The following is a 136,802-nucleotide window of genomic DNA, read 5'->3' as shown; positions in this document are numbered from 1 at the left end:
TTATTTGTTAAAAAACCAAGTACTTCTTTCCAAAATTGGCAGCTCAGCTAAATATGATTAAAATAAAGTAAAATAATATAAAAAATTCGTTTAATTTCTGAATGTCCTCCTTTTTTACAGAAAATCCTCATTTTTAGACCCATCTGCCCTCCTTTATCAAATTATCATCTGGCAACCCTAATTTCAATGAGTACGCATTACATGGGTTTGGTGCAAACGATCGACAAGCGCCAGACAGACTGAACCACAGATTTACTGGATGGCTGCTTTAAACGCAATTCTCGACTTCACGAATGATATATTGCACATCATCAGAAGACGAGTAGCCTTTCGATGTGCACAGATGCAATTATTAAAATGGTAATTATTAAAATTGAGTTGGATCTTTCTGGCGAGTTTAATATGGCAAAATTCGGAACTTAAGTATCAGAAGCACATAACGTATACAGGGTAGGTATGTCGGGACTTCGGGTAGATTTCGCTTAGTGTAAGTGCGAGCAGTGCGCACGCATAAGGTACACGTGTCATTAATCTGTGATTCAGTCTGTCTGGCGCTTGTCGATCGTTTGCACCGCATCGGCATTACCTACATACATATATGGGGGGAAAAGTTAGTCTTTAGCCACATTAAGGTTGTCGGCCATTTGGAATTGGATATATTTTACAATCAAACATAAAATATACTCCACACTGTCACACAATTCTAATTTTTATTTAGATAAAATAGCTATTTAAAAAAAAAGTGGCCAACAACCCAGTAAGCACGACCAACAACTATAATGTTTCCCCTACAATGAAACTGTTATATACATACATATAAGGTACATTAAAAGGACACTCTTCATGTACCAGTGCAAATTGCAGGATAAAATGCACTGTCTTCAGATAAAACTACTATAGAGTGCAAGCTGTTTATTGCACCCTTCCAAAGTTGAAAAAAATCGTACCAACTGTAGGACGAATTGCATTGCAAAGTTTCTCTCAACGGCACCCGGAAAATCGACAATCTTCTTCACATTGTCTGCATGTCGTGTTTAAATGTCGACAATACAATGGATTTTCATCGGATGCCGCCACCATCGATCGTTATGGGATTATATATGGGTATTTATTATTGCCTATTGTGATGCTGTGATTATCGATACACGCATTACACGCCTGTTAATTACCGCACATACATTTGCATATAGACATAATAGCCCCACGTTTTCAGGGCCCTCATCGATGGGTCGAGGGACGAGGAAGACCTTCTTAACATCGGACATCCATGTTAAGTTTAACACGATGTACTCGACCGGCCTTCTGGCCAGAGGTCACTTCTGAGACCAGCGAATGGTCAACGTTTTTTTTAAATTTAATATGATTGTAGGCAGTGGCGGACTGGCCATACAAGCGAACATGCCCGATGGCATGTGGGCCCCACTATCTGTTAGAAAATATGGGCCCTCAGTAAAATTAAATAACTTTTTAACTATTTCACGTGTGTAAAAATGTATAGGATATTGCAACTTTGGGACCTAAAGTTTGGGTATTTCAACAAAACAAATTTCTTACGATATACACAAATAACTAATACCTGCTTTAACAGCCCAAGGATCGGTTAACTTTTTTTATTAGATTTGAAATGTAAGTTTCAACATTTGCGTGGGCCCTTTTGCCGGGCCTATTCCAACGTCAAGATTATGTATATACCAATACCTATGTAACAACTAACTACTGAAATAAAAATGGGAATAAACAAATTTTCGTGAATAATATAAACTGAATTGCTTAAAACAATTTTGATAGGACGATTCATCATCAACCAGCGATTTAAATTAACTTCATACTTTCAAAATAACATTTGATTATACTTCGATGATATAGTAAGATTTAAATACACAATTTTAAACAGTTTCCGAATATAAAATCTATTCCTTATCTAGACACACCCATGTAAATAGAAATATAGGATAGGGGCCCCCTCCCCAAAATCCCGATTTTCGATTAACATTAATTGAAAATATTATGCATTTTTTTCAGGGACGTAATTTGGGGGGGGGCATAGGGGGGCACTCGCCTAAATTAAGGAATAGTGTGAATTTAGAAAATATTATGAATTTAATGATTAATGAGATACTATGGATCTATGAATGCTACGTGTATTTCTTATGTGTTACTTTTGGGTAACTAATAAAATAATCGCTGCTATGTGCTTTGAAAAAAACAAAACAAAACTTTATCTAATGTTATTACGTACATAGATAAAGTGACAAGACAGTCGGTAGAAATTAAGTTAATTGATAGTTTTTTGGAGAATCAGTTTGATGGTCGATTAATGTTGACTATGTAAAGATTTGTGGAAAAAAATTTTCGCCTGCGGCGCTTTTTTCCCTTTTTCCATAATATTTTTTTATAATTATTTTTTCAAAAATAAGCTTATTTTTTTCATATTTTATAACTCAATAAGGTAAAGAATATTTTCCATTTTTATTCCGATATAAAAAAGATTTTTTGAAAAAAAATTCAATTTGACCAATCTTTGCCTGCCCTGCCCCCCAAAGAAAAAGCTGAAATGACGTCCCTGATTGTTTTCCACCGAAAGTAAAAGCCGCTTTTATGCCGCATTCTTTTATGATGCATTATATTTACCTAGGACAAGGGTTAAAACGAAATATACAATATAATTTATGGATCTATTTTTCTTTTGCCATTTTTCTTGTACCTAAATTTGTTTATTCCCAATTTTGAAAAAAAAAAAATTTCCCTTGATTTTTAGCGTTATGGAAAGAAGAAAATTTTGTTATATGGGGGGGGGGGACAAATTATTTTAACCCTGGGTGGGGCCCCCTTTGACTCCTGGCATGCACTGATTTCAGTCCCAGTCCGCCACTGATTGTAGGTATAAGATACCTAGTTAGAAATAAGATATTGTTTATTGACTGATAATGAAGACCTATAACAGTGGCGTCGCTAAGGGTGGTGTCACCTGGTGCGGTTAAACAATTGTGTCTCCCTCCCCCTATCAACTTCCCCATGTAATTTCTCCGACTATGTACTTTCGTTTTAGACCATGCAGGTTTTTCATATTTTTTTTTAGTAAATTACATAAATATTTTTTATTAATTATTAATATTTGTTGATTGTTATGACTTACGAGAGAGAAGCGCCAAAAGAGAAGCTAACAGTAGCGGCTCGTGAAAATTCATAGTGGTGGGGCTGCAGAGATAAATCAGGCTGTAGTAGCTCGTTAACCAAACCGATGATCGAATGAAAACAAAAATAGCATGCACATGTACTATACTGGGAGGTCTGCAGTCCGCAGCCTATGTAAACGACAAAAATAGCATGTATTTGTACTGTACTGGGGGGACTGCAGCCCCGCAGCCCATATGGACGAGCCACCACTGGAAGCTAAGCTCACAAGTTGTTTCCGTATTGCGTCTCCGTCTGACTGAATCAGTTAAACTTCTTAGGTACATGATTGATTTCTCAGGAATTCGAACAAAAGCCAATTATGACTCATATTTGATGCTATGTGTATATAGCTGCACCAGACGGATTTCGCGGTTGCCGTATAAATACAGAAAGCTGTATATATACAGAAAATGCAATAAGACGTGAAGCCGCTCATGGACCGTCATACAACGAATATGTCGAATTAGCGTTTTTCAATTTGAACAATTTGGAGTCACCCAAATGGTGTCACCTGGTGCAGACCGCACTCCCCGCACAGGCCTATAATAATATTAATAATAATTTTTATTCCAGACGATAGGGAGAATAGTGCAATTCCCATCGTCCATATAAATAATATAATAATAATAATAATAATATATGTACATATAATAATATTAAATAATTAATAATAATAATAATAAAATAATAAATAATAATTAAAATAATAAGAAAGTCAATTTATGGCGGTCGGTGGATTAGTTTCATCCACCGAAATGAAAAGATGTGACAGCAAGCAAACAATTTTAACGATACAAATACCCGACGACGTAGGGAGGCCGATCTCATCCTTAGAATGGCCTCAAAGTGAAGCACGTACACTTCTACAAACATCTGCAACCCCTTGGTAGTCCAAAGAGAGCCCGGTAATAGTTTTTGTATTGTATCTTTATCCCCTTGATTGTCTTCTGTTTATATTTCGTCCATAGTTCATCAGTATAAAGGCTAATTATACTTATATTGTATTTTTTTTATAAAAATAATATTGAAATAACATCAAAATAAGCAAACTCTAGATCCCGATTCCTATTTGTCGAAGAGTTGTTTTCCATGATCCAGTTGATACAGTAAAGTAGTGGAAACATTAGTTTTTACAAGGTTTTTATATATTTCACTTCGATAATGATTCAGTCTAAATCCCAGCATTCTTCCGATCAGTTTGAAACTTTGCAATTTTGCGGGGTTTGGTCACCGATAGAAATTTAAATCGATAGTTCGATGGTGTAATCATAATAAAAATAATCGTGATAAAGACATGTAAGGATGCAAAAATTTTGAAATCTTAGTAGCGAGTAGCCTTATATGTTTGACTTTCCGCCACCCACTCGTTTTGTCAGATTTTAATTGTTTATTTTAATAGAAAATAATGAAAGCTCACTAATTTGAACTTTTAAAATATCTTCATCGTGTCAAATACCAAATTCAAAAAAAAAATGGGTTAAACTGGCCACTTCAATCGAAAATTAATGTACAAATTACATACGTCTATTTCGTTTGTTCATACAATGCCCCATACATAGACGTAATCGTCCAATTTTCATCCATTTCTTTGTTTCATCCCGACGATGACGTCTCACTGGGTCACGGGAAGGAAGTAGTTTGTTCCGTGGAACAATTTGGAACAGTGCAGGGGTTGGCAAACTTTTCGCTCGTTACATTCATGCCGAATAAACGCCACGTCCTTCGCAATAGAAAATAGTAATATTTGCACGCGATGCGAAAACGGACAATTTTCACAACACGTCATATCAATGCACGTAAATTTTCACAAAAATGACACTGGAGTGTTTGCATTTTGCAGTTTTGAAATTGCGAAAGTGTTATACGGGATCGTTGCCCAATGTATATGTGTATGCGATCGTTTATTCGGTGCCTAATTGTGTTTTGGCCATGTTTCGAAATTGAATTTGATTTTTGATTTTGGTTTTTTTTCGTATATTTTATTATTATTTATGAAAACTAATTGATGGGATGACCATGGTAACGGAGAACGGACACGTTGGGAAACTTTGAAATGTTTCACGCGAAAGTTTTGATTTGCCGTTTAATTGACGCGTTTCCCTTTACTAAGCACCTAAATATTGATTTTCCGATTAAGAAATTAAATCGCCAAAAAATCCTATTTCTATACACTACATACATACATAATATATGAATACGTTTTTTTCTGTTTTAAAATTATTAATAAAATTTGCCGCTGTCTAATTTTCCACAACGTATTTTCCAACCATGGGAAATTGCTTAACGGATTGACGCCTTCCGTTTGTATCTATCGTTCTTAATTAAACAGATTTTAGATAATCGAGCGATATGGCATTTTGTTTTCGTATCAAAATTAGATAAAATTAAAAAAATAATAATATCTGCTCTTTGATATTGTAAGTATACATTTTTTAAACACGCACAAAACGTTGATTGAAATATCAAATCAAAATCTATGATTCTTTTTGTTAATAATACGTGTATATATTTATGTTATTATAATATTTAAACACTTTTCAATTTTAATTTAGATCTTAGCTCACTTTAATATGCGATTAATTTATTAGGTACTCAGCATCAAGGGAAGAATTTGGATACATTCTAAGAAGCTTCCTTTGAATTTCCAGGAATTTTTTGAAGCTTCCTTTAAAATAATTATAATTTTATTTCCTCAATCCATATGTGACATGACACGGATACTTTAACAGTTTTAAGTGACTAAACGTTATTGAAATAATTACAGTTGATGACGTTCTAATGCTAGTGTACCTATACATCCTGTATCGGTCTCCGTGACGAGCCAGAATGTTAAATTACAGAAAACACAAATATCGGAAGGCAAAGATCGAAAATCGAAAGATCTTAAGTCGAAAGATCAAAAAAAAAGAGTGCATGGTAAACGGTACATACTCACTTAATTTGCGCGAACAGGGTACAACAGGAACAAGAGGAACAGTCTTTTCCTCCCGTATTAATGTGCGCGCGCAGAATACGGGAGGAAAAACCTGTTCCTCTTGTTCCTGTTGTACCCTGCTCGCGCAAATTAAGTGAGTATGTACCGTTTACCATGCACCCTTTTTTTTGATCTTTCGACTTAAGATCTTTCGATTTTCGATCTTTGCCTTCCGATATTTGTGTTTTCTGTAATTTAACATTCTGGCTCGTCACGTAGACCCATTCTGTATATAGGTAGATATTAAGGGTATTATGCTATGGTTGAACTCACTTACTCATGGATTTTCGATTGTTTTAGGATGCCCGCTGTCAATTGATGATGTGTAGATATTTGTCCTGGGCTATTAATGTTAGATTATCCACGCGATTCTCATCTGGTATGCTAAGCGGTATGTCACGGATGCGGAGATAAATGTTACAGTTGTCGGACGCGTTGCGACATTGCGCCCCTGACAAACACGACAAACACTTTTACCACACTTGTAACAGCTCGCAAACTCGACAAATGCCGACTGAAAGTCGTGTTCAATGTATATTTTTCAATTAATTACTTGCCAGTTGAAGCGGTGAACACTTAAGCATAATTTGAGTAAATGACGAATAATGAATGCTGACATTAGATGAATGATTCTGTTGAGACATTAGTCTCATATTTATGTATGTACATGCGCACTCTTGCCGACTTGGATATTGTCCTTCTCTTCACACCCAATCGACCCCCTGCGGTTCTCCACAGCTGGATTCCCGCATGCTGTCCAGTCCAGCTGTATCTGTGTGTGCCAAATGGGTGACCATGAAAAAGTCGAAAATATTCGTTTATTATGCATACATATGAAAAACGGTTAGTATATATATATATATCAATGGCATGCGGTAAAACTCTCTCCCTCCCCGTCGTGCATCCTCAATTAATTTGCGCGAGCAGGATACAACAGGAACAAGAGGAACAGGCTTTTCCTCCCGTATGCTGCGCGCGCACATTAAAGAAGGTTGTATGACAAAAAGAGAGATAATTTCACCGCATGCCACTGATATATATATTATATATACATAGTACCGTTTACCATGCACCCTTTTTTTTTTGATCTTTCGATTTTCGATCTTTGCCTTCCGATATTTGCTATTTCGACCTTTTAACTTTCAGTCCCGCAAAGTAGACCCGTGCTAAATGCACCTGAAATGTGAAATCCTTTTCAAAGTCGGAATCTTTCACTACTATTTTATAACCAGCAGCATGGACTAGTTGTTAGCATGTCTTGCTATGATCAGTGTGCTTGTGAGTTCAAGTCACACTGGTTGCTGCTGGCCAGACCTTGGCTTGTAACCAGGTCAGTCGTTTATTATCAGAGTTTGCCAATTTTTCTGATTTTCATTGAAACAATTCCTGCAAAATTGGCTTTCCCTCCCCATTTCTCTCGCGATATCTTGAGTTATTGTGTTTTATATCAGGTTTCACTAGGTTTCTCTCCATAGATATCTCCGTGGATGCTTATCTAATATATAATTTGGAAAGAGACTTTGTATATATGTATCCTTCGTCGTCGTCCGTAGATCGGTGACGTCATCGAACACGTGATTCAATTTTTTTTTTCGATCCATAGGCGCCGATTTGTTTTTTTCGATTCAATGGATTCACCCCCGCGGGGGCGCAAGGCGAGTAGTTTCATGGGGCCCCGCCAGGGGCGCCACAAGGGGCGCAGCCCCGTGGGGCCCCAAAGGGGCCGCAGCCTTATGGGGCGCAGCCCCATGGGGCCCCAAAGGGGGCGCAGCCTCATGGGGCACAGCCCCATGGGGCCCCAAGGGGGCGCAGCTTTATGGGGCGCAGTCTTATGGGGCGCAGCCTAATGGGGCGCTGCCTTATGGGGCGCAGTCTTATGGGGCGCAGCCTTATGGGGCGCAGCCTTATGGAGCTCTGTGTCCCCATGATTAAATCCCCATGATTAGATGGCATATAATCATGGGGGCGCGGAGGGGCGAAGCCCTAAAAGGCATCAGCTAAGGAGGGCGAAGCCCTAAACGGCAATTGCTCATGGGGGCGTGGAGGGGCGAAGCCCTAGAAGGCAAAAAAAAAAAGATTTTTTTTTGATTTTGTTTTTTGATTTTTTTTTTAAATTAAAATTTTTTTTTAATTTAAAATTTTTTTTAATTTTTTTTTTAAATACTGATTGAAGCCGGGTAATTCAGCTAGTTGTATATTAATTCGAATTGTTACTTGAAAATGTTATTGATCGTATTGTATACGATGTTTGCAATGTCTGACCATACATATATGTATGTCATGCATGGTTTCGATTTATGTAATAATTATTTATTAAATATATATGTATGTATAACTAGCTGAACCCGGCATGCGTTGCAGCGATACAATAACGCATCCAATTCCCGTTCCCGTTCCCTATCCTGCTACCATTCCCGTTCTCGTTCCCGTTCCCGTTCCCATTTGTCGGAAAACATAGGCAGCAAACACGTTGGTCGCGACGCGAAAACATTTGAAATTATAGCGTTGCAATGACACCCATTTCCGTTTTTCCCGTTTCCGTTCTAGTTTTTTCCCATTTTTTTTCACAGTAATCTTCCCGGACATGCATACAACAAATCCTGAAAGTTCCATCGTTATCGGTTAAGTAGTTTAGGAGCCTATTCGAGACACACACACATACATTCATTTTTATATATATAGATTTCTTGAGTTTTAATCTGTTTAGCGCACTCGTCGCTTTGGAGCAATCTGTTTCTGCATGTGCATGATTAATTGGTGAGGTAAAAAATATATACAAAATAAAAATAAATCCACTGACAATATGATGTACATATACAAAGCATTTTCTGCTGCCACCAACGACGCAATTAATATTCTAACATACGAGTAAACCAACACTACTTGCATGGGTTGTGCGAATTTCGGAACAAGCCTGTACATACGATACGAGCAGTTAGTTATCCATATTTATTCAAATCGTTAGCTCACCTTCACCCACTTAACAAGTCGGTTCGCCCAAAAAACGCCGGAAAATATTTTCACGATGTTCTGCATAGCGGTCGTTATTGTTATAGCCATTTTACTGAACTGCGTAACCGTATCACCAACACATTATCTATTCATATCATGATATTCATTGTATACATATCCCAATTAGCAAACGCTACCACCTGACCACCATCGACGAGATTATCCAACCGCGAAATTAATTCGTAATTTATATATTGTTTGATTTCCAAAGGTCTTGTTTGGTGTTATATAATGGTATTTTGCGGTGTGTTCGATATAAGATGCACAACCGTTAGGAAAAGTTTCGACTCAACAATGTATGTACTTTATGGCGAGGAAATGGTTTAGTCGTCGTAAAGTTGTATCTCAAGCAGTCACTGCTCACAAATTCAGATGATTTCCCCGTTATATACATACGGTGATGGGTCTTTTTATTATTGTGCAAATAACTTTTAAGATTGTCCTTAGTTTTATATGGGATAGTTAGTCCTATGTAGGGATACCAAATATTCGAATATTGAATATCGAATGGTAGCTTTAAATTATTTAAGTGAAGATGTCATTAAGAGGGCTGGATACCCGAAACCTCTTCAGTTTATTTTTAACCTTATTCTGGGTTCTGGTAATTATCCTGAAAAATGGAAATTATCTAGAGTCATTCCCATTCATAAAAGTGGCTCTAAAAATGAGGTTGAAAATTACAGACCTATTGCTATCATCTCGGCTATTCCCAAAATTTTCGATAATATCCTTCACCGTTTGATTTTTTTGCAGTTCAAAAGATTGTTGTGTGATGAGCAGCATGGTTTTTCACCATGTCGTTCCACTACCACTAATCTTGCCTGCTTTTCATATTATACCATGTCTAAAGTTGACCGTGGACAACAAGTTGATGTAGCCTACTTTGACTTTCGAAAAGCATTTGATCTTGTCAACAATGACGCTCTTATGATCAGATTAGCTGAAGTGGGCTTTTCTCCACGTCTTCTTAAACTCTTTGCTTCTTATCTTAGTGATAGGAAGCAATTTGTTAGATATGGTATTTATGAATCTCCTTCATTTTTTACGCGATCTGGTGTAACTCAGGGGTCCACCTTAGGCCCTTTACTATTTACAATAGTCATTAATAACCTCCCAAAAGTACTACGCAATGCTTCATGTCTCTTGTTTGCTGACGACGTTAAACTATTCTTTGCTGTTAAGGATGAGAGGCAAGCCTCTCTCCTTCAAGCTGATATTAACGCTGTTTTAGAGTTCAGTTCCAGTTTAGGGCTTGAACTGAATACTAGTAAATGTGCTATTATGAGCTATGGACGTGCGAATTCGCTCTATTGTCACGGATATTCCATTGGATCCGTATTGTTGAAGCGCGTGGAATCAATGGTTGACTTGGGTATCACTTTTGATCCTCAATTCACCTTTCACAACCACATCAAGACAATCGCTGACGTTTCCTTTCGTCGACTCGGATTTGTCTTGAGATATGCTAGATTATTCTCCAACCCCTTGTCTTCCCGCTTGCTTTTCAACTCGCTTGTTAGAAGTAAGCTAGAGTATAATGCAATTGTGTGGAATCCGCATGAAGCAAACTACTCTCTTATTATAGAAAAAGTGCAAAAAGCATTTCTTCGTTTTCTTTATAAGAAAGAGTATGGGTACTACCCATATCTCTATCCTACTCCTTTCCTTTTGGGCATGCTTGGGTATAATTCCCTTGAACTTCGGAGAAACTTCTCGTTAATTCGTTTCGTTCTCCAGCTATTGCGTGGTAATACGTCATGCCCGTTGTTGCTGGAACAGTTGGGACTTTATGTCCCTAATAATTATGTGCGTGGTAGACATCATCATTTAATGGTTGTACCTGCTGCTCGCACAGTTCTTTTTCGAATGGCTCCTATTCCAAGAGCTATTCGACTTCTCAATGAAATCGTTGCTGCTGTCCCTGAATGTGATATTTTCCACCTTGGGGAGCGTAGATTATCGGATATTATCTTAACATATTTATCTGGTAACCTGCGCTCATCATTACTTTCTTAATTTGAATGTGATGAATGTGTGGAATCTTAATCTACTCTCTTCCATTTGGGCCTCGCTGTGATTTTATTTTTTATTCATATTTTGTTTTATTTTATTTTATTTTTTCTTTCTCCTTTGTACATTTTTTTTATACTATTTTAATTTTGCTCAGTGTAAACAAAGAATGGGATTTATGGATTTTATTTTTAATTTTTACACTTTTGTTATTTTTTTTTTCTCTCTGAATGATGTATTATTTTCCTTTTGTTACTTTTTTTATTATTTTATTTTACCATGTTTTCTGCTTTTGCTTTTTTCCTTTATTTACAGTTTACTTGTTTTTATATCATGTTTTTATATATTTTTCAAATGTAGGCCATTGTGGCGCATTAGGTTCTTCCTGTAATGCCACAATGGTCCAAAACTATTAAATAAATAAATAAATAAATAAATAAATAAATATATATATATATATATATATATATATATATATATATATATATATATATATATATATTGAGTGAATGCGACGGTTGCGCCTCGACCAAATAATATCTATTTTAAATCGACAAAATCGAGGTTTCGTATTCTCCATTTTTCTACTCCGAAACTGGACCAATTTAAAAAAAAATTATCATCGGTATGAGAAATATATTTTCTATGTTTGTGTCTTCGTATTTTTTTAAAAATCAACCGTTAAATAAGCACGCTAGACTCTTTTCGTGGGTGTAAAAACGAGGCGATTTTATAGATGTTTGGTGGCTCCTACCTCCTATAAAAAATAATTAATCAAAATAATAAAAAGATAAAAATATGGTTATGGTAGATATCCATAGCATATTAAAAAATAATTTCTCTAGTGCCATAATTGAGGGAGGGAGAAGTGTTTGTATGGATAATCCGCTGGTGTCCAGCCCTCTTTAATTTTAAAAGAACCCTGATCTGGAACATCGGATATAATCAAATGTGTTGTAGATCTAAATATATGTATATATATATATATATATATATATATATATATATATATACATATATATATATATATATATATATATATATATATATATATATATATATATATATATATATATATATATATATATATATATATATATATATATATATATATATATATATAAATCAATGTTTTTCTGTCTGTCTGTCACGTATGCGTTCCTATACCATTCAACCAATTGCTATGAAACTCACATGAGTTATTGTGTGCATGCCCGCGATGGTTTCTGTAAAAAAAATCACCCAAAAAACGGGAACGGGAATTGCCTGCGTTATTATGGCATTGCAACGCATGCTGGGTTTAGCTAGTTTAGTTTAAAAATTTCGTATGAAAAGTATTCGAAATACACAGATTTGAGATTCCTCATCCTAATGTATTTAGACAGGAGCGAAAAACGCAAACATTGATATCAATAGAACTAGTGGAAAACCTGCGTCGTATCAAGGAAACGTTAAATAAAGACTTTCATCGATTTCAAATAATGTCCTGTGCCTCCATCCAATTTTATCTCGACGAAAATTTGGAAAATCTGGGTTTTTCATAAATATATATTTTTTTATTTCAGTTTCTTTTATTATTACAGAAAGTAGTGTTTTGTGGTCATCTATTGCAGTTTAATTGGGTAGTTTATGAAGAATTTTGACTGATATATGAGAATTCAAAGTCATCGTTTTTCCAGAAACTCCCATACAAAGCACGCCACTCTTTTATATGGCGTCAGCATTCTTTTCAGAAAATCGGCACTTTTTTCACATTTTCGTCATTATTTTGAATATAAAAGTCAATGAGAGTTATTTTTGATGTTGTGACTTTAATTTGAACACAAAAAATTACGAGTTTTCAGAAATATAAGCAGGCTAAAATGTCATCTTCAATGGGTTACTGCAAACTTGGTGTTGAATGTATAAACAAACTTTCACTTGTCAGCAATGTATTTTTGAATAGTTGGAATTCGAATATTTTTGACAAAATATAAATGGTTGCGTAATCTTGGTTCTCAATGAAGAATTCGTATCTTGAATGTTATTACTTCCTAAAAAACCTATGTTGCATTTCTATACAGCTGCAATCACCAAACAACGACAAATTTATGATAAATTATGCCCGATGAGAATTTTATTGAGGATCATCAGTAAAAACTTCACACACCAGGGATATTTAGATATTATTAACTAAGCAAGTATTTAAAATTTGTATAAAATAAAGATTTTAATCTATAATTGTTTTGTCCGTACGACTAATATTATTGGAATATATTCGAATAATGATTTAATAACTAAAATAAAATCCTGTTGCAGATATTGTATATAATTAGTGAATGTAAACTTTAATGTACTATTAGTATTGAGTACTCGATTAGAACATGGTACGATATTATAAGGATTTTCAGGTGAATGGTAAGATAAAAAGATAATTAAGAACATCATTTATTTTAAGATTTTAATCATTTTTATTAATATGTTCGAAGTATGACGGTCAGTATATGTTATGAATGTATTTGAAATCATCTAGAAAACCTGTCGTAAAGGTTTTGAAGCAGATTGCAGTAGAATAAGATATGCTGACAAGTGAAGTATAATATAAACTTAATTGTTTTAGGGGGTTTTAGGGGGTGGGGTTGGGTCGGGCGGCGCCCGGGGGCGCCAAATAAGTTAGGGCGCCGCACGATGCGCCAAAGGCGCTCTAAAGTTTTAAATGAAAGCGCCAAAAGCCATACAAAATTTTAGATTAGAGCGCTAAAGGCGAAGTTTTTTTCTAAAAATTGCCCGAAGGCGTCATTGGGTGTAAGGCCGGCACTGATTTGTACCCTTTAATACTTTAATTGTTTATTTGGACCCTTTATACGGGATGCGGTGCATCCGCTCTAAAATCGCCAGTCAAATTGAACGAAAGATTAACGGACGGCTGCTTTAAATGCAACTCTCGTCTTCTCGAATGATAGATTGCAAGATTCGATAAGTTCCGAATCTTGCCTTATTAATCTCGCCAGAAAGATCCAACTCAATTTTAATAATTACCATTTTAATAATTGCATCTGTGCACATCGAAAGGTTACTCGTCATCTGATGTGCAATCTATCATTCGAGAAAACGAGAATTACGTTTAAAGCTGCCGTTCTGTTAGGGCCGGGCCGCACCGTGCAACTTTGTCGGCCGACTAGTTGCACGACATGAAAAAATGTATGGAAGTGCGATCAACAAGTTGACGGGTGTGGCATGTCTCATCTACCTGCATGTATTGGTCTGGTCGCTCTCTACCAAGTCGCTCGCAAGTCGCACGGTGCGGCCCGGTCTGTCGTTCGTTTGTCTGGTGATTTTAGAGCGGATGCACCAAACCCCTTTATACGTAATATAACAAGCTTTCACACTTTCTCATATACGTTTTTAATTCAATAATAGATTATTTATCAACTAAAAACAACATGAACTTGAAGTTCTCACAATAAATACATATATGCAAATTATATTTGACGCTAGTTTTATTTGACTTTTTTTCAAATGAACCGATCTGAGTGATTGTTTTTTGCTATTCGCAACCTTATCAATCTAACATGGGTTGGCTCCATCCGGTAAAACTACACATTTACAATAAAAAATACCTAATGTTCATTTAAAACTGTGCATTTTTTCTCATATCAGATTAAGGATCGCACATGGCAGATTTGACCGAGTTTATCAAACACGCTGTTTGTGTAATTCCATGTATTATACTTTACGACCATTACGTATTAGGAATCCGTGTTGTTTTTCATTTTCACGTGGTTTTTTCCGACCTCATCAAAGACACCAGTAATAATAATGCATTCCTCAAAACGAACCTTTTCACACTTATATATACATATATAGTGAGTTAGCTCGATTTAATTCGATCGTTCGTAATTCGAAGTCTCACCTCGTTTTTGCGCACTTCGTTAATTGTGCGATGGATGAAAAAATCGATTAAACGCATTCGAATTACGAAATTACGGCGACAGAACGAGAAAAAAAAGAGTCGCATCCTCGATTCGGCGTAATTGTGCTATTTTTTGCGAACGCAATTAGAGATCGAACGCGAGATCGAGGATGAGCGATTTTGCATTTACTTTATTCTTGTGTATACATTTATATACACAATATATATTTTTTTGGAATTTTACGCTACTTTCACGCTTCATCAAATACCGAAAATATATTGTGTTTGATTTTTTTTTTGGTACGTTTTGGAAAGATTAGGCGAGCACTCGGTCATTGTTGATGAAATTAAATGATAGTGTTGGATTTGAAACGGTCGCATGCTTTTGCGACTTTTTTTGCAGCATTAAAGTTTGGTCGACGGAAGACCTTCTCGATGCATTCCGTTCTCGTTATGTATTTACAAGATTATGTATTATCTGAATGCTTTCTTGGATTGGACGAGCTATCAAAGTTGCAACTTTATTATTGAGGTAATTTAATAAAAGTATCTTCCGTGAACAGCAAAACTTAATTGAAATGGGTTATTAAAGTTTTAGTGTGGAGGTGGTTATATAATTTCCTTTAATATCCACTGGTTTCCTGTTTAAGCTCAAATGTTACAATTGAAGTGTACATATATTCCAGTTGACTTATTAGGATATATTCCAACTAACCTGGTACCAACTACCGTTATAGTTGAAGTGTATTTTCAGTTGTTATATATTCCGTCTAACCCACGTAAGTTGATTCGTATGGCGAATTACATTCCAACTGGTCAAAATATATTACAACTGCAAATACAGTTGAACTATAAGTTGGTACCAGGTTAGATTGAGACGTTAGCTTTTCGTGAAAACGTCACTCGATTAGTAAATTGAGTTGGAAAGTCATATTTTTCTTTTGAACACATTATTAGAGCTATCGTAATACGGTACTCATTACCTTTATCCAGATTAGATTTTTACTCTATTGTAAGAACTGCTCTTGTTTTTTCAATAAAATAATAAAATAGCTCTTGTGAGTATAATAAAAAGTACAACAAACCAAAAAGAATACGAAAAAAAATAAATGAAAAAAAGTACATGGGAAAACTCATTTGACTAAAAAATTCATTTGGGAAAAATGAACTGTTCTTATAATCTAATTAAAATGAGTTTTTTTGTTCAATTAATGACTCTGAGACTAATGAATAAGTAGATATAAATATGTAGATGTAAATATGTAGATATTTCCTTAATATTATTTAAGATAAATTGTTCAAACGTGTTACATCAAATATTTACATATAAATATTGGATGATTGCCAATTTTTAAATATATTTCAGTGGTAAACGGGCACGAACTTATGCAATATTTTAATAAAGCCATCGGCAACCTTTTTTGGCTGCAGGTCAAAAATCAAACAAAGTGTTACTATTAAGAAGACGTTTCAGGTCAGTGGGTATTTTAATTTCAAAACAGTCTTTAATAAGATGAATTTTATGGAGACAAAAACTATTTTGTTATTTCCTTGTAGTCATTCGTTGAAATCATGATTATAGTTCATAATTTCGATAAGAACCATAGGCTTAAAACTATTGTTTATCATTGAGTTAGAGACCGTTTTTATCGGTTTCATCGAGAAATATTTGTATGTCATCAAAGCAATCTACATATTTGAAAATCTATTAAGAACAATTAAAGCCTCGATTAAACCATTGTATTTTAGCATGTAGCCTCAAATCTCCATATTTAGATTAAATTTATTCCAAAAAAGCTTTAAATTTAACTGTATGTTAATGCACGATCTTGCTACTTGTTTACGATCTTAATAACCTTTTTTATTATTGTTGCGGGTTGTTGCGTACATGCCTTAGCAAATAAATTTTCTTGATGCAAAACTAATTACATCACTAGATAACAAACCATTTTTGATCTGAGACATATTCTTAGTTCAAATATTAAAAAAAATATATTTTTTGGTACTTATTATACGAAAAAAACTGAAGCATTAAGTGGTTAACTCAAATGGGTTACTTGAAATTGTCAAATGAGTCAAATGATGATCCGCGGGTCATAAGTAGTCACCGGACCCAGAAGGTGCCGCGTATTGTTCAAAGGTTGTAAATGCATTGTTAAAGGTTTGCCGAACCTTTTTTACAAAGGATTTACAACAATGGAACAATGGAAAGCACTGTGACTATCCTACCTCTAGTCATAAGTTGCTGATGTCTTACCTAATACAGACATAAGATCCATATGAATATATTATATTTTTTTTAATCTAAAAATATATATTCTTTTAAACATTGTTAATTGTTTTGTATTAATTGATGAAAAAGCTTTTCATTCATACGAAATATATTGGAAAATGAATGTTGTTTGGGTCCGATACGATGGACCATGCTCGGGCTTGCACCAAGATTGTATTCGGGATCCAGAATGATGAAATTAAATGCTTGCTCCTCTCTTTCTCTTACATTTATTTGTAATTTAAAAGTACAATTTCCTTTGTTGCTCCATAAGGTGCCGACGACTGTTGTGTGTATGAGTGGGTCTTGAATGACTACTTTCACGTGTCACTGCTTTCGAACGGCTCAGTGATGTGAGTAGTTCGTCTACAATGGAGTGTCTCGGTTGACCACCTCCACGTGTCTGTCTGAATGTGCGTGAGCATTGCACCTTATACAGCATTACACTAAATGGACGCGGGAAATAGGTCGTAACAGCCATGAATGCAAGTCTGTCCAAATGTATTTATGGATATTATGATGAATTCAATTTAATTTGTCAATACTTACTTTTATATTAGCAAAATGATCAAGCATATGTAACTATGTACATTTCAAACGCCAAATGAATATTATGAATGGAAATTTTCATACATGTTAAATAACTGTGAGCTTTTCTTTATACGCATATAAAAATCTCGTTTGATTTATTATTTTATATGAACTCAGTTATTGTTGTTTATACTGCATAGATCGCTAGTGCAGATTTGCCTACATTTTAAGTAAATAAATCGAAAGATAACAAAAGCGGCGATCTTCCAAAATGATAACAATTAAAACGTGTCGTTTCAGACGGTTAGTGTTTCAATCAAGCTCCGTTAAAATGATATTTCACACGACCCTGAAATTGAACTCTGCACACAGAGAGAGTAAGTTATTACAGATGAGACGTCTCTTCGAAACAATGTCAAGTATTTTTTTTTATTTTCATTTTATTCTCTTTACAGTGTCGATGTTATTTTTCGTACTTTTCGGCTGAAATCTAGAGACCTGTCATTATGCGACATAACGTGGGTACTTTTAATTGACGGGAAGGTGGAAAAAAATGTGTGTAAAAGAAAAATATACCGTTGAATTAGCTTGGCCAGAGCCAAAGCTCTCGACATTTTTGTCTGCGAGGTCGGAAAATCCGTTAGACGGATTGTCGCTGCTTGGGAGGCGGTCAACTTGCCTCTAATATGAGACATTATACCATTCAGATGTTACACATTCTATTGTTGATTATTTCATACTGGTCTTATGAGCATAATAGATACGGAATGGTGATGGTGCTGATGCGTATCATTTGTACAGGTTGATTCGCAGCTCGAAGTATTTCATACACACACGTCGGTACTTATGTAAGTTAATTATTCTGGGTAATAAGATTCGCACCTTTTTCTCAATTAACACGTAAACAAAAAATATTGCGCTATGGAAACAATCCCTGTGAATGGTTCAAGATGAGAAAAAGATTAAATAGACGAATGATCGCGGTGTATAAAAAATATGAAGTAAAAAAGTATACTCTTTTCTTTGCCACTGAATTCATTTATATTATACTAGATAAAATTAAACTATTAAGAGGGCTGTACACCCGAAACCTTAATTTTGTTACCGTTCCTTTCTTCGATATATATATTGAGTGTATGTATATATTGAGTGAATGCGACAATATATATCAATATATATATTGAGTGAATGCGACAGTTGCGCTTCGACCAGAAAAAACGTATTTTAAATTGACAAAATCGAGGTTTCGTATTCTCCTATTTTCTCCTCCAAAACTGGACCAATTTTTAAAAAAACTTCATCATCGGTATGAGAAACATACTTTCTATGCATCTATTGGCGTATTTTTTTTTAAATCGATCGTTAAATAAGCACGCTGGACTCGTTTCGTGGGTGTAAAAAAAAGGTGATTTTATAGATGTTTGGCGGCTCCTAGATCCTATAAAAAATAATTAATCAAAAAAATGATAGATGCACCCCAATGGTGGATATCCATAGCATATTAAAAAATAATTTCTCTAGTGCCATAATTGAGGAAGGGAGAAGTATAGTACGTTTGTGTGGACAAGGCGCTGGTGTCCAGCCCTCTTAATAATACAATCAATATAAAAAATATTTATCTTGTGATGTCAATACTCATTTTAAATGTAAAATTGTTATATTTTTGAATCTAATATATAATTTCGAAAGTGACTTTGCATATATGTAATCTTGGTTGGTTGTTTCGTAGACAACAAATTCGATTTTTTTTTTCGATTCATAGGCGCCGATTCGAAGCCACCGGGGGCGAAGGCGCCGGGGGCGCAGGCGCCAGATTCTGGTATACATATAATTTCGAAAGAAACTTAGTATATATCTTTGTTTGTTCGTCACAGTCAATTTAATAAAAAAAAACAAATGAGTATTCAAATAAATTTAATAAAATGTTTCCTATTAGATAAGTCATGTGTAAGCGGTTTACATTACAAATACCGAGCAAAGCCGGGTAAAACCACTAGTACTAAATATTGGGAAGTTTTGAATCAACGTGTTAAAGTTTAATTGCTTTTGGTATTTATGTATTGTTGTCCACGTAAAACTTTCTTGGTCTTGAATTAATAAGCTTTGCATAGACCGATCTCAATCACATAAGAGTGACAAGGATTCTCAGGGAAATTTCATCGGATATTCCAAAATAATTTGGGATAATTAAAGGTAGGATGTCATAAGTTGATTTTTAAAAGACCTAAAACTGACTCTCGTAGAGGAGTCGATTAACAACAATTTAAAGAAATTTTATTCATCAAAGAGGTTTCTACGATTAAAATAAATTAATCTTTCTACGTTAGAAACGAGAAGAATGAGATTTGAAGTCTATAAAATCATAAATAACCATTACAATTGTCTAATGATTACTCTCCTCAAAAAAAAAAAACACTCATCTGAGAGGTCATACTCTAAGACCCCTAAAAGATATTTACTACTATAAGAGAATCCTTTTTATAAAAGGGTGATTAAAATTTGAAATAGTCTACCTTCATAATTATTAAGTCACTTCTAATAATTTAACCTCTTTAAAAATATACTTGATGAATTTATTAAAATAAATGAGTTCTCCCTTTTTCAGTTTATTCTTCTGTATTTTCTATTCATTTTTTAATCGTTTATTTTCCTCCTTAATTTAGTTTTTTTTTAGTTCATCGGCTAGGTCCAGTGGCATAGTCACCTCATAGCAAAGTCTTACATAGCAAGCGAGCCCAGCTTGACAGGGGGTCATAATTTATATATTCATTGGAACACTCAATATAATTTAGCAATGTCAAAAAATCGAAATATCGAAAGTAAGAAAAATAACTCGAGTCATACATTTGTACGTATATATAATAGATAATATTATTTTGCTTTACCTTTATTTTACGATCCAGAAATGTGAAAAGATCCAAGCAACTATTTGGGCTTGTATCGTTGCTGACAATAAAAAGTCATTTTGATTCACGTGGGATAAATAATTATCGTAACGCTATTACTAAAAAAAGATTTAATTGGAAATATATCCATAAGACTCATGACAAAATTTTAAATCGAGAAAAATGAATTTTTAAAATCGGTGAACTAAGTTAAATTTATTTTTTGTAGAATTATTATACTGATATTCCTATATAAATATGATTAATACAATATATTTTTAATTATTTCATCCCATATTTTTAAAAATCAGGTCAAGGAGGGGGGGGGGTGCTATTCCTAGATACGCCAGTTGCTATGCCTTATTTCCCAAGTATTTTTTAATAAATACATATTATTAAAAGGTATTCAAATATTTGAATACCTTGCTTAAATGGTTAGTGAAGTGGCTTGTGGATTGGCGATTAATGGACTGGATACACAAATAGCCAGCAGCATAGCTCGGTTGTTAAGCTTCTGCTTAGCGTCGAGAGGTACCGGGCTCGATCCCATGAGCTGACCTCGATTGTATATATACTGTAGTGCTGCTGGTCAGACCTGGATATTTGTGACTCCAGATCGATCGTTTCCTATCAGAGTTTGCCAATTTTCTCCGATTTCATTGTAGAAACGGTTCCCGATTAAAAATTGGCTAAAAATCCTTCCTACCTACTATGTCACCACTATTTAAGTATGATTAAAGTAAAATAAAATTTATGTACAATTCATAGATGTCTCGTTAATTTGCGAGTTTTCAGTGTCTCGTAATTCAGTGACTTGTATATTAAAAAATACTGTATTGTTTGTAATTGTCCAGGAAGGCGCATTGGGGTTTATCTGTAAAGCCTTCCTGGTATAAAATGTAATAAAATACGTTCTTGAATAATAAATACGACATTAGAAGGGTATTAGAGATTATTTATATGGTGATGAAAGGTTGAAGATTTGATGGGATGATTCTAGAAGTAGTGCAAGACAGGCTTACAACTTTGAAAGAAATTGGTGAAAGCTTTGTGATTCCTTTCCGAATAGGATAAACGTACATTGATTATAAATTTATAACTGAACCAAAGTAATTTTGTTTTATTACATAAGGATTTAAAATAATAAATAGTCTGATTATTCCTTTTTTATGTATCATATATTAGAAAGACGTACATATTTTTCACAGTATATGACCAAACGTTTGGCCAAACCAAAATCAACGATATTATCAAAGTTAAATGACAAATATATTTAAATCTAAATAGATGTATTTGCCATAGTTGATAACGGTTACATTCGAATTCGGTATAATCGCACTGTACAATCCCACGAACTTTTTTCATTCAAATTCTACTCATTTTTTTCACTATTTATATGTGTATGCAGGTATTCGATCATTTGCTTAGAGACAGTTTTATGCTAAATTTGGCGTTGAAATTCCATCGAGAACATTTTCTATCATTGGACAGGCGTTGTTCGCGAGATTTCAAGGTAAATAAAATTATATTCGCTTTTAATGGAGCAATCGAACTTATTTCAATCAGGCATACCGTGAGACTGTCGTGCTACATTCACAACAGCGATCAAAAGCGTGTTGATACAATTCTAGCATAATAATATTGTCCTGTAACATTGCAATTGAAAGTTCAAACAAAACCAGAACAATTACATCTGTGATTGACTGCGTCTTTCTTCATTCACATTCTCAAGAAGTGGCAGTATTTAAGATTTTTATTCGGGGCTCATAATGGAAAAAGAACCGTTTTTTGTACAATTTTAATTATTATAAAGACACGCTTAATTATTCAATCATAAGGTGAGCTTTTCGCAAAGCACCGAAATCTTCTCACGTAAACTGACTTTTTCGCTGTAATGATAGTTGTAGGTATTGCATTGAATGTTACCTAACAATGTACCGGGCACAGTTATAATGCGCAGACTTTTCCAACTTCTCAAATATGTCTGTTTTTTTAGTCATTCCAGTAGACAAAAGTAAACGGAAGAAACTCGTAATTAAAAATGCCGATTAAGCCGATTAAAAACCGGAAGACGAGATCTCGAAGCGTCAACGTCTTAAAATGTACCGATAAGATTATCTATATGTGGCTTTGGAAATATTTCCCTTACATACGTAAATATTTAAGAAACAATGCGTAGGAAACAATATGTGATTCGTTTGCCGAATATCATACATACATACAATGTGATGCACTTTTCAATGTCGTTCGCAAGATTTACGGAAGTTGAGTTGTCTATCAAATAAACAATAATACACGTCAATGTTCGTTAATTTTTGACGTGTGTTCTTCGATGCAAAACATGTTTGATTCAAATGTCCAAAATAAATTAAAATTTTAACGGTTTTTCAATTAAATCAAGTCAAGTATATCAAGTATTTTTTATTTTTATTTTTTTATTTTATTAATTGAAAAATCAACAGACAGGATGTACAGAGATAGGTATAAAAAAAACAAAAAGTAAATAAATAATATATGTAACATCCGAGTCCAATAATAGATTTTTACAAAAATGAAAAAGATAAATATAAGGAAAACAAATTAAAAAGTAAAGAATAAAGGCATGACAAAATATGTAGTACATTGCATAATTAAACTATAGTATTAAAATATTTGGAAAAGGTTATAAGATAGAATATAAGAAGAAATTGAAATTTACAAATATAAAAAACAAATGAAAAAGGTAAATACAAAATAAACAAATGAAAAGGAAAAGAATGAAAGCTATAATATGATTAAATAGCACATTACATAACTAAACTAAAGTATAAAAATAATGGAAATATTGGAAAAATAGAATAGGAGAAAAAATGAATCAATCGGTCAAGATTCTCTTGATGTTAGACCTGAATTGATGTAGGGAAATACCAAACAGATCAACCTCATTCAGCTCTCCGTTAAACATACGATAAACGCGCTGCAGATAAAAATATTTTTGGGAATTAGTATTGAAAGGATCAAGTGAAAAGAGTGCAACGCGTCTAGAGTATCGAACTGGGATTCTGAAATTAACCTTATTCAGTAAATCAGAACAATCAAGAAAACCATTTATGAGCTTAAAGAAGAATATAGCATCAGAATGTCGTCGCCTGACAGAAAGATTGTTAAAAGAAAGGATTTTTAAAATGTCGGAAACAGTAGAATGGGTATAGGTAGGAAAAAGGTAGCGTAAGGATTTAATAAATTTAAGTTGAACTTTCTCAATACAATTAATATGGGATAAATAAAAAGGTGACCAGATAATTGAGGCAAATTCAAGGTGAGACCTTACAAAGGAAAAATAAAGTAATTTTAGTACATAAGGATCATTAAAGGGTTTTGTTGAGCGGAGTAGGATATAAGTATATCTAACTAATGTGTCAAATTCATTGAATTTTTATATGGAAGCTTGTTATTTTTTCAGTAAAAACAAGTCTTCATCGCTCGTTCACTCACCCACGCGACAATAATATGAATTGATTTCAAAATTGAATAAAGACTTTATCTGTTTAATAGGGAAGCTTGTTTCTATGTAATTTCTATGTTTCTAAGTAATGTATAGCAGACTGAGGCGAAATCTATTTAAAGTGCATATAATTAGCGTCGAAATTCAAACGGAAGATTTTTTTTATTTAGTTGGGTTAGATTTAAAAGGTCAAATTTGCGCTTGAAATAGATAATTTTCATAATGAAATAAATTGTATGGAACAATAGCTTTAATATGAAAAATTTTGATGGTGTTCTGATTATGCATGTATTATATTTATTAATCTTTCTATCATACACATGTATATATAATGTATTTTATGTAAAATGAAATATCTGATTTTATGATAGTCTGTTCCATTTATTCAAGGATAATTTGATCATTTAAAAGAATTACAGAGACGTATGAAATTAGGATGGAGTGGATTTGTATGAATGAATGTTGTTTTTAAATCAATAATGCCACTCTGCCTTATTTATTTATTTGTCCGTACATTTTTGTACTAATATGTATGTATGTTTATGGACAAATAAGTATGGGATGCTGATGCTCGGGATAACGAGGAAAGGCAGGAAGCGGAATACGTGGGTGAGAATTATGACAAGGGTATTAGACATTGTGGATAGAATAAAGAGATTGAAATGGCAATGGGCTGGCCACGTGGCTAGAATAATGGACGAAAAGTGGACAAAAGAAGTGCTAGAATGGTATCCGAGAGAATGCAAAAGGATAAAAGGACGACCCTAGGGAAAATGGGTAGACGAAATTAAGAAAATGTGTGGGGTGAGATGGATGAGAGTTGTGCATAAAAAAGACGAGTGGAGAGTTGTGAAGAGGCCTTCATCCAGCAGTGGATGGTGAGTAGCTGTAGATGATGATGATGATGATGCATATTATACTTTAGTTTTTATTAAACAGTTATGCCTATTTAAGGAAGAGGTCATTCCTATTTTTATTCGCCTTTTTGTGATTATGATGATTGTATATGAATCTAAGTAATAATATCCATTACAATTCATATAAGTAAATACCCAAATTTTGAAAAATGGTTTTTCTAAATTTAAAAACATTCACTCATTTGGTTCAGATTTCATTCCTTGTTTTATCTTAAAATATTGTGAAACCTTTCAAAGTTTATTTTTAAATTGAATTTCAGAAAGCTTCCAAAGTCTCTCCAATCCATAAAAAGGACGACAAATCCTATTACATCTGGAAAATATGAATAGATTTTTAAAACCGTGATTAAACTTGGATAAAAACATAAGGTCTGCATTAAAATCGTATCATTTTGAATAGCGCTATACTTATTATGAACAAATGATATGCATTTTTAATAATATTGTTGCGTAGGGGTGGGTGGAGGATCCAAGTAAAAGGCCAATAGTCGTTTCACAGCATTTATTGATGATTAAGGAGATACACGCACTGGAAGTGCTCAGTCCAGAATGACATGATATCGCCTACGTACCGCCTTATAAAGGGTAGATCTCTCACGACGTCTAATCTGTTTACCTGTTGTATAGTCACGTATTCGGATATGTATTTCCACGACATTGGGTCTCCCCGTACCGATTCTGAGAAAAGCCTAATAACGGTCATTGTTTAGCCTAAATGCACTTAGAGTCCAGATATAATCCTGGAAGTAAGTGCAAGCACTTAGTTAATCCGATAACAGATATCTGTTGGTCTAAGTGCAAGCACTTAGTTAATCCGATAACAGATAACCCTTGAACGGTCACATAGTCTCTGGGATTCTATTCGCTTAATCCGCGGTGTACGTAATAATATATTCAACTTCCTATACTATTTAAGTATTATATTTGAAATTCATTAATATTATTTATTACAAGCCAAGTTGCCCAGCGTTGCTTAAGAAATGTAGCCAACTTAAAATACTTAAACTTCAAGGTAATTAAAACTGTATATTTCAAATGTGGACAAATTTATATTCAAATTCATATACTTGGTAAATTTGATCAAAATTGTACTACAGTAAATTAAAAAATAAAAAGTTTCCTTTCACGCTAATTTTTACTCATGTGGGTTAGATTGTTCTAACAAAGCCACCTTCGAATTACTCGTAGCTATGTAACACAGTTATATTCATAGTTATGCAATACAGCTTTCAAGCTGAATGGATTATTTTTACATAGAAGAGACACGCATGTAGTAAAATTTACTTTTTTCAATACAACTAAAAGTCAGGTGTATATATGTACATATGTACGTATTTTATGTCAAATTTATCGATACAATAGGATAAGTTTCGCATCTATACGGATAAAGAAAACCCACCGACGTGTAATGAATGTCAATTCCATGCAGAAAAGTTGACCTTTTTTACGTAATTATTCAATGGTGACAAATTCGTGCATACATTGAGCTCGAGTCGAGCACGAACCGTTCACGGCGATTTTATTGGATTAACAATTGCCGTTCGGTTTGTTTGAGTATTTAGTGAGTGTTTGGCGACACGCTCGCAGTGACCATAATTTTCGGACACGTTCGTGTTTGCATTTTCACCAACTGGTGCATGGATAATTCTGTGGCCATTTCCAACGGAGATCTGACCGTTATGGAGGCGAGAAGGCTGCTGCGAGTTCACGAGAACGGCGAAAATTTCACACGACACTTTCGCGAAAGCTTATCCCGGGGCTCTATAAATTATGTTAAAGCGTCTCGTCAAACAATGGTTAGTTAAAAATTCAAATCAAAACAGCCGTTAGATCGGCGCTCGCGGATTGATTAATCCCTTCGCTAACGAGGGGGATATCTATGTACTGTTTTGTTTTGTCTTTTACTGTTGGATTCTTGCTGAAGAACTGTATCGTTAATGGTTCTGAATGATAATTGTGACTGTGATCTTATCTGAAGATCGGTTATATTTTATAAATATATTGCTGCATTGCAGCTTGGATAAAACGGGTATATATGTATATTGTGACTCACCTGTTTGGAATAACGCCTCGAATAATAACCTTTCCAAGCTCCAAGTAATACAAAATAAATCCCTAAAATGAATTTATAATACACGCATATATACTAACTTGAAAAAACTGCATGCCATATATAATATTCCGTTTGTTACAGACATTACTAACAAACTAACCAGTAGATTCTATGACAGAATCACTAATAACCATACTAACACACTTGTGAAGAGTCTCTGTGATTACAACAAAATGTCTATACCCTTCAGGTATAACACACAGATTACCTAAACACAATCTGCTTTAGGTCATCGACTTTAGTGAGTCTTTAATTAATATTATGTATTATATGTATTATGAGCATTTATAAGGATTGTAAATAGGTTTTTGAGCTCTTTTTCCTATTATGCTGTACATTAACATTAGAATAATATAATACTATGATTACTAACCAAATTAAATTAAATTGTAAAATAGAAAATGATCAGTAGATCAGTAGCTATTAAAATAGATATAAGATGTATTGTGAACATAATTTTGTAATAATAAAAAGCATTTAAAAATCAAAAAATATTGTGATTCAATTTAATTGAATTCATCCAGCATGGTTCTAAGGAGTATTATAATATACATATATATGTATACGATTATTTTGAGTATTTGATTTCAATTCAATTTTTCATTGTTCTCAAATAAATCACATAAATTCGTTCCAATGATCGTATCTAATTTATTACGCATGGGAAAATTCATTATAAATATATACATACATAAGTATCTATAATAATTACTTTTTCGTGTTTTTGAATATCTGTTTATATTTTTGATTTATAAGCAACTTCCTTCAAACCAAGAGTAAGAATTTTAAATATGTTTTTAAGCTTTTTTTCCTATTAGGGTGTATACGCTAAAATAATACTATAAATAGTAACACGAAAGCTTATATGTAAAATTGAAAGTGATTACTGGATCAAAAGTTATTAGAATATAAGATTTATTGTGAATATAACTTGCGAACAATAAAAAGCATTTAAAGATCAAAATCAAATCGACGACTTTTTTTGAGAATTTACAGATTTTTTTTACTTATCTGTAATATACGAAAGACTGATTTATTTTATTACTTTTATTCATTATTTTAACAATATAAAAATGTTCATATATAAGGTATACAAGAAAGGCTTTAGGTTACTTTAATGCGGATATATTTTTAACTAAAAATTAATTTTAATTGGAAAAACGTTTTGTAATTTCTCATATTGAATATAAGAATTTATACTTTTTTATAAAATTTATATATACTCTTCTTCTACTTCCTCGTTTTGCTAAATGCTGAGCGTCTAGATCATTTATTGTCATTTGGAATCCGGTGGACGATCAGCTTTTATTCCTCCCGGTCCTGTTCCAAGTTAAATGCAGTGTTCTTTGATTTGATCTGACCAACTTGTGGGAGACTATTATTTCGCTCGCTTTCTCCCTAGTGTTCTAATGACTAAACGCTTCTCAAGATTCTCCACATTCTTCCCGGAAACTAATTAAAGTTAATTAAATATTAAAATATAGAGCCTAAACATTTCATAATTTAATATTAAGTAAAAGAATTTATATTTTTTTATAATTGCTTAGATTAATATTTTCAAATTTTGTACAAATCTTAAGCTAATCTTATGGTCGGCATATATCTATATATTTAAAAAATGTACAGGTATTGAGTATGTACATACTCAAGGTACATGTATTGAGTAGTATTTAAACCAAAATTCTATATATATTTTTTGATTTTTAAATGCTTTTTATTACTAAATCATGTTCACAATACATCTTATAGATATATATTTTAATGGTTACTGATCTACTTATTTATTTTACAGTTTTATTTTTTTCTTAGTAATTATAGTATTGTCTTATTTTAATGTTAATGTACGACATAATAGGAAAAAAAAGCTCAAAAACTTGTTGTGTGTACTTACGGGTCTACGTGACGAGACAGAATGTTAAATTACAGAAAACACAAATATCGGAAGGCAAAGATCGAAAATCGAAAGATCCAAAAAAAATGGTGCTTGGTAAACGGTACATACTCACTTAATTTGCGCGAGCAGAATACAACAGGAACAAGAGGAACATTCTTTTCCTCCCGTATTCTGCGCACGCACATTAAACCGGGAGGAAAAGCTTGTTCCTCTTGTTCCTGTTGTATCCTGCTCGCGCAAATTAAGTGAGTATGTACCGTTTACCAAGCACCATTTTTTTTTTGATCTTTCGACTTAAGATATTTCGATTTTCGATCTTTGCCTTCCGATATTTGCGTTTTCTGTAATTTAACATTCTGTCTCGTCACGGAGACCGGTATTTACATATGTATATTAAAGTTTTACTTAGCAGTCGTTTTTTGGTACCGCAAGATTTGATTTGTAGGCATTTCAGGAATCACAGCGCTTTGATGATTTGGATATCATAATATTTGAGGGTTATTTGCATCACTTCGTCACTTTCATCCCCTTCTAAACACGTCATGGATGCGGCGAGTGTTTGGACGAGTGCTGACATTGAAGTTTGCTCTTATTTAACACGCATTATTTGAATAGCGAATTTGCTGTTATGCGATAGTTGTCGACGTTTTATAACGACGCGTGAAAACGGTCCGGCGAACATTTAACGTTTGACCGTGGAGCTGTGAACAGCTCTCGCGAGTCGCTCTTCGGAAAAATCAAACGCGCGGGAAACTTCAATGGCGTAAACGTCGACGAGCGGGGAAGCGCGAAACCCAAATTCAGTTGCATCTAACAGTCATCAACACGTAGTTGTGTTCTTCGGACTCGAGTGATGTTACATTTATGTCAGTTGATAAATGCTGAAGTAAAGTGATCGTTAGTTTTGACATCTATCGAAATATACATTGTGGTGAATAAGTTATAGTACACTGTTACGAACATGTTCGAAGTGTGTAGTAGTACAATGAGGTGTCACGGAGAGACGACTTGCACTTCAGCACATCACAGAGGGACGAGGTATTATTTAACTGTTATATTAATTGTTACATTTTATATGTGTGATTGTTAGTTATATTATCGCGTCAAATCAGCATTAGAAGATTTTCACATAAACGAGCAAAATTGGATCAAAATTTTAACATGAATTAATGTAACATTATAAGCGCTCGTTTTGATCTATGAACCATTCATAAAATAGGTATTATATAATAAATAGCAATAAAAATGATTGAATGTACATTGTTTTGTGGTCATTAGCTTTAAAAATAATTAGACCACATTCATTTAAAATATAACAATGATGTAATTGAGTCACGTGTAATTTATATGCTAAAATGCTTCTTTTTTTAACGAGAGCTATTATAATAACTTTATGCCAAGCGATTACTGCAGTTGGTCCATGAAAAAGTTTCAAAATTTCATATGGTTTTGAAGCTAATTTAGCATGTGTCGTTGACTGCAAAGTCAATGACCAATTTTTAAAGAGTCCATATATGTATATAATATAAAGCATCACAATTGAATGTGAATGTGTATATTGACGATTAAAAAAGTTCGACATTGACTTTTTAAATGGTTAAAAGTTATTGCTTCAATTTTCTATTGAAGCTTACAAAAGCTCAAATTGGAACAGTATTTAAAAAACTTTTTATTTGAACTGATTATATTCTGTGTGATTTATATTACATGATAACATAATAATAGAGTTTCATATAAATGAAGTCACAACAAAAAAAAACATTGGATTGTTGCACTGAAATGAACTCTAGGCAGTGGAAAAAAAATAAACACAGTATTGTTTGTAAAGAATGCGGTCTTATGATAGGAATTAACGTTTCAATTAACCATTATGATGGCTCATTTTCGTTTTTTTCAATGTAAAAATGAGGCACGCGCACAAACGGCAGTTAAGCGATCGCGGCTAAACGAAAGACAAAAAACGACCGGCAAGTTTTGCGCAAAATGATACATTCTCGAATGGTGTATACACCATTATAATGGAGTGGTCGGGTCCGGTGGCATTGTGCCTCCATTGTATGCTCGTATTATTCATGTAAAACCAACCAGCGGTGGAGGGGTGTGTTGTAATCCCGAAGCAGTTTTCCAAGTGAACGGCTATGGTTGGGAACAATATATGGGCGGATGATGGCGTTGTGCAAGCAAACCGCAAACCAGATTAATTGGAGTGGAATGGAAATTCAAACCGAAGAATTCAATTTTGAAGAAAAATCCCTCCCCCCTCCCCCTCACGCTCTTGTGGTCTCGTGATGATGAATGACTCTTCTGCCAGTATCATTTTCGGCAACCGTTTCCAATGCGTGAAATAATAATTGCCGAGATGAAAGTGTGGAAATTGGATGATACGAAATTTTATTTGCATTTGAAATTCTATTTCTTTTCTAATATAGAGAATGTGATGAAATTCAAAAATGAAGTTAATTATTATTATGATATTTTTGATAGCAAAATTGAAAAAAATGTACTTATTTTATCGATTCACAGACTCATGATGTTATTTTTTTCCAAATCAAAGAACTTATTTGAATACAAAATTTGATAGGAAAAAAGTCATAATTTGATAGGAAATGTACATTCAGAGGTTCGTGTATTCTAAAGAAAATGTACACACGTACATACAATATAGGAAAATATTAGAAGTTCACTTAAAAGTCAAGTGAAAATATGAGTTATGTATAGCTATTGTGTTAGATCAGATTTAGAAATGTTTACATCTCATAGTTTTATCCATTATTTTTAATACTTGTAACTTATTATAACTTATAAATTATTATTGTTTATATGTTGTTAAAAAGTATTTATATACAATACAATGTTCAATACACACAGTTGAAGTATTCCAAATTAATTAAGTGATTAAAATAAAATAGATTTTCGACGATTTTCATTGTTTCGCAATACAATAGTGTCCGGTGAGCATTGAACGTGTTCTTGAAGTAATTTAATGGCGTGCATCGCTAAAAGTATTATCGTTTTTTAAATATAACATATGATATTTAATCCCCGGAAAATTGCAACATTTATAAAGCGGCGTTTGAATAAAGTGTTCTTGAATTAAAACATCGAGAAAGTTTTTATTGGATTCGTTAAATATAATTGAAATTATTTCAAAATAAAGAACGGCAATTACAATGCATTGAATTTAAACTAGAAATTTTAAATTCGTCGTTAGAAAACTAAACTTTAATTTTGAACGCACTATAACACAAATAATTTAATTTTGAACGCACTGTATGTCAAATAAGCTACTATTTTTTTAAAATATAATAATAATATTAAACTTTCCTAATTATTATTAATGGTAAAAATACTTTTAGGGGAGGAAAATGGAATGAAAGGATATCTCAATCTCAACAGTGTGTAAATTTGTATACATTATTGTATTTTATATATTAAAATACATATGTATATACCAGGGAGGCCTAACAGGTAAACCCTAATACGCTTTCCTGGCCAATTATAAACAAATTATAGAGCAATTTTTACACAGCATCATAGATAAATCTATGTAACTCCATTTGATAAAATCAATAAATAGAAATTAGCAAATTCGAAATGCTGAAAGCTTGAATTTTGCTAGAAATAAGACAAGTTTGCCAATTTATTTGAACCATTTTTGTGAAATCAGATAAAATGGCAAACTCTGATAGGAAACGATTGGCCGGGAGTCACATACATATTTAAGATCTGGTCAGCAGCACCAGGCCAGGGATTTTACCCGCAACCACTCAGTTGCAAGTATTTGAAGAATTTTTATGCTATTTTTAAATGTCCATAGATACGAGTGGTTTCCTTTTTATTGAAAGCTAAATATTATTGCGATCTAATAAATAAAAACCATTTTCTGAAAGTTTCAAATATTTTGATTTTTAAATGCTTTTTATTATTAGTAAATTATGTTCATAATACATCTTATATCTATATATTTTAATAGCTACTGATCTACTGATAATTTTCGATTTTACAATTTTAATTTATATATTTAATTTATATAATTATATTATTCTAATGTTAATGTACAGCATAATAGGAAAAAGAGCTCAAAAACCTATTTACAATCCTTATAAATGCTCATAATACATCTAATACATAATATTAATTAAAGACTCACTAAAGTCGATGACCTAAAGCAGGTTGTGTTTAGGTAATCTGTGTTTATACCTGAAGGGTATAGACATTTTGTTGTAATCACCGAGACTCTTCACAAGTGTGTTAGTATGGTTATTAGTGATTCTGTCATAGAATAAAGTTTCAAATATAAAATATAACTTTGATATTTACTATAAGGCTTGTTTTAACTTGTCAGTAACTTTGCTTCTTATAAGTACATAGTCACCGGACCCAGAAGGTGCCGCGTATTATTCAAAGGTTGTAAATGCATTGTTAAAGGTTTGCCGAACCTTTTTTTACAAAGGATTTACAACAATGAAACAATGGATAGCACTGTGACTATCCTACCTCTAGTCAGTAGTCCGGTGACTACTATAATGGTGATCCGGTGATCTACCAGTAGTCCGGTGACTACTTATAAGTAGTCACCGGAGCCTGAGGGGGCCGTGTATTGTTCAAAGGTTGTAAATGCATTGTTAAAGGTTTGCCGAACAATGGATAGCACTGTGACTATCCTACATCTACTTATAAGCAATGAAATTATCAGTTCATTTAAATATTGAATATTTGCATAATATGTTGTTCGAATTTTAAAGACGTTTTTTAGTGACGCGAATTTTTAAAGAATTTTTAGTGACGCGAACTCATGTAATCATCTAATATTATAGTTTTATATTATGTATATTTTAATATTACACATATTGAAATAACGTTTTGAATATACGAAACATTTTAATGGCATTTGTGATGAGTGAAATTCATATATATAATAATAATAATTATTATTTTTAGTTGTTTGTGTATATATATGTTTTGTTTTTGTTATGTCTAATTTATTATTTTGTTTCTTGTCTTTTCTGTTATATTTTTGACCATTGTGGCGCATTAGGAATTCCTGTAATGCTACAACGGTCCAAACTTTAAATAAATAAATAAATAATAAATAAATAAATATATGAGAAATATTTCACTAAATATAAATTATAATTTTTTGCATTTAAAACAACATTTAAAAATACTGGTGGCCTTTAATCCATTTATTCTGCTTTTCCAAGATTCTGGACATATCGAATTTAAAGAATTGATAACAATTTGTGAATTAAGTTTTTGGAACTGAAAATTGGACTTCTCTGAATTGATCATTTAATTAAAAACTAGAGACCAATTATTTTTAAAAATTGATCAAATATACATATAGTTGATCAGTTGAGTTTATATTTATTAATCAGAAATATTTCCATGGGTGTTTCACTACAAGGTTTATATACATACATATATTGAAATGTCAAATTAATCACTTTGTTCTTAAAAATGAGGTAGCATACATCTTATCGATGGCTTTTCTGCAAATCTTTCATTGAAAATTTTCCGACCGCAATGAATCAATGCTCATAAATTGCCACGCACGCATAATTCCATTGTGATTTTGAATATAAATAAAAGAAAAACATATGCGATTGTAATTAAAGCGTTATTAATCGGCGTTAGCTCATTCGCGATTAACAATTCATAAAGATTTAATTTTTCTTGACCCAGTTAAAATACGTATTCCGTTCGCCCAATTCAACGCAATGAAGGTTTTCACCGCCGTAATAATACGAACGAACGAAAACAAAAGTGGCTTTTCGTTCGTTTTTAATTTATTCATATGTGAGGTAACACGCGGTGGTCAATCTCCGGAACACCACAATACGGCCTCATCTGTGGCCATAAACTTGCGATTTTAATGGCGATAAATTATTGCCAAACGGTACGTACTTTGCGAATTAGCTTCACGGATAATTAGACCGTCGTCGACTGTTCAATTATCGCCGAATCGATTATCACCCGGAGCGTTTGATGATTTAATAGTCGAGTCTGTTGACAAAAAGTGCAGGTGGCTGGTTGGCCTGGTGCAAGTTCAGTTTGCTGTGACTACACAGACTGGGTATAACGGATTTGTGTTCCGAACTAATGCACCCTAAACACTTCTAAGACAGGGGTCACACACCTTTTGGTCGCGTGTCAAAGTACTGTGAGTCATCGTTCATCGTAATGGATAATTGCGGCGGAGATTTGTTCAAATAATGTGATTTTTTTATTATTATTATATTATATATCGTTGGGAAATGTTCATTAGATTTACAATTGCGTATAGAAATACATGCTAATGCTTTTTACTGTATAATTTTGATTGTATGTATTTAATTCATTCGTATAGATTCGATCTTTGCGATCGAAGAACATCTCGCGTATTTTTGGCGCACGTTTTTAATTATTGTAATTGGTATTGTGAGGAATTGAGTATTATAATACATACTTATATTATGGTAACGATAACTTGTAATACTCGTAGATTCAAAATTACATTTTCTTCAGGGAAGAACGATAGCTTTACAATGTATTACTTTTTTCTTTATTTTTATCTCATTTTTACAGTTTGTTTTTATGTTTTTAAAAGTTTTATACAAAGTTGGATTTATAAAATGGATTTTGGATTTATAAAGTGGATCCAAGTTTGATTAATTAAATATACATATACAGTAACGTGCAGAGGAATCGCATCACTTTCAATTGTTCGATGCTTTCGATTTTTTTTTAATTACATGAAGCTATACACAAGTTTTTTGGTTTTATTATTTGATTTCAACTATTTAACATGTTTTACGATTAAAAAAGATTATTTATATTTTTAAATTAAGGCAAGATAAGAATTAAAAAAAAACATGCATAATAGGGCATTTTTCTTATATGTATTTCAAATGTCTCTAGCTAAAATAATATTACAGTATATATTTTTCTATGAATTAAAATACATAGACAATGGACATATGACAACAATAAATAGTAATATAATAATTACTAGACAATCGTCTTGCTTCTATGACGGGATGGATACCTGCCGGCAGGGACAATACGACTTTTTTTAGTATGTCGTTCGAAATTTCTTCAAACCATACATTTTCAACAGTTTTTTTAACTCATAATTTGCCCCACGGTGTTGTTTTTATTCCCTTTGCTTTATATGTATAAGCCTGTAAATATTCGATAATATTCGACTATTGTCTGGTCATGTATTTGTGTAAATCTGGCTACATCGAAAACAACGAATTTTGGAATTTGGAAATATCTTAAGTTGGAAAACACGTTAAATATCAAGAAGAATTTGTAAAAAATAAAAAAAAATCATTTTTGCACTACCGGACAGCCTATTAAAGTTTACGAAAATAGTAAATTTTACCGATTTTCCAAGTTTTTTGTATTTGAGCACCGTTTTAAAAGTTTATTTATTTTTATTCACTTCATCACATAAATGAAACAATTGTACATTAAAAAAACCTTACATGGGATGTTTATTCGCATTGCTAAGGTATGAAAAAAAAATCTGAAACTTTGTCAGACGTACCTCAAACCCTAGTATCAGCGCATTTCCGGTCCATTATTAACGTGTCTCTAACATCGATTTTTATGTCTGCTATTCATTAAATATATCATTATTTTCAAATAATTGTTTTCTATATTATATTGGAATTAAAATTACATTAAAAAAGTGTTAAAGCTAATTGAAGTTGATTTTGATGTGTGCAATACTGAAAAAAATGATTGTATAATAAGTTTTCCAAAAAGAAATATTTGATTGTTTACTTGTATTATTATAGATCTTTAGGCTATTTTCTGAATATTTATTACTATACGACTATAAGATTTTCTAGAACTAGCAGGTGTTTCAAACAGTAGAGTATTTTAATTAAAACGTCTTGCTTTAACTATGCATAAAAAGCTAGTCGGTAACATATAAACATTTTCAATGCATTGTCTTGAAAATTATTAACTGAAAATTAAGTCAAATACACGCCGAAATAAATCGTAGCGTTTAAAATGCATTCATTTACGACATTGACCGTGAAATTTTAATTTCCGGAATTTCCATGAAAATTCCGACGCTCCATAATGCACGCGCTACAATTTATCAAAACGTCAAAACATTACACAACGATCGATTTCACGGTTTTGTGATGAAAGTGAAAAAGTCAGCATCATCTCATCTTCGTGTTAAGTCGACGTGTGTCGCCACACTTAGTTACTGTTAATTCGCTTTAACCGTTATCGCACAAGGCAGGGTTCGAAACACTCGAAAAATCCGGAAAATTCATCGACAACTCTTTTTCAGCATTTAACGTACTTGAACCAAAAAAAAAATTGAAAGAACGACGTAACCCATAGCTTAGGAATTATGTCTAAATTAAAACTTAAAAGACTGTGATTAATTTATTTCAACGCCTTCAATGAAATCTGATACATTTGCTTTGTGAAAATCATTAGAATCATCAATAAGCTCGTTTATAACAGATTTACCGGACTTCATACATTTTCACATTTTCTTCTCCTATTTAATTTTAAATGCGTTTTATTGTTCATCATATATATAACGACGGTAATCTGTGTGTGTGTGGGTGTGTGTGTGGGTGTGTGTGGGTGTGTGGGTGTGTGTGTGTGTGTCCTAACTCTCGCCGAACATAATGAACGAATCGATAAAAATCGATTAATTCATTTTTCGACGAGACGACTTTGTCGCGACTCGAACCGATCACCCCAAATAGCCTGAATATGGGTCTAATGAGGTAATGGTCTCGGACATCGTGCCAAATCCAATTTTTCATTTCGCCTTTTTTTTTTAAACATTAATTGAAATATTCCTTCTCGCCATATAAAAATACGTAATTTTAATAATTTCATTTAGCGAGGTTTTGAACCATTTTTTTTTCTTTTCATATAAAACAATTAAATATATATTTTTAATTGAAATTATTGAAATTAATTTATATTTTAGCGATATTTGAAAAATAAAATTAATTCCAAAACGCGGGATCGAGCTGGGGTCCCCGCGTTCAGAACATTCACGCTAACCACTACACTGCCGTCTCGATAGAAAAAATGCTCTAAATTACGTACATAATATTCGATTACCCTTTACAAGTATGGGGAACCAATCATTCGCGTATCTTCGGCTTTCGTCGACAATCGACAATCGACTTCGGCTTTCGTCGACAATCGAAAAATTTTTTTTTTTTCATTTTTTTCATTTTTTTCATATTTTTCATTTTTTTCATATTTTTCATTATTTTCATATTTTTCCGAATAAAATTTGTCTTTCCGAAACCAGTCAATTCCATATCTTTAACTTTATTTTTATTCGAGTTTCAATTTCTTTTCGAAACCACCCGTTGAAATCAACGGGCCCTACACTAGTAAATTATATTCACAATACATATTACGTAGGTATATTGTAATACCTACTGATACAGTGATCAACATATATTTTACACATTATATTTCTTGTTAGTATTATAGTATTTTATTGGAATGTAATTGTATACAGCATTATAGCAACCAGAAGCATAGATCAATGGTTAGCATATAATGCTTTCAATTGTGTGGTCATGGTAATGCTGCTGGCCAGACCTTGGACATGTGATTCCAAGTTCAATTGTTTCCTATCAGAGTTTGCCAATTTATCTGATTTTCATTGAAACGGTTCCAAAAAATTGGCAATCCTGTTCTATCCCTTTCGAAAAAATTCGAGCTACTCGGCATCTCGATTATCGCTGAATATAAAAATGCTGCAAAAATTTGTCCATAGATGTCTCTGTCACTGTTAATCGTTTGACCATGTTTAATAAATTGGCGTACACCTGTTTAAATAATTAATAAAAAAAAACTTAATTTGTATAGCACATTCCTCACGTTGGAGCAATCTGTTAGACGAGTGTATGTACATGATTGATTGATTAAATATATAAAATCAACTTAAAATCCTATTTAAAATTCATTTTATACATAAATATTTATGTATATATCAATAAATATAAAGGAGAGAGTAAAGAGATTGAAATGCTATAGGCGGGTCACGTAGCTTACATATATAGAAGAATAGACTATAAATGGATGATAAATGTACTAGAAAGGTATTCGAGAGAATTTAAGCAGAGTCATGGAAAGCCACAAGGTGATTGGTTGGTTAAATTAGAAAAATGTGTGGGATGAGATGGATGAGAATTGGCCAAAACAGAGACGAATGGAAGCGTGTTAGAGAGGCCTTCATCCAGCAGTGGATGGCGAATGGTTTTAACTAAATACTCTTTTTAGTCAAAGATCCAAAGCAAATTGTATTCAGGTAATCTGTGTTGATACTTGAAGGATATATCATATATATGAACATCATTGCTATGCGAGAGACGATCTCAGATTTACAGCGATTACTTCACATATCCCGAATAGGTGTACATAGTTTTGCGTCAAAATCTGACGTTTGCTTATTAATTACGATATTATTGTGACGTGTTATTAATTAAATAGAATTGTTAAGTGCAACACGTTGGCGATGAAGTAATTGGGTCAAAGAACTTGGAAAAAAAGATGATTTAAAAAGGATGTTTGCAACGTTCACTTGTATAATGTGCCGCACACGCCATGCATAAGATTACTTAATTGTTTTATTATGGCAGAATTATTTTCGGTGTGCTAATAATTTAATAATGAAGTACGACATATACACTCTTATCTTGTGTGTGCGATTTAATTGTATGCACAGCATTATTTATTAGATAAACATGTGTGCAATAGCTAATTACGATGATGTTATATTGTAATGGATAATTTGTATCTGTGTTATACATATGTAACTCTTTCATAATATAATGTATTAAGATTTTCAATTGAAAATATTGACAGATTTGTATGCTTATAGCGGATATTGATTAGTTGATAATGCAATATAAATATACTCAATATCTTAGATTATCTAGATATGTATGTTTATTGTCATGCTAAGTAGGAGAATTACAGTTGTTTTATAGACATTTTTGCTGCGCTTTTTCAACCATATTTTTACGGTTATAATTTTAAACACAATAATAAAGCTTGTAAAAAGTATTGGATTTGACTTAAAGTAGGTTTGTGAGGATTATATGTTGGGGTAGCAATATATGGTTTTTGAAACACAATTGTTTTCATATCAATAATATATAAGGTATTTTATAAAAATACAAAAAAAAAATGTAGTTTTCATAACTGTACGGTAAACATAAATTTATAATTTAGTAGATATTTAAGAATGGGAGGGAATAAACAATGATTTGGTATATATAAATGATATTTAAATAAGTCAATTTTAAAAGAATATATATGCGTGATCTTTAATTTCTTCTCAGAAACTATTAATCAACTAAGACTCTCTTGAGAAATCTTCTTTTATTCATATATGTATGTACATATGTATTATGAAATATGTCCTAGTTAAATAAATAAAGGCTCTATTTTCAATGAAGCGTACTTTTCTTTCTTTCATGAACATTCTAGTTGTTTATAGATGAACCAATCTGGTCAGTTACAGCGTACACAAAAAAACAAATTGACAAACGAACTACATGGTTTGTTTATGTACAAATTATTAGGCATAAGTTTGAGTATTCTTATGTATGTATGTATAGCTTACCCTGGGTTGCAATATTTTGAAAATTAGCGGAAACAGGAATTATAGCAACGTTATAATGTGGTTTCCACAGGAATTCTGATATCTCAAAGGTTTTGACAGCTCAAAAGTTTGGACAGCTAAAAGTTTCATGCAATACCTGTTGAGTATATTTGAAGATTTTGCTTTTGACTGTTGGCACTTAATAGTTGATGGATGAACAAACTAGAACGTTCATGAACGAACTGGATTGAACTGAACACTCAGGCTGTAACATAAATACATATAATTCATCAATAATTCTAAAGATTCTGATACACTAATAAACGTTCCAAGTCATAGAAAGTTTCTCACACTATTTTTGCCTGTTGTAAATCTTCAATCGATCTAAAAGTTTTAATGGAAGGTTTTGTTCGTAATGATATACTGTAACATATGAATATGAATATACATAGCTTGATATGAAAGGAATTTCTTATTTTTGTAAAAGTATCATAAAGGAAAATGAAATAAATCTCATTTTATTGTCGGATCATGTTAGTATGTGGGCCTGAATATATTTTTCCATTATCGATACCAATCGAGAATCCTCACGAATGCTTTTATGAGTTAATCGAAGAAAGACTATTTTGCACCAATATCTCCTTAGTTTTGTTTCTCACGTCCAGACTATAATTTAGCTTATTCTCAATCGACTACCCGACGGGTTAATACAAGAATATCGACACCATTGTATAAAATCACGATTCGACAAAAGGCATTTACCAATGAAGGGATATTCGATATACATTTTTATGTATGTACGGATGCATATGGTAAAGAATCGTGCAAGTTTATTATTATATAATAATAAATTTATTATTTTGTATGAAACAATATGTAGGTATATAATGATTTGAAATGATTGAAATTCATTGGATATAAAATGTTGGAATGTAAAGGAAATGCGTATTATATTAAAGAAAGTATGTACTTGGCACTTAATTTATTACAAACAAATTAAATGGATCGGATGTATGAAATTTGCAACAGTTGAAGACAACGGGATTTTTATATCGATTGTATTTTTATGATAAAATCAAAATCAGCGACGATTATTTGTTCAAGACAAGCACAATTGATTCTTAATTAAACGCTCCAATGACTAAATACCAAGAGGATTATTGTTTCTACAGAAAAAAAAATTATTCTAAAGAATTTCAATCAATTAAAAAGCAAGCTTTGACTTTTTTTCGAAATAAATTAGTCACACTTTTGAGAATCGAATAATTGATTTTTCTCTAAATTTCAGATGGCGGACATGGTGGTCGGCAACATTCGCTATTATTTTACTCATTAGGGTAATTATTTATATATAGTTACTGTTTATTTACTGATTATTCAGGTATTGAGCTTTTAATGTCATATTTTATTTTTATTTCAGCCTACAGTATGTAATCAATCGTTTAGTACAGAAACTTCAACTGATTTGACAATAGTCAGCGTAGCATCATCTACGAGCGTAGGAAAAGCAGTGATCAGACCTGCAACAGTGACTACTCCGTTTCCCGAAATCTTACCAGGAGCTGAAATATTCGGAGACGAAGGATCTGGGGATGATCAGATCATCAATACAAACTCTACAAAGGTATATTTGATGTCATATTAGTTTTTAGAATTAAAACAATCCACAAATCTATCATTAATGTGAATTCAAACTATGAAACTGGCGGCTTAAGAATGAATTTTATTTAAAAATTAAACAACTGAACTTAAATTTTCAAAAACAAATGAATATAGATCACGTAAATTAAGCCACTGTTTAAATTTTTATTATAATATGCAGAATTGATTAAAAGAAAATGATTTGATTTTAGAGATCTTTGTCGTGCGATCCTAACGGGTAAATTTCATACAGTGTCTTCTTTTAAGATCTTATTAGTAACATATACTTATAACTATTATATTGGCATATATGAAAAGAAAAATACAAACTCTTCAAGTGACTCATACGATTGCATATGTATATATATATAAATGTTAATTCATATTTTTTTGTGTAACAATTAAAACACTGTGAACTATTGTCACTCTTCACTTTAATTGACACGATAAATGCACAAGTAACGTTCTAATACGGCATGCACTACTTGCAGAATGAAACCAGAGAGGCCCTGACCCAAGAAAGCAGCGACCGAGAGTCGGTGAGTCAATTTGTATACTTTAATTTATACTAAAAGATAAAAGCTTCCGTCAAAAATGACGGTAAATCGTTTGATTGATCGCTCATTTGATAAGCGCAATCAAAATTCAAATATACATATTCACATTCACCGTATATTATATAATATACACACATAGCTATTTATGCAGATACAAATGCAATGCCATTTCTCAAGTGCATACCACTGATATTATTTAATAACTGATCGTAATTAAATATCGAGACTCGAATTGTTGAAAAAGTCTTTTTCATAAAAAAAAAGTCTTTGGCTTTTGTAGTCATTGCAATTCTATCCCAGCTTCGACTGTGAAAATTTTACTTATTTTCGTAATATACATATTTAAAAAATTGGATCTTTATATACATATGTACTGTTCTTTAAGTGTTAAGAAAAATTGTTGATGGCAAAATATTGATTCAAAATCTGACTAAAATTAGACCCAAAACTTCAACTCGACTAAAATTTCGATCAGACGGCTATTGGAGTACAAATAGTAATGTAAAATATATTTTTATTATTAAGATTGCCACTTAAGTATGCTTATTTTTTCTTGATTAGTTAAAATCTGCTGTTAATAGTAAAATACATATATTTTGTTTTACTAAAAAACTCAAGGGGCTGTTTATTTATTACATTTATAATGATGTTTTTTCACCAAATTTAGTTTACTACATATATCTTAGTGCTCTAACTATACAAAATCAGGCAATTCTGCTGGTATTTTTTATATTTTTATATTATTAAACCCAATACTGTTCACTATCACTCAGATCTTTCTTGAATTTGACGATAAGCATTTAAGTTTTTACCAAAATAAGGTAAATTCAATCGAATGGCATACAATGGCTACGTTTAATAAACGTAGACAATTCAAGATAATTCAATCAATTAGCTCTAAAATAATTCATACAATAATTGAAAAGCTTATACAAAGGGAAGCAGCGAAACTTATGTATGTATGTATGTATGTTCAAAAAAGAAAAGTATATAATTTTTACACTATCATCTTTATTTGAGTTATTTATCAAAAAATCCAGTAAAGATTTCGAAAATATGGGAAGATAAGAAGAGTTTGCTCTTATTAGGTAGGTTATTGAAAGTTTGCTTGCCACTTTTGAAGCATCCTGTGTATTTGAAAAAAAAAATTAAATAGCTCAGATCGTAGACTACAATGTATTGTAAAAAGTTTTAATCACATTTAAGCCCACCGAGAAAATCCTATCAATTTGGCTTGTTTGAAATAAAACAAACTGTTATTTTCAGGTGAATGACAGCATAAATAACATCCTGGTAGCACCGACTTTATCCTTCATTTTTCTTTGAATGAAAATCTATTCTTTAAACAATGATTTGCTGTGCATTCACGTGTAAGCTTGAGAAGTCAATAAAAATAGTTTATTAAAACATTACAAAGTTGTGGGTTGAATTTGGGGGTCAAAAGCGGAAGTCGATAATACAGAAATTATACAATGATATAATAATAATTATAAAAACAAAATATTCTCAGATTATCGCTGACCGTAAACGAAATAGAGTATTGTTGTATATATGTATGTATGTACTAGGAATTCCACAGTGTATGTATGTAGTCGGTCGTGTTCGCTTTTTCCAGTGGCGTAGCGTCGCGGCAGGTTCGCGTGAATCGAAACAATTGCGAAATTGCTTATTTACCCAGCGAATGACGGGTTTGTCGATTTTAATTCGAGCCGTTGCGGTAGCAGGTATTCAATTGTTCCGTTCTCGCCTAATGACGTGAGAAAAAAGTGTGATGAACCCATTGTTTTTTGCAAAACGCGCCGAACAAAAGGTCCGATGGGTACACTCGGGGGGGTATATTTAACCTTGCGATCAAAACGGTAGCGTTAAATCGCTCGGTTAAACATCACTCGACTGACCCATTTCTAATGGACTGTTACTTCAACATACATACATACATAATATAATATATGTATTTTTTATTGTTTATTTATATATACTTATTATGATTGTATTCAAAATTGGTAAACGTATCTACATATATATATTGATTTTGATTTTTAAATGCTTTTTATTATTACGAAATTATATTCACAATACATCTTATATCTATTTTAATACCTACTGATCTACCGATCATTCTCTATTTTACAATTTAATTTAATTTGGTTAGTAATCATAGTATTCTATTATTTTAATGTTAATCTACAGCATAATAGGAAAAAGAGCTCAAAAATCTATTTACAATCCTTATAAATGTTCATAATACATCTAATACATAATATTAATTAAAGACTCACTAAAGTCGATGACCTAAAGCAGATTGTGTTTAGGTAATCTGTATTTATACCTGAAGGGTATAGAAATTTTGTTGTAATCACCGAGACTCTTCACCAGTGTGTTAGTATGGTTATTAGTGATTCTGTCATAGAATCTACTGGTTATAATACCGGTAGTACCAGTATTTTTTCAATCAAAGTATCAGTCAAAAATTCATAAATACAGTATCAGTCAAAATTCAACCAAAATAGACTACCGGTAGTATCGGAATATAATAATTTAAATTTTGTGTTAGTTAAATTAGTTAGTTAGTTGTATCGGCTAGTTTGTATAGATTAGTCGAAGAATGAGTTGAAAATCAACATCCTTTTTGACCTGTTATTCAAAGGAGCCACTTAGTGTATCATAAATTTAAAATTAAAGAAAAATTAGGCTTACAATATCATATGCCCGAGACTATAACTAGGGTGACCATATATTTTAAAAGTTAAAATGGGACGCCCCGTAGAAAGATTGTTCCCCCCCCCTCCTTATATAAAAAATGTGTTGCATGTCCAAAAATCTAATTTTTCCCTCAAATAACCATTGTACAATTCTTGGGTACAAGGAAAATTAAAACATAAAAATATTTGAGCGTTCATTTTGCAGGCTGAATTTTCTTATAAAACGTTTAAAATTAGCAAATAAAATAATTACAAATTTGAAATAACTGAAATTTTCGATTTCTTTTTTATAATTTTTACCAGAACATATATTTTTTTAAAAGAAGAAAATGAAATAAGATATCAAATAATTTTAAGATTAAATATAATATAATCTTGTATTTTAAAGTTATATAAAAATCATTACACAAAGCGACTTTTATTCAGAAATATATGTATGTGAAAAATGAATCATATAACAAAGTATTTAAATCGTGCTTTTAAATGAATATATTGTATGTAAATGCATATTTATACAATAATATTTGATTTTGGAAAAACAAATTCATTTGAAAATAAGGAAAAATATTGAAATATCTGTATAATAAAATTCTTCTGTGCATTATTGGACTGATAAAACGGGACAAATTACACAATTTTTCGAAAACGACAAAATAACGGGACTGTCCGGTCAAAACGGGACGCATGGGACATTTTTTTTTACGCTGGTGAGGAATATCGGTATTTTTGGCATCCCTATTCAGTATGTATTTTACATATATGAAGTCTCAATGAAAAAGCTCTCGTGTTCAATCATAATGCATATGTACATACATTCATAAATGATTTTAATTTGTTTTAATTATCCATTATGTGTGAGAACTACTGATAAATTCTTAATGGAAATAATCCACGGAACCGATTCCCAATGGAAATAATACACACAGGTAAGTTTTTGAAAGCCGTACCTTTATGAATATTTTTTATACATTTTTAAAGTAAATGTAAATAACTAATGGTAAAAAAAACTATTCACTAGGGTTGGTTTTATTCAGAAAAGCTACATACCTATGTATATATGTTTGTATGTATATACATATTTCAATTTGAATTGAAGTCAAATCGAATAGGTTGAATTACAGTAATTTTCCAATGAATATAGTCCAATGAACATGAGGGAATATATTTCCAATGAACATGAGGGAATTTTAAGTCCTTTCCAATGGCGACCTACTGGTAAATTTTAAGCTTCCCGGTGATTAATTTTGCCCTTTTAAACATGGCGAAGTTCACTGAAATATATTTTGTACACTTTAAAATCTATACTATACTATACGAGTGCAATATAAATGACTTTCAAATTATTAGTCTACTAATTAACAAGTACATATATATTTAACGAATATTGTCTGTTAAATGTAATATAGCTCAACTTAATCCAATGGAAATATGTGAAGATAATAGATAGAATATACACATGTATGATAAGTTTAATTTAATTGAGCGTTGAATAGAAGTCTTATTTTCAATTTCAAATTATTTCAATGTCCTAAAAAGACTGCTTCTGCTGGAAATCTTTTTACACTGGAATATTAGTATTTGATTCCATATAGATGACCCTATGTCTTTCGTATCGGTACTTTAAAGAGAATCATTTTCTACGCCCTTTAATCGTTCATTGTTTAGGTATAGGTAGAAAAAAATAACGTACCCCACTTAACAAAATTGAGATAACTCAATATATATCATCTTGAAACCATCCTAGTATTCATCTCTGTTTTCTGGATGATCTTCCTATTTTACTTAATAGTTTCACGTTTACTATAACAGCCGGATTGAACCTTATTAGCACGCACCGATGTAAGTGTGTGGCAATTTGTGAACCTATTGGGAAATCATTTTGCATCGCATTTTCAATGAAAATGGCGAGATATTCGTACGCAAAAACAAAACAACGGAGATTTTTCAAGGACAGAATTAAAAAGAGTGCTGCCTTTCATCATTGTTCATCGTTTAAATCATGTTTCGGTCATTAACTACTACTATACTACTACCACTAGATACTTGAGTTGCCGTTAACGATAAAAACTCGCGTGAGCACAACGTACAACCTTCTCTTACTATGTATTCTTATTCTCACAACTTTATAATGTGTCATAGTTTGAAATTCCCATCCATAAATGACATTTAATCACGCTCATTCCGTCTTTAAATCTAACAATGAAATTTACGACTTTCAAAAGCATGCAAAAGATTCGGTAGATGCAGGGAAATATGGAGTTTAGTAATGTGCTTAGAATACCAGGATATACATATGTATAGGTATAAAAAGAGAAACCTTTGCGTAAGGATTGGATAAGGACTAGATAAAGTAATTGAAGTACTCAAAATAGAAATGACAGAAAGTACATAGACGAAGAAGAAACACAAGTGAATTTACACACGTAGAAGGAACATGATTAGTCGTGCTTTTACTATGTACTCTTATGCAGTAGCAATTAAGGCAATGAAGCAAAGTGCAAAGATTTGACTTATTTTAAATGTGATTTAGATTAAGATATGTATTTAGTGAATACTTCTGAACGGATACTCAAACCAAACCTTATTTTTGAAATTGATAATACAATTGTTTGGACATTTTATGAATAGAATCTTTAGTTAAGTGAAGTGGAGGAAATAAGATTGGATTCATTCCAAAATTGATTCATTCCAAAACTTTTTTACTACATATATACATGTTACAGGCTAAGTGTACACTTCGTTCGTTCATGAACATACTAGTTAGTAACCAATATGGACAGTAATATAAAAAAAAAAATTGCCAAAGAACTACATAGTTTGTTCATGCATTAACTTTAAGCATAAGTTTAAGTATTCTTAATCGTTTGTCCCATCTTTCTCATCTTTTCCCATCTCATCTTCTATGTATGTATATATAGTTGCTTACCCGGGTTGAATTATTTTTAATATTTGCAGAAACGGTAATTATAAAAACATTGTAATGCGGTTTATCCATTTCAAATACTGGACGTTTTCATATCTCAAAGGTTTTGACAGTTAAAAGTTTCATGCAACCCTGGTGAATCTATTTGAAGATAGCTTTTGACTGTTAACACTTAAACTATAAACCAATAGTTCGTGTATGAACAAACTAGTATGTTCATGAACGAATCGGAGTGATTACTTGGACTGTATCATACTAACAGATAATAGGAACGGTATGATTGGAGAACTTTAAAATTATGATTCTCAAACCTGAAGGAGACGGATTAGATAAAGGAAATGTAAACCAACGCTGATTTTATTTTAATTTTGGAAAGCTTTTTAATTAACTCTTTTAATCTCGAGCTATTTTGCAAGGTACATGCAAAGAATCCCAAAGATTTTTTTCGAAAGAAGGGATAATCTTTATTTTTTTATTTATCGCGGCTAATATTCAACTCTCGGTATTAATTTTTTTGTGATTTCATCTCCAAGATGTATGGAATAATAATAATATTTTTATATACATATGTAGGTTGTAAAACGAATAAATGAAAATAAAAATGAATGAATATAAAATTTTGCTGTCAAAACAATAATTTTTGAATGTTTGAATGTTGAACGACTTTTAGTAATACTGAATGTTTATTTGTGAATACTAAGTACAAAGAAGGTCAAAAATTCTAAAAATAAACTTTGTTTGTTTATATTGCAAGCCGCTGGGTGCCAGTCCCTTGCTTTATGACGCAGAGTAACAAATTGCTGCGAAATGCTTCTTCAGACATACAATAAAATACTTAAAAACCGATATCTGGTTATCTCGAGATGTCCAATATACAGTAAAGACATAGCTTTAAATTTATCAATTTTCACCGCTAGTAAATAAAAATGAATATAGCGTCAAAATGTGTTCGAAAACAGGGGTCGATAAATCAGCCCCTAGAATTCTTCGAATATACCAGTTGGGTCGATAAATCAACCCCGTCGGATTTAAAGGGTAAATGTTTATAAAGTACTAGTGGTTTTACCCGGCTTCGATCGGTATTTGTAATACAAGCAGCTTAAACATGGCAAAACAATCTAATAGTAAACATTCATTTGTTTTTTTATTAAATTTATTTGAATCGAAAAAATAATAATATTCAACGATGTCGATATCGTCGTCACAGAAACCTTGATTTGTTTTCGATGTTCCCAACAAACCTTATATACAAAGTCTCTTTCGAAATTATATATTAGATGTTAACAGTAATGGCTACTTGTATAGTGAGCGTTATTTATTTGATTTGATTTTATTATTCGTAATGTTTTAAAATTAGTATATAAAGCATAATACGAGAGAATGTGAGCTCGAAAAGCTACATATAAGCGTTGCTAATGATTAATCACACTGCTCGACAAATGACGACTTTTTTCTTGGTTCGAAATATGATTTTTCTAAGTGGAATTTTATTTAATTCTCATATAAAGACGATTTAATATATTATCCCTAATAATTCAATTCATATTCACGTAAATACGAGTAAATACTAGTACGAGCTTTTAGCTCGCAATTTTGCCGATTTAAAATTCAGCACACTTCCAATTAACCCTTTTAAACGAAAACAAAAAATAGTGTGGTCAGAATACTATCCCAATAAACATGTTTCAATAGAAAAAACTCAATATAAAATAGTATTAACAGTGGGAAAAAATCCCAAGTGAAAATACGTACTTTTGACTTTTGATTTGAACTGGACGACTACTTAGAGAGATTTGAAAGCTGAAAAGTACTACAAATTAAAGATAAAATACCCGACTATAGATTTCATTATTCATTTTGAACAGGAAATTGACAGATTTTGAGACATAGAAAAATCGCGCGATTTAAAAAACACATATCTCCGAATCTCGAGCCAATCAACATTTTTTATTACCAGATTCATGTTTACTTATCTGTAATTAAAGTCATATCTCGTCTCTGAACCATTTTTCGTGTCGAACAGAGTTATGTATGTGTTGAAAAGTGTATGCAGCATTGAAAGCTTTCATCCAGCAAGATGATCATCATTTCATCAGTCAAGGATGACCTCCTGGGATACTAAAACGGTTGGCCAACGACCGGAACATGGACGAGGTCGCGACCTCCCAGTTGGAGCATCACTGGAACACTTTCGACCGCATTTTAAAGTCTATAAATCAATACGAACTCAAACGGACGAGCGTCCGTCCGCCATCGGCCAATTTGTACGAATTTCAATATTTCGCGGCTGACAATGAGGAGTGTTGCGAATTGGATATTAATTTGTACCGCAGAGTGATGGTGCGATGTGTATGTACGTATAATAAAATAAAACAAGAGTGATTAATTAGCCGGACGTGTCGAAATGGTGGTATTAAAATCCGGTCGCGGCAATATGGGTCGAGTGCGCTTTCCTCGCTCATGACTAGGGTATTTTTAATTGTCATGAGCTCGTCACACGACGTTAACCAATTGACTGACTGACTCTTGGGCTTATCTATTTGGGTATCTGCCGCTAGTCTGCTTGCTTGTCCACCCGCTGTGTATCTACCTTCGAAGGTGCTTCGTTTGCATGATGTACTCTCTGGGTGTAATTAGTTTGCGCATCTGAAACTTTTCCGTTTGAAAATGTGACAATTTTCATTTCAACACAGTCTCGATCGAGGCTTTCCAACCGGTTGATCGCGAAGCAACATTTGATCAATCTAAATAGTGTGAATTTTGAAAATAGCAATGATTTCCATTTTTTTTTTTAAATAAAATGAAGTAAATTAAAAATGCGGCCTCCGTGACGAGCCAGAATGTTAAATTACAGAAAACGCAAATATCGGAAGGCAAAGATCGAAAATCGAAAGATCTTAAATCGAAAGATCAAAAAAAAAAAGGGTGCATGTTAAACGGTACATACTCACTTAATTTGCGCGAGTAGGATACAACAGGAACAAGAGGAACAGGCTTTTCCTCCCGTATTAATGTGTGCGCGCAGAATACGGGAGGAAAAGCCTGTTCCTCTTGTTCCTGTTGTACCCTTCTCGCGCAAATTAAGTGAGTATGTACCGTTTACCATGCACCCTTTTTTTTGATCTTTCGACTTAAGATCTTTCGATTTTCGATCATTGCCTTCCGATATTTGTGTTTTCTGTAATTTAACATTCTGGCTCGTCACGTAGACCCGAACAAATTATATGTTTTTTGTAAGGTTTTGAGAGCTATTGTCTGAAGTAAGAACATTTTTAATCGCGAGAAATGGTAATAGTGCGACCTACATATGTATCTTCGAAAAAAGGAATGGCTTTAAAAACAAGAAATCTTATTTTTTTATTTAACTTCAATCGAACATGAACACTCGTCTTTACAGATCGCTCCAAAGCGACGAGTGTACCAATACAGATATAATAAAATTAATACAAGCATTTTTATACAACGTGAATTCATACAAACATCATCCACAGTGACATCTATGGAGAAATTTTTGCAGCATTTTATTATACAAATTGGTGAACCTCAAGACGCTGAATAACTTGAGATTTGCAAGAGAAATTGGAAAGATTACAGGAACTGTTTCAATGAAAATCAAAAAAATTGGCAAAATCTGACAGGAATAGATTGACCTGGAGTCACAAACCTAGATCTGGCCAACAGCTACTAGTGGGAATCGAACCGTGACCACTTCGCTCGAAAGCATAATATGCTACCACTAGTCAACGCTGCTGGTATATTGGATCAATTTAACAAAAGATTTACTGACTTAAATGAGCTACATAAATTTGGCAGTTTCTTATCATCACCTTTAAATATGAATGAAAATAATATCCAAAGTCTAGTAAAAACCATCGCAATGATTTTTTTGATGGATGTGGGAAATTTAAAATCACAGTTGATTGTATTGAAAAATGGTGTTACATTGACTCAATTGAAATGTATTGAATCCAGAAAAGTATACATATTTAAATGAAAAACTATGAAAAAAACCAACAAAAGTTCTTATAAGATTATTATTAAAAGTCGATCACCATGAAAATTTAGATGAAAAGTAGCTCCTAACCTGAAAAAAGTTGGGTACCTTTGGTCTTAATAGTACAATGATATATTTTGGTATTATAATGGATGGATCAGATCCATATGTACACATATTTTTTGTACTTGCATAAATTGAGTGATAGAATTTTTATGGGTTTATTATTATGTAAGTATTTTTAGTGTGTATTATATAATTTATATTATGTGTGTGAAAATATTTTAATTTAATAGTGTTTTCGTTTGGTTTTTAACTAAAATACTGTTTTTCCCACATATCAAATATATACTACATTCTTCATCAGAAAAACTATGTTAAAAATAAATAACGGAATACGAATTTTAATGTATCTATACTTAAATCTACTTGATTACATATTTTTTATTATGAGATACCACATTTGACGGGAAAAGGTTGTATTTAAATCCCATATAAACATACGTACATTCGTATATATATATATACGTAATTAAATATAATACATAAGTAGGTATATACATAATTATCCTATTGCTGAAATATGTTATATTTATTAAAACTAGTCTTACTTTTGATAGTATTTTTTTTAACTATTTACACTATTTCTGTTTTACTTAATTCAAAAATTGTTAAATACTTATTTTAATTCGATATGTCCAGAATCTCGAAAAAGCAGAATAAACGTATTACAGGCCACCAGTACTTTTATATATACATACATAGTTAAACGCAAAACATGGCGTGTGGTGAAATTCTCTCTGTTTTTGTCACACAGCCTTACTTAAGTGTGCGCGAGCGGGATACAAGGGTGCTCGGTCACCTATTCTCCTTGTATCCTGCTCGCGCACACGTCAGTAGGACTGTGCGACAAAAACAAGGAGAATTTCACGGCACGTCACTGTACATACATTTGTATGTGTGTATAAAAATAGTATTTAACCTATGTATGTAGTTACTTGTTCCGTTATAATTATAATACCTTAAAAACCTTCCTTCGAATCAAAACACATGTTCATATTCAAAACTAATATATATTATACTAGTGTTTTTACCCAGCTTCACTCGGTATTTGTAATATAAACCTGGCCAATCTAATATTAAACATTTTATTAAATTTATTTGATTAGTTTTATTTAATTTAAATTTATTAGAATATTCATTGTTTTTTTTAATAAATTGAACGTCACGTATTTTACGAACCAAACAAACATACATTAAAGGGTACATACACTTTAGTATGCGGTCTACCTTCACACATCTACTTTGGTATGCGATCTACCTTCACATTTTTACTTTAATATGCGGTCTCACTGTCTCAGTTCCACATGTGACAGTGAAACTGAATAATACTGACCCTAACAACCTAATCTTAAATGAATAAGGCCAACCCTAACTTAACCAAACTAACCTGACCCTTAAATAAATAGGTGTTGGCTCCTAAAATATGTTTTTTTTTGTGAAAATATTGATGAAATAAAACTTAAAAAAACATATCTTAGCAGCCAACGCCTATTTATTTAAGGATCGGGTTAGGTTAGGTTAAGTTAGGGTTGGCCTTATTTATTTAAAATTAGGTTATTATGGTTGGTATTTTCTTCGATGCTGACGATATTTTGATAGAAATGCTTCGACAACACTATGGGACGGCAAGAAAAAACAAAAATTATAATAAACAGGTTGTTGCTACGATACAAATAAAAAAATAGTCGATTGTGATTCAAAGGTAGATCGCATGCTAAGGTAGACCGCATACTAAAGCAGCACCTATACAAAGTCTCTTTCGAAATTATATATTAGATAGGTATGTTTCGATGTTTGTATAATCAAAGACAAACTTCGTTGATTCACAGACGTGTAAAAAAATAAACAAGCCATCAAGTAGTAGACACGCGAACATTCAATTTGCATTCACATTGTATCGAAAATTGGTCATTGTCGACGAAAATCCTACACAGGCAACACAATCTCAATGAAAAATCTCATGTTTCAGGTGGTATTCTTATCGGACAGTTCCGAATACGTTCCTGTTCCAGCACTGAGGTCGAGGTCTCCAGCAGTGATCCCAGCAGGATCTGACACAGCCAGTAGCAACGACCTGGAATGGAGGATCCCGATAGAGTCTTGGGATCGAGAGTACAGACGCTTCAGAAGCAACAACACCAGAGTGCAACGTGAGTGAAATTCCCAACTGATTGTTGATTTAGACTCGAATTAACCTTTGCCAGGTACAACAATGGAGCAAACCGTTGAACGGTGAACCCTAGCTACTAAATTAACCGTCACACAATTAACTGGAAGAGTTCTCACTGGCACAGTTTTTATGTGCGTGCACTGTCTCCCTGGAGTTCCGAATTTTATTATGAAAGACAATGCATCGTGTATTGGGTCTACCGAGGAAGTAAGCAACAACAAAAGAAGTCTTTAGGTGTTTGTGGGTGTGCGTAGTGGCGTTTTATCAGAGTGGCGATTGTGCAGAGAGATAGCCGTGTAATTTGAATCTGTTAAACGTCCGTTATACGAAAAATCAACGATCACACTGACTGGAGCAGATTGAGCAAGTCTCTCTCTCTGGTGAACCGTTAGCAGCGGTTGGTTGTAAACTGTTCCCACGGGTTTATAGCATTTCAGCAATCGAAAAATAACCACTCGTGATTGAGTGGTTATATTAGCTCGGATATCCGTGCTGATGGCACTTTAATTGTGCTCGAGAGGCGTTATCGACAAGTTCAAGGACTTGTGCTATTCATGTGTACGTAGTTATGAACCGTATTTATTGTCTGGGAAGAATCGGATTCTATAATTTATATTACTTACATAGTTTGGGGATTGTGTTAAATTTTGACTATCCTCTTTCAATTATCTCTGAATTCGGTGGTATTTTATTTTTTTTATTTTATTAATTGAAAAATCAACAGACAGGATGTACAGAGATAGGTATAAAAAAAACAAAAAGTAAATAAATAATATATGTAACATCCGAGTCCAATAATAGATTTTTACAAAAATGAAAAAGATAAATATAAGGAAAACAAATTAAAAAGTAAAGAATAAAGGCATGACAAAATATGTAGTACATTGCATAATTAAACTATAGTATTAAAATATTTGGAAAAGGTTATAAGATAGAATATAAGAAGAAATTGAAATTTACAAATATAAAACAAATGAAAAAGGTAAATACAAAATAAACAAATGAAAAGGAAATGAATGAAAGCTATAATATGATTAAATAGCACATTACATAACTAAACTAAAGTATAAAAATAATGGAAATATTGGAAAAATAGAATAGGAGAAAAAATGAATCAATCGGTCAAGATTCTCTTGATGTTAGACCTGAATTGATGTAGGGAAATACCAAACAGATCAACCTCATTCAGCTCTCCGTTAAATGAATTGCTGTTATTATTCTAGGCAGATCAGCTAGTTCGGATGTACCTCTTACTATATGTATTTTGTCTTGTCTTATTGTAAACCCTTCTGAAAGAACGTGCTGCTTTCATTTGAAATATTACAAATTTCTATTATGATTTGTCTCGCTTGACAAAATTAGTTGAAACTTTGGATGTTTTCAATTCTAATTCGGACTCTCAATATCCTTCTACTTTCTTATTCACATATGTATTGTATCGCTTTTCATACAATGATAAGGAGTTTTCGCTTTTATAAGTGGGTTGAGAATTTATTAAGGAGCACAGTTAAGTTTCTGAAACAAGTCGCATTACACTATTCAATCAAGAATATAAGGATTTACTTTAAATATTTAGAGCAAACCACAAGTCATAAAGATATGTGCAATTTCATACTACTTTTTTTTTATTTAGTACTTGTGGTTTTGCCCGGCTTTGCTCGGTATTTGTTATATAAACCGTTTAAATATGGCTGATTTAATAGTAAATCATCATTTGCTTAAAATGATGATTTATTAAAATTATTTGAATCGAAAAAATATATAGATAATTAAAAACAGCCAATCAGAAATTACACAGGCACGGCAATTTTTTTTTGTATAAGGAAACCGGAACCGGAAAAAATCCTGATCCGGAACTGAAAAAGGAATTTAGATCCGGAACTGAAATAAGAATCCAGAACCGGAACTGAAAAAGTATTCCGGATCCAGTACTGAAAAAATAATCCGGATCTGGAAATTAAAAAGGAATCCGGAATTAGAACTGAAAAATAAATCCAAAACCGGTAATGAAAAAGGCATCCGAATCCGAAAATGACAAAATAGTCCGGGAAAATTACAAAATTAACTTAAAAAGGAATCCGGATGCGGAACTGAATAAAGAATCCGGAATAGAAACTAAAAAAGGTATCAATATCGATATCGTCGTCATATAAAATTAGATTTTTTCGATAACGTCACGTATTCTACAACCTTGCATTAAACTTTACATTAAGCCTTACATATAAAGTCTCTTTCGAAATTATATATAAGATTTTCATTCAATGGGCACGTATATTGTCAAATATGTAGATACCTATTATACAATACACTTATGAAAAATCACAAACATTAGAAATGAATCAACATAATGTTGGGAATTAATTTATTGGTAGAGTTTAACGAGACATTGAAATTTCGATTTATTTTTCTAAATTTTAACCTCACATTTAGACAACTTTACGGATTCTATTGTATTTTTGTCAATTTTTCACACATTTGACTTCCACCCCTTACTGAGATGAGAGCTTTGGGGCTTATTAAGTTTTTAAGTTTATGCCTCAAATTGTCATACCTATATGTACATTTACAAAAAATGGCAAAGTTTCAAACCGATCGGAAGAATGTAGGAATATTGCCTGACCGATTAGCGAATCCTTGTAAAAAGTATTCTGTGCTCCATCCGATGAAAGAAATTTTGATAACACTGTTTTGGACTATACCTTTTTACGATCTTACCTTTTGCAATCTTTCAAGGCGAATTCGACCGATTAAGATCGTCTGTTAAATCGTTAATAATAGGAAAACAACATTATTCATGTTGTACTTGCGTAAAAAGTGATCTTATCAGTACGCATCAATTCAACAGTAGTGCCTACTACAACCAGTAGTAGTAATACGCATGTTAAATTGCATTATGCAATATGTACACCAACAATGGTTAATAAAAATTTCAAAAGTATTATTAATTATCGTGTAAAGTGATTAATTTAGTATTCAAACACGCATTCTTCGCGAATCGTTGATTTCGTCTAATTGAACGCATACCATCATAACATTAATATTTAATTGAAACTTGACACTTTCGCTAGTACTCAAATTTAAATTGTCCTTACATTGATATTTCAGACATTGAAGCCGAATGTCAGGATGAATATATGAAGATAAGGGTCGGTTTCAATGGCTCGTTCACCGGACTTGTATATTCAGCGGGTATTTATTTTGAATTATACAATGAAATTTTTCGTGTGGATGTTTGTACTAAATCCAAATGTGTTTCAGGTTATGCTTACGATCCAGAGTGTATGTATATCAATGGATCTGGAAGGGACTATTATGAGTTTTATATACAGTTGAATAGATGTGGCACCCTGGGAAAGAATACGAGACATGACGATCCAAGGAAAAGTCCAACTGTATGTAAAAACATCTTAATGATTCGTTATTGACATTATTTGCAAAATTTATGATTGATTGTTTATGTTTCAGAAAAATTTCATGTGGAATACTGTGACCGTTCAATACAATCCTTTAATAGAGGAAGAGTTCGACGAGCACTTTAAAGTTACATGCGAATACGGATATGACTTTTGGAAAACGGTGACATTCCCATTCTTGGATGTTGAGTGAGTATTAAATAATGTCATGTTTTGTTAACTTTCAATGTTGACTTCTACTTGTGATAATCTCATTTAGATAAATGCCTTTCAAATCTATTTATTAATAGTGTTGTGCCCGATGAAATATCATCGCATGGGTTATGGCCAGATAAATGTAATAATAATAGAAGGGCCCTTAGAATAAATAATTGTTGTCAATATTACGCGGTACGTCTCTATAAATACGCTACAACGCACGGAATACAATCGGGTCAATTTACTTATAAAAATGTATTCCATGTTGTTTATTGTGTGGTTTTGAATACATTGTGCACTTTTTTCTGATGCTTGCCCATCTTGCGAGTAATATAAACAAACAGATAAGTTTTTATCGGACATACGTCAAGCACAAAGCATCAAATACGACTGATGCTAAAATTATTTAGGATTGTCTGTGGACAATCGTCATTTGACAACAATATGACGCCGAAAACCATTTCTATTACTATAACATTTCTCTGGTTATGGAATATTAAGTTATTGAATAAAAAGAAATGTGTCGGTGCTGTATTCGATCCGCACGCGGTCGTATTTTTTTCAAATACCTTTTAAATATATTTAATTTAATATTTAATTGTTCAATATGAAAAAAAAGGTAAAAACTACATATAAACAATATAAAATACCAATAGAAAAATTAATTGATTAATTAAATTTTAAATAGATGGCGCAAAATGCTCACAGATTAGCCTAGAGGAAACATTGGTAGCAAACAGTAACATAGAAGTTTTTTCCTTTTGTTATTATATTTGTACATTTTGTTAGTAGCAGTTTAAGCTGTAACGTACATATGTATGTATGTATTATATGTTGATTATAGTACGGTGAGCGTTATCGCAGACAGACAGAATAGCAATATTATATATATGACTAGTGTTGCACCTGATGACTAGGGGTAGGATAGTCACAGTGCTATCCATTGTTCGGCAAACCTTTAACAATGCATTTACAACCTTTGAACAATACACGGCCCCCTCAGGCTCCGGTGACTACTGATGACATATCATCGCATGGGTGTTGGCATATAAAGTTATTAAATAAAAGTAATGCGTCGGTCCTGTGTTTGATCCGCACGCGGTCGAGTTTAATACCTTTTAAATATACTTATATTTAATTGTTTAATATGAAAACAAATGGTAAAAACTACTTACTTACCTATATATAAACAATATAAAACACCAATAGAAAAATTAATTAATTGAATAAATTTTCAATAGATGGCGGTAAACGCTCAGAGACTTAGCGCCGTCTATTTGCCAATAGGAAACATTGTTAGCAAACAGTATATATAGAAGTTTTTTTCTTTTGTGATTATATTCGTATGCGTTTTGTTGGCAGTGGTTTAGCTGTGACGTACATATGTATGTCAAATCGAAAGGCGAAAACACACAGTGATAAACGGCACATCGTGTTCTTGGCTCCCCGCTGTGGGGGGTCTCATATATTTCTTCAAATATGGGATACACTGCTATCAATGTCAAGCGAGGATAAATACAAGGATATAATTTTACCGAAAACTGCCCAGGGAGTCATTTTGGGACGGGGCGTGCTGGGTGTTCCATGAATATGTGCAAGGCACGGCCCATTTTTTTTGCATGTTTTAAAGTATCTAAAAAAAGCCACGTGCCACGTGCATCACTGTGTGTTTTCGCCCTTATAGTACGGCGAGCGTTATCTTACACAGCACCCAGACAGACAGGATAGCGATATTATATACATATATGATGATATTTTTTTTGATTTTTAAATGCTTTTTATTATTACGAAATTATGTTCACAATACATCTTATAACTATTTTAATAGCTACTGATCTACTGATCATTTTCTATTTTACAATTTAATTTAATTTGGTTAGTAATCATAGTATTATATTATTCTAATGTTAATCTACAGCATAATAGGAAAAAGAGCTCAAAAACCTATTTACAATCCTTATAAATGTTCATAATACATCTAATACATAATATTAATTAAAGACTATCTAAAGTCGATGACCTAAATATGATGATATGATGTATTTCCAATATTAGTACATTCCCTTAAATGAATTCTTATTTTCTTCTACATCAATTCGGGTAGCAATTGAGCACTTTTCAGATGATTTTCTATACAAGTTCTATTTCACTAAGTAACATATTTTATCAGGGTGGCAACTGGAAATCCTGTAGTGTTTACTTTACAACCGCCTGAATGTTACATGGAGATTCGCAATGGCTATGGAACTAATGGAGCAAGAGTGTCTGGACCTGTACGAGTCGGTGATCCATTGACACTCATCATCTACATGAGAAGCAAATATGGTATAACAATATTTGTTGAATACATTCAATATTCAAAATCATCATGGAAATATAATATAAATATATATTTTACATTTTAAGATGGATTTGATATTGTTGTGAACGATTGCTTTGCACACAACGGTGGTACTAAGAAAATTCAATTGATTGATGAATATGGGTAAGATAAAGTTTTATTGGAATATATGTATGTATATCGGTAGGATTCAATTATAATTTGTATGAAATATGTTTACAGATGCCCTGTTGACGACAAGTTGATATCAAGATTCCGAGGATCGTGGTCTGAAAGTGGTGTGTTTGAAACTCAAGTGTTCGCCTATATGAAAACGTTCAGATTTACTGGCTCTCCGGCACTTTATATAGAATGCGATGTGAGAATGTGCCATGGAAGATGTCCGGTAAGCTCATAGTAGTATTTCTGCTTTTCATTTTGTATATTTTTTGATTCTTAAATGCTTTTTATTATTACTAAATTAAGTCCACAATACATCTTATATCTATTTTAATAGCTACTGATCTACTGATCATTTTCTATTTTACAATTTTAATTTAATTTTGTTAGTAATCATAGTATTATATTATTCTAATGTTAATGTACATACAGCATAATAGGAAAAAGAGCTCAAAAACCTATTAACAATTTTTATAAATGCTCATAATACATCTAATACATAATATTAATTAAAGACTCACTAAATTCGATGACCTAAAGCATATTGTGTTTAGGTAATCTGTGTGTTATACCTTAAGGGTATAGACATTTTGTTGTAATCACCGAGACTCTTCACAAGTGTGTTAGTATTGTTATTAGTGATTCTGTTATAGAATCTACTGGTTAGTTTGTTAGTAATGTCTGTAACAAACGGAATATTATTTATGGCATGCAGTCTTTTCAAGTTAGTATATATGGGTGTATTATAAATTATTTTTAGGCATACATTTTGTATATAAGATTTTGAATTTGCACTCATTGTTGTATATTATTACCGAACATAATTTACATTAATGCACAAGTTGACATGATGTTATTTTTTTTAACTCTAAGATGCAAATCCAATGTTTCAATGTGTATGATTCTCCTCTAGTTTGTTTTAATATATACGTATACGTATGTAGTTTTTTAAATGTGTCCTAATTAGTATGTGTGTGTTATTAATTTCAGACACAACCATGTCATTGGCGAAACGTTAAAAACCATCGCAAACGTGACGTTGAAGCAGAATCCACCAGTATCGGGCCTAATTCGCTGTCGGAGAACATCAATCTGTTCCAATCGTTGAGAGTCCTCCAAGAAGGGGAAGACGATGATGATTATTCCAGAAATTACACAAAGAGTAAGTTAATGATATGTACCATGAAGTCACGAAGTATAGTATATTTGGAGAAACATTTCTAAAAACTAGTGGTCGGTTTGGTGAGCAATCCTCAAATTCATGCATAATTGAGCTTCAATGTTCCCAGCCAACTTAGATATATTATATTAGATACGACGATTTATTCTCCTCACCTGGGGCATGTATCAACTTGATGCTTTCTGTTGTCGCCTGTTGTCAGGGGCATCAAGTTCCTCAACTGGATTTCTATTAGTTCGGATTTATTTAATCAAAATATAATGATATGGATGATGGATTGCTTCATTTGGGATATTTATTTGTAGCATGTTCAATTGTTATATTTATGCTTATTTTGCTCTTATTGTATACTTTTTTCTATTTTTGTTTAACCATAGTGAAGACTTGGAACTACTCTGTAATGTTACTATGGCAAAATTGTAATAAATAAATAATATGTACCTTCAAATGTACGATTTTTCGAATCGAACAAAGTTATTAACTTAAATTTTACTAAGAAAATCATGGAACGTAACTGACCAGTTTTAAATGAAATGTGCTATACTGAATCATTATATCTATACATACAATTAAATAAATATACTATGTATATTGTGTATCCCATTTTTTTAAACACTTAATCTCTTAACCCTTTGAATGCTGACCAACGCCGATCGGCGTTTTGTCAACAAGTCCATGAGCTTGAAATACGCGTTTTAATTTGAGTATGTAAAAAACAAACAAGAATACTACCCGCTAAGCCTTTATAGGTAGCATTGAAAAAAAATGCATTGAACACGGGTCGTGTAATCCGTGTCAATGTTTATAAAGACTGGTTTACACCGGAATTTCTGAATTAATAACCATAGCAGAATTTCTCGATGGAAATCCCTCACTGCTGAGTATTTTAGATTGTGGCTTGGCATTTATATTGTGAGCATTACATTTTAACAACAATTTAGAAGATGGAACTGGTTTTGGAAGAATACATTCATTAATATACTTGTTTTGTTTATTTTATATTGTTGCAAGATATATTAGAGAGTCTAAACACACCTTTACAAAACTCGAAATCCTCGACGGTAGTTATCTAGGGTGTGTTTGGATTAGCTACAATTTTTATATTTGCTTTCTATTGGATTTCTAAATAATTCTAGTTGAAAACGTTGGCGAAATTTTCAGCGTGGCGGTCTTTCAACAGAAAATACGTCAGCATTCAAAGGGTTAAACGAAAGAAATCAACAAAAAGCATTGTCATATTCGAATTTAGTGGGCCAAACTTAGTAAAAATTGATTAGTCTCCGCTCCGGAATTTTTTTGTTGTTGTTGCTCAGTGTTATTTTACCAACTGGACTAAATTCTTATTCTTTCTATTTCAGATGTCCCAGATACGAACCAGACCTGTATGAAATCGTCATTATTCTCCACAATAATAGCGACTGGTTGTGTGTTGCTTTGCCTGCTGTCAAGTGTCCTCGTGGCCGCTTGGGTTAAACTCAGGAACGTCAAATCCTTTCCGAACCAAGGCGAAGAAATGTACGAAAGTTATGTGCAACACAAGGGAAGAATAAAGTAAACAGTTTAACGTTTACGAATGAGGAAATTTGGTTCGTAAAAATCACTTCTGCCATATGCAGTCATAGAAATGAGAGAATTTTATAATTTTTCTGCATTATTTGAGTATTTAAAGCTTTAAATTTAATTTTATCATATCTCAAGCAAGACGATTGCGTATTTGAAGTAAGCATGTTGTTTAAGTGTGCCGAAAATGATTACAATACGGACGGGGCATTTACAATGTGTGTATTGTGTTCGAGTTTACATATGACTTCATAAACTCTAACACGATATTGAAAACTGTTTTGAATGTAATAAGACATGTATTTCTTGTTTGTTATATTCAAAAACTTATTTGGTGAGGGATAATCGGTTGTATTCTTGTTTATTGGTGCAAATGCCCCTAAAGATTTCAAACAAGTCAATATTGATAACTTTGAATGTATTATCATACTTTTTAGTTCAGTATAATGATATATTTTTAATTTACTTCAGAATGGTTGAAATTATACTAACTTTCATTGTACATAGACTATTAAATCATTATTTGATAAATTAAAAATGTTTTAAATTATTATAAGAAAAAAATAGTGCACATTACAATTAATAAATTTGATGATGTTCATCAAATTGGCAATATTTACATGCAATAAGTGATTAATAACGTAAATTTTGTTCGTGTATTCATTATTTATATTTTTTTTAATTTAGTTAACGATATTACATAAATCCATGACGACAGGGAGAGAAGATAAATATTTTTTTTGAAAAAAATAAATATTTCTGTTCATCCCATGTTTCTGATAGTCGTGAATTAAGAATAGTTTTAATATAAATTAAGAATAGTATTATAAATAAATAAGTGATGCATGTTTGATATGAATGTTGAATCTACTTACATATATTCAAAATAAATGAATGAATCTTTAGAAATATTTAAATTGGAAATATATACATAATTTATTATGGATAGTATTATTCACATTATTTGCGGTAATAATGATATAAATTTATGAAATTTGTTGTACGCAAGATAAATAAAAAGACAAAAAATACATTTGAAAACACTTTTTATTTAATAAATAAATAAATGTACATATGTTAATGTGAAAACAACATGATTTATATTTGTATAATAAAATAAAGCAAAAATTGATTAGTTACATACAATGGAAGCAAAACAGGCAAGATTCAACGTTATGCAAATTGGCAAACAATACCAAATTACATTCATCATAAATGAAAATGATTTTAAATGACATACAAAAAGGACAATGAACAATAGTATGGCACTATTAGAATAAAATTTAAGTACAAAAATATAAAATGAGTAATACGTAGATTAATAAAATTGTGACAGTTTGTTCAATATACATACATATGTATGTATTGCACTTAAAATAATATTCGAGAGATTTTAGATGAACCATTGAAACATTTCAGTCAATTGATTTAGGGTTTCAATGAAAATGGACTGCTTATAAAAATAAAATCGTTATAAAGAAACAATGCATACAAAATTATTACTAAGTTCAATAAATTAAAGCTTTGGTTTTCATCACAATTTGGGTTGAGTGAAATCGATCGCTTTTCGCAACAATTTCATTTCAGTTTCTTTCAACTTTTTCACCATCAATCTAAAACATAAAATTAATAATCAATTATAACAATTGAATAAATCTAATATATAATTTCGAAAGAGACTTTGTATGTATGTTTGTTTGTTTGGTTCGTAGAGTCTGTGACGTTCAATTTAATAAAAAAATAACGTATATTCAAATAAATTTAATAAAATGTTACTACTAGAATGGCCTTGTTTAAGCGGTTTATATAACAAGTACCGAGCGAAGCCAGGTAAAAACACTGGTATTATATATGTGGTAGAGAATCCTGACAGAAGACGCTGTTCAGGACCACGGTTGGGATGTGGCGGTTGAGGTGAAGACCAAGCACGTGCGTTTTCAGTCATGTTGTTTATTAAGATAAGTGCGGAGAATTAGCGACCAACCGCGCGGAGCACAGGTCCAACTGCGACTAACCGTTATATCTCTGCCCCTATCAGCCCCTCAGTCGTAATATACTCTTTCTCAGCCATAGCCCATACATCAGCCTTTCGTTCAATTCCAACCCTACATATATATATATATATATATATATATATATATATATATATATATATATATATATATATATATATATATATGTGTTTGTTACAGTTGAAGTGTATCTTCCAGTTGTATTATATTGTGACTGGTTGGAATACATTCTATCTAACCTGGTACCAACTACCGTCATAGTTGAAGTGTATTTTCAGTTGTAATATATTTCGACTAGTTTGAATATATTGCATCTAACCCACGTGAGTTGATTCATATGGCGAATTACATTCCAACTGGTCAAAATATATTACAACTGAAAATACAGTTCAACTATAAGTTCATACTGGGTAAGATGGAGAGGTTAGGTTTTCGTAAAAACGTCACTTGACTAGTAAATTGAGTTGGAAAGTCACATTTTTATTTTGAACACATTCTTAGAGTTATCGTAATACGGTACTCATTGCCTTTATTCGTAATATCTAGAAAATATTAATATGCATTATTGAATTCTAAAGCATTCGTAAAAACATGACAGCTGTCAAAACTCAACTGTTATATTACAACTAGCGCCAATTGTTGAAAGTGTATTTGCGCTTGTAGAGATATAATTTACTAGTTGAATTGTATTAGAATATGAATGACCTAAAATGCCAGTTGGAATATATTACAACTGAAAATACACTTCGACTGTAACATACCTACATACATATATACACTTAATATTACCATTATATCTAAAAAACGCAAAACACTACAACTTATCTTATTATATATATATATATATATATATATATATATATATATATATATATATATATATATATATATATATATATATATATCTATTCCAAACATAAGTTCAAACTTATAGTATACAGATTACACTGTTCGACACGAAAAATGGTTCAGAGACGAGATATGACTTTTCTTATAGATATCTACATATGCTCAGTAAACACGAATCTGGTAATAAAAAATGTTGATTGGCTCGAGAATAGTCGAAATATGATTTTTCTAAGTGGAATTTTATTTAATACTCATATAAATATAATTTAATATATTATCCCTATTAATTCAATTCAGATTCGTGTAAATACGAGTAAACACTAGTACGAGCTTTTTGCTCGCAATTTTACCGATTTAAAGTTCAGCACACTTCCACTTTTCTTATAGATCTATGCCCAGTAAACACGAATCTGGTAATAAAAAATGTTGATTGGCTCGAGATTCGGAGATATACATACATATGTGTTTTTTAAATCGCACGATTTTTCTATATCTTGGTGTTGTTCGGTCGATGTCTCAACATCCGTCAATTTCCTGTTAATAATGAATATTGGAATCTATAGTCGGGTATTTTATCTTCCATTCGTAGTACTTTTCAGCTTTCAAATCTTTCCAAGTAGTCGTCCAGTTCAAATCAAAAGTCAAAAGTACGTATTTTCACGTGGGATTTTTTCCCACTGTTAATACTATTTTATATTGAGTTTTTTCAATTGAAACATGTTTATTGGGATAGTGTTCTGACCACACTATTTTTTGTTTTTGTTTAAAAGGGTTAATTGGAAGTGTGCTGAACTTTAAATAGGTAAAATTGCGAGCAAAAAGCTCATACCAGTATTTACTCGTATTTACACGAATCTGAATTGAATTAATAGGGATAATATATTAAATTATCTTTATATGAGAATTAAATAAAATAAAATTTCACTTAGAAAAATCATATTTCAACTATTCTTGTAGATTAATAACAAAAATTCGTTTATTTTATTGAGGTAAGCCAGTTATCAGAGTCGATAGATTTAAAAGATTCTTTAATTATAATGGTAAATCTATAGCATACTAGAGTTTCCACCCATCTTCGCTCGGTATTTGTAATATAAAACGCTTAAACATGACTAATCTAATAGTAAACATTCATTTGCTTTTTTATTAAATTTATTTGAATCAATATTTAGCGTCAGCCAATCGGAAACGACTTGACAACAGCCAATCAGAAACGATTTGACGACAGCCAATCAGAAACGAATTACAAACACACAACGAACGGTCCTTGTTTTATACATATGTAAGATATAACATAAATTCATACCTGTGATTATTATTCTTCTTGTGTTCATGATTAATATCATCACTTCCAGTAATACTAAGTTCACCCATCTTATTAACATATACTTTACGTTCATAAGTATTGAGTAATAATTTGCAACGCATATTGATAAAATTATACGCCTTCTTTTCTATTCCAGAGTCAATGACAGAATTGTCAAAATCTAACAACTCTCCGAAATTTCCCTCCGACCACAATGTCAGATTATCTGCAATGACGCAAAAAGAACCGGATAAATTAAAGTATTCAAAAAGTTTATCGTTAAACAACGTATTATATTAAAAGCATACCTTTATCCATAACAAAAACCCTAGAAAATGCTAACAGATCTGGAGTTATAGGAGCTTCGTCGTTGACTATTTGAAATTGAGTATAGTTGATAGCTAATTTTTCGAGTAAATCTCGTTTGAGCTGTTGGAGAGGATCGTTAGGACTGATGCCGAGGATGATAGTGACAGCATCATGATCATTTTCTTCATATACAAATCTAAATGATAAAAATATTTAATATATCTCAATACGTATGTGTGATATGAAAATAATAGTCGTACGAACCCATTATGTAGAAAGAAGAAGGCGTTCGTTCTGACACCGTAGAATATGAGGATCTGGTCTCCGGAATTGAAATTCTTCAATGCGAAGCTTTCGGCACGATCCTGCTCCATGTTGAAGTGTGTCGTAATCTGCAGAGTGAAAGACAAACATTTAGCAAAATATCAACACATTAGTGCTTTATCTATATAATGACAGTACAATAGACGTTGTTTGCATATAAACTTTTTTTTTTAAATAAACGTGGGAAAGTACAACAACAATATGTATACATATTTAAATTACCTGTCCATTTGTATGATTGCACATGTCCCACAGCGGTATGAGAGCGGTAGTTGGAGAATCTTTTATTGTCTCCGACGGTACCATATTTAGACGTGTCATTACTGTAGAAACGGCCCAACTGCAAATAAAAATAAACAAAATTATTATATAATATAGACATTGTTTGAAATAGATATAAACATTATATCTACTATGAATAATAGTTTAAATTTCTAATATCTGAAAACACTGCATGGATGATGACTAAACGTTCCTTGATGATGAGTGAAAATGAGCAAGTATGATTGTGACAATGTGTCTGCAGTAGTAGAGAAAAGCTATCATATAATATTTAATATTTAATACTAGTGTTGTGCCCGTTGATTTTAACGGGTGGCTTCAGAAATGAATTGATACAAGAATTAAAATAAAGTTATATGTTATATATAAATATAGGATGACCGTGAAAAAGTCGAAAATATTCGTTTATCATGCATATATATGAAAAACGGTTAGTATATGTATATATCAGTGGCGTGCGGTAAAAGTCTCTTTCCCCCCGTCGTACATTCTCACTTAATTTGCGCGAGCAGGATACAACAGGAACAAGAGGAACAGGCTTTTTCTCCAATATCCTGCGCGCGCACATTAAACAAGGCTGTATGACAAAAAGAGAGATAATTTCACCAAATGCCACTCATATCGGTCTCCGTGACGAGCCAGAATGTTAAATTACAGAAAACGCAAATATCGGAAGGCAAATATCGAAAATCGAAAGATCTTAAGTCGAAAGATCAAAAAAAAAGGGTGCATGGTAAACGGTACATACTCGCTTAATTTGCGCGAGCAAGATACAACAGGAACAAGAGGAACAGTCTTTTCCTCCCGCATTAATGTGTGCGCGCAGAATACGGGAGGAAAATCCTGTTCCTCTTGTTCCTGTTGTACCCTGCTCGCGCAAATTAAGTGAGTATGTACCGTATACCATGCACCCTTTTTTATCTTTCGACTTAAGATCTTTCAATTTTCGATATTTGCCTTCCGATATTTGCGTTTTCTGTCATTTAAAATTCTGTCTCGTCACGTATTAATGTGCGCGCGCAGAATACGGGAGGAAAATCCTGTTCCTCTTGTTCCTGTTGTACCCTGCTCGCGCAAATTAAGTGAGTATGTACCGTTTACCATGCACCCTTTTTTTATCTTTCGACTCAAGATATTTCGATTTTCGATCTTTGCCTTCCAAAATTTGCTTTTACGACCTTTTCACTTTCGGTGCCGAGAGGTTGACCCATAAATATAGTGTAAGGTAATTTATAGGCGCGCGCGCGTATTAATAGTAAAAATTAAGACAATATATAAAAAAAACCTAATTGAGAAATCACCAATTCTCTCCGTAAACTTTGATCATGAGTGCTTAATCTGCCATAGCGAGAGGGGGGCGAAAAGGGAAACAACGATCAGAACAGTGTGGACAAATGCGATAGTGTGGACGATAGACGTCACCGTGAACGGAGATGTAGTATTTTCAAACGTGTCTATTACGATTATTTTTCACCATCGTAATGGCGGACGTCATTTCCACTTATATCGATGACCAAACCGAGCAAAATGGCAAAGTTTGAAAACGATCGGATAAAAACCCAAACTTTGTCACACGACAACATCGTTTCCGAACTAAGAAGAGGTAATAAAAAGTCGAGTGGCTTATTGACCCTTTGAATGCTGAGCAACGCTGATTGAACGCCAACAAGTTCATGAGCCTAAAATACGCCAATGGAAGTTGTATTTTGAGTATGTAAAAAATAAACAAGAATACTACCCGCAAAGCCTTTCCAGGTAGCATTGCAAAAAAATGCATTGAACATGGATCGTGTAATTCGTGTTAATGTTTATGAAGACTGATTTACACCGGAATTTCTGAATTTATAACTAGTCACCGGAGCCTGAGGGGGCCGTGTATTGTTCAAAGGTTGTAAATGCATTGTTAAAGGTTTGCCGAAAAATGGATAGCACTGTGACTATCCTACCTCTATTTATAACCATAGCAGAATATCTCGATGGAAATCCCTAACTGCTGACTATTTTAGATTGTGGCTTTGGCATTCAGATTGTGAGCATTTCAACAACAATGAAGAAGATGGAACTAGTTTTGGAAGAATACATTCATTAATAGACTTGTTTTGTTTATTTTATATTGCTGCAAGATATATTAGAGAGTCTAAAATACACCTTTACAAAACTCGAAATCCTCGACGGTAGTTATCTAGGGTTTGTTTGGATAAGCTACAATTTTATACCGGCTTTCTAATGGATTTTTAAATAATTCTAGTTGGAAATGTTGGCGAAATTTACAGCGTGGAGGGCTTTCAACAGATAATACGTCAGCACTTAAAGGGTTCAGCAAGTTGAAGTCAAGTTGAAGTCAAGTAATTAAGTAAATACACTATTCAATTGGCTTCTAAGCGGAAAAGAGAGGAAATAAGGAAGATACAACGAACTCACAAGTGAGTAAGAGCGATTTGCATGCCATTTACTTATGTACTTCACAACTACATGTCAATGAAAACATAGCGGTTGAATTATCACTTTCGTTTTACATGTAACTAACTATGCGGTCAAAATAGTACAAAAAGTGCACGCAGCAGAACGAAAGTGCATTTGGCAAACATTCACGGCAAAAAACATCAACTGAATCCTTTTAACGAGGGATTTCGTTAAGTGTCTGTCGAATTGGGCAAATTACTCGTACAAAAACAGCTGTCGAGACAATATCGAATTTCCCGGCTTGCAAAATGTCATCGTCGATGATTCGCGGCAGAGTTACACAAGTAGGAAGCGAGTCTGCATAAAATGAAGATTCGTAATTGATTACGATCTAAATTACACGGTTGTATGTACATATGTATATGTATGCGCCCGCTTAAAAGCCAATTTCTTTCGGTATATTTTTGCAATTATTATATTTGTATTGTACGCTTGTCGTAAAATGTGGAATTATTATATGACTTATTGTTTATCGCGGCTCAATTTCTGACAGAAACTTTTGACTATCGCCCGAACAATAGTGCGAACATCTCTAATTTTACTTCTAATATCAGATCGAGAATATGGAAAACGGGATGGTTTAATTCATTATCTCGAATTGACGTCGAGTCTGACGGTTCTGTGGAATTTTTCATTGTTTAAAATTAGCCGGCTAGTTCGCGAGCGTGTTTTTAATTGATTGCCATGTTTTTACGATCTGACTAATTGTATTTTCGACCTCACTTATGCAGATAAGATGTTTGTGCTCATTTCGTATACTATTTGATATAAATTTTCATACTATTCCTTTTCATTTTGATCCCTTCCAATGTGGGTATTTAGATTCGTCGGTAGACTAACAACATATGTACATATATCATTTCTAAGTGATGAAGTTTTGTGATCATGCGAAAACTCGAATTCGAGATTTTGACTGATTCGAACTCGGAATCGATCACTGATCACGTTTTCATAATCTAGAAAAAATGTGGGTGTGTCTGTGTATCTTGGGGATTTTTTTTAACACCGTTAGTCCTATCGAACTGAAACTTAGTATCGGTAACTGAAATCCTTATCGATACGGTGTAATTTTCTTTCAAATCTTTAATTTGACCGGAAAGGGTACCTCCCTTTATAGGTATTCTCTTTTTTTCAAGTTTTTGAATTCAATTATTTCCCAAACCGCCAGTCAAATCAGACTGATTTTTTTTTTTTAATAGAAATTATAAATTTTTGAATTTGTATCGAATTTTAATTTGTTTGATGCTGAAATAATTCAGGTTTTGTCTTTCAAGGTAATTTATGTACACCACATAAATTATCGTATTCGTATTCAGTGGGAAAAAATTACATTAGAAAAGTTAAGAGGGCTGACAGCAGCGCCTTGTCCATACAAACGTACTATACTTCTCCCTACCTCAATTATGGCACTAGAGAAATTATATTTTAATATGCTATGGATATCCACCATTGGGGTGCATCTATCGTTTTATTTTTTTGATTAATTATTTTTTATAGGAGGTAGGAGCCGACAAACATCTATAAAATCGCCTCTTTTTTACACCCACGAAAAGAGACTAGCGTGGTTATTTAACGGTCGATTTAAAAAAAAATACGCCGATTGATGCACAGAAAATATCTTTCTTATACCGATGATGAAATTTTTTTTAAAATTGGTCCAGTTTTGGAGGAGAAAATAGTAGAATACGAAACCTCGATTTTGTCAATTTAAAACACGTTTTATCTGGTCGAAGCGCAACTGTCGCATTCACTCAATATATATATATTGATATTTATTGTCGCATTCACTCAATATATACATACACTCAATATATATATCAAAGAAAGGAACGGTAACAAAATTAAGGTTTCGGGTGTACAGCCCTCTTAAGTCGCAACGATAGCAAATTTTAAAAGTCAAAAATATATTATTTTATACATGCATGACCAGTTTTTCAATTCAACCAACGAAAATTATTATCAAATTCGAAATCAGTAGGTCAAACTTAGTAAAGATTGATTGGTCATATTTATGGTATTTTTTTTTTTTGCTTTCAAGTTGTATTACTACGAAATCAATGGATAAATATATTAAAATTGAAAAGGGCTTTATGAATAATTAAAAAACAAAATCGGATGTGGCCAACTCATGACTTTATCTATATATTTGAGGAATATAATAAGGTCTTAAAACAAAATTCGATAATTAAACATACATACATACATGTTCACACATACCGGTTATGAGAGCATTTTCGATAAAAATTGAGCACAAATGTAGGGACACTTACACAAGACAAAAGTTCTACTTTCGGTTGTCAGATTTTGTTCAAAATTTTTTTATTACTTAAAATTAATATAATTATTATATACATTAAATATCAAGAAAATAAAAATAATTTAAAAGGTCAAAATAAAATAATGAAATATTGTCAAAAAAAAAATACTACTTCCAGTTTACGAACTCTGACCAAAACCTTATCAGCTCTAAGTCAGTACATAAAGAATACAAATATAAATTTTCAGCTTGATACGTTTAGGGGTGTGCAGAGAACTACTACGTACATACATACAGTGGTGTAGTGCTAAATAAAAAAGAACCAGGTCGTTGTTTAATTTTCACAACCCCCACCCCCCCCCCCCGCATTTTTCCTAACTAAAAATAAGTTGTATCTTAATATTGGTAGTTCAAATATTTATAAAAAAATCAAATAATAATTAACAAATATTCTTACTTGTTGAAATTATGTTTATATATTTTATATTTTATAAAAACTTCCAAAATGCATCCGCTTCAATATCTTTGATTTTACAAAACCCGTGTTTGTGTGTCAACAGCAACATTTGCTTTTAGCAATGCTAAAACCATGTACCTACATATGTATACATACGGGTCTACGTGACGAGACAGAATTTTAAACGACAGAAAACACAAATATCGGAAGGCAAAGATCGAAAATCGAAAGATTTTAAGTCGAAAGATCAAAAAAAAAAATTGGTGCATGGTAAACCGTACATACTCACTTAATTTGCGTGAGCAGGATACAACATGAACAAGAGGAACATGCTTTTCCTCCCGTATTCTGCGCGCGCACATTAATACGGGAGGAAAAGCCTGTTCCTCTTGTTCCTGTTGTATCCTGCTCGCGCAAATTAAGTGAGTATATACCGTTTACCATGCACTATTTTTTTTGATCTTTCGACTTAAGATCTTTCGATTTTCGATCTTTGCCTTCCGATATTTGCGTTTTCTGTCATTTAACATTCTGTCTCGTCACGGAGACCGATACATACATACATATGTCAAAAAACAAATTTAGCATGTGAATTTAGAAATGACTATTCATTTAAGCCGAGTTCCTTCATTTTATCTATCCTCAAGTGCGTATGGTCAATAGTTCAAAGAATGTTTTCTTTCGAAGTTTTGGGTGGTTTTAGATAAAAAAGCCAATAAATTTCATTAAACGCCTTTCAAATTTTGAATGTGCTCAGATTACTATTCGATTGTGGTCATCGAGTGTTAGAACGAGAATGGAATACAAAATTTTATATGAAATTTTAGTCAAAATATTTTTTAATTGTACTCGAAAAACAATCAAAGTGCCAGGGCGGAGACCTGGCTCAAAAAAAAGTACCAGGGCGGCGACCTGACCCGACTACACCACTGCGTACATACATAGATAAAGTAAATATAGTGCTTGTGCCAAATATATGTTTAGGTGATTGTGTTTGTTATCTATATTTCCGCTAGGATTTATATATTATTTAATTTTTATAATGAGTTAATACGGCACATCGGCAACTTGTCCCGACCCTAACGGATACTGCCCTAGTCAAAATATGAAGTTTAATTACGACAGACAAATCACTGGAGACTTTTCTGCCAACTCGCACATAAACTTCCACCTAAAATGTACCAATTCATATTTTAAATGTTTTCATAGTTTCATCAATTCACAGCATATGGGTTAAGAGCGCTCTCGACTTCCCGGTGAATCAATTTCATCACGTTTATAATATTTTCTCATACGCTTCAAACAATCGCACGCCGACGTACGTGTGTTAAATTTTCACTTTCGCATTTAATATCGCGTCGATATATTTGAACTTTTTCAACGGTGAAAATGACGCTTGGCCTAATTTCTACGGAGCGTTTTTCGTAAAAAAATTATTACCTATTCATACGGCAGTTATCGAACAAAAATTCGAACGAATTCGAAACTTGGCCAAACGCCGGACAATTAACCCGCTTGTGTTTGTTTTAAGTCTGGAAAATTAGCACGCTTCATTAATCTTATTACAATATACGCCTCTGGTGCAGTTTTGAATGCTTTCTAAAACATTTTCTTTGTATGAAAGCGAAAAGTCATTATGGAAACATTAGCTCAAAGTGTAACATTTTTCATTGTCGTTAAAGAACTATTCATTTTTTACACCGACATAAACAAAAAAAAATTGCAATAATATGATATGCAAACAAAAAAAGCAATACTATCAAAGTGTTGAATAGTTTAAGATAATGATATGCGATTAGAGAGGTAAAATAAAAACACCAGTTATCCAAACAAAAAATAATAATAATAATACGGAATGACATTCATTTTACATATTAATATTTATTATAAACAATGATTGCATACAAATATTGCCTATATTTTCACATTTTCACTCGGATTTTAGAAATCTTGCATTTCGTCTATACGAGACGTTAGACAGACGTGTCGTACTTTGTTATTAGAAACTTATGGTAATAAGCAGATCGGTCAATGATGACAATGATTATAGTTTCTATCGATGCTGACTTAATAAAGATTCATGGTAGTTAACCGGATTGAACTCGTTCCATCAGTGAGGACCGATGTCCAATTGAAATGCATATTTATGAGTGAAATTTAAATAAATAATTTTAAAATCACTTTCAAAACGTTGCCGCGTTATGATGTAGTTTACAAAGATGTAGTTTTGCCTAAGAGAACCAACCTATACTACGATATTATGCACATAATACAAACAATATTCATGACGTTGCGGTTGACACGAATATTTTCATCGAAAGTTTAAAAAAATAATGTTAAAATCAATTTCAAAATATTGCCTTATTCTATAGGAATATATAAAGATGTATTTTTGCCCAATAGAACCAAATAATATTTATAATTGTTACTGAATTAAATTATTTAAAAATAAATTCATGACTCAAATATTTGTAGGAAAAATTAAAAAAAAAAAAATTAAAATCAGTAGCAAAATAATACCCGATTCTATAAAAGTATATAGGAATAGTTTTACCAAACAGAACCAACCCACATGATTGATTCATGTGCGTTATATCAAAGTATATAAAAATTTCAACGAACTTCCATTGATTTGAACATTTGAATGAAAAAATTAAATAAATAATATTATAATTAATATTAAAACATCGCCTGATTGTGGAGGAGTATATGTGGATGAAGTTTTGCCTAATAGAACCAACCCACATAACAAATCATTGCTGCTGTTGTGCAATTCCATTGACTTGAACATTCGTATGAACTTTTTTAATAAATTATATTATAATCAATACCAAAATAGTATTTTATTTTACAAAAATATGTAAGAAAGTAGTTTCGCTTAATTAAACCAACCTAATATATATTTTTTTGCTATAGTTATCAATAATTGCCAAATTACAAGTTGCTTTTTCAAACTTTGTACAAAAAATGTTTAGGCGCGGTCGTTAAAACATTCATCACGTGGGTTGGTTCCATCGGGCATAATTACATCCATATAAATTCTAATTAATTTTAAAAATTTTGTGTTATAACCGATGTACATGGGGACCGGTCGGGTCATGCGTATCGTACCATACCAAAGCACGATTTAATTACACTTTCAGTGTTAATAGAAAAGTCATTAAGAGTCTATGCATATCAAATATGGTTTATAGTCTTCGGTTGTTTGATTCAATTTTCGCCGAAAACGCAGAACTACATGTAACGGCTGTTTAAATTAGTGTACGATTCGTAATAGAATAATTAATTGAGCATTACGGCGATTACGGCTACGGAACCGTATTTAAAAACGAATTAATTATTCGATACGCGTAAGTGTATTGAATGCGTTTATAATACAAAAAAAAATGAAATTCAAGAATGAATCGGGCAATTAAAGTAAATTTTCGCTAAGGTTAATCCAACAGGAGAAAGGCAACTGTATATTTATAATACGTATGTATGTATGTATGTTCTTGGATAGTAATGAGGGCTAGAGAAATTTCTCAAGTGTAATAATGCTAAGAAAACGTGCGGCTATTATTCAAAAGTAAAAACGAATATATTTGCGTTAGGTATAATAGAATTATATAATACGATGTTGGCTGATGTTTATTACCAGGCGTTGCCCGAATGAAATGAACTATGCACATGGTTTTTTGTAACACTTTCATGATATGAAATCGTTACCATCATACATTGTATATATTTTATTTTATTTTATTTAAAAAAACCACAGAGACTTGACAGGTTGCCCCAAAGCGTCAATGTGATTATAATACAAATAATAAAAATCATAAAAATTATAAAAAAACATCATAAAAAAATAATAAAAATTATAAATAAAAAAACATAAAAAAATAATAAAAATCATAAATAAAAAAAAACATCATTAAAAAATAATAAAAATCAACTAAAAAATATGTACACAAAATAAAAACAAAGAAATAAGATTGAAAAATTTATATCGTGCTATTAAGGATGTGTTCCAACAACTCAACTGCCAGTAAGTTAAGGAGTCGAACAGCTCTCGAGAGGGGGGAGTTCATGAGCACGTTTGATTTAGCCCTAATTGGCAAAAATATATCATGTTTTCTTAAAACTCTATGATTTTCCGGGGCCCAGAATTTTAGTTTCTCCATGATAGCGGGATTGTGAATCTCTCCTCTAAGTAATTTTACGAAATGTTTCCCAAGAAATAAATCTCTTTTCTTTGCCAGGGAGTTGAAACCCAAAGATCCCAAGACAAAGGCACTAGGGAACAGATATGGATAAAATCCAAATGTCTAAAAGACCATATAATGGAGCCAAACTCGAGCACACTGCGAACTAATAATATAATCGTATATACATTTGAGTCGTAATTTGATGTAGTTCTGCATTAAAGATCCAAGATATATAATACACATTTTGACAACAGAAGCTTCACGAGTATTTGTCGTAGAATTTAAAATAAAAATTAGTATTGTATTACATTCAGAAGCAATTTTATACAGTTGCTATATTTATGTAATTCACGTCTTATTGTATACTTGATTTAGTTCCCTTTTAATATATAAACTAGTGATAAGCGCGATGAAATATCATCGCATGGGTTATGGCATATTAAGCTATTCAATAATAATTAAGAGTAACGAAAAAAAATATTAATAGACAAAATCCTATATAGGGGATATTTGAGTGACGCTGAATTGGGTGATGAATTAAATTATACAAATTTTAGACTTTTTATCGATTTATGTTTGTCGGTCGTTATTTATACACATGGCAAAATGTTATAAATTTATATTTTGTTTTATTTATTTTATTGTTACAAATCAATATACACTCGCCATTACAGATTTGCTCCAATGCGACGGGTGTACGTTAACGAAATACAGAATACATAAACAATCGGAAATCAGAAATACAGTAATACATACATACATATACAATCAGAATATATAGCATATAACAATTAATCAGAAATAATAATAATAGAGACATCTATGGATTATTTTTAGATTTTTTTTGTATACAATTTTTATACATATAATAAATACGAAATTATAGAGATGTCTATAGAGATATCTATAGATTTCAGATTACTGTGTATAATTATTACAAATTATACACAGGCAGATTTTGTGACAACAGGATTAGATCTAATACCAATTTTCAGGAACCGTTTCAGCAATGATCAGATAAAATTGGCAAACTCTGATAGAGAAATGATCGATTTGGAGTCACAAAACCCCCAAATCTAACCAGCAGTGACGAGGACTCGAACCTTTGACCTCAGTGGTGTTAAATATATACGCTACCACTAAGCCAAACTGCTGGCTAAAAAACCATGATGCCATTATGGGATGCTCTAAGCGACAAATTTTGTTGTAAAATATTTACTTACAATACTTGTAAATTTATAGATTATAAATATTAAATTATATTCAAATATTGGAAATTATAACAAATAAGTGGATTTGGCAATTTGATGAGGAACCGTAAATAGGCAAACTCTGATAGGAAACGATCAGCTTGGAGACACAAATATTTAAGTCTGACAAGCAGCACTACAGAAATACGCAGAATAATTTATTTTCAATCAAGGTCAAACCAGGGCTTGAACTTGGAACCTCTCGGTAGTTAGCATTAACGCAACTAACGAGCTATACTGCTGGCTATTTGTATTAAAGGAAACTGATAAGTAGAAAGAATATTATAAAAAAAAGCATTCTGTTGTAAAAACTAAGATAGAAAATATTGGCAACAAAAACACATTGCCAATACAAAGAAGCAACCTACTATTGTAACGTATGCGAAAAAGAAGCCGCCGACTTAATTGGTTTTGAGGATTATCTCTAGTTATTAGGATTATCTCTAATCCGACATTGATATAATATCTGAATGGTTTAATGTAAACCTTATGCATCTCAATATTTCTAAATGCTTCTCAATGACTCTTTCCAGAAATCGAAACCTAATTGACTTTACTTACAATATTAATAACGTAGATCTTACAGCAAAAAATTGTGCCAGAGACTTAGGTATACTTATAGATTCCAAACTATCATTTAATGAACATATTAATCATATTGTTACTAAATCTTATAAACTATTGGGATTTATTTGCCGAGTTGCGAAGCCCTTTAAGAATCCCCATACTCTGATTCTACTCTATTACAGTTTAGTTCGTAGTAATATGGAGTATGCCTCAATCATATGGTCTCCCTATTACCAAACTCACATTGAGCACTTAGAAACAATCCAGAAGCGTTTTTTGCGCCATTTATCCTATAAGACTGGTCTTAAAAAACTGTTACCATCTTATAATGACAGACTTTCTTTTTTCCATATTGCAAGTTTGTCTCAGCGTAGAAGGGTTTCTGATTTGTTAATTTTATATAAGATTGCTAATGGTATTCTTGACACGTCTGTTTTAAGCGAGATTAATTTTAATGTTAATGCCCGATTCACCAGATGCACAAATCTTTTTTATCCACCTATTTGTCAAAGCAACACCTCCTTCAATAGTGCAATCGTTTGTATATGCCGTATTTACGATAGCTTAGATGATTGTCCTGACCTCTTTAGAGACTCTTTTAGTATTTTTAGGACAAAGGTGAAGAAAATAATATGTGGTTGATTTGCTTCTTCACCCTTATAGTCTTTCTTTTTCTTTTTTACTTTATCTGTATCTGTTTCTTTTCCTTTTTTTTAAATCTTGATGTTTTTGTAATTTTACTTTTTTATATCACCATGTGGTGCTCACTGTAAATGGAATATTATATTTTTATTTATGTTTATTATTATTTTTTGTCTCATTATACAACTTTCTTTTTATATTTTATTCTGTATGTGTGCCTATTTAAATAAAATAAAAAAATAAAAAATAAATAAATATATACTATTTTAATTTTGTTCAGTGTAAACAAAGAATGGGATGTATGGATTTTAGTTTTAATTTTTACACTTTTGTTATTTTTTTTTTCTCTCTGAATGATGTATTATTTTCCTTTTGTTACTTTTTTTTTTATTATTTTATTTTACCATGTTTTCTGCTTTTGCTTTTTTCCTTTATTTACAGTTTACTTGTTTTTATATCATGTTTTTATATCTTTTTCAAATGTAGGCCATTGTGGCGCATTAGGTTCTTCCTGTAATGCCACAATGGTCCAAAAATATTAAATAAATAAATAAACAATAAGTAAACAATCGCGTCGAGGAAGATGCGGTGAGCGACCTGCCCTTTATAAGTAGGTACTTAGGCTATATATGAAGGCATTCTGGACGGAGCACTGGCAGTTCGTGGATCTCCTTAATCACCCAATAAATGCTGTGAAGCGACTTTGGCCTTTTATTTGGATCCTCCACCCACCCCTACGCAACACTATTGATATAACATTTCCTTAATTATGTTGCTAGTTGACGTTCGGCGTTTAAATCAACATGAGAGATGATTCAAAATAGTCACAAAGTCATTAAAACTTGTTGCCATATTTCAATTGCTCAAATGGAAATCAACAATTATATGATACTAAGTACAAAATTGTTACTTAAAATAAAGCTAAATATCAACGAAAATGAAAATGAAAAGAGCGATAGTACATAAAGGAGTATAACTAAATCTATACTAGAATTCAGTAAGCAAATTGATGAACTTTTAAAACGAAGCTTGATACAAACAATTATTGAAACTAAAAGTTTGCATACACTTCTTTCTCATGAGCAGGTGAGTAAGTATATTATGTAAATTTTTCGACATAGGAAATCAATTTATTTCAGGTGGAGTCGGAATTGCAAAAAATCTAAAGGAAATGTGTCGACAATGACGGGGATGACGGCTTGAAGCACTCTCGACGTTTCTGCAATTACCACGAACACGACATGCAAATTCCTGGAGTTTTCTTCGTCGAAGTCAACGCTGGAGAAAAGACAATCAAGCACCGGCACAATGCGGCACGGAAGACGACAATCTAATCATTTATCGAATCACGTAACGGAGGAAGCGACAGTCAAAAGTCACCCATCTGCATCACTATCGATGATTGCGAATTACGAAAACGAATATGGTTAAGTGTTCAATTAGTTTCAAACATTCACACTTTGCATTCAATTGTGTGCTAAGACGCGTAATCATTTAATTTTTGAACTCAACAAAAATTGAAAGGAGACAAACAGCACAATTAAAGGAACTGTCATCATAGATGTGTAATGAATTGCGCAATGATAATTAATATTTGATCAAATAATGTAGTATTCTTATTGTGAAATCGGTTTACGAGATTATCGAATGAAGTCGATTCGTACAAGAATTTAAACTTTTTATTTATTTATTTATGTTTATTTTTTATATTTTTTTTTAATTTATATTTTCCCACGATGCCATTATGGGTTCCCTCCGAGCGACACATATGGTTTTAAACTTGTTCACATATAAATTTAAAGTTTGTAAATTTGAAATCATTTCCAAATAGTGGTGGCAAATAGTTGGTAGGATGGTTTTGCCAATGAAATCAGATAAATTGGCAAACTCTGATAGGAAAAGATCGACTTGGAGTGAAAAATATTTGAGTCTGACCAGCAGCACTGCAGAAATACTCCGAATAAATTCTTTTAAATCTAGGTCAACCTAAGGCATGAACGCGGGAACCTCTCGGTGGTTAGAATTAACGCAACAACCGAGCTATACAGCTGGCCGATACATTTAGTACAGAATTTTTACTATATTTATATAAGGAAGGCCTAACAGGTTAACCCAATACGCTTTCCTGGCCCATTACAAAAAATAATAATAATCATTGAATAAATGACTGTTAAATATTAAATGTGTATGTATACATATGAACATAGTAGAACATAGATTAGTGGTTAGTATGTTATGCTTTCAAACTAAATGGTCAAGGGTTCAATCCCTGTCTGTTGCTGCTGGTTCAGACCTTGTGTAACTTCAGGTCGATTGGTTCCTATGAGAGTTTGCCAATTTATCTGATTTTCATTGAAACGAATCCAAAAAATTGGCAACCTTGACCTATTTCTTGAAAATTTCAAGTTTTTCAGCATTTCGAATTGGCTGATTTGTAAAAATACAAATTTAAAAACAAATTGATCAAATTTGTAAAAATTACTCTATAAATTCTTCATCGATGTCTATAATTGAGAATTACTTGTTAGTCCTTCCTGTTATATATATAATATACATATAAATAGTATATCAGAAAACGCACCGCAGTATATGTATAATTTTTTTAATTTTATCGAAAAATTCAATTGGAATCGTTCTTCATTTAGTGTTTTTTCAGTTTTTTACAAAATAATCATCATATTCTTTATTTCAAAGTATACCTAAACGGAAATGTATTTTCCAATGAATTCCTATTATGGAGTTTCACAATATAAAATATCAAATGAAATTACACAGATACGTAAGGTTCTTTCTTTAATGACTTGCGTAAGGATTATATTCGTTATATGTAATGTACGTACATACATAAAGTTGCATAAAAATACGACACAATTTTCCCATAAGAATAATGGAGATTTTCTCTCGCAACGGAGAAAAAGCGGAAACAAACAAAAAACACAAGTGCGGTTATAAAAAGGATTTGCGCAATTTTAATATGAAATATTCGAGTTCAAATCGAATTTTCAAACGCAGTAGGAAGCATCGGTGAGAAAGTCAAACGGATCACTGCTCTGAATTATTATCATTAAACGATAGAGAATATTACCTAACACGCAGAATTATTATTGGAAAGTTCTCCAACCGGAGGAATATTATAATATCACGGGTCTGTGGAGAGGTTCCGAGAAATAATCACTTTCCGCATCGGCGATAATCGAAAATTGCCAAAATTTTTCAAACTAAGCACAAAAAGAGCGACGTTCTTTCTGTTCAGAAGACGATAGTAATGATGAAACTCTTTTTTTTCCAATAAAATTTTGTGAAAAAAAAGCACCAGACACGCGTCTTCAATTGCAATTAAAATCGCTTCGATTTGAAAATATATGTATCGGGTTTCTAAAACGCTCAATATTGTATGACTACACGTTTCGAAATGTATTCAACAAAAAAATATCGATTCTTCATATTTAAAAGTAATTAAAATTGGGAGCATATCAACGGCATAAGCAGATTTGGATGCGAGAAGACTAGACCTCATTGATATAGACCTTAAAAAGAAGAAACCCATTAGACTTGAACCAGCATCTTAAAGGTCCAAATACACGATCGATATTTTTTGCCATTTGTCATTTCGTTAAAGAACCGTCATCTTAGATTTGTGACGAATTGCGCAATAATAATCAATAATATGAAAGAATTATGTACTATTTTTACTGTGAAATCGGCATACGAAAAAATGTACATACATACACATGTATATACAATGTACATATGTACATATGTAGAATGAAGTAATTTTTATTTATTTATTCATGTACATATGTACGTATATAAAATTTATATTTTCCTATGATGAGATTACGGGTTTTACCCTTGAGCGACATCTATGTATGCTATTTAACTTGTAAATAAAAAAAAATAATAAATTATAAATTTTAATACCATATTCAAATAGGTGACAAATAGTAGGTAGAATGGCTTTGCAAAATTGACGAGGAACCGTTTCAACAATGAAATTTGATAAATTGGTGAACTCTAATAAGAAACGATCGATTTGGAGTTACGAATATCCAAGTCTGACCAGGGACACTCCGAATATATTCTTTTAATTCAAGGTCAACCCAATGCTTGAACGCAGGAACCTCTCGGTGGTAAGCATCAACGCAATCACCTTGCAAAACTACTAACGGTCTCCCGACAAAACCGCGCGGGACAAAATCGCGAGGACAAAATCGCGCAACTAACATATGAACATAAGCAAGAAAATAAAAAACAAAAACAAGTAATATAAATAATAAAAAAACAAGTATTTTGTATAAGAAAAATCCGATAAAACACAGTAATGATGAAATAAGAATTGTTTATTTCATTTAAAGGTGTAAGTTTGAATTTGTGTTGATAGTATTTTTAATTTAGGACATACAATTATATTTAATACGTCTATTCTTGTTATTCGAGTTTCAATAAAGTGTGAATAAGTTCAAACGTACACTTTCAAAAATAATAAACGATTATTATTTTATCATTACTGTGTTTTTAATATTTATATTACTGTTTTTAATATTTATATTACTTGTTTTTATATTTATTTTCTTGTGTATTATGCGTTGCGTGATTTTTTTCGCCGCGCTATTTTAGTTTGCGCGATTTTGTCTCATTGTATAGGCTCCTAAACCACTCAACCGATTACGATGGAACCTTCAGGATTTGTTGTATGCATGTCCGGGAAGCTTACTGTGACAAAAAAAAACCTCGTAATAAAAATATTGGTAATTACGATTTTACCGAAGCGAAAGTTTGAAGCGTCATTGTGTAGTCAAGGAAATGTGTTCGTTGGTAACCACGTTAGCAGTTGGTTTATGACGACACGGCGTTGAAGAGACGTTAGTAGAGCTCCAACCATCACTTGAAAAAGGAACGGGAACGGGAATTGAATGCCTTATTCTGGCATTGCAATGCATGCCGGGTTTAGCTAGTAAATAATAAAACAAAAATCAGAAGGGTTTTTATTACAGCGGTTTCTTATACCGATAGACGGAATGATTTGCGATGATTTTATCATACTATGTTACTGTAAAGAATGTGGTCAAGCTGTACAGGATCGGCCACATGTTGTATATTATACACACATATGTATGTAGTATGTTACAAAAGAAAGCTCAAATCACCCAAGGAAATCGTCAACTTTTAAGCACCCAACAACTGCTTGAGCAAAAGTTAAACATTTCGCACTCACTTTCGAAAAATAATAATAACAAATAATAAACGAGGAAAGTGTTCTGGATTACGGCCGCACATTAAGTTTCACCGACATTACGAGCCAATATGACATTTTAAGAAAAAAGCATAAAACATAAGGTATTCATTCCTAACCAAAAGGCCGATCAACTGTCTGGCTTTGCGGCCTTCGCAGACTCCACAAAAGAAACATCGAAACCAGAAATAAGCATCTACTTATTATAATAATAATATGATCTAACTTTGATCGTGCACGATTGCTTTCACCGCAGACTCTTTTTACAACCACCTGTAAAAATAATACGCCTGTAAGATAAATCTTGCAGCAGCGCGGTTAAAGAAGTCGATAAGTTTTTTTTGCACGGATTTAACGATCACGATTGCGCTTAAATAGGAAACGAGCGTCGTTGATAATTGCAATTATCGATGTTTCGGTGAAAGTGCATCGTGTCCTTTCATGATGTCGACTGATTGATCGACAACGAGCTCGTAAAGTAAATGGAATACATATGTACGTTTATTCACCGAAAGACTCATTACTGGAGATTGCTTATAGTAATAATGAGTGAACAGTTGGGACTGTGTGAAATTCTGAGAACCGAAATTTCGTTACATGACTGTTTGTATCGCATCAGCGAATTTAATTAATTAAAATATATGTATATAAAATTCCCAAGTTAAATGTGCGTTTATGTATATTGTAATACGATAAAAGGTTCGTTTATAACAGTACAGTACAGCTCAATACGGCAACTGCACGTTAACAGCAGTATGAATAACATGTAGTAAATTCTATATGGATAAGTTCCGTAATATGTTAGTGACGTAACCTTTAAAGCAGCTACCGACACGATATTTTTTTACCGACACTTGAAGGCTTGAAGACCCCAATGCACCTTCCTAGAAAATTAATTACAAACATTGCTGCATTTTTAATACATAAATCGCTGTATTTCGGGAGGCTGAAAAGCAAGAAACTAACAATTAATTAAATAATGAATAAATCCATAGAGAAATCTATGGATTTAGACTTGTACATTCATTTTTACAAATTGTACACACATTAAATACAGATTTTTTTTGTTTTTTTAACAATTTTGAGGAACCGTTTCAACAATGATCAGATAATATTGGCAAAATCTGATAAGAAACGATCGATTTGGAGTCACATATATTCAAGTCTAACCAGCAGTATTTAAGATTAGCCCGGGAGCGACCCAATAATCTCTTGGTAATCAACATAAACGCAACCACTGAACCATACTGCTGGCATAATTCATATTATACAGCAGTACATGCCATCGAAACGTATCAAACTGAACTGGTTATTTTTTAAATGTGGAAATATTCACACATAACGTGATGTAATTGTGGCGAGTGCACCCGCACTAATAAAAGTGTTCCCACGTGCATATGAGTAATTTCGGAAACGTCATATTGTGACAATATTGACTCGATGATATAACGCAAGCAATATTGCACCGTATTGTCGCGTTCTGTAATTTATATGTAAGCTGATTTTGCCTTGCACTCGTCCAAAACAAGTATGAACGTACTGAAAACGGCCGGTGCTGTATAGTACGAATAGAAGCAGTCTTTTCCGTGCAGTGTCGTGCTGAACTGTCTACGTGCGGTTCTGGATAATATAAACGGACTTAAAAATAATAATTTACATTAACTTATTCCAAATTATGAAACTTGCGAAAAAACGACGCGATTTTTCATTGGGTACATTAAGAAAGTTCATATACATACATACATATAATGTAATAAAAGTTTCTGTGTAATTGGTATTTAATATTAAAAAACAAAAATTAGTATAAGGACACTAGTATTGTGCCCGTTGATATTATATGGTTTTGGGAAGGAATTGATACACGAACTGCACCCAAGGCTATTGTCGTCAACGGTTTCAGCAATCAATTCGCATCTCCCATTCCATCCCTATACGCTCACCCGGCCATCCGAATACAAATGAGCATATGTATGTGTCTTCGTCAGTAGTCATACTTACATAAATCCCTTCCGTTTCAATACATACATATACTACTTTGGATATGTGACTCCAAGGTCGATCGTTTCCTATCAGAGTTTTCCAATTTATCTGATTTCATTGAAACGGTTTCAATAAATTGGCAACCCTGTCCTATCACCTTCGCAAAAATTCGAGTTAATCAGCATCTCGATTCTTACTGATATAAAAATGCTGCAAAAATTTGTTATTCGTTTTACTATAGATATCGTGTTCAGTAATTCGTAATCTGTAAAGCACACTCGTCGCGTTGAAGCAATCTGTTAGACGAGTGTGAATGATTGATTTTTATAAAAAAAAATTATTTAACTTTTAGTTTATTTTATTTTTTTACATATATACATATTGTTACGTACGCCGCGGATTGAGCGAATTGCACTTAGACCAACGGATATCTGTTATCGGGTTAACTAAGTGCATGCACTTACTTCCAAAGATTATATCTGGACTCTAAGTGCATTTAGGCTAAGCAATGACCGTTATTAGTTATTTCTCAGAATCGGAACAGGGAGACCCAATGTCTTGGAAATACATATCCGAATACGTGACTATACAACAGGTAAACAGATTAGGCGTCCTGAGAGATCTACCCTTTATAAGGCGGTACGTAGGCGATATCAGGTAATTCTGGACGGAGCACTGGCAATGCGTGTATCTCCTTAATCATCAATAAATGCTGTGAAACGACTGTTGGCCTTTTACTTGGATCCTCCACCTACCCGTACGCAACAATATGTATATATAATATATACCAGGAAGGCTTAACAGGTAAATCCCAATGCGCCTTCCTGGTCGATTACAAACATACAATTATTAAAATAATTAAAACAAAGGATCATAGAGACATGTATGACTAAATTTTTGATAATCTGACATTTTCGGAGCATTGTTTTTAAAAAAATCATCAAATTTCGAAATGTTTCGAAACTCGAAATTTGCAAGACATTTATGGACAAATTTGCAGCATTTTTATACGAATCAGCGAAATTCAAGATGGTGAAAAATCGAAAATTGCGAGAAGTGGGTAAAGGTTGCCAATTTGTTGGAACCGTTTCAATGAAAATAAGATAAATTAGCAAACGCTGATAGGGGACGATCGATCGATCACAAACCACGATCTGGCCAGCAGTGAGAATCTAGTGGGACTCGAACCCGTGACCATTATGTTCGTAAGCATATATGCCAACCACTAATCCACGCTGCTGGTTAATTTTGACTCCGGGGTTCACTGCACCGTTGGAACCGTTTCAATGAAAATCAGATAAATTGGCAAACTCTGATAGGCAACGATCGATCGATCGATCGTCTGGTCAGCAGCGAGACTCTAGTGGGACTCGAACCCGTGACTACTATGTTCGAAAGCATTAAGTAAAATGAAATAAATAAATAAATTACATACATAACTCGTTTAGAAATTAAGAAACCCAAATTGAATCTCAAAATCCTGTTTGATCTTCTATATATGTACACTCGCGATCTTTTACACAGTACTTATTCTCGAACTTCACTTTCGTTACTTCAAACGAAAGATCTCAAGATCAAGGCCGCAGGTCAACAAATTCGACACGGCGAACAACTTTCGATCATCATTTTCGACAATCGTCGTGTGAAATTACCGAGTGAAACTGCCGTAGTTTGCTACCGTTTCGTGCGGACTTATTAAAAATGAAAAGTAGGCCCGTTTTTTTTTATTTATTTATTTTTTGTGTTATTAAAATAACGTTTCAGTAAGTTTTCGTAGTTACGTCTCGCGTGCGATGTTTTCACTTTTACCTGTTTTTTTTATTTATCGGCAATTAAGTCTAAATATTCGTAGCGTGTCATTTTTTATTCCGTACGAACGGGAGACGCCTTATCAAATTTTTCGATCTATTTTGATAATTTTTTTTTCACTAGCGGAATTACATATTTACTGATTTAAATCGGTTTAGTTTATTGTGCAACAGCACGATAAGTGGTTTTTTTTTGTGATATAATCGATGTTTTGTTGCATACTTTCAGTGTTTGTAGTTTTAGTGATTAGTCATAATTATATCAATAATATATGTATGTATGAATATACAGTGATTTAGTACTGTCTATAAATAAAGTAAAATCGTTTTATCTAAAGTTCACACTTTCAAGTTCGATTTTGCTCGAATCTAAACATATTATTTATCCAGTAGCGTATGATAAAATATAATTCAAAACAAGCATACGAAGCTCTACATTACGAGACTTTTTTCAAATGAAGCGATTTGTCTATCGTAAAGGTTGTTACACCCTTTTGTAGGGACTTTTGTTGGGTAATTTGTTTCGGAGCATTTAAAAAAATGATTGAGCAAATTTTTAAGTCAAAGCCTTTTGTTGAATATTTTGATTCCGTTAAAAAGTTTATTGTAACGGTTGATTGTTAAACCAGGAGCTCTGGTGCAGTGAACCACGTAGTCAAAATTAACAGATTTATATCATATTAGCAGTACAATAAATGAAAACCACAAAAAATAAGCGAGTATTTTCATGAATTTGTGCATTTACTACACTGATGAAACATATGGAAAGACAATAGCACAATTAATTGTTCGCCTGTGGCGTCAGCGATCTATTTCAAGTGTGCGTTTTTTTGCGCTCCTATTGAAGAGTTTTCTATACAAGCACCCAAGTGTTCTCGACACGTGAAACTTATATATTTCCATAGAATAAAAGCTAATATAGATCAGCGCTCCAAAATAACGAGTTCTTAAAATCAGTTCCGTAGGTCAACGATATATCAATACTTTATTATTCAGGTAGTTAGTTATCGCCTTTAGGTGTAAAAAGATCGTTTTTTCGTATTCATTTTTGAAACTAGTGAACTACAAGATGTGTAAAATACATTTGTTTGCAGATGATACATTGATATATATAATTGGAAAGAATGTCTGAGATTTTAAATATAGAATTAAATTATGTGAATGACTGGTTGTGTGAAAATAAATTAAAGTTGAATGTGAATAAAACAAAAATGATGTGGTTGAATCGTAAAAATAAAAATATATTGAATGAAATTAGAATTGATGATAAGTAAATTGAAAAAGTTGAAGATATAAAATACTTAGGTGTATACATAGATTCAGGACTAAATTTTAAAATGCACGCTGACTATATAATAAAAAAATGGCTAGAAAAGTTGGTGTATTATGTAGATTAAGAAGTAAAAAAAGTAAAATTTTAGTGTTTAATTCAATTGTCTTGCCACATGTGGTTTATTGTGCCACTGTGCTTAATTTGTTTAGTGGCCAAGATTTAAAAAAAATGCAAAAAATACAGAATAAAGCTATGAGAGCTATTTTGAATGTGAGTAGATTTAAGAGTATTGGAAGTATGTTAGATGAATTAGGCTGGATGAGTATTAGAATTAGTCTAAATATTAGTACATTGTCTTTTGTTTATAAGTTAGATCATAAGTTATTACCTAAGTATTTTGATGATTATATAATAAGGAATAGAGATAAACATAGTTTTTATACTAGAAATAAGGACAAACTAGTTGTAAGTAGAGTAAGAAAGAATAAGACGGCTGGGGGTGTTTTTCACAGGGGTGTGCTCATGTATAATGCCCTCCCCGAGTGCGTCAGGTCTGCTAAAAACATGGATGCATTCCTGCGAGGTGCGAAGAGACACCTCTGTGAGGGACAGTACATATAAGTTAATTATAAATTTTAGAGTTAAGTATAATAATTAAGATGTATTTTTAAATTAGCTTGATAGCTAAAATATATATAAATAAAAAGATAAATAAACAAGTAATTGTTCACCAGCAGCCACTGGTTGTGTCAAAGGGCTTTTAAGTTACACTCTATTCCTTATCAAATATTGGGTGGCAAGATCTTTTATAAGATCATAAAATCATTTTATGATGACTTTTATAAAATGGTGTTAGATCAGAGCTGAGAAAATCGAATCATATACATAGTCGAGCTATACAAAACGTAAATGAAGTTTAGAAGCACTAGAAAGTACTCAAGAGACGGTTTATACTTCTGAGTGACCCCCTCCTCCACAGTACATCTCGTTATAATTACCAACAAGTTATAGGATTAACCAAGCGTTGCGCGAGATACTGAACTCACAATCAGATAAGTTGTAAAAAATGCATTTTTTAAGCAGTGAAATAAAGGCCGGATATCCCAGTAGGAAGGCCCTATCAGATCGGGATCTCCTTTTCGATTTTCCGACGCTTTTCCTTGACACACTCGCAGCTGTTGTACTCAGGCACACATACATATCTGTGTGGGAATCGCCGGATAGCAAACACAAAAACAATCCGCATACTATTAAATAATAACGCAGCAGAAGCAAGCAGGCATATTATAATGGTTTCCAATGAAAATTGCTAAGGAAAAATTCGCCACACTCAGTACATATGTACGATTATAAGCATTGTTGAATTAGAAATTATACAATGAGTCGATCGAACAATGGACGCGAGCATTCCTATGTATTTAACCGAGAATAAATAATTATCTCCGTGCCTCGGGTCGACTGACAACCGGTGGCATGTGTATAAAGTTTACAAATTAAAAAGTTAATCAAATTATTTGCGATAAACGTTTTATCATATTTGTATGGTGGTTCGCTTTGTATGGGAATTGTTTGTTTTTTGTTCTTCTCGTTTTGTATGTATGTTAGTACGATTATGTATGTACTTTCACTCTCGTCGTCAGAACGTTTGAATATGCAAAGTGGTTGTTGATGTTTCGTATGGACGTAGTTACGCCAAATGGAACTAATCTGCAAAGGTATTTTATTTAATTTGTGATGTTTTTTTATGTATACATTTACATTTTGAAGAAATTCCAGAATAAAATTTTTAATTTAATTAAAACCAGATCTAGAATATACATATATGTACATATGTATGTAAGTGTATGTATGTATATGTCACAGTAAGAGCGTCAAATCTCGAATTATTATACACTGACTAGTAAGTGTGTACTAGTAAGTTATGGTTTTTAGCTTAAGATTACGACGCCAGATACCGAAGATACTCTTACTAGACCAAGTATACACTGACGCTCAAATTCATGCATTTGCTGCTGTGCACTAGTAAATCCGCTAACGAATGAAATTTCAGTGGTTTGAAAGCTAACCAAAGTTTGACGTTGCTCTTCCAATAAATTTTATGCTCACGAATATACATACATGGTTGTGTGCAAATAACTAATCTATTGTTCAATTGATACGAAATAAACAATAACACTGAGCAACAAAAAAATCACGTTTTTGAGTTACCAGAGCGGAGACTAACCAATCTTTACTAACTTCGACCCACTGAATTCAAATATGATAATGATCTTTGTTGGTTGGTGATCGCTTACGAGATATGAGCGTTTAAAAAAATGCGCGATTTTTACAGTTTTTTGGCTTTCGCGGTGTTTAACTCAAAACCTAGTATTGCTGTGCTCAAAGTGAGTATTGAAATCAATAGTCAGATGTTTTTCCTATTGATTGTAATATTTCATTGCTTTAAAATACTCATAATTAATCGCTAGACAATTAATTATAAGTATTTTAAAGCAATGAAATATCACAATAATAGGAAAAACCTCTGACTATTGATTCCAATACTCACTTTGAGCACAGCAATACTAGATTTTGAGTTGAAGACCGCAAAAGCCAAAAAACTGTAAAAATCGCGCATTCTTTTAAACACTCATATCTCGTAAACGATCACCAACCAACAAAAATCATTATCATATTCGAATTCAGTGGGTCAAAGTTAGTAAAGACTGGTTAGTCTCCGCTGTTAATTTTTTTTTGTTGCTCAATGTAATTAACGAGGTAAATTCACTGTAAAAGTTGAACAATTACGTTCATCCATATTACCTATGATTTTAGGTTAGGTTACATTTTATTTTATTCATAAATATTATGTTCTTCGATATAATATCGCATTATTTCAGATTTTAGTTTAATCCGTCATAGAACGACTATATGTATACTTGTTAAGTATGTCAACTTGTAATTCCTTTCGCAAACATTTACTGCGTACAGATAGCTAGTGTATCAATTTACTAGTAAACGTGTTCATTCATTCTCTAATGTATAATGTTACTTGGTGATTTTGATGACACATACACTTACTAGTGAGTGTATACTTATTCAAGCTTTACACTCTTGCTGTAACACATAAATTGTATTATACATATATGTATGTATGTATTAACTCCCTCGAGTTACGACGTAGAGTATATTTGAGAAAAGATTTCTACAAGTTACTCGTTGGTTTGGTGAGAAATCCTCAAATACTTGCGGAATTGAGCTTCGATGTTTCTAGAGCCAACTCAGGGACATAATCTGGTTGAGGGATTGTTTAATTTGAGATCGTAAATGTGTACTAATATTGTATTTGTTTTAATATATTGATTTATTTGTTTTACATATATTTTATTTCCATCTTTGTTTATTATCTTATATTGCTTTTGCACTCATATTTATTTATAAAATGACGACTGGCCCAATTCTGTAGTGTCACTAAGGCAAAATTTGAAATAAAATAGATAAACAAATAAAATAAAATATGTATGTGTGTTAAAAGCATTTTTAATTTGAGTAAATGTATGTTAATCAAGCGCAAACGTTACCTAATTTATTTTAATCGCAATAATGTATGTAGCTTTGTGCGAAATTAAAAAATAATTGAATGTGCAAATTGAAGCTAAATACTTTGACCCAATACATACATATGTATGTACATATACGCATGATCCACTATGTGCTTTTTTTTTTAATTGAAAGAGGAATTCGCAATAGAAATAGACTACATGTTACTTCAATTTCAAGATATAATAGAATTCTTTTTTAAAGAAAATTAAAAAAAAAAAGAATTTCGAACGGAATGTTTAAACAAACTTTAAGAATAGGACGAAAACACGCTGAATCTTACATCATGCACGTCTTCGTGTTCCTTCAGATCATTGTTAATTCGTACGATCTTTTTATTTATCAAACATGGGAACCACCGTTTTCGATCACTGTCAAACCTTTATCAACACAAGGAAAATGTACCACCGTAAACATTTCAGGGGGGCGATTTTAGCCTGGCATAGATCAGGCGTGCTAGCGTTTTTTTACATGTGCAAAGCTATCTAAATAAAAGCACGTGCCTGAGAGTGTTTGGAAAATATACACCAGTAACCATTATAAATGCATAATGATAGATTGGACATAAAATTGATCTTCATAAACTTAAAAAGTATAGTTTTTAACGAACAATAAAAAAAGCTTTTAATTAAAATCTGACAAAACGAGTGGGGGGGCGGAAATTCAAACATGTATGGTCAATCACCCTAACGTAATCAAAACCTGTCATCGTCTCGAGATTATTAAAAATTTTAATTACGATTATATTTCACTATCGACACAATTGAAATCTCTATCAGGGGCCAAACCTTGCAAAATGGCAAAGTTTCAAAGCGATCGGAAGAATGTAGGAAATGTTGTTCATACCGATTGGCAAAGTAAACCTTGTAAAAAGTAGCGACCTTCTCGAATAAGAAGATGAAATAGAAAATAATGACACGAAGATACAATAATCGGTGGTAGGAAGAATATAAGAAACCAATTTTTAGATATGTCTTCGGCTAGTTTGTGTGTACTAGCAGTATTGCTAGTAAGGTAAAAATCAGTTATAGTTTATTTTATTTACTTATGTACGATGTGCGAATAATTGACAGAAAATACTGTTTGTATGTTTAAGTACAATGTATTTGAATCGCAACTTTCGACGACAAGTAGCCAAGTTTAGGCGTAGAGCTCCAAACACTCGTTGGCATTCATCGTTAATTAAGATTGACGAATTGCGATGTGAATACAAAAGCTCAAACAATAAGATTTGGATCACGGATTGAAAAGAAAAAGTACTTCACGCCAGATATTCATACAACAAGTGAAGACTAATGATTAAAAACGAAATCGAAAGTCAAACACGTCCGAAATTGGAGCAACATCATAACACACCAGTGCAAACTACGGGAGAACCACGCCAATTTTAGAGATCGCATCGCGACTTTGGAGCAGAAAGCGGAGGAGAGAACCGACAATGGACCGAGAGAAAGAAAACAGACCAGACAACCAGGTGGGGGAGCTGAACAGACGATGTTCTGGCGAACGAGCCACTCGATAAGACACCTCAGAGTAGACCACTCGCCGCACCGAGTGCACCCCAAAAACACCAAACTAATCAATCGAACCAACACCCAAAACTAACAAAAGGGGACAAAGTGTCACAGTGGGAAATTCGGAAAAGCGGAAAATCTCAAACCATATATATTTTATATACATATATATATATATATATAAAAAGCTCAAGATTTCCATTGTAACGCACGAGTGGTTGTGAACAATTTGTACACATACTCGGGTTTTCACCGCGTGATCGACAGTGCGCGTTAGTGAAGTGAAAAATAAAACCGTATGAGAAATCAATCGGTTAGCAGTGCAATGTTGTGATCGACGATTGTTGATTGATGATCTTGGTGGTTTCTTAATTTGTAAATATGTCCGTCTTGAGAAGACTTTGTACTGTGGTGGTCGTGGTAAACTTGTTCTTGTTCGTCTCTACAGAAGATCGGGTGAAAACGGACGAAAGCGCGTCGAAGAACCTGAACGAAGATCTCACCAGTCCAGATGTCAACTATGACAATCAAGTGAGTTTCTCAAATGTTTGATAAATACGTAAATAAATATCAGAATTTCATTATAATGTGAGAAATTTAAAAACAGTATTGTCCTAAAAGCGACCCACTCGATTGCATTACTACTAGAACATTGGGTATTAGTTTTGTAGCAAAAAGTTGAATGACAGTTTGTTAAAGTGGTCTACATAAACAAATTATTTCTTATTACCCTTTAACCCTAAACGAAAGTGATAGTTCTACCGCTATGTTTTCATTGACACTTTGACATGTGGTTGTGAAGTAAATAAATGGCATGCAAATCGCTCTCCTCACTTGTGAGTTCGTTGTGTCTTCCTTCTGTCCTCTCTTTTCCGCTTAGAAGCCAATTGAATTGTGTATTTACTTAATTACTTGTCTCAACTTGCTTAATCCTTAAAGTGCTGACGTCTTTTCTGTTGAAAGCCCGCCACGTTGAAAATTTCGCCAACATTTCCAACTAGAATTATTTAGAAATCCAATAAAAAGCAGGTATAACAATTGTAGCTAATCCAAACAAACCCTAGATAACTACCGCCGAGGATTTCGAGTTTTGTAAAGGTGTGTTTAGACTCTCGAATATATCTTGCAACAATATAAAGTAAACGAAAGAAGTCTATTAATGAAAGAATTTTTCCAAAACTAGTTCCATCTTCTTCATTGTTGTTCAAATGTAATGTTCACAATCTGAATGCCAAAGCCACAATCTAAAATATTCAGTAGTTAGGGATTTACATCGGGAAATTCTGCTATGGTGACAAATTCAGAAATTCTGGTTTAAACCAGTCTTTATAAACGTTGAAAAATGAATGACACGGATTACACGACCCATGTTCAATGTTTTTTTTTTCAATGCTACCTGGAAAGGCTTAGCGGGTAGTATTCTTGTTTACTTTGTACATGCTCAAAATACAACGACTATCGGCACTTTTCAGGCCCATGGACTTGTTGGCAAAACGCCGATTGGCATTGGTCAGCATTAGAAGGGTTAAAGTAGTCTAAATAAAAAAATTATTTCTTATTACCCTTTTAGAGATATTTTTATATAGTAAAAAGTACGGACAAATTTGAAGTGGGTGAGAGAAATCTAAGCCTAGTTTTTTTATACAATATCGAAAAAAAGTTTTGCTTTTAGCTACTTATTTCCAGGATAGGACTTTTAATTCAGAAGTATTTAACTTCACGACTGTTTGCAGTAGGGAGTCCTATTGGTCACTTACATAAAATGTTCCTATCAATAGGAACCACACATTTTAAGACTCACGTATGTTAACAAAGCTTTTCGACCAATAGAAATCGAGATATCGAGTTTACCCACTGCAAAGACTACTGAAATGAAACAGAAATGCTTACTTTTTAAGACGATTATCTTTCGAATCCCATTTTCTGGGGTACAATTCAATATATGAGCCGTTATATTTGAAAGTGGCCGACGTCTAATTTCCAGTTCCAGAAATACGACTTCTGTTTGAGTTAATAAACATATCGATCTTCCCAGCGAATCAAATCGAATGCAGTGTCAATTGTCCATTAAATCATCTTTGAGTATCAATATTTGTAATAGTTTAACCTTCTTTAAAATACACCAAATGCGCAAAATGGCACCTTCCCTTCTGGATCATCGATTTTCATTAATATTTATTTCCTTTCAATTAGTGAATTAAAAATGTATATGATAAAGTTTGATTATGAAGATTATAATATAATATTTAAATGAGATAGTATGAAAAAATTAGCTTGTTCAACTTTTTAGTAAGTTAAGTAGAGGCGGCGAGCAGGCGCTTTTGACAGCCAACTGTCATCGCGTCGATTTGACGGATTATTCCGATGTAAATTTTAATGATTTCGTTTAAAATGCTATAGCTTCATATCGGAGACATTAACTTATTTGAATGAAGGCTACCCCCGTATTTCGGTAAAGTATCAAAGCGATTGCAATAGTAGAAGTGGTTCAAAATCAGCTCACAAATTTCGGACGGCTAGGAATTTTCCCTAACTCAACAGATGAAACTAATAAAAAGCGTGTAAAAAGGAAAGAAAGATTGCCAATTGAAGCAAAAGTAAACTGGTAATTTTTCGATATATGAATTCACATATTTATATTGTTATAGAATAAAATTCAAATTATTTGAATGAAAATTCACTGTTTGATTCCCACCTTCCCGGCGACCCAGCTCGCTAATATACACAAGTAAATAAGCGTAGGCCAGAGCGAGACAAAAACATAGTCATACATATTGTATAACGCGTCTCATATGCGTATACAATTAAAAAAATTATATTATAAACATGATAAAAATCGTGCGGCACATTTGCGACCTTATGTTCTTTAGATAGGGAAAAAAATTAACATCATCCGGAATATTCAAGAAGGAAGTTGACGGATAGCGAAGCGCGTCATGAATTCTTTCATAGTCGAATCGAAACGATCAGATCGTTTTGAAATATCATAAATATTGATTTAATTGTAGTGCACGTGTAGCGTTCCTGGAAATTATTCGAATTGCACAGCCGGTGTGTACACACGAACGTTGAAGATGTTAATCGTGCAGAATATTGTGAAAAATGGTCGCGTGAGATTTGCAAAGAGCGTGTGTTTATGTGTGTGATGATTATTATATCATAGCATTCCCACAATGCAATGCAAGGAAATCAAGATGAAAACAAGAAAGTGCGCCGAAGAAAGATTGCAGCGGAAAGCACGAAATCGCGAATTGAAAGTTGGTCAAAGAAATCAATATAATCGAACAAGTGAATGTTTGGAATACTCGGCACCAAATGACGCGACGGAGTGATATGTCTATATATAATAAAAAATATTCAATGTTTTTCGAAATATTTCTAGAAAGAACAAAAGTGGACTTATGCCACTTTCAAATACATATATTTCATATATGTTATAGTCGAAGTGTATTTCCAGTTGTAATATATTCCAGCTGGCGTTTCAGGTCATTCATATTCGAATAAAATCCAACTAGTAAGTCATATCTCTACCAGCGCAAATACACTTTCAACAATGTGCGCCAGTTGTAATATAACAGTTAAGTTTTGACAACTTTGATGTTTTACGAATGCTTTAGAATTCAATAATGCGTTAATATTTGCTAGATATTATGAGTAAAGGAAATGAGTACCGTATTACGATAACTCTGAGAATGTGTTCAAAACAAAAAAATCCGACTTTCCTCCTTAAGAGGGCTGGACAGCAGCGCATTGTCCATACAAACGTACTAAACTTCTCCCTTCCTCAATTATGGCACTAGACAAATTATTTTTTAATATGCTATGGATATCCACCATTGGGGTGCATCTATCGTTTTATTTTTTCGATTAATTATTTTTTATATGAGCTAGGAGCCGCCAAACATCTATAAAATCGCCTCTTTTTTACACCCACGAAACGAGTCCAGCGTGCTTATTTAACGGTCGATTTAAAAAAAAATACGCCGATAGATGCACAGAAAGTATCTTTCTCATACCGATGATGAAATTTTTTTAAAAATTGGTCCAGTTTTGGAGGACAAAATAGTAGAATACGAAACCTCGATTTTGTAAATTTAAAATACGTTTTATCTGGTCGAAGCGCAACTGTCGTATTCACTCAATATATATATATATTGATATATATTGTCGCATTCACTCAATATATACATACACTCAATATATATATATCGAAGAAAGGAACGGTAACAAAATTAAGGTTTCGGGTGTACAGCCCTCTTAATTTACTAGTCGAGTGACGTTTTCACGAAAACTTAGTCTTTCCACCTTACATGGTATCAACTTATAGTTGAACTGTCTTTTCAGTTGTAATATATAATATTTTGACCAGTTGGAATGTAATTTCCATATGAATCAACTTACGTGGGTTAGACGGAATATACATATTCCAACTAGTCAAAATATAATACAACTGAAAATACACTTCAACTATAACGGTGGTTGGTACCAGGTTAGATGGAATATATTCCAACTAGTCAAAATATATAACCAACTACTTTTAAAGGTAGTTGGTACCACGTTAGATGGAATATATTACATATTAGATGGAATATTGGAATGGAATATTGGTTAGATGGAATATTGGCATCTATAGTCCGGTATTTTATCTTCCATTTTTAGTACTTTTCAGCTTTCAAATCTCTCTAAGTAGTCGTCCAGTTTAAATCAAAAGTCAAAAGTACGTATTTTCACTTGGGATTTTTTCCCACTGTTAATACTATTTTATATTGAGTTTTTTCAATTGAAACATGTTTATTGGGATAGTGTTCTGACCATACTATTTTTTGTTTTCGTTTAAAAGGGTTAATTGGAAGTGTGCTGAACTTTAAATCGGTAAAATTGCGAGCAAAAAGCTCGTACTAGTATTTACTCGTATTTATACGAATCTGAATTGAATTAATAAGGATAATATATTTAATTATTTTTCCACTTCGAAAAATCATATTTCGAACCAAGAAAAAAGTCGTCATTTGTCGAACAGTGTGATTAATCATTAGCAACGCTTATATGTATGTAGCTTTTCGAGAATTATATAAAATTCCACTTAGAAAAATCATACATATGTATTTCGACTATTCTTGTAGATTAATAACAAAAATTCGTTTATTTTATTGAGGTAAGCCAGTTATCAGAGTCGATAGATTTAAAAGATTTTTCTCATGCAGGTTAAATAAAGTCAAATGTCATATTAGATCGAACTTATAGAAACTTGTAAATAAAGTACATATTTCGTTATACTGAAAATTCATATAATGAAACTACATAGAAAGACTGAAAACAATGCGTATTAATAATAAGTTTGTTCGCGACTGTGAAAATAAATAGTTATGTATTACAATTTTAATTTGGATCTGACTATTTATTAAAGTTTCTCGTTGAAGAGTTTCAAATCGCCATCTCCTCGTAGAATTTCGATAATTTTTTTCAAATATAATACTTTTATTTTATTTTTTGATGTCTTCTATAGCAGATAATAGTAAATCACATAATCAATCATAGTAATTTCCGAAAATTGAAATAATCTTTAAGTAGGATAGATTATCAATCTATTCTACTTTAAGAATATGTATAATATATACATACATACATACATTCAAAGCCTTCAATCGTAGTCAAAAAACATGTATATACTTCGTATAAAAGCCAAACTTTGCTGAAAACTAGACTGAGTTATCATTCGTATCTATCTGTTCAGTAAAAAACCATTTAGAAAAATCTAAAAACCTGGGAAGAGCCGTGTACCCAAACCTCAATAGTTTCGATTTCAACACAGACAAAATCCATGCAAATTGCAGGTTATCATTTGTTTATGACCAAAACTATTAATTAATTAGCCTACTGGTTAAAAGATTTCAATATTGAACATACCATATGTTAGCAATGAGATTGAGCAAGTTAATGACTAAACTTGTTTAACTAAATTGTTTACCGAGTACATATGTACATATAGTAGGTATAATAAATAAGCACTAATTGTAACTTGCAATTACCTACCTCAACATTTTAACCGCTTCATCGTATTTTTTTCTCATTAGAATCAACTTCGAGAAAGTTAACCTTGTTCTTCGAATAGGTGTGCCATTAAATAAAATTACAACCATAAAAAACACACACATAGATTTATCGATAGATATAAATGGAAAGTCGAAGATGTCACAAAACATATTATCGATCGTGTTCCAAAAAAAAAAAAAGCAACAACGTCAAGATGACCACAGGCATTCTTTCAACATTAAAAAGTCTCACTTTCGGTCACTTTCTCCACATGCGATATTAATATGCGCGTACGAGATCAGCATTGACCTTCATTTCACAAGTCAGTATTTATCGATTCACGGTCAAATATTAAATACGATCTATGTCCGGAGATGGTCTCCATTGTTTTGTTGTCGAGTAACAAACTAATGGTCTTGCACAACGTCGTTCAATTCAGTCAAATGAAGCGTGTAAGTGCAGTTTTTGAATTACGATTTCGCGCTCTAGATAATACAAAAGCACTCGATAAGGCGAAACGGACGAAATTGACTGCTTCATAATCGACTCGTCGTATTGCGAGATCTGTGATGAAACTTTTCGCAGAAGGTACCATTTTTATTACTAATTATACTAACCTCTTCTTAGTTCAGAATCGATTCTGTCGTCTGACCAAGTTTGGGTTCTTATCCGATCGTTTTCAAACTTTGCCATTTTGCTCGGTTTGGTCATCAATATGAGTGGAAATGACGTCCGCCAATACCATAGTGAAAAATAATCGTAATAGACACGTTTGAAAATACTACATCTTCCTTCACACTGTCCCATTTGTCCACACTGTTCTGATCGTTTTTTCCCTTTTCGCCCCCCTCTCGTTATCTGGCAGATTGAGCACTTTGCCATACTCATGATCAAAGTTTACGGAGAGAATTGGTGATTTCTTAATTCGGTTTTTTTTTTATATATTGTCTTAATTTTATTTATGAAAGCATCAAATTCATCAAAGTGTAGGTAAACGTTCAATCAAAGAGGTGGTTTCGATTAGAGGTTTGTAACTTTTATTGCTCTACGGATACGTTTCATAATTTGGATTCCTATATAAAAAAAACTTGGTCTTCCATAATATATTTTGTATATATATATTTGTAATATATACAAAATATGAAGAGAAGAGACGAGATTTATTTCTTGGGAAACATTTCGTAAAATTATTAATAGGAGAGATTTCCAATCCCTCTATCCTGGAGAAGCTTAAATTTTTGGCCCCGGAAAATCATAGGGTTTTGCGAAAGCACGATATCTAGTTGCCAATAAGTGCTAAAACAAACGTGCTCATGAACTCCCCCCTCTCGAGAGCTGTTTGAGACTCCTCAACTTACTGGCACATTCCTTGGATCTCTTCAATGCCAGTTATGTTGAGTTGGTCGAACACATCCTACATAGCACGATATTTATTATTTAGCAGTGTTTTTACCCGGCTTCGCTCGGTATTTGTAATATAAACCGCTTAAACATGGCCAATCTATTAGTAAAAAGTTTATTAAATTTATTTCAATAGTTTTATTTTATTTAAATATTCATTTGTTTTTTTATTAAATTGAACGTCACGGAATCTACGACCCAAACAAACAAACATACATACATACATACAAAGTTTCTTTCGAAATTATACATACATATATTAGATTTGTTTTTCACTATACATATTTCTTATTTACTTTTAATTTTTTTATTACTTTGGTTATTCTTCTATTCTGTATACTTATATTTTTATGAAAACTAGAATGACGCTTTGGGGCTGTCCTGTCAAGTCTGTTGTATTGATTTTTTTAAATAAAATAATCAAGAATCTGTTGAAAAAATATGAATTTGCTCCGCAATCTTTCATTAAGTGAATCTTAAGAAAGAGGACCACCGGTTATGTCTTCTATATTGTAGTAGTTTTTTTTTTGTATTAATTTTAATTGAACTCGTTATCGGAAGAAAATGTGACACACTTCGACTTGTCTATACTAGGTCCTACGCGAAACTGCTAAAGTCAATGTCTGTGAACCAGTTTAGTTACATACAACTGGTCCAGTGGCTCTCTAACTGCCATATAAGGAAACGAGAATTTTAAATCAGAAGCAATCGTTGAACGTACACTTAAGATCTAACCGTGGTATATGGTAAAGTGTCAAATCTCGTTCAACCAGATGACGTTAATTTTTTTTTAATCAGGCAACATTATATCTGAAATGAGCCCCCTTTTAATACATTTGTGACTCCAAGTCGATCGTTTCCTATCAGAGTTTGCCAATTTATGTGATTTCAATGTTGAAACGGTTCCTCCATCAAAATTCGAACAGACTCTCGAAATACTGCGATTTATGTAATAAAAAATGATGCAATGTTTGTAATTAATTGTCTAGGAAGGCGCATTGGGGTTTACATATGAGGCCTTCCTGGTATATATTTATGTAAAAATAAAAAAAATCATTTGATCAACTACTCAATACAATTCGATATTATATATTATTCGATATTTATTATATAAAACAACCATTTTAGACTATTGGAATCTGGAGCTGAAATTTTTCTGTAATCGTTTGAAATCAGTAACATTCTTTAGAGCGTAAGCACGACCTAATTATCCCCATTTAAAACATTGATAGGAAATACATATGTATAATATGATCATTCGTACTACATTCACCTATAAAGTGTTGTATTTCCTATATATATATTGTTTACGTGCTTTCACATTTGCTGAACTGTAGTCTGTTCCGAAACCGGTTGTACGATTACCAAGAGAAACTTCGAATCTTAATAAAGATCAGCAAAGATCAATGATTGCAATATTGACGTTTCAGGGATGGCGAGCAGTAGGCGTATCACCACAATCGGAATCATCATTCGCAGAAGCGGGAGAAGGATGGAAAGATGAAGGGATACAACCGCAGCCACCCAGAAGAAGACGACCTGGAAGAAAGCGAAAGCGACGACCTTATTTACCACCACCCGGTGGACTAGACGGAGTACACGTTTTGGTCGAACAAGAAGGTGTACGATACAAGTTGGAAGATGGCATCCAAGTAGCGTACGATCCTTCAGAAGTTGAGAGACCCAGACAGAGGAGACCCCAACGCATGCCGGAAGATCAACACTGGAGGGGCGAAGCTCGGGATGAAAGACCCCAAAGACGCCGAGGTCACAGAAGAAGACAGAGACCATACATACCCAGCTTGGATATGGGAACCCCGCAAGTTGTGGGTCAAAGCTTTCCAATAAATATAGACTCGAACCATCACGTTAATAATGGACCTGAAGCGCACGTCAGAGTCATCGGAGAAGATTTTAAGATTCCTCCGTTCATAGACGAGATAAACCAGAATTTCGCAAACAACGAAGAATTGGTACAGAATGAGAATGTCGAGTTTACTACTATTTACGGAGAGGAGGCTGAAGAGCAAAACAAAAATGAGAACAATGGCGATGCAGAGAAAGATGAGCCGATACCGAACAATAAATCTTACAGAAGGCCATATTCTCAAGCAAAGAAACAGGTATGTGAAATATTCAATTTTAGCCGATCTGAGTCGATTTTATTTTTAATTAACAAACAAATTTCAGGAAACGGAATTCAATCCAATGGGAAGTTCTTCAGATTTGAAAGCTCTTCTTAAACAATCGGGAGGTTTGAGTTTGAGTGAAGTATTACAACAGAGGAATCTCTCGTTGGCAGATTTATTGACGGGAAAACAATACGCTTTATCTGCTTTGAAGACCCCGACGTCTCAAGATAGCTCGAATCCAACACAACAAGACCAAAATGATTCAGAAGGCGTACCAAATGAAAAGGAAGTGTATGAGAATGCAAACAATGGTGAAAGACAAGACGCGGAAAATCAAAAAAGGAGATTGCCAGCTGCTTCGAAAGATAACTCGCAAAAGCAAAGGAGAGTTAATAAGCCTTCGATTGTCGAAGATAATACGACAAAACCGAGAGAAAGCTCACAATCGGATGGAAACAGACGGAGACTGCCAGCTTCCAATGTCAAGAGGCGGCAAAAGTTGAAGAATAGAGAAAATGCGATCGAACCCAAAGAACCAACTACAGAAGCAAGCACATTCATACCAAGCCATCCAAAGAAGTCCACTAGTGAAAATTTGATTCTGCGTAAATCAGAGGAAGATATAACAGAAACGACACTGAATAAAAAGAACTACATAGACGATTCTTCAGATATTGTCACCACAACCGAAGAAGTTATTACAACGACACTTAAAAAAGAAAAGAACGTAGAAGAAGTAAGAAACAGATTGTCACTTAAGCCAAGATTGCGACTGCCCTCAGTTAAAACACCACCGAAGAGAATTTTGAACCCAGAAATTCGACCACAAGAAGAGCAAAAACTGTACAGGCCTAAAATCGCTGAAAATGTACAACAAAATTCGACAGCTAAAAAATCAGCGATTCCAAACCAAGCAATTTCGATTAGCATCAAAGACATGTTTGGCATGTCTGACATAGTATCAGCCGCTAAAATAATAACTAAAGCAAAGCCAGAAAAGGACAATATTACAGCAACAACAGAAGCAACGATTATTAAAAACTACAAATCGAGATTTAGTACAACGACAAAGATGACAACTCCAAAGACGACAACTCCAAAGACGACAACTCCAAAGACGACAACCACAAAACCGACCACTCTTCCAGGAAAGATCAGTGCTAAAGATGAGATTTTAGAAGTCCTTACAGATAAAAAAGGTATAACAATATTTTAGAATCAAAACGTATAATAAACAATATTTTTAATGCAAATTGTATAATTTTGTAGGTGGAGAAAACTTAACAAAAGTTTTGGCTGAAAGAAATATGACCCTCAAAGAACTAGTAGAGCACCGGGAGAGAGGTTCAAGTCAAGTACACCTGGCAGACATTTTCCACAATGCTTCACGCGAGCCAGATCCAGCTGAACCATTCCTAGCCAAATCTCTAATAGAACCAATTTCAAGAGAAATCTACCCATTGAAAGCACTGCTCGAAGGCAACATGCGTGACACTTCCAACAGTTTGAGCAAGCAGAAGTCGCCGAGCGATTCTGCAACACCGCCAATGTTTGTCGACCTGACGAAGTCGTCTCAAGAAGAGGAGAGCCTCGGAATTGTCACACTATTCGACAAATTTTCAGAATTCGTCGGCCACCCCAAGATATTTGATGCCAAAGATGTTAAGAAAGATTCAGAAGGGTCCAGTTACTTCACATCAGTCATTAACGTGAAACCTACTGATGAAGTTTATCGCGAATCTAGAAGCGAATCCGGCTTCCGCAATAGTCATAAGCAAATTTCTGAAATATTTTCAAGTATTCCGACCTATATCAAAAGCGATACAGTAGTAGAAGCGAAAGTGGTACCAGATTGGAATACTTACAACGAAAAGAGTCCTTTAGGTGGTTTTAAATATTTTTTGAGTTGTGATGATCAAATTTACAATACAACTTATATATATGTATTAATTTGTTTCAGAATTGGAAAGGCATCCAAAGCCGCACGTAGATAAGGATATGGACGGAGACGGTTTGATAGTATTAGACGACATCCAAAGGATAGAAAAAATAGACAACCACATTGCACAAGCATCCAACCAAAAGGCTGACGGAGGTTATATAGAGCCAAATAAATACGAAATCGAACGTGAACCGAACTTCTACACCAAACTACCGGTCGGCGTCCGATCAGCTATAATTGTCAGTTCGTCAATCGTCGGAACCTCATTGCTGGTCTTCTTAACGATATTTGTTGCATGCAAATGGCGTCAGCGGACGCGAATCCTGCTCAAGTACGACGACAGCTTCAATCCCGGTAGAGTACGCTCGCCGATATTAGACGGAAGTAGAAAATCGAAGAAGAACAGCAGCACGAGGAGTATAAGTCCGATATTGACGACGGGCGAGATAGCGTACAAAAATCAAAAGATCAATACGATGGATTCGCAGACGCAAAGAGACGCTCAAGAATATCTGTGGGACAGTTTGAGACGGCCATTTCAATAACGAGCCCGAACTACTGTATCAAGAAGTACTATTTCTTTACTGAAAACCAAACTGACAAATCTAACTTAGATGTAATACTTGTTTCTTGTAAAGGTTAGGAGCGAATGATGATTATTTATTATTAAATTAGTGCTGTATAGTAAAACCAGTGATTCGTATCATAGTTGTTATTACTTCATGCAAAAATGAACAATATATTAATTAAACGATACACAAAGGTTGGGATTAAATTACAAGAGAATAAATTGTACAATTACAATGGGTGTATTTGAAAAATGTTATAACTTTGTAAATAAATTAGGAATAGTGTTTTATGTATGAATCTTGTTAATGCAAATACTATGTTCCGAAACTTTATATATGTATGTATTTTTGTTGAGACTGTGGATGTATTGTGATTTAATGTGTGCAATATTTTGAATCAAAGACTAATTTATATTGTTTAAGTTGAAATAAATAATGAAATGTACATGAAAATATTCAACTCACCAATACTCCTTGTATGTGAACACTTTTTTCAAGATGTCGGCAACGGGTTCGCTCGAATTCTGAAGCTGTTTAAAAAAATACGCATACTGCCGAGCGATGTCTTGGCACAGTTTTAAAGCCGGTTTAAAATTCGGAGTGCCCTAAAAATGATTTTGGTTATAAAGTCAACTAAAAACGTCAAAATGTGTACATATTAGTATAATTTAAATACCCGCAAATCTTCAAGATCTTCTAATGAGAAATATAATACTGTGTCATAAGACGTCGGAAGAATATCAATATACGGTTTCCAAAACGAATCTAAAAGTTAAAGTTGTTTTAAATATAATAAAAATTTAATATAGAAAGAATATTGAGTATGATACTTACTAGGGGTAAATTTTGTTAATAGTAAATACATCACTAGAGCGATGTTCGGCATCAATTTCAATATTGGATCTTTGTTTATGAAAGCTCCAAGTATGGACTTTTTAGCACTGTCTTCTGTCATGATTAGTTTTCTCGGAATATTGATAATATTTTCCCCTTCGGTGAAGGATTTCGTGGCTTTCAAACCCAGGCCGTAGTTTGGAAATTCAGTTATTTCAATCCCTGAAAATATAATAATAATTTAATAAATTGGAAAATTGCAACACACTGTAATTAAACCCAATATATGCATGTAGTAAGAAATCAAAACATAAGAATTGAAGACAAATACTAAAGTATAAACGCCTAATCATTTAGTATTGAATATAATGTTTTCAAATCTTATATACATTGAAGTATAATGTATAGAATTGTCATTCCTAACAAAAGTATCGCTTAAAAGCGAGCCATCGAAGAGAGACGGAAAGTCAAAAGAGTGAGGAAAAAAAATTCGTGGAAGTGATCGTCCCTTACAACAACTGGACAAAACAGCTGACATCTCCGGGCACACGGATTTTTTGTGGCAACATTTTTAGGGGCTGAGAGCAATTCTATGCATACTACTTCAATGTAGATAAAGTAATAATAACTGTTTTTCAATGAGTGAGGCTGGTCCGAACATCTAGCACGTGCACATACAGACTTTGTCGAACTAATACTACCACACAATTTCACTAGTAGAGCCTATTTCAAAGAGATCCTACTGCAACTGAGAAAAACAACCAAAATCTCCGTCTGCACGGAGTTTTAGTAGCAACATTTTTGGAAGCTGAGAGCGCTTCTACCCATTCTACTTCAATGCTTATATATAATCTATTTACATAAACTTCAACAGTCAATAGTATACATTTCAATATGGATAATATTTCCTTTACATTCAGTTGAAATTTAGCTGATTTTAATGCAGGTGATAAGCAGTAAAGTTGTGGAGAACCAATGAAAGAGTTTCTAGTACGTATATACAAACTTCATATTTTTCAGAGGTTTCTATGCATAATTACAATCCAAAAATAAAAGCAACATGACTATGATAAAAATCTATTACACTTTATACTGCAAAGTAGTGTATGGAATTGGGTTTGTATAATAGTATTGAGCGTATATGGGTATTGTGCAGTCAGGTGTGGTAGCATAACGGATTATAACTGGGTCAAGAGTTGCCGACATAACCTCAACGCACCTGAAAGATCGACCCCGTTGTCGGAGAGCCAGCGAGTGAATTGGGCCACACGCTCCAGACGGGCGGGGGGCGGAGCACCCGGACTCCCGGTGGTCTCCAGCTCCGAGATGGTTTCGGTGAGGGTTCGCAGTTGCAGGTGGCGTTGCCATACATCGTCGGTGTTGGATGCGAGGGTAGGCGATGGCGGGGGCGCAGCCACCATCATCAGCTGGTCGATGGTGCATATCAGGTGCTCTCTTCTGAGCTTCCACTGGGAGCCACGACGACCCATTTTCGCCGTGATTCTGTACGCCGACTAGTAACTATTTATAGCAACGCACATGTCAAACTACAACTGTCAGTTGAACGTTGTCAGTAATTGCAGCCGTGACGACATTATATACGGGCATGCACTGGTGTAATATTCCATTGGTAAAAATCTATTTTAAGTGGAATTCTGCGCTTAATATATTAAAATAAAAATTTATTGTACTTTAAAAAGTATTTTTTGATGATAATGTAATATGTAGCCCCAAAGTGTAGCTGGTTTCAAATCCCGGACCAGATCGAGTAATTATTCGATTTAAGGTCTGTTCATACTTAACAGCACTGCACGACTCCATTTCAAATATGTCATTTTATTACATTTCTATTCATATCTACCTACACGTCGCGGTCACGACACGTTTACAGCAATTTGGCCGAGTGCAAAGCAAAATCGGCTTACTTATACATTAGAGGCCATGACGATACGGCCCAATATTGCTTACGTCGTATTGTCGAGTACTTGCAATATGAATGCATACACGTGCATTCGTAGCTACGCGTCAGAATACAAGTCAGCAAAAATGTTTCGACGTTTATCGAACGAAAAATTATGTATAATCGCGTTGTTGTTGGAAGAAGAAGCTCAAGAAGGCAATAAAAAAGCACGGAGGCGTTTTGATGTGCATCCCATGTTAAAAAATAGAAAAACCGAAGGAGAGTTTTGGACACTGTATAAGGAGCTTGTGGATGATGGACAAATTTTTTTTAAATATTTCCGTAAAAATTCGATTTTTTTTGTAGATCTACATTGTAGAATATGCTTAGTATTTATATACAAGTTTGGACATAGGTGCCGCTTTGGGGCAACCTGTTATGACACCTTTGGTAAAAATAAAATATATGTACTTTATAAAAAATAAAAAAAATAGTGCTAGATTTTAAAAATATATTGTGTTTTAATTTCAACTGATTGGCATTCGTGGTCGTGAAGATTTTTATAATGTTTTTTCAACTGTACTTTCACTAGAATATAATTGATTGCAGAATAAATTTATTCAGTCCGACATTTAGGTTTACGAACCCGTGAAAAAAGAAATGTTTTGTCAAACTAGACGTCACTTTTGTTTTCTTCTTACTATTGGGTTTTTAAAGCTTTTATTATCCGTCGCGATGACATATAGGCACATTATGTTTAATTAGGACGGCCTCGCCCCAACCTGAGTCATGTGTCGTTTCATATTTGCGCCACATGTTCAAATAATTTGATACATATTGAAGATGTGGCTATTTAATAAGTTCCATTTGATTCGATGTTTCATTGATTAGCTTATCGTTCAAAGAAGTCTAATTCTGTCTATTTACTAATTAAATTGATCTATTTTACATACAGTAAATTTTTTTTTGAATTTTAATTCATCACTCTATTTAATATACATATGTACATATGTATACAATGGACAATTATTCAAATAACGAATCTATCTTTGTTCTATTATCTTATGTACATACATATGTATGTATATACATCATATAACTCTATAATTAAATCGAACACATATTTTTATAACGATCAAATATATCATTTAAGTTTGTATTTTCAAAACTCATAAGACATTTGAGTAATTCAAAACAAATGAAAAATAAATTGTGCGTATTTTGAATGAACATCACTGTCTACCAGCTTTAAAACTAAAAGTGAGTGAATTTTTCGTAACAATTCAATTTAATATAAAAGTCTAATGTATAATTTCGGAAGAGACTTTGTATGTAAGGTTTGAGTGGTAGAATCCGCAACGTTAAATTTAATAAAACATAGATAAAGTAAAAACAAATGAATATTCAAATAAATTTTAAAAATATGTTTACTATTAGATTAGCCATGTTTAAGCAGTTTATATTACAAATACTGAGCGAAGCCGGGTGAAACCACTAGTTTATAATAGTTTTAACTCAAACCAAAGCTTTTCTTCGTAGTAGAAAACTAAGCATTATGCAAATTTCATGTCCTTCACCTATATTTAAATGTAAATGTGTCCAACCTAAAAATACTCAACAACAGAAATCAACATATCTATGTACTATGTATGTATGTACATACGTAATTATGCATATGCCGGAAAATTGTAATAAATGGATAGTACTTGTCAAGTTGTTCAACAATTAAACATAATTAATGTGTAAACAATTAATTTAACTGCTTGGGCCATACAATTAATTTTTCAACAACGCTATATAAAAAAAAAAAAGGAAACTTTTTCATTCATTCATTCATTCATTCAAATAGGGCCAGCAAATTTTTAGGCGTTTTATATTTTACACAACCGAATTTCAAAATCGGTTCAGAATTTATACGATTTTCATCAATTTGGTCAATTATAAAAGTGCATAAATTTTAAAAAGTGTGTCGTGAAATATAAAATCTATACAAAATACCCCCTACTGTTTTCGTATGTGTTATTCGACGAAAGGCGTTGAGAGCTTTACAAACATGGCCTTCGATGTGAAATAACATTGTCTTGTCCACTCAATCACGAAAAATAATAATGCGACCATCGATTTTACATATCAGGGTTTCTAAATGTCAAATTAAAATTTTTGATTATTTTGACTCGGATGCTTTTTAAAGCAAAATGAAAAAAGTTCCCACATATGTATAATATATTGTTTTAATTGACTTCGGTGCCAAATTTATAATCTATATGTGAGTTAATTGAATGCGAGGTTAATTTGTCGTGGCACACCTATTCCGAAATTATTATTTTAATTAGTCACACACGTAGCGTCGGCAATTCATACGAATCGGTCAGGTATGTATTTATATGAAATATTCGATTTTTTATTTCGTTTTATTATTGGAAACGATGCTTTATCAGCCCTGAGCGTATCTTTCAATTTGACAGGACAATATGCACGTTATATATTGTTCTTTGGAGTGATTCGAGGTATAAATAATAGAAGACGCGAATTGATTAGTGCCGGAGGGGAGGGCTGGCAGAGTCTTTTACCCGAGATTGTGTTATTTTTAGAGTTAAGCACAGACCTGTGGGAGGTGAAAACCAGTCGAGTATAATCCTCAGGTCATGAGGGGAGTCTGTAATCAATTTTGGAACGTCTTCCAGTGTACCGTTCGCTAAGATGGTAATTTCTCAGCGTGTAACTTTTTCATACAAGCATAGGGCGCGGCAAAGAGACGGGCAATTACAATACATCAATGACTCTTTAAAAATAGTTTCGTATCGTAAATTGTTAATGCGCTGATTTAATGTGATATGCAGTCTACTCTCGATTATCCGGGCTAATGCTGGGGAAGGGCAGCACGAATAATCCGAACTATTGTATCGTATATCTAATGCAGACAACATACATAGTCGTTTATTTTATCGAGGTAAGCCAGTTATCAATAGAATTTTTGTTATTAATCCACAAGAATAGTCGAAATATGATTTTTCTAAGTGGAATTTTATTTAATTCTCATATAAAGACGATTTAATATATTATCCCTATTAATTCAATTCAGATTCGTATAAATACGAGTAAATACTAGTACGAGCTTTTAGTTCGCAGTTTTACCGATTTAAAATTCAGCACACTTCCAATTAACCCTTTTAAACGAATACAAAAAATAGTGTGGCCAGAACACTATCCCAATAAATATGTTTCAATAGAAAATACTAAATATAAAATAGGATTAACAGGGGGAAAAAATCCCAAATAAAAATACGTACTTTTGACTTTTGATTTGAACTGGACGACTACTTAGAGAGATTTGAAAGCTGAAAAATACTACAAATGAAAGATAAAATACCCCACTATAAATTCAAATATTCATTGTGAACAGGAAATTGAGAGATTTTGAGACATCGATCGAACAACATCAAGATATAGAAAAATCGCGCGATTTAAAAAAGACATATATCTCCGAATCTCGAGCCAATCAACATTTTTTTATTAGAAGATTTGTGTTTACTAGGCATAAATCTATAAGAAAAGTCATATCTCGTCTCTGAACCATTTTTCGTGTCGAACAGTGATATTGGTGACAGTGGGCAGGATGGTTTTTGCCAATTTGATAAGGAATGGTTTCAACAATGAAATCAGATAAATTGGTAAACTCTGATAGGAAACAATCGACTTGAAGTCACAAATAGCCAAGTCTGACCAGCAGCACTACGGAAATACTCCCGAACAAACTCATTTCAATCGAGGTCAACCTAGGTCTTGAACCCGGGAACCTCGCGGTGGTTAGCATTCACACAACCACCGAGAAATACTGCTGGGTACCCTGTTATATCCGGATATTCGTTGGTTTATTTACTCCAATAAAAGCCAGTGCCGCAATGTGAAAAATGTAACTGGTAATTTCTTGTATTCCTTATCGATATTTTCAAAACCTTGTAAATTTGCCGATGGTTTTTTTTTTAAAGATACTTGACACAAGTTCGAATTCTTCGAATCTTTTTCTACATTTGTGAGAATTTTCCTCCACAAGAGAATAAATATTATTGACTTTTTCTTTAGACCAAGATTGACTTACTTCGGACATATGTACATTCATTCATACATATATAAGCCAGTGTGTTTATTTTCGTTAGAGAAGATAAGCAAAATAATTTTGTTTCATTGATGAAACAACTTTTTGATTAATGAGTTAGTTAAGGTTTGACGACGGAATCTCCACATACTTTTATCCCGACGACTATACGTTCACGACAAAAGATTCAGCCGACTTAAGCTTCAGTCGACTATTGATGTTATTTTGTTGGATCTTATTGCGTGTAGATTAATGGTGGACTTGGTATGTAGTCAGCTAGATCTTTTGCCGTGGTCATATATGTATGTAGTTGTTGAATTAAAAGTGTTTGCCGTGGAACCGTAATTAACCTATTAATCAAGAAGTTGTGTCATCAATGAAACAACATTATCTTTCTTACGGTTCGATCTTTAATCGGCTAGATTTTTTGTCGGCTGGATGTTTTGTCGTTCACGCAGAGTCGTTGGGCCAAATGTCCGAGGAGCTTTTGTCGTAACATAATTAATAAAGAGCGGTAACACCTTTGCTAGCATAAGACAGTCGTTTGTTTTCAACATGTTTATATATTACACATTAAAAAGAGTGTTAAATTAATACACGGATAATTCACGCCCGGATAAGCGAGAATATACTGTAATGGCATTTATTTTATTCAAATTGATCCACATGAAAGTGAGAAATGGCGCAACGCTCAAATATGACAACATTAGCGAACTATGTATTTCAAAGCGATCATAATCAAAATTTTACGACACGAAATGTTAATTTATTTAATTAAATTCATGAATTAGTACTAATTAGAAAATGTACGGGTTTAAAGTGCGTTTTAATTACTGTTAAATTGATTTAAACTTTACGGTGTCCCATTTTAATGCCGCACCCATTAAATGTAAACGATGGCGTTTGAATTGTGTCAGAAGTTTTACGACGAACTATGAACTGTTGAATTATGACTAGAGTACCCTACTGATCATAATAAGCAAAGCGTTAGTCGTAAATCATGGATAATGTAATCAATTTCGAAGCACGCTCTCTCGTCCAGGTTGTTCGTCTTTAGATAATTAGGGACAATTTTGAAGGCGTTTCGATGACATATTTACGACTATGAAAAAATACAGTAAAAATTATGACATATACTACATATGTATATAAGTTTTATATGTAAGGTCAATAAGCCACGACCGTTCGATCGAAATTGCCAATAAAGCATGGCAATGGCAGCCGTGAAATATAATTTGATAAATTTACATATAAAACGCATAAGTACTTATCATAATCATACATAGAAATAGATAAATTAGTAAAATCGGTCACGCATTAAAAGGGACTTTGTTATTAATCTATTATGGCGAAGTACGCAAGTATTGTACCTGCATACGTACGAATTTGTCAATATCGTGTATTACAATATTGAAAGATTAATTGCCGGATGCGTGATGTATTATATCATTAGTTTTTATTCGTCGTGTACGAGCACTTATGTTCGAATGTGCTTAATTGTTGCTCAAATATGATTAATTCGCTGGATGATTGATTTGATGGATGGCGCTGACGTTGTGGATGGATTTCATTTAGGTACGAGCAAGCATTTTCTATTGGAATTATTATGGGTAATAATCGGTTCGGTTAGAATTAAACCAATGTCAAATTAGCTACGGTAAATAAAATGCGTGTGTGTTTCTCGGAAATTGAGGTCATAAATAAGATGGATGGCATTTGAGAATATATTCAATGAGTTAGTATGAAGGAAGTAGAATTGTGTGATCCGATCTTTCAGATATGGGAGTTTTGGTTTATAATATTATGTAAGTTGTCAAATTTATATTCAGATACTTTCTTCTTCTATGGCATGTTTGATTCAGGTCTCTTCTTAATTTTGGACAATTTTTTGAAATTCTTCGAATATCCTTTCCAAGCTTACTTCTGTTTAGTTTTTAATGTTCCGCTAGCAGGATAGGCATAATGGTTTTTAAATAAAAAAACGCCACTTTTCCTGAAGAAAAAGACTTTCGATCAATGTGTTTCGGCATTGATGACGTATGGGTGTGAAATTTGGATATTGAATGCCAAGATAGTGGCTCTAAAATCGCCAGACAAATTGAACGACAGATTAACGGACGGTTGCTTTAAATGCAATTCTCATCTTCTCGAATGATAGTTTGCACATCAGATGACGGGTAACCTTTCGATGTGCACAGATGCAATTATTAAAATTGAGTTGTATCTTTCAGGCGAGTTTAATAAGGCAAGATTCGGAACTTATCGAAAATGTGCACATCGAAAGGTTACTCGACCTCTGATGTGCAATCTATCATTCGAGAAAACGAGAATTACGTTTAAAGCTGCCGTTCTGTTAATCTGGCGATTTTAGAGCGGATGCACCAAACCCCAAGATAGTATACAGAGTCCAATTCACTCAAAGAAGTATGGAATTCTGTATACTCTGCTTAACAACGAATTATATTGATGACCAAACCGAGCAAAATGGCAAGGTTTGAAAACGATCGGATAAGAAACCAAACTTCGTCATACGACAAAAACGTTTTCGAACTAAGAAGAGGTTGGTAAAAATAGGAAGATAGGATGTGGATGAGAAGAATCACAATTGCTACATTAGAGACAGTCAAGATATTGAAATGGCAATAGGAGATTGGACGGAAGGTGGACAAAAGAAGTGCAAGAATGGTATGCGAGAGACTATAAAAGGGTTAAAAGAAAACCGCAAAGAAGATGGGTAGACGAAATTTGGAAAATAGGTGGGGTGAGATGGACGAGAGTTGCCCAAAACAGAATCGTGTTGGAGAGGCCAACATCCAGCAGTGGATGGTGAATGACTGTACATAATGATGATGATGGTTTAGTACTTAAACTTTGCTTAGTTTCCTTCATCATATATACCTGTATATTTAAATACCAATGGATGGGTCATGTGGTTAGAAAAATGGATAAAAGAAGTGCTAGAATAGTACCCGAGAGAATGAAAAAGAGAGACGAAATTAGGAAAATGTGTGGAGTGAGATTGATGAGAGTTGCACAAAACAGAGACGAGTGGAAGTGTGTTGGATCTATCGGCCTTCATCCAATGGCTGTGAATGACGATGGTGATGGTGATTAGTGAATGGTCTGCAATAGGCGGAACTTAAGGCTTCTCATGAAATATCCGAAGTAAATATGTAGCTGAGTTTTATAAGGTACTATTGTCGATCCAATTTGAATTTGAGTCAAAAATTCTCTATATACATAAATAGTGATTTTGTGAAAACAGACATACATATTATAACTATATAATATGTTAATAAAAACTACCTTTATATTCATTAATATATGTATGTACGTATAAAGAATTTGCAATTCCAAGTACATGCTATCAATATGGAAAATCTTCTCCAGCGGATGTCATTATAATTGAGGAAATATTGTCTAACGAAGTCATTGAAAATGCAATGGTTTGGTGAGTTGTATAATTATCTGGTGTTTTCAATTTCAAATTTAATAGTTCAAGATAAAATCTGTAAATCTCATGGATCTAATATCATCCAAAGCTACATACTTGACTTTTAGGCTCGGGGGATATTAGAAACGATACATTTAAATTGTATTCCATTGCTTTATGTAGGTACCTATATAGTAATTAGAATCTTATGATTTCAGGTGCGAGATTCGATCTTTTTCTAAGAGAATTTTCTCTTGGGGGAAAGCTTTATTCTTAAAATTAGGCTTTATTTTATAATTTTGCTATATTTTTTTTGTCTTTAAATTTTTAAACTACGTGCTAATATTTTCATTCGTCTGATTTAGAAGCCCTTTTGTAATTCATCCGTAGAACGTACCCCAACTAGCTTATATTTTACCCGGTATTTTCGGTTCTTTGCATTCCAATCACTCTTGTTTATCATCATCAGTTTATTGAGGAATCTCATTTTCGCTGTTTGCTGCACTTTTGAACTGTAGTTCTCAGGCAGTATCCAAAATTGCTCTGTATTTACTAAGATATACATTCACTTGATACTTAACATTTTCGAAAAAAGATCAAAACTGGCGTTTTTACAAACCTCCTTTACTTTACCATTCACTTTTTTTTATTATGTACTTATACGATGTTGCTTAATATTACTTAGAATTTTTTGGTCGATTATAAACATGCATTCCGGATTATACGTATTAGGTATATGTATGTGAGATATCTCCAGTACTCTTGAGATTCGATTATAGATATCGCATTCAAGCTTGTTCACGATTAGCTCACAATGTGATAATTTGTCCACGGTGATAATAAATTAATAATAAAGGAAATCATAAATTATTTCACATATTTGTGGGTCAGATAAAACCAAACTTGAAAGGCATCGAATCCTTTAATAGTTCATGATGAAATTCAACGTCGATAGAATATTAATCGACTCATTCACCTCACTTTTGACGTCGAAATGCCAAACTTTCAATGGTTCAAACACAAACGGTACACAACCACGTACAACCTTAGATGTTTAATGAAACTAATTGACAGTTCGAGACCTCCTACGAGCAATTTTTTTCCTCTACTCTTCACAATTTCATAACGCGCGATTCGTGCAAAATAAAAACGGAGGAGAAAAAAAAAACACCATTAGCTTTTTGATATTGAACACTTGCGTAATGTTTATTTTTAATTGGCAGCTTTATTATGACCTAAATCCAGAAACAAGCCGCAGTTCGAGATAGTGCTTACCGAGAAAAGCCACTGAATTTGCTATTTCCCAGCATTTCTAGTTCGATAGGTATGTATGTATGTATTTTCGATTTTTCCTGTTGTAAGACCACCCCATTTTAAACGTACACATGTCAAAGGTTACATGTTTAATTGGTGTTTGTTCATTCGCACACGATTTTACGTGACTAAATTTTTTTTAACGAATTAAATAATAATATATGTATGTATGTAAATAGCGCAATACTTCAATCGGTGAATTTAAAATAAAAAGTTGAGTAATATTTTTAATGTTACAAAATAAAAGCAATAAATGTATTCTTAACCGGCTTTAAATTAAACACACATTAGTTGCAATTCAAATTTTAATCAGTTATTTATTAAAAATGGTCAGTAACTATCTGTCAGTATTTGGTATGTTAATTTAATCAGTCTGGTTGGTAAATATGAACTTTTATTGGGTTCATCGAAATGTGTATACTCTATTTTATTATAAAATGAGGAAATCGTTCACGTGTTTTAAGCTTTAAATTAAAAATCTTTTTATTATGCACAATATAACTGTATATGCCAAACTAAGAAACAACTGTCAACATAAATTGACCATTTAATAAAATTTCTACATAGTATGTATATTATATATAGTTGACTATATTAATAAATTGACTATGTTCAGTATTATAAATTTCTAATAGTCGGTTTTTGATTTATCGCAAATCCTCGTAACATTCATATAAAATAATATGATGTTCTTAATTTTTTTTATTATGATTCAATTTACTAATAAATATAATAAAATAAGATTTAAAAGTCAGAGCCATCGTCGTTTATTATCGATGTATCGATTCGTGTAATAATTTCATTCCAAATTGAATAAATTCAAGGCGGTTCAAAAGATTCATTAAGTAATGACTTTGTATCGGAAAAACCACAGTCACGATCACATTAATTATGAATATTTATTTAAATTCACATCTCGTAGAGTGTTTATAAAATGTAGCAGTTTTGCGAAATGAATCAATGTAAATGAAGATTTCGCCATTTTGATCTACGCCGACGTAGATAAATAAACTTATGCTGGAGATTTTATTAATAAATTAGTAACTCTTAAGATCCGAACGGCACGCGAAGCAATGCAATAAAAATTCTACAGCTTCAACTATGTAACTATCTTTGGTAGCCCTTGGGCGTGATCATATCTATGGAATATGGATGTTCTAGAAGCAACTCTCAATACCATATTAGTCAGTACGTGTGTGCGAACGTATGAAAAGGAAAAAAATATACGTAAATGTGTACATACATATGTACATATACATATTTTTTGCGAGAAAAACCGCAAGAACACTTTTGATGTAGTTCCGAATAAGTGATTTGACTCACACGAAACGTCCTAGAAGCGATAATTCTAACAAAAATCTAATACAAGTCAAATCGAATTGCGTAAACATGGTGTCGTAATTAATATAAATTTAGTTAGTTTCTGAATGAAGATGATTTGTTGTGACGTGTCGTTGGATTTGTCTCAATTTTAAAATACACGAGCATTGTGTTCGAGGGAAGTGAAACGTTTTTGAATAATCGCTCACACGACTCTTAGTCAAATGTCGTGACAAAACACTTCACCACTCGCGGTAGTCACGCATTATTTCGTAAATAAAATTACACTGGTCGATACCGTGTGACATGTCCTGAAAATTTGTCTTGAAAATGTAGACAACCTATTAATCAATCAATGAAGAAATTCAAGCCAAAAAAAATCAAGCGCTATCGACTGTTATGACTTTCCCCGGCTTGTGTGTCAAATCGTATTCGTTTTTTAATATTCTCGACTATCGCAATGACAGTCTGACAGGTCTAATTGTAGACTTCAAGTAAATGGAGATGTTTGATGGACCAATCAAAACTTTGTGTGTTCTTGATTTGTACTTCTAAGTCTGATTTTTTCAATAAAATTTTTCTTAACTTCTATACAATACGCTTCTTCTAGTAATGTTTTTGATTTTTAAATGCTCTTTATTATTACTAAATTAATTCCACAATACATCTTATATCTATTTTAATAGCTACTGATCTACTGATCATTTTCTATTTTACAATTTTAATTTAATTTTGTTAGTAATCATAGTATTATCTTATTCTAATGTTAATGTATAGCATAATAGGAAAAAGAGCTCAAAAACCTATTTACAATTCTTATAAATGCTCATAATACATCTAATACATAATATTAATTAAGGACTCTCTAAAGTCGATGACCTAAATCAGATTGTGTTTAGGTAATCTGTGTTTATACCTGAAGGGTATAGACATTTTGTTATAATCATCGAGACTCTATACAAGTGTGTTAGTATGGTTATTATTGATTCTGTCATAGAATCTACTGGTTAGTTTGTTAGTATTGTCTGTAACAAACGGAATATTATTTATGGCATGCAGTTTTTTCATGTTAGCCCTATTCATTTTAGATAAGGTTGTTAGGTCGCAGTTTATAGAACAGAATAGCGATATTATATGTATATATGGTCGAACTATTGTAATATCCAATGTTTTCTGCGTGCATGCACTTAGTTTTATGTTGAATTCTTCGGATCAACGTCTAAAATATAAAGCATTGCGTTAATGATAACCACTGAAAGGTTCCCGGGTTATAGTCCTGGGTTGACATCGATTGAAAATAATTTATTAAAAGAAGTATTTCTGTAGTACTGCTGGCGAGACTTTTTTTATCAGATCATTTCCTATCAGATTTTGCCAATTTACATATATAATTTAATTGTTGAAACGGTTCCTCATTAAATTGGCAAAACCATCCTACCCATTCTGTCACCACTTTTTGAATATGATTTAAAAAATTTATAATCTTAAGTTTATACCATAGGTGTTGCTCAGGGGCAACCATAATGGCATAATGGGAAAATATAAATTTAAATAAAAATAAAAATCATCGATATAACGCTTTTATATATGTAAATCTTTTTGTATACAATTCTGGCGATATGCTCCTAAAATATTCAATTTGAACATTTTTAGTATTCTTTATAAAATTTTATGAGCAAATATTCCATTTGTGCGATAATATGAGCTTTTGAACCACTGAAAATTTTAATGAAACCAGTCATATTTTACCGTTGGTGCTGTTTATAATTTTTACCCAAGATTTTAACAAAATTTTGTTTATATACATATGTACATACAATACATACAATGTATGTATGTTTGAAGATAATCGATAAGTTGATTTTATGAATATTTAAATTAATTAATGAGTATTAAAAAAATGCATATTTAATACGCATATAATAAAAATCGTCGAGATCACTTCAATTGATTCGAAGCCGATAAAACCAGTCGATAAGCAGAATTTTTTCATTAGATTGCTTCATATGTATGTATAGGTAGAATATAATATATGTATGTACACATGTTGACAAATCAATGCGACGAGTATTATCTATGTAATTCAATAACACTATCAATCTTGTACATCTACATATTATACATAATCAGCTCGTGTATCCAATATTCAGCAGATTTATCAGAATGCGACGAAACGTCAATAATCGCGAGGGACCGCGAATTATTACATTACGTGTAAAATTTATTGTAAAATATTCATATTTATAATACACCCATTATACATGTGTGCAATTTAATATATTCGACTAATTATCGATTTTTGACAGCCGTGTCAGCTTTGGAAATATAATCGGTGAGTTTTGTTTTATTCATGAACAATTAGAGACCGTAAAAAATAATTGCATACAATTTTACAATGGGTCGCTCTTGTGTGTTATTATCGCTTAACCCAATTTCCCAGTTTACAAGATATTACACGTGAGCTTGTATGTAGTAGGTACATGCATATGTTTCGGTGAAATTTGCATAAAAATCTTGTAAGAATGTCGAATTATTTTGTAACGTATCGTCACTTCTCGAGGCGTAACATACGACGACCTTTCCGAAGCCCGATAGATAATAATGGATTCCCGACGCATTGTGTGTGGTAATTTTTGAATAATGAGCGATATCCATGCTAAAGTTGTACCTGTGTACGTACGTACATATTGGTTGTATGTATATGTAAATATTGTGTGCCGATTGTGATGAAATGTTCTTATTATAGATGCGAGTGCATCTAATCGATGTAAATCCGTTCGTGCCGCGTCGTAATGTAACGTAATGATGTGTTTTTTGATAGCGGTGTGTTTGTTTTTATGCGTTGTGATCGGTGCCATCGTATAGGTAACGCACTCTAGTTTGTAGTGAAGAGTGTGGATATGTATGTATGTGATGTTAAGGTGTTGAATATTTGTATTTGTAAAGTGTGTATTGAATAGTCAAACTTCGTATTGACTGTACATATTCGTCAGTCGAGTTCTTGACTCACTAATTTGTATTATGTATTTTATTATAAAATGAGATGTGTGATGAGTTGAGTTGGCGATTGATGCGATAAAATACGTAGAATTAATATTGATTTTAATTATAATATTTTTAGAAATGACTGTTTGCGTCGATTGGTATTATATTTCGTTTATTCTGCGTATGGAAGAGTGTTCTTATGTAAGTAAGTTTAATTGATTTATGAAATCTATGGTATCTATATATGTACTAGTGAATACGACAGCATGTTTTGTTATAAATAGTATATTTTCATTTTAAAACAGTATTTTCGTGAATAAGTAAAATTTTATTAAGAAACAAAGACTCTTCCATTCCTCGCACATTGACTGTGTAGTTATTTCCTTGGAGTCATTCGTTGACATATGTAATGGTTCATTGTGTCTGTTAAGAACAAAAGTCTTAAAAACCATTGTTTATCATTGGGTTCGAGATCATTTTTATCGATTTCGTTAAGAAATATTCCATGATCGAGATTGTAGTGACGTGTGCGAGATCGCCATTTATGAAATAGTCACCAATCTATAAAATTGAATTCGTCCAGGGGGGGGGGGCATAACATTCATGGCACCCCTATATAGTGGGTTCTAAATTTAAATTAAAAACTTTGGATTTTCATAAGGGATAAACAAATTGCTTTCGCATCCAGAATCTGAGCCCTTATTAAATCCGTCTACGGTCTATGGCACCATGGTAAATATAAATAATACAAAACATATTATAAATTCCATTGAAGTTTGAAAATAGGTGTCGGAAAGAGACTAATTCAGAATTAATTTTTTTTTGTTCAAAGAAATAAACGCCTATTACCTAAGAGCGTTTATACACATTAATTTTGATTATAATTGTTTATTTTGAAATTTGAAATTCATAGTTGTTAATTTTGAGGAAAAAGACATCAATTAAAGAAAACCTGAAAAAGCCAGTTGATCGAGCCAAAAAGCCGGTTTTCGGTTTTTTGAAAAATGGTCAAAAAGCCGGCTTTTCGGTTTCGGTTTAAACCGGCTTGGAAGCCCTAAGTTAGACGATATATACATATAATATCGCTATTCTGTTCTATAAATTCCGACCTAACAACCTTATCTAAAATGAATAGGGCTAAATTGAAAAAACTGCATGCCATAAATAATATTCCGTTTGTTACAGACAATACTAAAAAACTAACCAGTAGATTCTATGACAGAATCACTAATAACCATACTAAGACACTTGTGAAGAATCTCGGTGATTACAACAAAATGTTTATACCCTTCAGGTATAAACACAGATTACCTAAACACAATCTGCTTTAGTTCATCGACTTTAGAGAGTCTTTAATTAATATTATGTATTGTATTAGATGTATTATGAGCATTTATAAGAATTGTAAATAGGTTTTTGAGCTCTTTTTCCTATTACGCTGTACATATTAACATTAGAATAATATAATACTATGATTGCTAACAAAATTAGATTAAAATTGTTCTAAGATGTATTTTGAACATAATTTCGTAATAATAAAAAGCATTTAAAAATCAAAAATAAAACGTAGTGGTGTGAGAAATAGTTATGTATAGCTCGTTAAATATCGATACTATACAGTAAAACTCCGCAAGAACTTCGAAACGCTTAAAAATTAAGATATCTAATTACATACATACATATGTATACATATGTATATGAGCATATTTACATACAACATTTCATTCCAAAAAAGAAATGTCAAAATGAGTTTTTGAAAGTGTCTATTCGAATTTGTTCTTATGATATTTATGACCAATAACTTCAACACTTGGCCCAATAGCTTTGAATTTAATGATCATTAACCTTTTTATTGCACAAACCAAACGACTAAAATATTTTAGAGTGTCAATTTCAAATGCTTTGCTAATTTATGTATGTATAAAAATGTAGGTGATCTGCGTCAGTGATCCAGTTCCTGTCGCTTTTTCTTTCATTATTTATTTTTATCTTTTATTTCAAACTAGTGCGCTAGTCGTGCGGGGGTAGGTTCGATTCCGCGATCTCGAATTAATTTTATTTTTCAATTATCGTTAAAATGTTATTAATTTTAATTAAAAATATATTTAATTGTTTGATTTGTAAACAAAAAAAAATGGTTCCAAACCTCGCTAAATAAAATTATTATTGCGTATTTATATGGCGAGAAGGAAAAAATTTCAATTAATGTTTAAAAATAAAGAGGCCAATTGAAAATTCGACGTTGGCTTCATCGCTAACTCTGAACTCAGGTATACCTATAAGAGGATGTTTGTGTTCACGCGACGGTACGCGGGTTAGATTCCGAATGAATTTATACAAATTTTAGGCTTTTTATCGATTCATTATGTTCGGCTAGCGTTAGGACACACACACACACATGCACACACAGAATAGCGTCTTTATATATATAATAACAAGCTGAACCCAACATGCGTTGCAATGCCAGAATAAGGCATGCAATTCCCGTTCCCGCTCCCGTTAAAGTGGTGGTTGGAGCTCAACGCCGTGGAGTAACGTCTCTTCAACGCTGTGTCGTCATAAACCAACCCGTTTACGTGGTTGCCAACAAACACATTTCCTTGACTACACAATGGCACTCACACACAATCGTATTACGAATAATATTATTAAGAGATTTTTTCCCGTTTTTTTTTCACACTAATCTTCCCAAAAATACAAACAATAAATCCTGAAAGTTCCATCGTAATCGGTTGAGTGGTTTAGGAGCCTATACGAGACACATGGAGAGACAGACAGACAATTCAGTTCAATTTTATATATAAAGATAACTAGTTGTTTTAACCGGTGACACAACAACTCGTTCACAGATTTTCCGTAAACCGAGGATGCGCTCCAGGCATTACATACGTATACGGCCATCTCTTTCTCACCCCGTCTGTTCACCAAGTTCTCGTTTACTATGCCATTTCGTATGCAGCCATCTCTATCACAGATCGTCTGTTCACCGATAACAGACGGTCTCTGAAAGAGATGGCTGCATACGTAATGGCATAGTAAACGAGATCTTGGTGAACAGACGGTGTGAGAAAGAGATGGCCGTATACCGTAATGCCTGGAGCGCATCTTCGGTTTACGGAAAATCTGTGAACGAGTTTTCAGGTAACCGTTTTACCCGGCTTCGCTCAGTATTTGTAATATTAACAGCTTAAAAATGGCGAATCTAATAGTAAATATTCATTTGTTTTTTTATTAACTTTATTTGAATCGAAAAAAAATATATCGAATCGTCATAGAAACTGTTTTGTTTACGAAGTTCCACCCGGTGAATGTCCCCCCTTCGCCCTTGGCACCCCCGGCGCTCCCCGGACCTTCACCCCTGCCGCCCCCCGTCCCCATGTCGTCATGGAAATTTTGATTTGTTTTCGAAGTTCCCAACCAATAATACTTACAAAATGTCTTTCGAAATTATATATTAGATTCATGAGCACCATTTCTATACTAACTATATTCCAATAGTTGTTAGTGGGTATAAGATAAAATTATGAGAAATTAAAAAAAAAAAAACACTAGTATGAAATAAAATAATGAATAAAGTGATAGGCACACGTTCATATTTGAACAGTTTGAGAGGCGCTGGCATCTCGTTGGAGTTGGCACGAATGTCACACGAGCACGAAATCAATTTCCCAGAATCGCAAGCGATGCGGCCAAGTGGCGTCTTTTCGCTGAAATTCCCGCAGTTGGCGTAACAGGGTCAGATGCGGTTTTTAGACGGGCCCTTGGCAATAGCGTTTGGCACTTTTGACCGCCGCGCCGAATGCTGCCACCGGATCGAATCGCATCACACCTTACTCAATGAGTCTGCGGCCTATGTCTGCAATAAACGAGTGAAAAACGAGCGGTGGAAATTGCTCGGCGGTGTCAAGAGTTCGCCGTAAATTTTCCGCTCGGACGTCTCTAGCGATTGTCGTCGAAAATATTATAAGGACGCAATAAAAAGTGACGACTGTTAAAGGTCATACATATGTATGTATGTATGTACATAGCTGAAGGTTCGATGTTCGATTCGTGATGTGTTGAAAAATTGTATTTAATTTATTGTATTAAACTATACCGGGTGGGACAGAAACGATTGGTATATATATTTGACACACAAAAAAACAAGGCTTTGGAGTTGTAGTCTAGAAAAATTCGATCGACACCGACTGGGGTTTCGCGTCTAAATTGCATTTATTTTTATTAAATAATGTATGTGAATATTAATTTAACTAGTGTTGTACCCGATGACATATCATCGCATGGGTGTTGGCATATTAAGTTATTAAATAAAATAAAAAATTAAAAGAAATGTTTTCAAAGGTTTTTTTTTTAATTTATGTATGTAACTAGTGGTTTTATCCGGCATCGCTCGATATTTGTAATAAAAATATGACTAATCTAATAGTAAACATTTTATTAAATTTAGTTGAATAGTTTTACTTTATATAAATTTATTTGAATACTCATTTGTTTTTTAAATTGACTGTCACGAACAAATAAACATATATATGTACTGTCTCTTTCGAAATTATATGTATACCAGAATCTAGCGCCTGCGCCCCCGGAGCCTTTGCCCTCGGGGACTTTGAACCCTTTGAATCGAAAAAAATCCAAACGGCGCCTATGAATCGAAAATTGATTACGTCACGGATTTACGAACCAACAATACATATGTATATATATACATACAAAGTCTCTTTCGAAATTACATATTAGATTTAATTGTTTAATATGAAAAAAAAATGGGGAAACACTACCAAATTTTATCTAAGAAAAGTGTCATGTCTCACTTTAGAGTTATTCCTTGATTTGTATGCTTCAAACTCACCACAGAAGTAAAACTTCCTAACGCAAAATCAACATACCCATTGAACAACAGGATAGATAAAGATTATTTGATAATTCTCAAAGAAGGAAAGGGGTGAGGGGGGAGGGGGAGGTGGGACAATGGATCTCCATTCCGTCGTTTCTTGCAAATTTTCATGACACGTCCAATATAATCCATATTTCCATCCGATGAGAAGTTTTACTTCTTTTAGCCAGCAACATACATAGCTGCTTAACACCGAGAGGCGCCGGGTTTGATCCCATGAGCTGACCTCGATTGAAAATAAATTTTCCGAGTACATCTGTACTGCTGCTGGTCAGACTTGGATATTCGTGACTCAAGGTCGTTCGTTTCCTATCAGAGTTTGGCAACTTTCTCTGATTTCATTATTGAAACGGTTCCCGTTTAAAAATTGGCTAAAAATCCTTCCTACCTACTATGTCACCAATATTTGAGTATGATTAATGCACAATAAAATTTATGAACAATTCATAGATGTCTCGTTAATTTGCGAGTTTTTCAGTGTCTCGTAATTCAACGACTTGTAATAAAAATGCTGCATTGTAATTGGCTAGGAAGGCGCATTTGGGTTTACCTGTAAGGCCTTCCTGGTAGGTATATATTAATACATATATCTAAAAAAAAAATTGATAATGGAAAAGTATGTATAATGCAATTAAAATTCTGCACCTTTTTCTGAAACATTGTATGCATGTACATATGTTTACATATACTACATAATATACGAGTATAATATTATACCTATCTATAGGTATAATGCTGGCTCAACTTGACAGACGTGTAATTTTGTATGCTTACATATCTACATGTAGATGTTTACAAATCAATTAATGTATTTTGATCAAATTGAAAGTTGGTTAGCCCTGTATAAGGAATACGACATTTATTTCAAGGCGATTGAGTTAATTTCACGTTCAAAATTGCAATGATAATAACGAATTATGCAGAGCGGAATTCGAATCGAAATGTACATACACGTTTGTATTGTTATTCAGTTTCAAAGCATTTCAAACTCTACATATACATATGTACATTCCCATTGCAAAGCGCGTTGTTTCGATACCAGAATGGGAACGTGTCGTTGAATAGTACAAATTCTTGATTTCATTGAAATTCGTTCAGTTTAAAGGGGGAATTTCAATCGATTCCGCAAAAGTTGCATTTTAGGTGGATCTTCATTGTATGGGAAAATTGAATATAAATAATTCATATGTAATTTCGGTCAAATTTATTTAATTATTCAATATCGCCATTTAAATAAAATTCATAATGAAGCTAAATATTCATTATTCATAAGTGCACGGAAGAATGACTAAGATGATGTATTTATACAAATATGAAATCGACTCACTATCACTCTTTAATGGGTGGTCTTTATCGGTAGTTTAATTAATTATTATGTTTCGCATATTTGATTAAATTCTTCTTATATTTTTTTGGATCATTTGTGTCCAAAAATTAGAACAAAATGTACAATTAAGATAATGATACGGATTCAAAGTACACAATTATTACATCGATCAATTCGATGAATTTTTTGTACTATACATATGTATATGTATGTATAATGAGCAATATTCAATGCACTAATGTTGTTCCCGTTGATATTTCAACGGGTGGATTTGGAATGGAATTGATACATTAATTAAATTCATAATTACTGGTAAAAGTTTTATTCTAGAATATACATTTATATGTATATGTATTATTATAAATATATCAACCCCCACTCTTGCTTATTTATTTATTTTTAATTTATACCAGGAAGGTCTAAAATGTAACCCCAATGCACCTTCCTGGCCAGAACAATTGTACATTTGATACTAGTATATTACAAAGTAAATACATATCTATTAACATCCACAGGACAAATTTGTAAATTTGGAATATTTTTAAACAATTCAGCGAAATTCAGTAAATGCATATCAATTAACATCCACATAGACATTTATGGTCATATTTGTAAATTTGCAGCATTTTATACAATTCAGCGAAATTCGAAATTGCTGAAAACTCGAGATTTTGCGAGAAAATGGGTTAATTTGCCAATTTGTTGGAACCGTTTCAATGAAAATTAGATAAATTGGCAAACTGTGATAGGAAATGATCGACCTGTAGTCATAAATCCAAGGTCTGGCCAGCAGAAACCAGTGGAATTGGAACCCGTGACCACTTTTTTCAAAGCATTATATGCTAACCACTAATCTATTCTGCTGGTTATTATTATCAAATTATAAAAAAAACTATTTAAGATTGACCAGCGGTCGAGATCGGTCGTCAAATTCACACATATTAAAAATAGAATATGAATTAGCGAATAATTTAATTTTTGAAAACATAATAAGATTTTGTCATCGACTGCTCGTTTGAAACATTCAATAATTTTCATAGAATAGGGAAAAAATATTTTATATTTGTTTTCTCAATCTTTCATGCAAACTTCAGCATATTTTTTAGCTTTTTGGCTATAACTTTCCGAAAGATATTTTAATTCATAGCGTTGTTTTAGTCCTCAAAATTCAAAAATTGATAAATTTATTTGATTTTGAACTTACTTTATACAAATAATAAATACATTTAAAGAAAATTGGTAATATAGGATATTTATAATATTAAAAAAAGTTTAATTTTTAAGTTCTTGCAATTATATTTTGATTGTTCAATATTATACTTCAATAAATATATTTTTTATTTAATACATACAATACAAAATAATAATGGGGCACCAAAAAAATTGCTACGGCTTTGGGCACAACACTAGTGTATTATATTTAAATCAGACATACATACATATGTATGACGTAAAATACGTACAAGCTTTGATTTTGATTTTTAAATGCTTTTTATTATTACTAAATTATGTTCACAATACATCTTATATCTATTCTAATAGCTACTGATCTACTGATCATTTTCTATTTTACAATTTTAATTTAATTTTGTTAGTAATCATAGTATAATATTATTCTAATGTTAATGTACAGCATCATAGGAAAAAGAGCTCAAAGACCTATTTGCAATGTACATACAAGCTAAAAATTCTTATGTAAATGAATATATGTATATACCAGACTTGCCATTTTTGTAAAGATTCCCACATATTTCATCATTATCACTACTGATTTGTGAACATCACTGGAATTGACAATAATTTCATTTATAATGATAATTTACATACATACTTATGTACATTTTTCGCATAGATTTGAAGCAAAACTGCGAGCTTAGTGTAAGTCACCTGAAAAACTAACTACTATATACATATTTTAACAATGCGTCAATCTTACTGTATCCAACGATGTATGTTCATTTGTATATAAGTATTTAAATATATGTTTGTATGTATGTATTCTCGTAAGTACATATGTGTATTTAAAACGTGCAGTAATTCAGAAGCAGGCTAAAAATAAATGTTATCAATTAACAAGCGTACCTATTTGTTAAAAACTAATGGCTAATCTGCATCGCGTTAAATCCAACGTGGTATCGTAAGCTAACCAGGATATCAATGCGGTTTGGGTTATCTCGACAGCAATTAATCACGACTACACTTTCGTGCCCTTTTCTAGGAATTTAATTCCGCTCGTGTATACTGCGATAACCTGCCCAATCGTGTCTTTAATAGGATAAGCAGAAAAAAATAGAGGAAAAGAAATTTCATAGTATTTGCAGTAGTACATTGAATAGTCGTGAACGACAATCGAACCGGCAGGTCAACCGGTGTCGACGATGGCGTGCGAGCATAACCAGATTGACTTTTAGAAACTGCCATTATGAATATAAATCTGAGTTTTTTGCTATAAATTGCAATGAAGGTCAATCGAGCAAACTCTAGTAAAAGCTATTTCTATATAATAAAACGGTCCGAGTACGATTGAGCGACAACCGTTCGATTGACCCTACAATGACGGGACAATTAGATGATTTTGCCGGTTTGTCTTAAGCAATCCGTTTTCGATTCATATGTTTTGCCCAAAGACAAAATTTTGATGAATTTTTAACGTAAAGAAAAACCTTCCCCTGAAATTTCTCTATACGATAGAGAAAAGCGGATTAAAAATTGCGAAAAAATCGATAAAAAATCGTTTATTTTATCAAGGTAAGCCAGTTATCAATAGAATTTTTATTATTAATCCACAATAGTCGAAATATGATTTTTCTAAGTGCAATTTTATTTATTTCTCATATAAAGATAATTTAATATATTATCCCTATTAATTCAATTCAGATTCGTGTAAATACGAGTAAATACTAGTACGAGCTTTTTGCTTGCAATTTTACCGATTTAAAGTTCAGCACACTTCCAATTAACCCTTTTAAACTAAAACAAAAAATAATCTGGTCAGAACACTATCCCAATAAACATGTTTCAATAGAAAAATGTCAATATAAAATAGTATTAACAGTGGGAAAAAATCCCAAGTGAAAATACGTACTTTTGACTTTTGATTTGAACTGGGCGACTACTTAGAGATATTTGAAAGCTGAAAAGTACTACAAATGGAAGATAAAATACCCGACTATAGATTCCAATATTCATTTTGAACAGAAAATTGACAGACTTTGAGATATTGACCGAACAACACCAAGATATAGAAAAATCACGCAATTTAAAAAACCCACATATCTCCGAATCTCGAGCTAATCAACATTTTTATTACCAGATTCGTGTTTAATGGGCATAGATCTATAAGAAAAGTCATATCTCGTCTCTGAATCATTTTTCGTGTCGAACAGAGTTATGTTCCGTTTCAGTTTCGCATTGTATTTTGGTCAAGAAATAAAACATTGTTCATGCGTATAGCCGTCGGTAGAATTTGAACTTTCAGGAATTCTTATATACATGTCCGGGAATCTTACTGTAAAAAAATAAGTGGCATTGCAACGCAATAATTTCAAATGTTTTCGAGCAGTATCATTGACTACTTCTGATATATGCTGATTATGGTATATTGTCCACTATTCTCATACAGGCAATTTATAATGTAATAAACTAAATATTCAAATAGTATGCACATACATATGTATGTATGTATATTGAGGCGATCAGAAAAAAATAAAATATTTTGCGCATTATCATAAATTATTACCGAAATTGAGACATCACACGCGCTCTATAAGTATGTATGTATGCACATATGTAGAAAAAATATACATATTTCGCGGTCGTTATCGGGTTAAAGCTGCTCTTTCGATATATCCGAGTCGCGCGGTGTGGCGAATGCTCACAGGCGATTAATCGATTATAAACAATTACGTCATTATGGAAAATAAAATAATACACAATGACGATAACAACATTTAACAACTGATGTGAATATACATATGTACGCACGAGAGCAATGCGAGATATTCGACGATGATAAAAATGACAATATCTCCACTATCGAAATCCCCCCCCCGTGCAAGAATTAGTTTAATCTTTCGGCGCATATGCATATATGTATGTACGTATAAATTTGATTTATTGTACTGACGTGGTATTTTTTTTGTTTTATACCGTATGGATGACTTCTTCGTCATTGAAAGTTTTGTTTCCTACCCTAGAATCTCTCTCGCTCACTTCCGTTCCATTTTGAGTTACATTCCTTCATCTTAATTTGCTTTTTTTGAGATCATTCCAGTATCTTTCTTGTTTGTCTTCACACTAATTCAATTTCTTAGCCAAGTACTTCTCCTTTAATTTCTTCTATGTAGCTATTACAAGTAGAAAGTACACTTGATACATCTTGTGCAGCATTCTATCTGACATTTAACATTATCGTACGTTTAAAATGATACATTTGGTTCAGGTAGATTCCATTTATCATTTAGGATTGTAATTGCAGGCCCCGTTCCATATAATTCTCTTTTTCCCTTTGAATGCTGACCAATAAGTTCATGAGCCTGAAATACGCCGATAGGCGTTGTAATTTGAGTATGTAAAAAATAAACAAGAATACTACCCGATAAGCTTTTCCAGGTAGCATTGAAAAAAAATGCATTGAACATGGGTCGTGTAATCCGTGTCAATGTTTATAAAGACTGGTTTACACCAGAATATCTGAATTTATAACCATAACAGAATTTCTCGATGGAAATCCCGAAGTGCTGAGTATTTTAGATTGTGAGCATTACATTTTAACAACAATGAAGAAGATGGAACTAGTTTTTGAAAAATACATAGACTTCTTTTGTTTATTTAATATGTTTGCAAGATATATTAGAGAGTCTAAATACACCTTCACAAAGCTTGAAATCCTCGAAGGTAGTTATCTAGGATTTGTTTGGATGAGCTACAATATTTATACCTGCTTTCTATTGGATTTATAAATAATTTTAGTTGGAAATGTTGGCGAAATTTTCAGCGTGGTGGGCTTTCATCATAAAATACGTCAGCACTCTTAGGGTTAAGTAAAGTTCTATATTTACGAAGTTATATAATCTGCTAATATCATGTCTTTCTCAATATTCACTTGAATTAAGAAAATATATGATAATTTATTATACATGTATAAATTCTTCTTCTAGATTTGATTTTTAAATGCTTTTTATTATTACGAAATTATGTTCACAATACATCTTATATCTATTTTAATAGCTACTGATCTACTAATCATTTTCTATTTTACAATTTAATTTAATTTGGTTAGTAAGCATAGTATTATATTTTTCTAATGTAAATCTACAGCATAATAGGAAAAAGAGCTCAAAAACCTATTTACAATCCTTATAAATGCTCATAATACATCTAATACATAATATTAATTCTTCTTCTAGATAATTTATTATACATCTATAGATTCTCGGTTTATTCGTACAGGGGAAAAAATATTAAAATCATTTATAATAATATTCGAAAATGGCCTACTAAGCAAGTTTTGCCTATTTTTAGATCACATGTAGTGTGTGACTTTCTCCATATGCTTTCTTACTGAGATGAGTAAGCCTTAAAACATTTTCCTTGTGTTTTTATGTATAATATTATAGTGACACTTATAAGGTATAATTTTTTTTTATAAAAATTAGCAACATTTTAGATACATACGTGTGAAAGCTTTTAGAATCAATAGGATGTCGCTAATTTTTTCTACCCATATATTTCGAGGAAATGAATGACTCGTAGTAATAGTTTAATGGAAAACATAAAAGGTATAATCGAATTGAATACAGTATGTATGTATGTACCTACTATTATTTTAATCGGAAATGATACATTAATTCAACGTTTTGCAGCATTCATTCAATAATGGATTCTTGTAAATCACTTTAAACAGTTTTAATCAAACTATGTATAATACAAACCGGAAATTGCAACGTATTACTTCATACATATTATAATCCAAACAAGGATTAAAACAATATTTATAGACTATTTATTTAAGTACATACATTAATACGTGCATAATTACTAGTAAGTACTTATTTACCACAAAACTACTTATAAGCAGTATCTGCCTTATAATAATAATCGCAATATAATATTAACAACGCACTTTAGTACAGCAGAATCTTCATCAACTCACATTCAAATCACCTCTCGTCATAATTTAAATATTAAAACGACACTTTATCGACACAATTCGGATGAATTATCTAATAAAAATACACCGACCATTGATACAATCTCGAGTTGGCCACGTAGAGTTTTTTTTCCCAACGGTACATAGCAAAGACATGATGTAACGTGTTGTTGCATTTTCGGAAACCGGTCGTTTCGTACTACGCAGGGGGTTGTAGGTACAGCAAACCTCTATAAATAGAGACGAATCGTCACGGATCGATGACGATATTGATGATGATCGCATTGTTGCAGATGTTGTGACGTCATGATTAGCAACTACGTAGCAGTGAGAGAACGCACCCTTTGGAAAACGCAGGAAATGCCTCGACATCATCGTCGAAAACGGTTTTAATTCCTATACCGCAAATGATAAAAATAATGCAGTTTCTCAAACTATTTTTGCGGAATACATATATTCATTTATAGGATTGTGTTTTATATTTTTCTAGTTTTGAAAATAAAAATAAATGCGCTATA

General features: G+C 32.7%; 3 protein-coding genes across 3 annotated transcripts; 2 read left to right on the top strand and 1 right to left on the bottom strand.

The window, feature by feature from the left end:
- Positions 1-42,060: 42,060 nt before the first annotated feature.
- LOC143915815 (cuticlin-6) lies at positions 42,061-64,368 on the top strand. The gene is made up of 11 exons (XM_077436632.1): positions 42,061-42,066; positions 42,184-42,387; positions 54,613-54,793; positions 57,919-58,002; positions 58,072-58,205; positions 58,279-58,415; positions 60,595-60,749; positions 60,831-60,909; positions 60,988-61,150; positions 61,915-62,086; positions 64,352-64,368. The coding sequence occupies exons 1-11, from the start codon at positions 42,061-42,063 to the stop codon at positions 64,366-64,368; spliced, it is 1,332 nt and encodes a 443-aa protein (XP_077292758.1).
- Positions 64,369-64,693: 325 nt separating this feature from the next.
- Positions 64,694-110,588, bottom strand: Setd3 (SET domain containing 3). Its single transcript, XM_077437169.1, has 9 exons — positions 110,084-110,588; positions 108,865-109,086; positions 108,707-108,795; positions 108,496-108,635; positions 68,687-68,804; positions 68,405-68,532; positions 68,140-68,336; positions 67,832-68,057; positions 64,694-65,277 (listed from the first exon to the last, which is right to left on the bottom strand). The coding sequence occupies exons 1-9, from the start codon at positions 110,352-110,354 to the stop codon at positions 65,199-65,201; spliced, it is 1,470 nt and encodes a 489-aa protein (XP_077293295.1). The 5' UTR covers positions 110,355-110,588; the 3' UTR covers positions 64,694-65,198.
- Positions 95,953-108,006, top strand: LOC143915530 (uncharacterized). Its single transcript, XM_077436226.1, has 5 exons — positions 95,953-96,484; positions 104,818-105,510; positions 105,578-106,718; positions 106,789-107,403; positions 107,480-108,006. The coding sequence occupies exons 1-5, from the start codon at positions 96,335-96,337 to the stop codon at positions 108,004-108,006; spliced, it is 3,126 nt and encodes a 1,041-aa protein (XP_077292352.1). The 5' UTR covers positions 95,953-96,334.
- Positions 110,589-136,802: the final 26,214 nt, after the last annotated feature.

The sequence above is a fragment of the Arctopsyche grandis genome, chromosome 8 (genome assembly GCF_051622035.1).
Source record: "Arctopsyche grandis isolate Sample6627 chromosome 8, ASM5162203v2, whole genome shotgun sequence".
NCBI lineage: Eukaryota > Metazoa > Arthropoda > Insecta > Trichoptera > Hydropsychidae > Arctopsyche > Arctopsyche grandis.
This window is presented reverse-complemented; position numbering and strand designations above follow the sequence as displayed.

Excerpts from the sequence above, each read along its gene's own strand:
- LOC143915815 (XM_077436632.1), top strand. Across the intron at positions 58,416-60,594 it reads TTCCCATTCTTGGATGTTGA|GGTGGCAACTGGAAATCCTG; the intron begins GTGAGTATTAAA and ends ATATTTTATCAG. Across the intron at positions 60,910-60,987 it reads CAATTGATTGATGAATATGG|ATGCCCTGTTGACGACAAGT; the intron begins GTAAGATAAAGT and ends ATATGTTTACAG.
- LOC143915530 (XM_077436226.1), top strand. The coding sequence starts at position 96,335 with ATGTCCGTCTTGAGAAGACTTTGTACTGTGGTGGTCGTGGTAAACTTG. Across the intron at positions 105,511-105,577 it reads ATTCTCAAGCAAAGAAACAG|GAAACGGAATTCAATCCAAT; the intron begins GTATGTGAAATA and ends AACAAATTTCAG. Across the intron at positions 107,404-107,479 it reads CAACGAAAAGAGTCCTTTAG|AATTGGAAAGGCATCCAAAG; the intron begins GTGGTTTTAAAT and ends AATTTGTTTCAG.
- Setd3 (XM_077437169.1), bottom strand. The coding sequence starts at position 110,354 with ATGGGTCGTCGTGGCTCCCAGTGGAAGCTCAGAAGAGAGCACCTGATA. Across the intron at positions 68,805-108,495 it reads TTCACATACAAGGAGTATTG|TTGGGCCGTTTCTACAGTAA; the intron begins GTGAGTTGAATA and ends TTTTATTTGCAG. Across the intron at positions 68,058-68,139 it reads GGTTTTTGTTATGGATAAAG|ATAATCTGACATTGTGGTCG; the intron begins GTATGCTTTTAA and ends GCGTCATTGCAG.